Source organism: Mustela nivalis, assembly GCF_964662115.1.
Source record: "Mustela nivalis genome assembly, chromosome: 8".
In the NCBI taxonomy this organism is placed as follows: Eukaryota; Metazoa; Chordata; class Mammalia; order Carnivora; family Mustelidae; genus Mustela; species Mustela nivalis.
Genome location: NC_139027.1, coordinates 65224654 through 65363787, shown reverse-complemented (window position 1 = coordinate 65363787; position 139134 = coordinate 65224654). Strand labels below are relative to the sequence as shown.

Below are 139134 nucleotides of genomic sequence, written 5' to 3'. Positions count from 1 at the left end.
ACTTGATATTATCAAACTTTAAAAATTTTGCCCATCTGATGGGTAAAAAATAGTTTCTCATTTTTTTTTTTAAAGATTTTATTTATTTATTTGAGAGAGAGACAGGGAGAGAGAGCATGAGTGAGGAGAAGAGCAGAGAGAGAAGCAGACTCCCCGTGGAGCTGGGAGCCTGATGCGGGACTCAATCCCGGGACTCCGAGATCATGACCTGAGCCGAAGGCAGTTGTCCAACCAACTGAGCCACCCAGGCATCCCTAGTGTCTCATTTTTAAAAATAATATTTTCTTCATTCCTAGTGATGCTAGGAATCTTTTCATATATTTATGAGATGTTTAAATACATTTTCTATGAAATTTCCCATTAGTTTGCCTTTTTGTCCTTTGTTATTAATTTGTAGGCGTTCTCATTAATCTTTCCTCTGCTTTATATGTCTCAGAACTTCCAACTATTTTGTCACTTGTCTTTTAACACTGTTTAAAAAGTTTCGTATTTATATTTTCGGCCAACTAAAACTTTTACTTTGTGAATTCTGGGGTGTTGTGTCTTGTTTTAGATGTCTTCACTCTCAGGTTAGATGTGTGTCATTTTTAATAGTATGCTTGACTAAATTTCTATCAGAATTTGAAAATAAGGTTTATGAGGAAAATAATGGTTTCTTTCTAACAAGTTATATGATTTTTTTGTCTTAATTTTCCTGCAACAGCTAAATCCGTGGTTCAAGTATGGTAACTATCCTACTACTTAAACTCTTCAGTAGTTACTACAAGCTGTCAGTGCTAAAATGGTAGCTCTACACCTAAAAACTGACGCTGGGTTTAAGCTGGGCAAGTTTGAAAGATTATCACTAGCATCTGAATAAAATTCCAAGGCAGAAAAAAAGGTCAGGAGGAGAGTTCAAATATGAGTGGGACATCTTTAAGAATCTGAATTTGGGAGACAAATTTTACCAGCAATATTGATGTGTTAGTAGGGAAACAGGCCTGGAAATGGGAACAGATGCACCCAATCTGGGGGAATCCATAGCCACAGTTTTCAATCCTGTGAGATTATAACTTCTGTAGGCTCACAGTCCTTTATCAGCAATTCTGAAATCCAGAAACCTCTGCACACCCGACTTAAAAAAAAATTATTATTGAAATCTGACTTAAATGGATGTGAGACTGTGTTGAAAGCTTTTATCCCACTTGGTTTGAAAATGCATACATTTCTCTGAATAAATAATGATGTAGTTGATTTTAAGTTGTTTTGGAGGGTATTGTGTAGTATCTGGTATATGTGCCTCCTTATCTCTTTACTTTCCTAAAATCCAAAAAATTCTGAATTCTAAAACCTATCCAGCCACAAAGATTTCTGTTGAGGGATTATGAACTTGTAATAAATATCTTACCTGAAGGCCCTGGGTGGGATCAGCTTTCTTTTTGTCTCTTTATGGTTTTGGTTTCACTTTCTAACATTATTTTTAATAATAATACATTTATGTATGCATATGTATTTTTACTATATGGTCTCAATTTTTTCATGATAGGGATATAGAAGATAACCTCCAAGAGGACCCACAGTAATACTTGCCCTTATATAATTTTCCCCTGTATTAACTTAGAGCTGCCCTATATATGCATAGAGAATATGGTGATGTGTGACTTCTGAAGCTAGGCCATAAAAGACATTTCAGCTTCTGCCTTGGTTTCTTAGATCCTTGGTTCTGGAGGAAGCCAGCAGCCATGGCATGAAGACATACAAAGAGCTACGAGAAGAGACACAGATGAAGAGGAATCAACTTGTCAATCATGTGGGTGACACATCTTGGAAGTGACTTCTCCAGCCCCAATTGAGCCTGTAGATGACTGAAGCCTTGGTCAACACCTCAACTGGACCCTCATGAGACACTGAGGTCACAGCTGCCCAACCAAGCTTCTCCCACATACACAACCCACAGAAACTGTGAGAATAATAAATGACTGTTGTTGTTTTTTTAACTGCTAAGTTTTTGGGTGATTGGTTATGCAAAAATAGATCACTAAGGCAATGAGTGTTAACCAATGAATAATTAATTAATTCCAAAACATCTACTGTTTTGGAATTTGTTTTCTGCAGGGCCTCACACCAGTGAATAGACTTACTGTGGTATTTGATCCCTGATGACATTTCCTTTATAATTGTATATGGACAAAATCTGGGATTTTATAATTTATTATACATAGTTTAAATTTCCCCCCACTGTTCTTTCCTTTTTCCTCTTTGAGAGAATTGCTGGTACAATCTTATTTTCATGAAACTCCTATTGTGTGACTGATCTGATGGTTAATAAGTAGTTTCGCATCAGTGATCTATTGCTGTGTAACAAATCACTCAAAAACTCAGTGTTTTAAAACAATAACAATTTATAGACGGTCCCCTTATGATGTTTTGACTTAAGGACATTTTTATTTTATGATGGTGTGATATAAATAGGCATTCAGTAGAAAATGTACTTCAATTTTTGAATTTTGAATTTTTTTCCCTGAGCTAGTGATATGATACTCTTGTGATGCTGGGTAGCAGCAGCCAGGCATGGCTCCCCATCAGCAACAGAATCACGAGGGTAAATGACCGATACTTACAACCTTTCTGTTCCCATCCAACCATTCTGTCCTTTACGTTCAGTCTAGCATTAGAAAAATTACATGAGGGGTGGCTGGGTGGCTCAGTCATTAAGCATCTGCCTTTGGCTCAGGTTATCATCCCCGGGTTCTGTGATTGAGCCCTGCATCAGGCTCCCTGCCCAGTGGGAAGCCTGCTTCTCCTTCTCCCTCTCCCCCTACTTGTGTTCTTTCTCTCACTGTCTCTCTCTGTCAAATAAATAAAATATTTTTTAAAAAATTACATGAGATATTTAACACTCTATTATAAAATAGGCTTTGTGTTAAATGAGTTTGTCCAACTGTAGGCTAAGGCAAGTGTTCTGAGAGTGTTTTAGGTAGGCAAGGCTAAGCTAGGATGTTTGGTAGGTTAGGTGTGTTAACTGTATTTTTAATTTATGGTACTTTCAAACTTACAATAGGTTTATTCGGAGTAACTCTATTGTAAGTTGAGGAAGATATGTACTGTTTCTCATGCTTCTGTGGGCTGGCTGGGTAAATTCTCTGTTATTGGTTAGATTTCCGCATGGAGCTTTGTTCATCTGTGGGGTCTGCTGGAGCTGAAGAGTCTAGATGATCCAGTGTCATGTTTGGGACCTCAGCAGTGATAGTTGGAAAACTGAGACCTCTGTCTTCACATGATCTCTCATCAGTATTTGAACCCAAGCTTTTTCCTGTGGTGGCTGAGCCCTTAGAGAACACAGGTGAAAGCTACAAGGATTCTTGAGATCTCAGCTTCAGAACTTTCACAGTATCACTTCTATCACATTCTAAAGGTGAAAGCCAATCACCAGACCAGCTTAGATTCAAAGGAGTGGAGAAAGAGCCCCAGGTCTTTACTGAAAAAAGAGCAACATTGCACTACAAAAGAAACACAGTCTCAGGGAGAAGTGATTCCTTGGGAGACATTTTTATAATGATATACCACATACTTCCTTAGGAGGAACTATGAATATTAATTTACAAGATTCCAGCAGCCTGGGTTCCTGAATATAGAGTCAGAAGATCCAGGATGATCCATTCATCAACCATACATAAATTAAGAATCTACTATGTGTTGGCCCTAGGGAATAAACATATGTAATCCCTTACTTGAAGTATGAAACAGATTTTTTTTTTTTTTGGTCTCTTCAAATTTGGTCCTTTAGAATTAGAAAGATAAATAAATAGATAAAACACAGCAATGGGTATTTCTCAAGTGCCTTCTGTGCTTAGAATTCCGCTATTATCCCTGAGGCACTTTGCTAGGAGATAAATACGGCAGCCTCTGTGAGTTATTGATGCTCTTTGCAGATGTGTCTATGGATCCCATACTCTTGGCCATAACATCTGCCCTTAGGGTGTTTGATAGGGCATCTGAGTCCTATTTGGCTCCACCTGCCTTTCTGTTATACACTCTACCATATGGCAAAAATGGTAGGATTGAACTCTCATGCCTTAAAATAATTGGAGTAGGTGTCAGAAGGAGGTTATGGAATTGTCTGTCTGTATTTGATGTGCAGAACAAAGTACTGAGCATTAGATTACAAGGACCTGAATAAGACATGACAGAATCATAAAGCAGGAAGAAAGAAATGCAAATCATCTAGCCATCCCTCTCATTTGACAGTTAAGAAAATTGAGACTCAGAGACATTAAATGACACACTCATGCTAAAATATCTATTTAGCAATTGACCTGAAAGTATGGTCTAGGAATTCTGACTTTCTATCTGATGTTCTTTTTGCTGGTGTCTTCCACTTTAAGACCTTATATCCAGAGCGCCTGGGTGGCTCAGTGGGTTAAGCCTCTGCCTTTGGCTCAGGTCATGATCTCAGGGTCCTGGATCTCAGGGTCATCGGGCTCTCTGCTCAGCAGGGAGCCTGCTTTCCCCCTTCTCTCTGCCTGCCTCTCTGCTTCATTGTGACCTCTCTCTCTGTCAAATAAATAAATATTTTAAAAAAAGACCTTATATCCATAAGGAAGATTAGTGACAGTATCTAAAATTGATGAAGAATTAACTTAATGTATGTCAAACATGGTGCTAAACTTGGAGTTTCTTAATGAATCCTCACAACAACTGAAAGAGTGGTATTGTTAGTACTTCCATTTATAAAGGAGGAGAGCTTAAGTAACTTTCTCAAATTCTAAGAATCAAAATTTCAGAGACAGTTTCTTATTCAGGCATTCTTACTCTAGACACCATGCTCATAATCCCTGTGCTAGTCCTACTGTATGAATGAGGCTGACAATAATGAAAAATCTAGGTTATATGGGAAATCTTTAGGTCCTGAGTAAGGTACTAGGCTACAGACAGAGGACATGCCGATGTTGGGTGTAGAACACAGAGCCTGGCTCATGGTAGAAGCCTAGGCTGAGTTTGAATGAATGTCCAAATATCCCATGTCCTGGTGAACCGACAAGTCAGTAGATTACACATTATGATTAGAATTTTTCTCTTTCACTGAAGACATTGCTGATGATAGTCCGGTCATAAATTAGTTAGGTATAGCTATTGTATGGGAGGGATAATAAATCTTCTTTTTCATATTCCACTTTATAAATTATTATATTTGTGGTCCATTCACTTATTCACTCAATTATTGTTTCATTCAAGAAATTGAGCATCAGATTTTTGCAAGACATTGTATTAGATACTGAGCCACTTCAGGGTCAGCTTTGGAAACTGGATAGATAATGGCTAAATCATGAAATAAATTTGTTTTTACTCCTGTAAAATCCCAAATGGGTGTTTCTTATAAATAGGTGGATCTTTTCCAAGTAATAGTTAATACATGTAGCTCCTCTCAAGGCAGCTGCAAGCATCCACATCAAGCTCCAGAAGGTGGAAGAATGTGGAGGATGTCACACATGTGAGACTTTTATGGCCTAGACGTGGAAGTGGCACCTATATCTCAACTAACATTCATTGGACTAGAACTCGGATACCTGGTCAAAACCTAAGTGTGAAAGAGCCTAGAAAAAGTACATCACTGTATGTCCAGAGAACAGAGGGAATAGTGGAAAATAGGGAGAAAGACTGCGAAACCTTCGGACTTAACTCCACTTCTCTCTTAATTCATCAGCCCTTCTTTAAACCTATCCATCCTCTTGAATTTCACATAAATATTTATAAATTTAAGTTTTTTATTTTATAAAATTTAAAAATTCTATTGTCAAATTTCTTTTGAAATCACATTCAACTCTTTTATTTTCTAGATGAGAAATATGAGGTCAAGAGAGGTTGCCTACCTTCCCACAGCTTGTAGACAACAGAGCTAAGATTACAGCTTGGGATTTTCTTGATTTTCTAATGTAGTTTTAAAAGATTTTATTCATTTATTTGGGAGACAGAGAATGAGAGAGAAAGAGAGAGAACATGAGAGAGGGGAAGGTCAGAGGGAGAAGAAGACGCCCTGCTGAGCAGGGAGCCAGATGAGGGACTCCATCCTGGGACTCCAGGATCAAGACCTGAGCTGAAGGCAGTCACCCAACCAACTGAGTCACACAGGCACCCCCCCCCCCGCCATTATGTACTTTTAAATAATATCAATATATTTCCAAGTTATTATCTGTTTTATATTTTCACTTCCCACAGAACAGTTTGAATTCGTTTTGTAGAGAGTTCAATATGAAAATTGTTTATTTATTTCACTTATTTTGTATTTCATTTTATTTTTCTTGTTCAAAGAGGTTCTCACTATAGCCTTTAGGTGGCACAAGTTAGCTAATCCAAGGCTGTCGTGCAGCTACAATAATTAGTGAAGGTTCAAGTAAAGTTTATAGAAAACAGGAGCTTTGAAGAAGTTATTGATTGGCTTATGCTATTTATTGTGGATCTCCATAGCATTTGCTAATGCTGTTTGCGTCACTAGGGTGTTCTGAAGACCTATACATTGATGTCTGGAAAGTATTTTATGTACCACTATAGGATGGTACTGCAGCACGATGCTTTGCCTTAGTTAGGGCAATAACAATGATTTTGAAATGAATTTTCCCACTTGCTTTCCTTTTTCTCATTCTTATCCTTGGAGGGATTGTAAACTCCTTTCCCAAGGTGTCAAGGAGAAGTGGTATTTACCCCGTGCTTCTTATGTTGACCAGCACTCTGGCAGTCAGTGTGAGGAATCCTAGGGAAATCTATTCTTTCTTGAGATTAAATTCAGTTCTGAAGACAATATTTAGCTAAGAAAAAAAAATCACAGAAAAAGCAATTTCAAATCAAAACACCGAGTGATTATGTGAATAATTAGTCCCTCTGCTGTGAACATGTACAAACACTCATCCATGTAGGTGAAAATGTATTGAATTGAGAAAGGAATTGATAAAAATTTTCTCTACTGTTCACCTAGAGTGCACTCTTTGGCTTTACCCTCTCTGATCTTCCAAGTTCTATGATTTTGTAAAGAGTATTGGAATCTGAATTGGAGTTTGAATATGCTAACTTCATTTCTCCTGACAATGTCAGTTGCTAGGTTTATCTAATAATACGAAGTAGGCGAAGCTAACTGTTGGTGTTCTTGGAGTCAGCATTGTGGGTCCTTTCTCATTTTGGGTGGTATTCTTACCCTCAGCTCATTCCCGCCACCTAAAGTTTTTGTGTTGTCTTCCCATTATTCCTCACAAAATCCACTCTCTTAATCTTCACAATAAAGCATATGTAAGTGATGCCAACCTCCATTGTTCCTGATATCCACCAACTTTTAAATTTTAATTTATCTCAACCACTTTGTAAAAGTGTACACATGGGCATTATAAAAAATCAAATGATATAGATAAAGACATCCTAATTTCCATTTCCTGAAGTTTCCACTGTAAACACTTTCATGAAAATTCTTCTTTATACATTTATATATGCATACATATGCACAAAAATGGGTGAAATTGAAGTCCTCCAGAGATTAGCCTAGTCTACCAACTATGTAATTTGCTTTGCTACTGGTAAGACATCTTGCATTACAGGCTCAGGAACTTAAAATACATTGTATCCAGGGACGCTTGGGTGGCTCAGTCGGTTAAGCAGCTCAGTCAGTTAAGCAGTTGCCTTTGGGTCGGGTCATGATCCCAGGGTTCTGGGACTGAGCCTTGGATCAGGTTTCTTGCTCGGCAGGGAGCCTACTTCTTCTTTCTCTGTCTGCCATTCTGCCTGCTTGTGCTCTCATTCTCTCTCTCTTTCTGACATATAAATAGATAAATAAATATTTAAAAATGCATTATGTGCAATTATCCTTTGTGAGTTAATGATATATCTATCTTTCAAATATTCCAAAATGTGAAAGATTATTTCTGATGCTCCATTTCTATTTTGGCATATCTTACTATACAATGGAAACCTGCATTTGGCTTTTAGTGCTCCATTAGGAAAACTCACAAGTATGGTTCCTATTGACTTTATGAAGGAAAAGGGTTAGAAAATTTTGGGTATGAGTCAGTGAAAAAATGATTAAAAACATTTTGATTCTAGTCCATTGGTTTAGTCACTATTATTTCTTCTAGAACAAAGTTCGGTATCTTTTTTTTAAAGACTATTTATTTGACAGAGAGAGACCCAGCAAGAGTGGGAATGAGAGTAGGAGATGGGGAGTGGGGGAGTGAGAGAGGGAGAAGCACACTTCCTGATGAGCAGGGAGCCCAATGTGGGGATCATGATCTAAGCCAAAGGCAGGCACTTAACAACTGAGCCTCCCAGACACCCCCAAAGTTTGATATCTTGAGACTATATTATGGCTTCACTATTCCCCTATTAAATTTCAAAACTTTATTTAAATTTTTATATGGAAATATCTTCTATAGAATGCGGAATCCTGTACACTTGATCTCTTGAATACTTTTCTCCCATTCCAAATACCTGCCAATCTTTTATTTTATCTTTTAAGTTTAGATTTTTCTTTCCTCTTGTTCTTATTCTAATCTGGACCAGCATTTTTTCCTTCTTATTTCCATTCTGAAGAATAGGGTTTTTCATCCAAGATAAACTATTAACTAATTAAACAGGTAAGCTTTTTAATAGTGTGCCTAGTACATTTCCTGGTGCTGTGAAGGTTATGGGAAGAGACAGTGTTGTTTAGCTGTTTAGCACTTGGATCTTCAACTCAGGTTGTAGGGGTTTGTACATCTGTTTTACTAGCTGTGAGAATATGGGCACCTTTTCTTCTGTGAAGATAACAGTTAAGAGGAATTCCATCAAAGATTATTTATATAATTAATAGAAATAATCTACCTAAACCATTGCTCCCAGTACCTGGTACATAATAGCCAATAGATGTTATTATTTTTACTTACAATTCTTATCCTTCATTATTATTAAAATGTGTTTAACATGAAGACTATCTCAAGGAAATACATGGTTTAGCTGAATTAATATTCATATATAAAGACACAAAGAACAGGGGCGCCTGGGTGGCTCAGTGGGTTAAAGCCTCTGCCTTCGGCTCAGGTCCTGGGATGGAGCACCGCATCAGGTTCTCTGCTCAGCGGGGAGCCTGCTCCCCCCTCTCTCTCTGCCTGCCTCTCTGCCTACTTGTGATCTTTGTCTGTCAAATAAATAAATAAAATCTTAAAAAAAAAACACAAAGAACAGAACAAATGACAAAATTGAGTGACATAGATTGTGAAATTGTAAGAACTCTAACTAAGGAGGAGTTCATGAAGAATGCAGGGAGTTAGCTGAAACTTAAAGGTAGGTTTAAGTCTGCAAAGAAGATAGACAAAATTCCTTTGTGTAGACAATATATGTTAATGTTAGTTTTTCTTGAATATCAAGACTTGGGATCCTTCCATCTTTTATGGATAAGCTACTTATAGTGGTAGATTCTGGCAAGACCAAGAGCACTGTAGCTTCAAGGCCCCAGGGTTTGATGAATATGTGCTGTGGGGATTAATAGAGCAGATGAATGAGTAACAGAAATGGTAATTAAGCAATATGATAGGACAGACTGTGGCATAACAATGATTAATGGGATGTCTCAGGTGAGCACTGAGGCACAAGGCAGAATTGAGAGCTCTTGGTGTACCAGAGAAGTGTTATTAATCAGCATTACATCATGCTTGAGAGTAGTTTATTGAAATTATAAAATAGGTACTTAAAATAACATTAAAAGCACAATTTTAAACATGCACAATTGATTCTAGTGAAATCCTATGCCAGAAATGTATTCCAACCTTTCAGAGGACTGTACCCCAAGAAAAAGAAAAAAAAAAAAAACACCTATGCTTCTCAAAGCTGAAAGTAGCCCATCGACACGGTGTGGCCCTGCCAACTTTACCTTCTTAAAACCATTCTTTTCATTGGAAACTACAGTAGAGACCAGCAAAAACAGAAACGAAATTTTGGCAGTGGTTCTTCCTCCCTCATGTGCCTTGTAATGTCGCCCAAGCTGTCAGCCAAGGCTGGCTGTTTCTTCCACACCAGATCGCCAGGGAGTGTATAAAGGAAGGGATTCTGGACAATGAACAAGCATCTGTTGAATTTGGGACAATCTATTGCAACTCTACATCAAAGAAAAAAGATGGAATTTGGGGGTTGATGGTCCATGAAAGAGATCAGGTCTTTCACCTTGAGCTGCTGTTGTGGGTTCATCCCAGTAGGAGTACAATTCAGCATCTAGCATTGATAATCAAGTGGTTAGACAAGAGGTCAACATCCAGAGTCAGATTTGGGTTGCTACTTAGGAACTCAGGATCTAGAGAAGAGCCAGAGTTTGGAGAGGCTTTTGGACAGAGAAGGGAAGAAGAAGCAATGTAGTACAAAGTTGATGCACTTGATCAGGATCAAAGAGGTGGCTATAATATTAGGCCATCAGAAGCTAGGAAAGAGGCATGAATATGTTCTCCTTCAGAACAACCAGAGGTAACCAGACCTTGATGTTGCCTTGATTTTGGACTTATGGCTTGCAGAACTGAGAGAATAAATTTCTATAGTTTAAAGCTACCAAGTCTGAGGTACTTTTGTTATAACAGCAACAGAGAACTAACAGCCTATAGAGCTTGCCTCAAGAAGTAATTTTGAGTTAAGGGGTTCAAAAACTTGCTAACCTGCTGAACTCAGTACCCGGTAATAAGTCTCTACATTTCATTCCGGCAGTCTGGGTTTGTGAGGCCAAAGCAGAAAGATTTGATATGGATGAATGGATGGATCACTCTGCCAGTTTTATTGCAGATCATTTTTTTGCTTTCTGAAATGGGTGGAAGGCTTTTATTTCACAACTCATGCCTATCAGCTTGCTTTGATAGCTGTCAAGCAGGATGAGTTTTAATACTTTGATGAATAGTTAAAATACCAACTTAAATGCAAAGTTTCTTTTTCATCTGTTAAAAGAACACAATTCTAGAAACCACAGACAAGGGCTTGGAGCTCTGGTTTCATTAATTTATTCATTAAAGTATATAATAGGCATATTCAAGGGCTCTGTCTTCTTGGGATTCACATTTCATGTGATGAAACTAAACTTCCTTTACTTAGTTTATTCTTCCTTCAAGTTCCCCTCAGTTGATGTATAAAGATTCAGGCTGGTAAAATGGATAAAAAGGAGGACGATGATTTTAAAGAAGGATCCGTTGCTCCATGAAAAGATTAAATCCATGGTTCATTCATTTATTTAGCAAGTATTTATCGAGAAGCCTTTGGGCAGACACCTTTTAACGCACTGAGGGTACAAGAGTGAACAAGGCAAACCTCCCTCACCAAGCTTAATTTCTATTGGGAGAGAAAGACACTGAACAGATAAACCAATGACAGGATGTTTCTATCATTTATGACTTTTTTTCCCCCCAAGGAACCTGGTTCCTCTAAAGGCAACAACTTCCATTTGAATTCCTCCTTTCCACTTTTGAATGCAAATCTGTCCTTCATCCAACAACCAAAGTGGTATTTCTTTTTTTTTTTTTATTAAAGATTTTTATTTATTTGACAGACAGAGATCACAAGTAGGCGGAGAGTCAGGCAGAGAGAGGGAGAGGGAAGCAGGCTCCCTGCTGAGCAGAGAGCCCGATGTGGGGCTCGATCCCAGGACCCTGAGATCACAACCCGAGCCAAAGGCAGAGGCTTTAACCCACTGAGCCACCCAGGCGCCCCCAAAGTGGTATTTCTAAAGCACAAATCAAGTCATTTCCCCCCTGACTTTGCCTGTCAGGGGCATCTCTTGCACTTAGAATGGAATCTAGACTCCTGCAAAGTTTTGCATTATCTGGCCCTGCCAACCTGTAACCTATTTTCATGCCAGTTGCCCCCCTGCTCACTTGTCAGCCACATTGCTTTTCTCTCCTTGAGTACCCACCCACACAGGTAACTTCCTCTATCTGCAATGCTTTTCATTCCTTCCTCTTTCAAAAGGTCTTTCCTGTTATTCCCTATCATAGCATCTATTACAGACTGGGAATATATTTTTATTTGTTTTGTACTTGCTCCCTGCCAGTCTTCCCCTGACTTTGCTTATTTGAAACTCCCTGAGGGTCTGGGATTACAGTTGTGTACCTAGAACCTAGCCCAGCATTTGGGACATAAAAACTATAGGGAAATATTTGTTGGATGAATTAAAAAAAATGAGAAATGTAGTAGTGACTAGGCACCAATCTTTTAAGAAATCAACCCATTGCAAAGAGTTACTTAGATTATTTTTATATTAAATGTGTTGCTTTATACAAGTGTTATCTTCTAGTCCTTTTGTGCCTATGGTTGTAGGTCCAGAAAGGAGAAAGTTTACTGGGGGTTAGGTGATTTGTTGCCTTCAGACACACTTTTATGTTCCTTCACAGTAACAATATATTGGTTAACAAATTGAAGACAGCCATCTAATAAATATAGCTGGCTATTGACTATATGTATCACCAATAAAATAGGAAATAAATGAGATCATTTTTCAATATGTTCCAGTAAGCAAGTCTCCAGTTTATGAGCATTCAATCCACCCATGACCTTTGTACACTAAAGATTACTGGCCCATTTTTAAACCAGGTGGTTTCATCTTCCTTCCCACTATGGAAACTTTAGGTACTCCTAATGCTGCTTGAAGGAAGAAAAGCACACAAAGCCAAGTCCTCTCTCTATATAAGGTCAAAGTTAGAAATCACTATTGCTTCACGTCCAATATACAGTGCTGGTGGCTCAGAAGTGACCAGTGAAGTCTCTGCTTCTCAGAAGAAGACTAGAGTCTGGTGTCTTGGTGTCATAGCTTTACCCATAGGGTACCCATAAGGTACTGTACCCAAGGTCCTGTAGTTCAGGACTCTTCTACATTAAGTAGAATTTTGTGGGCTGATCTGGCAACCTAATAACCCTTCATGACATTGTTTTAAAGGAAGAATGCAACTGGAGTGCCAGATAATAAATCTTCAAGGAAAAATTTAGAACTTAATTTACCCACAAATAAGAATGAACTTCATTTTTTTTATTCTCTGGAGAGAATCTGAAACCAGTTGTTTTGGAGTTACTGGGCCAGTTTAGCTAATTTGGAGTTACTTAGCCAAGAACACTTGATTTTTCTATTTTCTGAATTTTCGATAATGAATTGTCCTTTTTATTAAGAAAAAATATTTTTTTTCGAAAGAGTAAAGACGTACAGGGACTACAATGACATAAATATCATAAATGACATAAGGATCCATCCCAGGGGAGGTGAGGATAGGAAATGTGCACATTGCTGGGAATCACTCACACATGATGCTGGGAATCTGTGGTGGAGTTCTCAGTCTCAGCCTGAAGAGGAATGGACCTGAATTAGCAGATTTGAAACCAGAGTTTACACTCATGTGAACAGCTTCTGTTTGAACTTTTGGTTTCCATTCTTGATCGCAAATCTATCCTTCCTTCAACCAGCAGCCAAAGTGATATTTCTAAAGCATAAACCAGGTCACTTCCTCCTTGGCTCTGGCCTCGGCTTTGATCCTTCCCTTTAGAAGATGAGTCTAACTCTTGAAAGCACATTATATTCTCTGTTAGACTATGTAGAGGGTGGCCAGAGGATGAGCTTGCAGTCAGACTTAGAAATTGTCAAGTTGTCATGTGAAAACCAACCTGGACCCACTTTCTTCTCCTCATTTCTGTTCTGGGGCTGCTAAAGTCCAGATATTGACAGTTTATACTAGGCTTCTCCTCTTTCCATCATTTATTCTAGATATTCAGAGAAGGAGTATAAGTATGTCACATAAATTGTAAAGGATTAAGAACATTTTTAATAGTTTGCATATGTTTGGCACTTTATAATCTACCAGGTGTTTTCTTTTTAGGAATTTAAGAAAAGTAAGTGTGGTAAATACACATAACAAAAAAAAAATTTCATCTAACTAGTTTTAGGTGTAGGGTCTAGTCAATATCAAATAGATTCCAATTCTTGTGCAGCCATCACCACCCTCCATCTCTACAAATTTTCTCATCATGTAGCACTGGAACCCTGCACCCATTAAACAACAATTTACCAAGTATTTTCTTTTCTTGTGTATAATTTCATTTTTCATGCTCTTCTCTCTAGCCCTGAAAGTGAGAGGGAAGGTAATACTAGCTCTGCAGAGCACAGTGGCTAATGGGGAAGGCCCTGGAGTCAGGTTATCTGGCTTAAACTTCACTCATTAAGTATTAACTGTTAATAGTACAGAACCTGTGTTATGAGATTGTTGTGAGGATTACACAGGGTTATTTGTAAAATATTTAGAACATTGTAAACACAGAAATGCTGTCTATAATCACCCACATTTTGCAGATAAAAAAAGATTCAGGGGTGCCTTGCTGGCTTATTCAGTTGAGTGTCCAGCTCTTGGTTTTGGCTCAGGTCATGATCTTAGGGTTGTGAGATCAAGCCCAGTGATGGGTTCTGTACTGGGCATGGAGCCTGGTTAAAATTCTCTCTCCCTAGTTACATTCTCTCTCTCAAATAAGTGAATAAAAAATCATTTAAAAAAGAAGTAAGACCCAGAGAACTCAAGCAATTTACCTAACTAAACTTAATTAATATTAATTAATAAATAGAAAAATTAATAAATTAGCAAGTGGACCCCTAAACTGTGATTGATTTAGTGTTCTTTCCTTTTTCTCGTCAATAATTAATCAAGTCCTAGCTCAAAACCAACACAGGCAGCATGCAATAGTTCAGATTTTAGGCTAGCAAAAGGAAATGATTTAACTTGAGCCTTATTTTATGATTTTTTTTAAAAAGTAGGTTTCACACCCAGCATGGAACACCAACTGAGTGAGCCAGGTACCCTTATGTTTTGACTTTAGAATCAAGGCCTTGCAAACTTCCTTATCAGCCTTGGAATTCCATTGGACGTATTACACATGACCTTAAGGCATGTTTGGGAATCCAGGAGAGCAAAAGCTGGAGATGGGGAAGTTAGAGGAAAGGTGGATGAAGGTCAAATAGGAGTGAGGTAAAGTTAGTCCAGTTCTAAGCTAGGTGCTAGAGGCCCAAGGGGAGCTTCTTTTGAGGGGACTGGCATAGGGAATGCTTTTGAATTGCAGAAAAGCAATGGTGAAAGAATCATGCAAAGCTATGTTAAGAAATCTTTCTCAAAGTAAGGTGAGAAGTAGGATAGATTTCAGACCTAGGCACAGGTGTGTGTGTGTGTGTGCGCGCGTGTGTGTGCTTGCGCACCCAGGATTTAAGGCAGGATTCTCTCCTCACCTTCCTGCCCCACTCAGTACAAGTGCCCTAACAGCAGAACCCTTCCTGTCCCGAGAGAGGCTAGGCAGAAATGGAACCCTTCCTGTCCCGAGAGAGGCTAGACAGAAATGGGCAGAAAAGTGATCTGGTCATCTAATAGTTTAGGAATTGCTGAGTGTGAGAAAGAAGTTCTGTGATTAATAACACGATGAAAGAACCTGAGGCTTGGCTTTAAGTTGTAAGATCCTTACCATTTATTTCCAGATTTCACTAGTGCAAGAATTAAAGTCTCTTAGTTTTAGTGTTTCTGGCAGCAAGGTGGGGGAGTCTTTGTACAGGTGGATGCATCCTTCAGAACTGGCAAGAGGCTAGGACAGGGCAGAAGATAATATGGGTAAGATTTGCAAGATGAGCTACATACTTCCTTACGCTATTTCCCGTTTTTCCCTTAGGGCCCACCACACCCCCCTTTTTTTCTTGTACTTTCAACCTCTTCTCCATGGCACATGTTTTTTGTGTATAAGCATGTTCAAGTTTCTCATATAACTAAAAATAAAAAAAAAATAAACCCAACAAAATAGCCCCTCATCTTCAGCTCCCTGTTTCTTCTGGTTGCTGTTCTTGATTCTTGACTGTCTTCATTATCACATATGCTTCTCACCTCTTTATTACAGGAAACTGTTGCTACAAAAAGCCACACAGTTCTCTGCAATCCTGAATCCCATGGCCACCTTTTCTCCTTTTGATGATAATGACTGGGTCTCTGTTTTTCACTGCTCTATTCTCATTACCCAGTAGCACATACCTGGCACATAGTAGATGCTTGATAAATACTTGTTGAATCAAATCGACCTCTCTGTGGCATCTTATACTTTATCATTCTCTCTGTTCTTCATCAGGCTTCTTTCTTGCTTTCCTTCCCATGTGTACCTCAAAGTCAACATTTTCTGAGCTGAATTCATCTCTCTGTCCCCAATCTACTTCTCCTGTGATTCCTTAGCTCAGTGAGTAGCACCCACCATGCACCCAACTGTTTAAGCCAGAAACCTAGAACTGGGCTCATTCTTTGTTCTTCCTCATCTCTCACCCTTAATAAATCATGAAATCCTACCAATTCCAACTCCTTAATAGCGCTCAGATCCATCTTTTTTTCTCTAACACCATTGCCATCGGCAAAGTCCAGGTCACTATCATCTCCCCCTCCATTATTGTGGTGGCTTCCTCATCTTTTTGGCCTCTGGCCTTTTCAGACTCTTTGTCTCATCTTTATTCTGAATGGATAACTTACAGTCATCCCTCAGTGTCACTTCCTTTAGGAAACTTCTCTAAGTCCTCCCTACCCCTTTGTGTTAAGATATGTTGAGTGTGTCTATTATGTGTATTCCAAGTACTTAATCTTCCTGTTAGAATTTTTTTTTTAATTGCTCAATTATCTAACTAACCTACTAGAGTGTAAATGCTCTGTTTTGCACTGCTGTACTTTTAGTACCTACTGCAGAGCCTAGAGTGCATAGTATGTAGTAGCGCTTAGCACATAATAGATACTCAACAAGTATTTGTCAAATGAATCAGGGAAAAGATCCTCTAAACTGAAGAAGAACCATTTTGTACTTCATCTAAAAATAAACAAGATCAGTAGTTTAGCAAATAAATTTATGGTTGTGTGCAAACCTCCCCCTCTCAGTTCATGTGGTTGATGAACCTCAACTATGTAAGTTAAACCTTATTTTCCAAAGAAAAACATTCAGTGTGAATTGCAATGTCCTTATTTTTGGTGCTTCTGGCAACGAGCAGCTGCAACAAACAAAATTAGCAAGGAAACAAAGGTAACAAAACCTCATTTATCTACTGGAATCTTTTCTGTTTAACTCTGCTGTCTTAGTTCAATAATTAAACTGAAATTTGTTAAGATTCATTGCTTTCCAAGTCCATCACATGCTTAGGCCGATTTGCTTGTCTCTTTCTGCTGGGAAACTATCTGTCTCTAGAGTGGCCCAGAAAACAAATCTTTTCCACGTTAATTACTCAATGATTACAAAAGGTAAAATAAGAGTTATGTAATAGAGGGCTTGTTTTCCTCCTGGACTACTTGCTAGTGAACATGCGTACTTTTTTGGGGGAATGCTTACAATGATGTTATTTTACGAATGGTAGAGTTTCTTCCTGTGGTCCTGTGAATAAGATACTGATTTCCATCTTCCTATCTCCATCAATTAATTAGATTTGTCCAAACCCTTCTGTACCTGTAATTATAATTTTGGACTATTTACTATGTTTACAGGATGCGAGAATTGCCAAAGCAGTAGGAGTTGTATTCTAAGTCCTGAGTACCTCTGGGAGCATGGGATCCAAACCCTCGTGAAGCACGTGGGATGGGTTGTGAGGAAGTAATTGTAACCAAAACCTCATAGGCAGGGTACCTTCCTACTAACCATCACCCTGTAAATATTGAATATTTCAACTCTAAGAGTGAGTTTTTACAAACTGAAAAGTTTTTTTCTCCTTAAATTACAGTCTCTAGAACTGTGGTTGCATTTTAAAAATACTTTTATAATTTTTTAATACTATAGCATGTATAGATATCTAGTTTAAGAGGAATAATTTGATTCTTTTCTCCCCCCCCTTTCTTTTCTTTTTTCTTTTTTAGATTTTATATATTTATTTGACAGAGATCACAAGTAGGCAGAGAGGCAGGCAGAGAGAGAGGGGGAAGCAGGCTCCCCACTGAGCAGAGAGCCTGATGTGGGACTCGATCCCAGGGTCCTGAGATCATGACCTGAGCCGAAAGCAGATGCTAAACCCACTGAGCCCCCTTTTCTTTTCTTTCATAAAAAATTAATAATGTTCTGGGATGCCTGGGTGGCTCTTGGTTCTCCCTCTGCCTGCTGCTCTCCCCCGCTTATGCTCTCTCTCTCTTTGACAAATAAATAAATAAAATCTTTAAAGAAATAGCTAAAAATAAATTAATAATGTCCTTTTTTTCATCAACATAATATGAGCACACAGTTTGAAAAGTCAAATAATATTATTAAAGTCTTAGAGAAAACCCAGTTATTTTCTTAATTCCTCTGGGCTTCATTGTCTCTTGTCTATCAGGGTGCTCCTGCCTTTTTCCAATAACTATTTTCAAAATCTTCAGCCTTTTTATTCAGTATTTATTTCTAATATCAAAATACTTTGCAGATACTGCTATTGTTTGATATACTATTTTTAGGCATTTCTTATTTTGGCTTTAAAAAAAAAGATTTGGAACGCCTGGGTGGCTCAGTTGGTTAAGCAGCTGCCTTCGGCTCAGGTCATGATCCCAGCGTCCTGGGATCCTGGGATCGAGTCCCATATCGGGCTCCTTGCTCCGCAGGGAGCCTGCTTCTCCGTCTGACTCTGCCTTCCACCTGTCTGCCTGTGCTCGCTCTCGCTCGCTCTCTCTGACAAATAAATAAAATCTTTAAAAAAAAAAATTAAAAAAAAATTAAAAAAAAAAAGATTTTATTTATTTACTTATTTGAGAGAGTGAAAGTGGGAGGAGGAGCAGAGGGAGAGGGACAAACAGACTCTGTGCTGAGCATGGAGCCCAATGTGGGGCCTGATCTTATGACCCAGAGATCATGAACTGAGCTGAAATCAAGAGTTGGACACTTAACTGACCAAGCCACCCAGGTACCCAGGTGTTTCCCCCCACCTTTTTTTTTTTTTTTTAAGAGAGAGAGAGAGAGAGCAAGAGAGGGTGGGGTGGAGGAGCAGAGGGAGAAGGACAAGCAGCAAGAGTAATGATAGGGGCAGAGAGAGAATCTCAGTAGACTACCCACAGAGTATGGAGCTTGACCTGGGGCTCGAACCCATGACCTTAAGATCATGACTTCAGTTGAAATCAAGAATAGGATGCTTAACTGACTGAGTCATCCAAGCATGATTTGGCTTTCTTACAGCTCCTATCTGTATTCTATACCTTCCAAAATAATAAAATCACAATTTTTGGCTGACACAATATTCAGTGATTTTTTTATAACTGTTATGTAGTTATATATGTATGTAATTGGTATGTATCTCATATATAGTTTATATTGTGTATAGATAATAGTATAGTCACACTATGTATAGTTTATACTATATATATTGTATTTAGTACAACATATATATATATTTTGTACTAATATGTAGATTATACTATAAACTATATTACATATACTATACATAGTGTATATATGCTATACAAGTTTAGACATACTAAAATATAGCATATATATATGTATATATATTATATATCTGTTCTTTATACTATAATTGCTCATAAAATTTTTAAGTTTTTTTGCAGTTAATGTTTCCTTTATATTTTGATTTGCTTAGTTTTTACATTTTTTAATCTATGGTTTATTCTTTCCTCGTGAAGTGGTTCTCAATATAGCTTTCCACATGACAAAATCTGTAAGATAACCTACACGTTCCATTTGTTTCCTAGGAAAACCCATCCACCCACCTTTCATGTTCCTTTTCCAATCAGGATTGGTTGATTTTTAAACCTATTGTACATCTGGTTACTAGAATTTGTTTTGACACCATCTCAAGAATTCCTTCTCAAGAAATTTTCTCTCTACTGTGCTGAATCATTCTTTTTCTTGGCTTATTCCAGCATTTTAGAGGAACATATTTCTCAGGGGCTTCCAGAGAAAGTGTGCCTAGGAGTTTGCATGAGACTTTGTAAGTCTGGAATTCGTTTTATTTTGGCCTCATGTAGTTTGATGTTGAAAATTATTTTTTTCCAGAATTTGTCTTTTTTAAAAATTAGAACTTTTCTTCAAATATCTGGCAATTCTTGGCAATTATTCTTGGTTTTTATTTATACAGTTTCTGTGGGACGAGCTCCTTCCTTCCTTCTTTTTTTCTCTCCCCCTTTTTTCCCCTTCCTCCCTTCCCTCTATCTTCATTCCCCTTTTCTCTCTCTTTCTCCCTCTTTCTTTCCAATGTTATTTATTACTTTGACAATTAAAATCGGTTTTAAAAAATAAACCAATTTGAAGGAGAGGAAAAAGACCTGGTCACATAAATTTACAGCTATATTTAAAAAATATTTTTAAGTTATATACACACACACGGATGCAAATATACAAATATACACACAAATGTCTATATACACATGTAAATGTATATACATATACATCTATATAGCATTTTTCACATACAGTAAAATGCAAGATCTTTTTTTTTTAGATTATTTATTTATTTATTTTGACAAAGAGATAGCAAGAGAGGGAACACAATCAGGGAGAGTGGGAGAGGGAGAAGCAGGCTTCCCTCCAAGCAGGGAGACTGACAGGGAGAGAAAGAGAGAGAAGGGGAGAGAGAGAAAACACAAGCAAGGGGAGAAGCAGACATCTACTGAGTGAGGAACTTGTTGCGGGACTCAATCCCAAGACTCTGGGATCCATGACCTGAGCCCAAGACACACATTTAACAACTGAGCTACCCAGGTGCCCCAAAAAGCAAGATCTTAAATGGACAATTGATGAGTTATGACAAATGTATACCCTGTACAACTAACACCTCAATTAAGAGATAGAATATTTCCATGAACCCAGAAGTAGCCTTCAGTTTGGGAGCTTTTAAAGACAAAGTTGAAGGGTGCCTGGGTGGCTCAGTTGGTTAAGTGTCTGCCTTTGGCTCGGGTCATGATCCTTGGGTCCTGGGACTGAGCCATATGATGGGCTCCCCGATCAGCAGGGGGTCTGCTGTTCTCCTTATCTCTCTGCCCTTCCCCCCCCCACTTGTGCTCTGTCTCTCTCAAATAAATAAATAAAATCTTAAAAAATAATAAAGACAAAGTTGGAAGATAATTTTAACTAAATATATTTAGCTTTATCACTCTTTTTGAAAACAGCATTGGGGCGCCTGGGTGACTTGGTTGAGTGTCCAGCTCTTGGTTTCAGCTCAGGTCATGATCTCAGAGTTATGAGATTGAGCCCTGTGTCAGGCTCCACACTCAGGGTTGGGGGGTTTGCTTGAGATTCTCTCCTTCCTATGCCCCTCCCCCATTCCCCTCACATGCTTTCTCTCAAATAAATAAATAAATCTTTAAAATAAGAAAAAAAATAAAATAAAAAAAGGATTAACAAAGATATACAGGGGCGCCTGGGTGGCTCAGTTGGGCATCTGCTTTCCACTCAGGTCACGATCCCTACAACCTGGGATCGAGTCCTGCACCAGGCTCCCTGTTCAGTGGGGAGTCTGCTACTGCCTCTGCCTCTGCCTTTTCCCTTACTCATTCTCTCTCTCTCTCAAATAAATAAATAAGATTAAAAAATCAAAGAAATACAGAAATGTTTTTAAAAAATAATAAATTATATAGCTAAATAAACGATTAAATTCTTAATAGAAGAGATATGACATTGTTTTATTTAGACATTATTTTTTCTTTATACCTTAGAGTTAACATAAAAGATTACCAATTCACTAACTGACTTTGTATTGTTTGTATTCTATTAATATTGTATCTACTTATTCTCAAATATCTGTCAACTTTTTTGTATTCATTAATTTTGGGGGGAGGAGGTTGATTTTTTTTTAATATAGGGATTTAACAATTCTATACATTACTCAGTGCTGATCAAGATAAGTGTACTCTTAATTCTTTTCACCTATTTCATCCATTGCCCCAACCACCTCCCCTCTGGTAACCATCTCCATAGTTTTCCATAGTTCTTTATAGTTAAGAATCTCTTTTAGTTTGTCCCTTTTTTTAATGTATTCATTTGTTCTGTTTCTTAAATTCCACATTTGAGTGAGATAATTTGGTATTGGTCTTTCTCTGAATAACTTATTTCCCTTAATGTTATAACCCCCAGCTCCATCCATGTTGCATGTGGCAAGATTTCACTTTTTTATGGCTGAGTAATATTCCACTGTGTGTATGCATGCATGTGCATGTGTGTGTGTGTGCACATTCCTTTTTATCCATTCAGCTATTGGTGGACACTTGGATTGCTTCCATAATTTGGCTATTGTAAATAATGCTGAAATAAACATGGGGGTGCATATATTTTTTCAAATTAGTGTTTTTATATTCTTTGGATAAATAATAGTAGAATAGCTAGATTATATGGCAATTCTATTTTTAAGTTTTTGAAAAACCCCTGTACTGTCTTCCACAGGCTGTACCAGTTTACATTCCGCCCAAACAGTTTATGAGGGTTCCTTTTCTTTTACATCTTTGCCAACACTTGTTTTATTTTTTTGATTTTAGCCATTCTGACAGGTATGAGGTAAGATCTCCTTGTGGTTTCGATTTGTATTTCTCTGATGATGAGTGATGTTGAACATCTTTTCATGTGGCTGCTGGTCATCAATGTTTTCTTTGGAGAAATATTTGTTCATGTCTTCGGCCCATTTCAATTTGGTTATTTGTATTTTGATGTGTTGGGTTGTATAAGTTCTTTACATAGTTTTGGTATTAACCCCTTCATTGATTTTTTTTTCATTATTATTGTTGATGTGGGACTCTGTTGACACTTTGTTTTAGGTCTGCAGTTATTTGAGATTTTTTTCTTTCTCATTTCAGAGAGAAAAGTTAATTTGGGTAGTTACTACATTTCTGGTTAGAATTCCGTTTTTCTTGGAGAGGATGTTCAAGAGACCTGATTTGTTTCTCTTACTCCAAGTGCTTTATCTTACATGATTATGTTAATTGTCCTATGGGGCAGAATTTTTGTACTCATTCTATAGAGTACAACAGAGTAAATGGAACCAAAGTCACATATTTAAGACCAATGCCACTGGGATTTAACTCAGGTCTTTTCAACTCTCTGACCTTTGCTTTTCCCATTGGAAAATTTGGAATTGTCTAAAATGTCAGTAGTGCTAAGATTGAGAAATCACAGCTTAAATGCTTTAGGAAATTTAGGCAGTCAGTTTCTTTAGGTGAATAATATTTCCAGCATACGTCATGCAGATTCTCATCAGAGATTCATTTTGAAGACTTCCTTTTTAATTTTCTCCAGCAACTGTCCAAAATTACACCTGAACAAAAGACAGTAACCCCCTTTTATAGTTGCAGGTATTTACTTTGGCATTTAAAACAAGGTGTTCATTTTTGAGGCAGTTCCGATAGTACATTATTTGTAAATCTTGACTATCATCTTTTTTCCCCCCTGTTTATTCAAGGGACTTCATAAATCAGTGAATAAAGAAAGGTGATCACATTTATAAAGCTAACACAATAGACTTGTACTTAACTTGAATCTTTTTTTTTTCCAAAATGCTTTTGGATGAAAAATATATTCTCAGCAAAGTCTTTTTAAAACTTGACTATTTTAAAGAGATTCTCAGCATGAAGACAACACAACATTTGTTCAAGAACTGATCCAGCATATATGTCAAAAACTCTCAAGTTGAGAAACTCAACTAGATCAACTTTTCATTCCCTCTGGTTGAACTTCAAGTACTAATAAACACTATAGCATGAAAACATGAGGCTATTTTAAGTTAGGGGTTGGTTTGTAGTCTTGGTGAAAGGTTTTATTATGTTATTTTTTTCTTGTACTTAGGGTTTAAACTAAAATTAAAAAAAAAAAAAAAGAAGAAGGAGGAGAGTTGATGCTTTGCTCTGAAGATTTAAAAAGAGAAAAGTCCACTCTGTACTTGCTGATTAATGCATCTTAAACACCAACCAAGCAGATGACTTCCAGACATCCTGAAAAGAACTGGAGTCTCTGTAACCTTCTCATGTTGCCTATGCATATGACCTTTAGAACATGGGAGTGCATTCCATTATTATTTAAATCAAATATTTATTGACTACATATTCCCCATAAGGTGTGGGGAATATGGAGAAAGGTAAGATGCAATCTTTGCATTTAAAGGATGCATACATTAAAATATAGTCACTTTCCAAACTAGAACCTAACAACTGCAGAAAGAACAGGACAGGCAGTTTCTGCTCCTGACATCCTCTTTCATTTTCTCATGTAGTCTGTCCTGCCTCGAGCTGTGGGGTAAATTCTGTTCTCCCAGGAATGTGTTCTGCATGACCCTCTTGCTACTGGTGTGCTAGAAACACACACTAGCTCTTGCATATCCACATGGACACTGGGGTTTTGTGTCTGTGGCTAGGCTTCCTTGACTTGGTGATTGATGCAGACCATCTTTTCTGGATTACTGGCCTCTGTGGTTTGTCTATCTCTACAGCCTGGCTTAATTTTGTTCCTTAGCAGCTTCTGGGAGATGACAGCCTAAATTGGGCCCACAGCACCCCTACCAGTGCTGAGAAGCTGACACTGATAATCCTTTCTCCTACTTTTATTATGCTTTCGCTCCTGCCTGGAAGGAGGTAGGACTTCAACTGAACCTTCTGCAAAATAGAGATTTGAAAAAAATTAATCTGAGTCATGCACACTGTGGAGTAAAGATGGGGAGACTTCATGGAAGTTTTGCTGTAGCCCAGGATCATGAGATGAAGTCCAAATTGGTGGCAATAAAAGAGATTGGTGGTAGAGATGTTACTAAGAAAGAATTATTTATGAGGCCCCTGGGTGGTACAGTTAGTTAAGTGTCAACTCTTGGTTTTGACTCAAGGATTGTGGGATAGAGCCCCCTGCTCCTGGCTCAGCATAGTCTGCTTGGGATTGTCTTCCTCTCCCTCTACCCTGACTCTTGCTCACTCTCTCTCTCTCCATCTCTCTCAAATAAATAAAAAAAATCTTAAAAAAATAAAATTTAAAAGAAAGGAAAGAATGATCTAGACTGGGTGGAAAGAGAAAAAGAGAAGTTTTTGAGTTATTAGAAATGATAGATGTAAAAATAAAAAACTTTGCTCTGAAGGTAAAACTAATCCCCTAGGGAAAATAGGAGAAACTTCTGAGGGATTATACCTTACTAGGGTGAAAAATATCCCAAGATATTTTTCAAGACCAAGATGGTCCTTGGCACAACAGGATGAGTTGGCTACCCTATCCCCAACCAGTGTCAATATCACATAGTGTGGTGTTGAATAATAGCTTTTATCTTTTTTTTTTTTTTTTGGTGTGGGCTCTTTTTACATTCCAAGTCAACTTTATATGGGTCATCTTGGACAGGCATTTCAAACTGCTGTTGGGAAGTTAGTCAAAAAAGTGTGGGATTTTATGACTGGGAGAGATGGCTGCATATGAGTGGCAGGTGCCTTTGTGAGTATAGCCAAACTTCCTGTTTCCGTTTTGCTGAGAAGCAAATTAAAAAAAAGTAAAATCTTTCTTTTTGATGTACTTTCAATTCTCTCCCACCAACTCCTTAACTTTGCCCACCCCTCTCCCCCCCAAAATCAGAATTCAATTTGTATCTTGAAATGTTTTGCTTTTTCCTTTATGGTTTCTTTCCTTATACTGGATAATTTAATAATTACTGACATGGTTCAAAGCAGGAGTCAGAGGGAGAAAGAGATGATTAGGAGAGAAAAAGAATTCTGAGAGTGAACAAATTGATTGCTGACTGCTGAATTTGGCTGTGCAATACCCATGGACAAATAATCTCTCTGCTCTGAGATACAGATGAAGAGCTGATGAAGAGCTCAAAGGACTTTGAGCAACAAGAATAGATGCTGTACATTCATATACTGATCCTTATGCATTTATATGAGAGGGCTGGGACTCAGAGTGCCATCCAGAACTAATTTACTTTTAACAGAGATGTTGTGTCAACAAACTTGTTTGGGTTTCCAGTCACCCGCAGGCTGGAAGCAATAAACCCATAGTTTGCTTCTAGGGGCTGACATATGAACATCAGGGCAAAGTGAACACTGAAAGTTTGATATATGGAATGACATAGAAATAAAAATATAAAAACTTGCCAAAGTAACCAGGAAAGCATAGTGGCCTATTTAATGTAGAGGGAAATAATTCTAGGCATCTGTTATTATTTTATAATTGATAGTTTAAAGATGACCCTAAATCACCAAGAAGAAGTCAAATACACTTAGCATAATTTGTTTGAGACCCAAGTGAACTATTAATATCTTAGAAAGAGTTTGTACCAAACCTTTACATTAACAAAGTCTTCAGTTATCTGAAAAATCGACTTTTGTGGAATACTTTATTCCAGGAACTAACAATAAAGGAAATGTCACTACATGTTTAAAACAAACAAATGGAGAAAACTAAGTGAAATTCAGAACTCTATGCTGGGATACCAGGGACCCTGAATTTGTGAGAAAATTGACTTGCAATCTCCATATTTAGCTGGGACTGCACAATGGATGCCAACTGTAGGACAAAGCCGGATCTTGTAGACATTCTGTTGCCCTGACTGCCGGCAGAGAGCCATCACAAGCTTCAGTGCAGTCCCAAGGGGTGCATATATTAAAGAAAAAACAAGAGCCATGCTCCAAAATGGCTTATTTAAAATGCAAAGGGTAACAAGAGAGCTACATTCGGGGGAAGCCCAGCTCTCAGAAACAGGAAAGTAATACCAAATCTTGGTTAAAGTTGCTTGCTCTTGAACTAATTATCTAGGGATTGAATTCAGCATGAGAAGTCAGAATGTGGGTTAAAAGCGAAGGAAAATGTTATTTTTCCTCTTAGGTACCAGCCTGGCACTTCAGAATGTAGTAGCAGACAGCACATGATGAAATTGCAAAATTGTGAAAAACACCATGGCTAATTGAAAAGGGGTTCCAGAGATATAATTTAGTCCAGATGCATGATAAAAGGCATTTTTATCTTCTTTGGTGGTAACATCTTTGTAATAAGATATGGGCACATTTGTCATTAAAGAAAAAAAAAAGAGAGAGAAATGAATAATACAGAATGCAGTGGAACAACAAATATGTTCTCACCACTTTTGAAATACTATTCCTACTCAGCATTGATCTACTATTGTTTTCTTTCAAATTTCTTTTCTTGTTTTTCTGAGATGGGAGATTTGTGGGAAAAATATACATAAAAGAAGGAAACCAAGAGCTTTTGCTTTTATTTCACTTGCAAACCTTTAAGAAAAGGGTAGAACTTTTTAATGAAGTTGTATTACCCATGGAATACATCCCCCACTGGATATGCACCCTTGACAGAACATGTCTGCATATAGCAACATCTTTTTTTTTAAATTTAGAATCAACTAGCCAACATATGGTACATCATTAGTTTCAGATGTCGAGTTCAGTAATTCATTAGTTGCATATAACACCTAGTGCTCATCTCATCACCTAATATCCCATCCCCCTTTCCTTCCACTTCCCCTCTAGCAACCCTCAGTTTGTTTCCTAGAGTTAAGTCTCTCATGGTTTGTCTCCCTTTCTGATGACTTTCCATTCAGTTTCCCCTCCCTTCTGCTATGATCTTCTGCACTGTTTCTTATATTCCATATGATAATTGTCTTTCTCTGATTAATTTATTAGCTGTGTAAACAAATTTGGAATTTAGGGAATCATTTATGTCACACAGGAGTGAAGGTTTAGAACCCATTTTTTAATGGGCCCTCCCCAAATTTGATGGTATAGACTTTCTGAAATCCATGCTATCCTCTATGTAGTCCCTTTGACTCTTCCATGGTGTATTCTGTTAATTCGGCTGCCACCTCTGCATTCAGAAGTGCTCACAGTCGGAACCGAGTGTGGACTGATGGCCTCAGGAATAGAGTTACACTGCCCACAAACTGCAGGGCACATTTCAGCAGAGGGCACCCAGCCCTTCAGGTCCTGCCCTGCCAAAGCCCAACAATTATGTAAGGTTCCCACGCCAAGATCTCTGCCAAATTTGGGGATTCTGTGAATTTCTCATTAGCTCATTGCAGAATGAAGGGAGAAGCAGGTAGAGACCGTGCCAAATCAGGGTTTAGTAGAGAAATACAATAATTGGTTGTGGCCATCTCTCAGTAGAGAGGATCCACATCAGCATCACTGGTCAGGAATCTATAGGAGAGCCAGGGGTGGGGAGAGCTCTAGTGGGGGTGGTGGTGGTGGTACACATCACCTAGAGTTGGCTTTATCTTCTATGACTGACACTTAAATGGCAGAGCTCATTTGATGCTGTTCCAGGCTCACTGCTGGGTGTTTCTAACTGTGTATTTTAATTAATGTTTTTATTGTACGTGGGCCCAGAGGCTGTTTCAACAGACCAGCATATATTTAGAAGTCTCTGAATAAATAAATGTAAAGCAAGGGAAAACTGACTCTGCTGGAATGATGAAAGTGATTGTTTCTAAAGAGATAGAGGAAGGTTTCAGACTCTACTGCTTGAAATTAACCCCTCTGCAGTATCATGGCATGTCATCTAAACACACCCTTTGGGTATAATGGCGTGGCTTCAGGATCTTACCCAATGTCTGGCTTTAGAAGTCTATACTCTGGGTCTTGAGGCAACTGGGGATACAGTAGAATTTATAGTGTCAATTTTGACTTTAAAAAGTTAGCATAGAAATAGTAGGCATGTTGGGCTGGCAGTGATAGCAAATTTCTGAGGTGACATTTATTTGGACCAATGTAGATCTCTTCCCATTAGTGGAGAAAGGAAGTAGTTGGAATGGGCTAGTTCTTTTGTCTTCCCTTACTGTTTGCTCTTGAATTTTTGTTTTTCCTTTTATAATGGCCTTTTATCTCTTCTCCATACATTTTTTTAAAATAATTTTTTATTTTTTATAAACATATATTTTTATCCCCAGAGGTACAGGTCTGTGAATCACCGGGTTTACACACTTCACAGCACTCACCAAAGCACATACCCTCCCCAATGTCCATAATCCCACCTTCTTCTCCCAAACCCCCTCCCCCCAGCAACCCTCAGTTTGTTTTGTGAGATTAAGAGTCACTTATAGTTTGTCTCCCTCCCAATCCCATCTTGTTTCATTTTAAGTCAGTAGCTCTTTTAGGGAGTGGATTTAATTCACTTTAGCCAATCTTTACTGAGCACCTCTTCACTCAAGGAAGGAGCTAGATTTTGTAGGAGAATGAGATGTTTACAAGTTAAAGAAAATATATTTATGAGATACATCTTGCTTCTGAATATGTGCCAAATTTGGCGTAGATAAAAGCGTCTTCCCTATCTTGTCAGGATCCCTCATTAAATTCTCTAGTTGTGAGTTTTTGGGGACCCAGAGAGCTTATGAAAGTTACCGAAGAGCTATAAGCCTAGGGTATTAGCAGATTGCTTGGCAGTAGTAATCAGGTCTGGTCCAGGGAAGAAGAGTAAGGTTCTGCAGTGTGTCTGGTTATGTGCCATCACTTTTGCTCATCTTTTCTCATCTTCCTTCTCTTTTTTCCGTCTTCAGGGGTCCAAATTTTTCAATATGCTCTTAATTAGGGGTTCTTTTTTATTTTTTTATTCTTAAATTTTTATTTATGTATTTATTTTTTAATAAACATATAATGTATTTTTATCCACAGGGGTACAGGTCTGTGAATTGCCAGGTTTACACACTTCACAGTACTCACCATAGCACATACCTTCTCCAATGTCCATAACCCCACCCCCCTTTCTCAACCCACCCCCCCCAGAAACCCTCAGTTTGTTTTGTGAGATTGAGAGTCACTTATGGTCTGTCTCCTTCCCAATCCCATCTTGTTTCATTTATTTTTCTCCTACCCCCTTAACCTCTCCATGTCGCATCTCCACTTCTTCATATCAGGGAGATCATATGATAGTTGTCTTTCTCCGATTGACTTATTTCGCTAAGCATGATACCCTCTACCATCTCTAAGCATGATGGTACCATGGATACCATCCATGTCGTTGCAAATGGCAAGATTTCATTTCTTTTGATGGCTGCATAGTATTCCATTGTGTATATATACCACTTCTTCTTTATCCATTCATCTGTTGATAGACATCTAGGTTCTTTCCATAGTTTGGCTATTGTAGACATTCCTGCTATAAACATTCGGGTGCACGTGCCCCTTCGGATCACTACGTGTGTATCTTTAGGGTAAATACCCTGTAGTGTGATTGCTGGGTCATACGGTAGTTCTATTTTCAACTTTTTGAGGACCCTCCATGCTGTTTTCCAGAGTGGTTTCACCAGCTTACATTCCCACCAACAGGGTAGGAGAGTTCCCCTTTCTCCATATCCTTGCCAGCATCTGTCATTTCCTGACTTGTTAATTTTAACCATTCTGACTGGTGTGAGGTGGTATCTCATTGTGGTTTTGATTTGTATTTCCCTGATGCCAAGTGATGTGGAGCATTTTTTCATGTGTTTGTTGGCCATCTGGATGTCTTCTTTGCAGAAATGTCTGTTCATGTCTTCTGTCCATTTCTTGATTGGATTATTTGTTCTTTGGGTGTTGGGTTTGCTAAGTTCTTTATAAATTTTGGACACTAGCTCTTTATCTGATATGTCATTTACAAATATCTTCTCCCATTCTGTCAGTTGTCTTTTGATTTTGTTGACTATTTCCTTTGCTGTGCAAAAGATTTTGATCTTGATGAAATCCCAGTAGTTCATCTTTGCCCTTGCTTCCCTTTTCTTTGGCTATGTTCCTAGGAAGAAGTTGCTGCGGCTGAGGTTGAAGCGGTTGCTGCCTGTTTCTCCTCAAGGATTTTGATGGATTCCTTTCTCACATTGAGGTCCTTCATCCATTTTGAGTCTATTTTCGTGTGTGGTGTAAGAAAATGGTCCAATTTCATTTTTCTGCATGTGGCTGTCCAATTTTCCCAGCATCATTTATTGAAGAGGCTGTCTTTTTTCCATTAAACATTCTTTCCTGCTTTGTCAAAGATTAGTTGACCATAGAGTTGAGGGTCTATTTCTGGGCTCTCTATTCTGTTCCATTGATCTATGTGTCTGTTTTTGTGCCAGTACCATGCTGTCTTGATGATGACAGCTTTGTAATAGAGCTTGAAGTCCGGAATTGTGATGTCACTAACTTTGGCTTTCTTTTTCAATATTCCTTTGTCTATTCGAGGTCTTTTCTGGTTCCATATAAATTTTAGGATTATTTGTTCCATTTCTTTGAAAAAAATGGATGGTATTTTGATAGGAATTGCATTAAATGTGTAGATTGCTTTAGGAAGCATAGACATTTTCACAATATTTATTCTTCCAATCCAGGAGCATGAAACATTTTTCCATTTCTTTGTGTCTTCCTCAATTTCTTTCATGAGTACTTTATAGTTTTCTGTGCCTCTTTGGTTAGGTTTATTCCTAGGTATCTTAGGGTTTTGGGTGCAATTGAAAATGGGATTGACTCTTTAATTTCTCTTTCTTGTGTCTTGTTGTTGGTGTAGAGAAATGCAACTGATTTCTGTGCATTGATTTTCTATCCTGACACTTTACTGAATTCCTGTACGAGTTCTAGCAGTTTTGGAGTGGAATCTTTTGGATTTTCCACATATAGTACATATCATCTGCGAAGACTGATAGTTTGACTTCTTCTTTGCTGATTTGGATGCCTCTAATTTCCTTTTGTTGTCTAATTGCTGAGGCTAGGACTTCTAGTACTATGTTGAATAGCAGTGGTGATAATGGATATCTCTGCCGTGTTCCTGACCTTAGCGGAAAAGCTTTCAGTTTTTCTCCATTGAGAATGATATTTGCAGTGGGTTTTTTATAGATGGCTTTGATAATATTGAGGTATGTGCCCTCTATCCCTACACTTCGAAGAGTTTTGATCAGGAAGGGAGGCTGTACTTTGTCAAATGCTTTTTCAGCATCTATTGAGAGTATCATATAGTTCTTGTTCTTTCTTTTATTAATGTGTTGTATCACACTGATTGATTTGAGGATGTTGAAGCAACCTTGCAGCCCTGGGATAAATCCCACTTGGTTGTGGTGAATAATCCTTTTAATGTACTGTTGAATCCTATTGGCTAGTATTTTGGTGAGAATTTTCGCATCTGTGTTCATCATGGATATTGGTTTGTAGTTCTCTTTTTTGATGGGATCCTTGTCTGGTTTGGGGATCAAGGTGATGCTGGCCTCATAAAATGAGTTTGGATGTTTTCCTTCCATTTCTATTTTTTGGAACAGCTTCAGGAGAATAGGAATTAGTTCTTCTTTAAATGTTTGGTAGAATTCCCCTTGGAAGCCATCTGGCCCTGGGCTTTTGTTTGTTTGGACATTTTTGATGACTGTTTCAATCTCCTTACTGGTTATGGGTCTGTTCAGATTTTCTGTTTCTTCCTGGTTCAATTGTGGTAGTTTATATGTCTCTAGGAATGCATCCATTTCTTCCAGATTGTCAAATTTTTTGGCATAGAGTTGCTCATAGTATGTTCTTATAATTGTCTATAATTCTTTGGTGTTAGTTGTGATCTCTCCTCTTTCATTCATGATTTTATTTATTTGGTTCCTTTCTCTTTTCTTTTTGGTAAGTCTGGCCAGGGGTTTATCAATCTTATTAATTCTTTCAAAGAACCAGCTCCTAGTTTCGTTGATTTGTTCTATTGTTTTTTTGGTTTCTATTTCATTGATTTCTGCTCTGATCTTTATGATTTCTCTTCTTCTGCTGGGTTAAGGGTTTCTTTCTTGTTGTTTCTCCAACTCCTTTAGGTGTAGGGTTAGGTTGTGTACTTGAGACCTTTCTTGTTTCTTGATAAAGGCTTGTACTGCTATATATTTTTCTCTCAGGACTGCCTTTGTTGTGTCCCACAGATTTTGAACCATTGTGTTTTCATTATCATTTGTTTTCATGAATTTTTTCAATTCTTCTTTAATTTCCTGGTTGATCCATTCATTCTTTAGAAGGATGCTGTTTAATCTCCATGTATTTGTGTTCTTTCCAAATTTCCTCTTGTGATTGAGTTCTAGCTTCAGAGCATTGTGGTCTGAAAATATGCAGGGAATGATCCCAATCTTTTGATACCGGTTGAGACCTGATTTAGGACCGAGGATGTGATTTATTCTGGAGAATGTTCCATGTGCACTAGAGAAGAATGTGTATTCTGTTGCTTTGGGATGAAATGTTCTGAATATATCTGTGATGTCTATCTGGTCCAGTGTGTCATTTAAGGCCTTTATTCCCTTGTTGATCTTTTGCTTGGATGATCTGTCCATTTCAGTGAGGGGAGTGTTAAAGTCCCCTACTATTATTGTATTATTGTTGATGTGTTTCTTTGATTTTGTTATTAATTGGTTTATATAGTTGGCTGCTCCCATGTTAGGGGCATAGATACTTAAAATTGCTAGATCTTCTTGTTGGACAGATCCTTTGAGTATGATATAGTGTCCTTCCTCATCTCTTATTATAGTCTTTGGCTTAAAATCGATTTGATCTGATAAAAGGATTGCCACCCCTGCTTTCTTCTGATGTCCATTAGCATGGTAAATTGTTTTCCACCCCCTCACTTTAAATCTGGAGGTGTTAAGGTCTAAAATGAATTTCTTGTAGGCAACATATAGATGGGTTTTTTTTTTTTTAATCCATTCTGATACACTGTGTCTTTTGATTGGGGGCATTTAGCCCATTAACATTCAGGGTAACTATTGAGAGATATGAATTTAGTGCCATTGTGTTGCCTGTAAGGTGACTGTTACTGTATATTGTCTCTGTTCCTTTCTGATCTACTACTTTTAGGCTCTCTCTTTGCTTAGAGGACCCCTTTCAATATTTCCTGTAGAGCTGTTTGGTGTTTGCAAATTCAGTTTTTGTTTGTCCTGGAAGGTTTTTATCTCTCCTTGTATTTTCAATGATAACCTAGCTGGATATAGTATTCTTGGCTGCATGTTTTTTCTCATTTAGTGCTCTGAATATATCATGCCAGCTCTTTCGGCCTGCCAGGTCTCTGTGGATAAGTCTGCTGCCAATAAAATGTTTTTACCATTGTAGGTTACAGACTTCTTTTCCTGGGCTGCTTTCAGGATCTTCTCTTTGTCACTAAGACTTGTAAATTTTACTATTAGGTGACGGGGTGTGGACCTATTCTTATTGATTTTGAAGGGGGTTCTCTGCACCTCCTGTATTTTGATGCCTGTTCCCTTTGCCTTATTAGGGAAACTCTCCAATAATTCTCTCCAATATACCTTCTGCTCCCTTCTCTTTTTCTTCTTCTTCTGGAATCCCAATTATTCTAATGTTGTTTCGTTTTATGGTGTCACTTATCTCTCAAATTCTCCCCTTGTGGTCAGTAGCTGTTTGTCTCTCTTTTGCTCAGCTTCTTTATTCTCTGTCATTTGGTCTTCTATATCACTAATTCTTTCTTCTGCCTCATTTATCCTAGCAGTGAGAGCCTCCATTTTTGATTGCACCTCATTAATAGCTTTTTTTGATTTCAACTTGGTTAGATTTAGTTCTTTTATTTCTCCAGAAAGGACTTTTATATCTCCCGAGAGGGTTTCTCTAATATCTTCCATGCCTTTCGTGAGCCCGGCTAGAACCTTGAGAATCATTTCTGAACTCTAGATCTGACATATTACCAATGTCCGTATTGATTAGGTCCCTAGCCTTCAGTACTGCCTCTTGTTCTTTTTTTGTGGTGAATTTTTCTGCCTTGTCATTTTGTCCAGATAAGAGTATATGAAGGAGCAAGTAAAATACTAAAAGGGTGGCAAGGACCCCAGGAAAATACACTTTAACCAAATCAGAAGAGACCCCAAGTCGTGGGGGGGAGGGAGAAAGGGGATAAAAAGAGGTTCAGAAAAAAATAAAAAGAAAGAATTAAAGAAGGAAAACAAATAAAGAAAAAAATTAAATATATATATATATATATTAGATAAACTAGTTAAAAACGTTAAAAAAGAAAAGGGTAAAAGTTAAAAAAAATTTAGCAGCAGAAGAAAAAAAAAAGTGAAAGAAAAAAAATTAAATTAACTGTAAGACTAAAGAACCATGGGGAGAAAGCCATGAGTTCTGTGCTTTTCTTTCTCCTCCTCTGGAATTCTGCTGCTTTCCTTGGTATTGAACCTGTACTCCTTGGTAGGTGAACTTGGTCCTGGCTGGATTTTGTTGATCTTTTTGGGGAGGGACCTGTTGTAGTGATTTTCAACTGTCTTTGCCCCAGGCAGAATTGCATTACCCTTACCATGGGCCACGCTGAGTAATCCGCTTGGTTTGCTTTTGGGAGCTTTTGTTCCCTGAATGCTTTCCGTAGAGTTCCGGAAGACGAGAGTGAAAATGGCAGCCTCCAGTCTCTGGCCTGGAGGACCCGAGGACTCGGGGCCCCACTCCTCAGTACACCCTCAGAGAATAGCACCCAACTGCTGCAGTCTCCCTGGCCTCCAGCCGCACTCTGAGCTCACCCAGCCTGCGACTGGTTCACGGTAACCCCGAGCTGAGAGCTCACTCCTTGGCTCTGTCTCTGTAGCCGGCTTCCCCGTTCTAATACCTGCAAGCTCTGCAACACTCAGACACCCCTGATCCTTCCATGACCCGGCGGGACCTGGGGTCACGCTGACCCCGTGTAGGCTTCACTCCGGTTTAGCCTCTGGAGTGATATCCCTCTCGGGAACAGACTTTTAAAAGTCCTGATTTAGTGCTCTGTTGCTCGTGGCTTGCTGGGAGCTGGCCTCTCCCTCCGTGGTCTATCTTCCTGTTGCTTCGGATTCATTTCTCCGCCAGTCCTACCTTTCAGAAAGTGGTTGATTTTATGTTTCTAGAATTGCTGTTCTTCTCTTCGATCTCCCATTGGATTTGTAGGTGTTTGCAATGTTTAGATAAGCTGTCTAACTGATCTTCTGCTACCTGATGTAGTCTCAGCCTGCTACTTCTCCGCCATCTTGACTCCTCCCTTAATTTGTCTAGAGGTTCTTTTTAAAAAATATTTAATTTATTTTAGAGAGAGAGAGAGACTGTAAGCAGGGGAAGGGATAGAGACAAAGGGAGAGAATTTCAAGCAGACTCCACACTGAGCATGGATCCCAATGCAGGGCTTGATCTCATGACCCCAAGATCATGATCTGAGCCAAAACCAAGAGTTAGATGCTTAACCAGTTGAGCCACTGAAGTGCCCTGAAATTAGTGGTTCTTGACCTGGTTGCAAACAGCACTGAAAAAACACTGATGTCTGGACCTCACACCCATACCAATGAAAAGCACTGCAGGGATTCTATTGTGCAGTTGGGGTTGAGGCTACGGTACCCCTTGCCCACTGTCAGTGATTCTCTTCCATGTACAGTTTGGCAAACTTGCTCTCAGGTTCCATTATCCTTGTTTCTTGATTTTAGGAACTAGGCAAGAACTTCACTAGGTGACTATTTATTCCAGGTTATTGAATTGGCTCAGGTTTCCTTTTCATTCCTCATTTACCTTTTTCTAGATAGAGTTAATTTTCTTCTTTCTTTTACTCCATTCTCCTCCCTGTTTTCTCTTTGATTACTATTTTTTTACAAGTCTTTTTTTTTTCCGTGACCCTGACTATAGGTTTTCTGAGGACTTGAAGAATATATATTTCATATTTTGCTTTGTCAATAGCCATGACATGTTAAGTTGTAACATATACCATAGATTTAATAACAGCCTTAAAAACAAAACAAAACAGCTTTTTTATTAAAAAGAAAAAAGAAGAAGAAAAAAACCCACTACATTAAAAGCACACCTTAATTTTAGGTCATGGCATGCTTTCAGAAACATTAATATCTGAAAATCATAGAATAGAGAATAACATTTTAAAAAAGATTTTATTTGTTTAGTTGACAGAGAGGGATCACAAGTAGGCAGAGAGGCAGGCAGAGAGAGAGGGAGAAAGGCAGAGAGGAGGGAGAAATAAGCCCCCCACTGAGCAGAGAGCCCAATGTGGGGCTTGATCCCAGGACCCCGAGATTAAGATCTGAGCCGATGGCCGAGGCTTAACCCACTGAGCCACCTAGGTGCCCCAAGAATATAATTTTTATTACTATATTGTATGAGAGCAAAAATTTACCTGTTGTTTTTTGAGTCTTTTTGCACTATGAAAAAGTTACTTTTTAAACCAAAATATTACAAATTTTGCCTTAGAAAAAAGGATTTTATTTATTTATTTTAGAGAGATATAGAGAGCACAAGCAAGGGGAGGGGCAGAGGGACAGGGAGAGAGAGAATCCCAAGCAGACTGTGCTGAGCACAGAGTTTTTTTTTTTTTAAAGATTTTATTTATTTATTTATTTATTTGACAGAGAGAAATCACAAGTAGACAGAGAGGCAGGCAGAGAGAGACAGAGGGAAGCAGGCTCCCCGCTGAGCAGAGAGCCCGATGCAGAACTCGATCCCAGCATCCCGAGATCACGACCCAAGCCGAAGGCAGTGGCTCAACCCACTGAGCCACCCAGGTGCCCCTGAGCACAGAGTTTGATGTGGGACTCCATCCCAGGACCCTGAGATCATGGCCTGAACCAAAATCAAGAGTTGGATGCTTAACCAACTGAACCACCCAGGTGCCCCAAATACTGCCTTTTTAATGATCAATTTTACAATGGGATGCTGGGCTAGGGAAGGTTTTCTCAATCTCAGCACTACTGACAGTTTGGCCTAGACTGGTCTTTGTTGTGGGGGCTGCTCTGTGCATTGCTGGGCATTTAGTAACATCTCTGACCTCTACCCACTAGATGCGAATAGTATCCTCGCCTTCCAGTTGTTATAACCAAAATGTCTCCAAACATGGCCAAGTATCCTCTAGGCAGGGGGCATAATTATTCCCTGTTGAGAGCCATTAGGCTAGTGAAAAAGATATTTTGGGAGTGGCAGCTTGTATCAGTTAGTGTTCAGTTGCAGAGCACAGACCCTGCTCTCGCTAGATTAAGGTGAAATGTATTAATGACAGGGTATTCAGTATTCTACAGAACTGTTCTGTGGGCTGAAGAAACAAACTCTATGCTGTTGAGCTTCCAGAAATGAATCCCAAAGCCACACCACCACTGAGCCATCAAAGGAACAGCTGTGCTTGCCTTGATCTGGAGGCTGCCTGTCAAATGGAGAAGCTGTGGTCGGCAAGTCACTTTTCCTAAACTGGGGAGTTAGCACTCCATCTGCAGGATGAGGCCTCATGTCCAGCCTCTCTCTTGTTTAAAAGCCTCCATTCACATTCTGAAAGTGAATCTGATGATGGGGCCTACGTTTTACCTAGAACCCTAGTATCAAGGAAGCCATGGAAAAAGGCAGAAAGCAGTTTTAATTTTCCAGCTTCCCGTAATACACAGGAAGGCATTCCAGGAGGAAGTTGGAGTGGATGTTAAATGAGTTCATCTGTAGGGTTCTTCTTGGAGATCCTTTACTCACACCTCTATGCAACCACCTATTCTACCTCATTGGGTTGTCCCAGGTATCCTCTTCACCCCTTATTTATGTTTTTTTTAGATCAAGTTAATTTTCTTTCTTTTACTCCATTATCCTCTCTATTTTCTCTTTGATTACCATTCTTTTCAAAAATCTTCTTTTTCCCTGACCCTGACTATAGGTTTTCTGAGGACTTGAAGAGTATGTATTTCATACTTGGCTTTGTCAATAGACATGACATGTAAAAAGTCTTCAGTGATGGAATGTGAGCTGGGGTCCTAGGATACTCAACTAACACCACCTGTATCTCTAGCTACACAAGATGCTATGGGAATAGATATTTAGGGGGAAGGGCTTGTATATTTGAAGTCTGGAAGAATAGACCACCAATTAACATAAATAATCATATTGTCTGATTTGAACTAAATGTTGATCAGTAGCCTTAAGCTCAAGAGGATAAGAATCAAGCAATGCTATGCTTTCTGTCTCTGAATTATAATCTTTTCCAATTTCAAAAAAGATAACTCCTCAAGGCTGGGCATAATAAGTGATTGCTTGCCACATTTCATATATCTCTTTTCTAGGTTGTTGCTAAAAATCCTAATTATTAATTAGTTTAAACTATGGAATTTTGACCCAATGTTAAAATTAAGTCAGTATCCTTGGGAGAAGTGAAGATATACAAGTCATTTACTCTTCACTGTAGAGTTGCTACATAAAATGCAGGACAACCAGTTAAATTTGAATTTCAAATAAACAATGGCTAGTGTAAGTATAATTTTACTATAAGTAGGTTCCAAATGTTCCATAGGATACAGTTATACTAAAAATTATTTGTGGTTTTTCTGAAATTAAAATTTAACTGGATGTCCTGTATTTTTATTTGCTAAGTCTTATGTGAATGAGCTGATCAAGTTATTTCTTGAGAGGGATGGGAGATGAAGAAAACATGAGGGTAATGGACTCCTGAGAGGAGTAAAAATGACCAAACTGGGCTACCTAGAAAAAGGAAAGGGGGCAACTAAAAATAATCGGGCACTTAAACTGGTCCTGGTCGTCACTGACCATTCCCATAGATATACAAATAAAGCCCTATGTCAAGATAAATCTCTGTTTCTTCTCTGAAAATGTAGTCACTATCTTAAAGCAATTGGATCCGGTCCCATTGCAGCATTCGTTGCCCCAGTTGGACACGCCAAACTTCGAGGTAAGCGGAAGAGATGAGCAGCTCAGACACTGGATACCTTGGAGCCTTGTAATCTTGCTTGCACAACCCTCCAGATTGCATGGTTCTTGGCTTCAGTGCAGCTGGGCACAATTTCAATGCACATCTATGGAGACCATGTCACAACAACAAAACAAACCAATGTAGCTGCAAGTTACATTAAGGGCTTGAAAAAACAAGTCAACAGACTTGAAGACTGCTCTGGGAGCCCCTCCCAGGGAGTTAGTCTTTGGCAGAAAGGGAGTTACTGTGCCTCCTTTTTTGACTCCCCCCCCCCTCCAGCTAAGATGATTGTATACGATCTGCAGCTTGTCCCTTTTAAAGAGGTTTTTTTTTTTTTTTTTTTTTTTTTTTTGAGATAATGTCTATTTGCTTTATTGTTGATGAGCATTAGATCTACCTCAGGTGCAGAGTGTCCTGTATTGCATGTAAGTTTCTTGTCCTAAGAGATGGTTTCCCTACTACAGATGTTACACCCATGCAGTGATATATCCTTTCCTCACGCTGCTGTGGGTCACAGATACATTAAGCCAGATTTTCCAAATATTCTGATCCTTCAGTCACTGCTTGGTTGAAAACTGGTTAGTCAAGGAGAACTTTATACACCTTGCAGCAGTATCTCATATGACAACTCTGAAGTAATCTGTTGGAGACATCTTGCTCCTTACAGAGAGGACATGAGTACATACAAATTAAGGCTGGTAGCACCCTCCCCATTCCTGACCTGAGAACAAACTGGCTTCTTAATATTAGTGGAGCAGGCCCAGGACTCTAGGTGGATTGGAGTCTTGTCAGTATCAGAAAACTTCTGTGCTCATATATTTTTTATTACTGATTTTTATGAAAGTTTATGTGCCGTTAACATGAGGGTGTGTGGGTGAACACACTGTGAGGAAGTTGGTGAAGAGCAGGAAAAATTAAACATTTCTTAGCTGCTCAATGTAATCTCTTTAAAAACAAATGTAAGGTGTGCTTTATTTAGCATCTTGAATCTTTTTATCTGGTTTGCATATATCCTCAGACTACTATATTTTATCTAAAAATAATTATCCTCAGATATACAGTACATTATAACATCTCTAATTTTTACCTTGTTTGGTAACTGTAAGCTTCCGTTTGTAAGAGAATAATAACAAAAACAGCAAAGCCATTCTAATTTCCTTATTTTTCTTTGGTTGTCTTTTTTTTTTTTTTTTTTTTTTTTTAGCAAGCCTCTTCTGACTCATATCCTGGGCTATCTCAATTTGTGCATGTTTCCAGAATTTGGTTTTTATTGTTTTTTCATTTTCTCTATTTTCTCTAGTTCTTCCTTTTCCTGTTATTCATTCCCCAAGTCCCATTTCCACATACCCCCTCTTTTCTGTACCCCCCCTTCCAATTTCTCTAGCTCTTTCTGTAGAGACACAACTTTCTTTGCTCTTTCATCACAGAAATTTCATGAAGTTCTGCTCCAAATCCCCTCAAACTATGTGGAACAGATTGCCCTGGCTCCCAAGAACACACCAGTGAGAGGCACAGAATGACTCGGAGTTGCGAGCATGAAGGGAATGGGTTATGATCTCTCTTAGGTCCATTCCAACCTTAGGATGCCATGATTCTATGAAGAGATGCTCCTGGGGTTAGTGTATCAGGTACACTCTTCTGGGCATTTAGCTTCTCCAACTTAAATATTATAGTTTGAAGTTAAGTTATGCTAAGCTGAAAAACAAACAGACAAAAAAATTTCCAAGCCATAAAAAAGTTGGCTCTTTTCAGAGAAGCCAAAAAAATCAATATTGTTAGATAGCCTGAAATCCTTTTATTATCTGAGAGGAGATTAACTCACAAGGCACACTGTAGAAGGATGAACTTCTAATGCAGTTAACGGGTCTTTCTCTGTCCACCTTGGCTCTCCCAAACTGTTGGTAATTTTAAATCCTCTCAGGGGCACTAGAGGTCATTGATATAGGTAGCATTACAAGCCCTCCCTTGGGTTGAGATCTTTATTTGGAGTGAGAAAGCTGCTGCCTATATGGAAACCCGCCCAGTATGGGAGCTACTAAAAAGAAATACTGCAAAATTATGTCACAAGTGGTGAGCATAAATTCAAATCTACTCATTTTGTTGAGTCAAAATAATATTTGTTACATAGTGCACCTACTCTATTCCAGGCACACTGTTGTTCAGTGGTGAACCAGGGTGAGTAAAGCCAGACATAAGACTCCTACCTTCATACAGTATAGCATCCAGGGCAGAGGAAAACAGGCAATAATCACATAATCACAGAAATATGTTTAAAATTGTATCAAGAATAAATGCTAAAGAAAAGGGGATACATGGAACTATTGGAACATTAAATAGGTGGGTGTGACATAGTTGTGAGATGGGAAGAGGTCTGAAGGAAGAACAGATGTTGGTTTGAGAGTGAGGTGAGCAGTTCCCTAGGGCCAGGGTCCAAGTTTGAGAACTCTGTGACAGGAGGAACACAGAGAGAGCTAGTGTAGTGGGAATAAAGTGAGGATGGGCAGCAGTGGTGTGTGGTGGTGGGTAACACAAGGTTGGGCAGCAGAGGCCAGATCATTCAGAGACTCAAAGGTCCTGTTATAGATGATTTTTGTCTTTACTTCTAGAAATAGTGGGAAGCCACTGAAATTCGTTGGGGGTAGGATGATGCTTTGTGGGGAGAGGTGTTCAGACTTTCATGTCAAAATATTTATTTAGATGTTACACTAAGCATTGCACAAATTATTAGAGGACCTCAAATATTTATTTTATTTTTTAAAAGATTTTATTTATTTATTTGACAGGTAGAGATCACAAGTAGGCAGAGAGGCAAGCACAGAGACAGAGAGGACAAAGCAGGCTCCCTGCTGAGCAGAGAGCCCTATTTGGGGCTCAATCCCAGGACCCTGAGATCATGACCTGAGCCGAAGGCAGAGGCTTTAACCCACTGAGCCACCCAGGTGCCCCGACCTCAAATATTTAAAACTGAGACATGTTTTCTTTTTTAAAAATTTTTTGTGGTTGGGACACTTAACATGAGATCTATATACTTAACAAATTTTAAGTGTACAATACATTATTGTTGAATATAGACACAATATTGTAGAGCAGATATCTAGAGCTTATTTATTTTACTTAACTGAAATTTTATGTTTGTTGATTAATAACTTATTTCACCCTTTCCCTATCCCCTGGTAACCACCATTTCAATCTTTGATTTCATGAATTTGACTTATTTATATATCTCATACAAGTAGAATTGTATAGTATTTGTCTTTCTGTGTCTGGCTTATTTCACTTAGCATCATGTCTTCAGGGTCCATCTGTATTGTTAAATATTACAGAATTTCTTTTTTTTTCTCAAGACTGAATAGTATTCCATTGTATACCATATTTTTTATTCATTTATTTGTCAATGACATTGGTTGTTTCTACCTCTTAGTTATTGCGAATGGTGCTTTAATAAATATAGGAGTGCTCATACCTCTTTGAGATCTTAATTTTAATTTTTTTAATATAAATTCAGAAGTGGCATTATTGAATCACATGGTAGTTATATTTTTAATTTTTTGAGGAACCTCCATTGTATTTTTCATAGCAGCTGTACCATTTTGCATTTGCATTTGTGTTTAAAGGTTCCAATTTCTTTCTTTTTCATTATTTTAATTAATTTTTTATTAGCATATAATGCTAACAGCCTCCATGCTGTTTTCCAGAGTGGTTGCACCAGCTTGCATTCCCACCAATAGTGTAGGAGGGTTCCTCTTTCTCCACATCCTCGCCAGCATCTGTCATTTCCTGACTTGTTAATTTTAACCATTCTGACTGGTGTGAGGTGGTATCTCATTGTGGTTTTGATTTGTATTTCCCTGATGCCGAGTGATGTGGAGCACTTTTTCATGTGTCTGTTGGCCATCTGGATGTCTTCTTTGCAGAAATGTTTGTTCATGTCTTCTGTCCATTTCTTGATTGGACTATTTGTTCTTTGGGTGTTGAGTTTGATAAGTTCTTTATAGATTTTGGATACTAGCCCTTTATCTGATACATCATTTGCGAATATCTTCTCCCATTCCTTCAGTTGTCTTGGTTTTGTTGACTGTTTCTAAAGGTTCCAATTTCTATGCATCTTCTCCAACACTTGTTTTATTAGCTTGTTTCTTTTTTCATAATAGTGATTCTGACAGGTATAAAGTGACATCTCATTATAGTTTTGATGTGCATTTCCCCAATAATTAATGATAATGAACATTTTTTCCATACACCCATTGACCATTTGTATGTCTTCTTTGACGAAATTTTTATTCAAGTCCTTACCCCATTTTTGAAATAAAATTATTAGTTGTTTTTTTTTTTTTTTGCTATTGAATTATAGGAATTCTCTCTATATATTTTGGAGATTAATCCCTTATCGGATACATTCGTTGCAGATATTTCCTTCCATCCTGTGGGCTGCCTGTTCCTGTGTTGATTATCTCCTTTGCTATGCAAAAGGCTTTTAGTTTGATGTAATTAGTCCCACTTGTTTATTTTTGTTTTTATTGCTTGTGCTTTTGGTGTTATATTTATGAAATAATTGCTAATACCAATATCATGAAGATTTTCCTTTATGTTTTCTTCTGGGAGTATTACAGTTTTAGGTCTTAGGTTTAAGCTGATTTTTCTCTATGATATAAGATAAGGATCCAATTTTATTATTTTACGCATGGATATCCAGTTTTGTCAACAGCGTTTGTTGAAGAAACTATCATTTCACATTGTGTATTCTTGGCACCCTTGTCAAAGATCAACTGGCTGTATGTTTGTGGATTTATGTCTGGGATCTATTCTGTTTTATTGGTCTATATAACTGTCTTTATGCTAGTACCATAGTGCTTTGCCTATGATAGCTTCATAACATATTTTGAAATCAGAAAATGTGATGCTTCCAGCTTTGTTCTTCTTTCAAAGGATTTATTTGACTATTTATGGTCTTTTGTAGTTTCATATGAGTTGTAGAATTATTTTTTATATTTCTGTAAAAAAGGGCTTATGGATTTCGATAGGGGTTGCATTGAATCTGTAGCTCATTTTAGTATTAAGTCTTCTAATCCATGAGCACAAGATGTTTTTCCATTTGTTTGTGTCTTGTTTGATGTCTTTCCTTGATGTTTTGTAGTTTTCAGTATATAAATCTTTACCTTCTTTATTTAAATTACTTTGGTATATCTTTATCTGTAAAAATGTGGTCAATACAGCCCAGAGTGAAAATGATAAGATAAAGAAGTGGATAAAATTATTTTGGACCTGTTTTTGCATTTTTAAGTAAATCTTATCAGCATTTAATATGAGGTCCTGTTCATGATAGGCATGCTTAGTTTTCATTCTTTTCAAATCAGATTTTTACTTTATCTTATTTTAAGGTGAGTAAAAAACTAACTGTTGGGGTCAATATGCTACTTGGAAAGGAATAGCTGGGAAAAGGTTGACTTTTCACATTTAGTCCATAAGTAACCCTTTTATTTCTGCCTATAAATAATATGAATACTTGTTTGGGATGGCTACTGATTATTTAGTTCATATTACACTCACTTAATAAATTCTATTGAATTATAATTACTTGATTACGTTATTTTATAATTTGGTAGTGAGTTTAATTTGTAATTTATGACAGTGATTTATAATTTGACAGTTTAGAAAATTTTGAACAGCTTAAAATACAAGAAGCTGTTGCCTATCATGATCATTCAAAAAAAATTCAGATTTATTTCAAAAAGTGTTTACCTGAGGTTATAGTTAATTTCCCAAATGGGTAGTAATTATTGGAAATTTTCATTTATTCTTAAAGGAAAGTAATATATAATTTATAATCTTCAAGGGTTGTTCCCAAACCAAGTATAATTTCCCCTGATAAGTTATGAGAGCTAACTAGAAAAAGTGATGAGATGACTAAAAAATACAGATGCTAAATGTTTCATCAAAAAGAGCAATCTTACAGAGAAAAAATTAAAATTCTTGAGAAATATTAAAATAAGTGCATAGCTATAATTCTTAAACTGGATGTAGTCTTACATTAATTTATCATAAAATTATCTGGCAAAATTAAATGTGGAGAGGCCGCATGAGAATTATGAGCATTGAATTATTCTGTTTTAGTTCAACTGTTCCAAGACATACTATAAAAAGAAGAAAAACTTAGAGGCATGGGGTGGCTCAGACAGTTAAATATCTGTCTTTAGCTGAGGTCCTGATATCAGGGTCCTGGCATCAAGCCCCATGTAGGGCTCTCTTCTCAGCAGGGAGTCACCTTCTCCTCCTGCCCCTCCCTTCTGCTCATGTTTTTTGCTCTCTACCAAATAAATAAATAGAAATCTTAAAAAAAAAAAAAGAAAAATCTAAAATTTTGTGTATAGAATGAAACTCTTATTTTTAAGTTCTGGGAAAGCATTTATAAATCAGTCTCATGCATGTTTATGGTTGTGTATATTAAGCTTAGTCAATATGGAGTAATGGTCAAGAGGGCAGGCTCTGGAACCTGACAGTTTAGGCTTAGAAATTCTTTCTTTCTCATTTATTAGCTATAGGACATGTGAACAAGTGGGAAAATTACTTAACCTCTTCCAGTCCTGGGTTCTTCACTTCTAAAATGGGGATCATAATAGTCCTACCTCATAACTGTTCTCAGATTAGATGTGTTAATACATCTAAAAATTTCTACCTGTTGTTATTGTTGTTATTGTTAATATTATTATTAATTCAATGGATCTAAAAATCCTACCTGTTGTTGTTGCTCTTATTACTACTATTATTATTATTAGCTACAGGAGAGAATTTTCTGGCCTATTACAAATAGACTTCTCAGTTTAATATATAGTTGGTGTTTGGAGAATATTCTTTCCTATCTATATCATTTTCTATGTCTAATTGACCTTCATGAGGGAGTTCTAGACAGCTCTGTGAGTGTGTGTGTGTGTGTGTGTGTGTGTGTGATCGGTTGCTAAGATTAAAAAATATAGCATACTATTTTATTGGGATAGGAATCTATCCTATTAAAGCAGTAGGAACACACAAAGAATAAAAATTATGAGAAGGTATTTATAACTATGTGACTTTGATAAAGAACTTTCTCCTGTATCTTGGCTTGTTTAAATTTTTTTTCAGTCATGTGAAATTGTGGCATTGGACTAACTCCCTAATTTCCTTCCTAAGCTTTAGATCTGTAATACACGACCCCTTGTCTGAAATGCTCTCTTTATACATCACTTTAATGATGTCTTGCATCCTTGGACACTTATAAGATGGTCCAGTGTAGAGTGGATCATCTCTTTTTAACCCACTCAGGTTTGTGAATGGAAACCACAGTCTAAGGGGTAAAAGCATCCAGAAGTGAAGTATGCAGTATAGTATGAGTATTAAATGACAAAATGATGATATAAAGAGGGAATCACCCAAACACCTTCAGTACTTAATGTTCATCAGCATTTACTAGCTTCTTACTGAAGTTTCTTTTCTTTTTTTCCTTTCTTCCTTCCTCCCACCCTCCTGCCCCCTCTTTCTCTCTTTCTCCCTACTTCTTTCTTTCTCCTTCCTTCCTTCCCTCTCTCTCCCTTCCTCCTTCTTCCTTCCTTCATTTCTTTCTTTCCTTTCTTTTTTTTTTTTTTTTTAAGATTTTGTTTATTTATTTGACACCAAGAGATCACAAGCAGGCAGAGAGGCAGGCAGAGAGAGAGGGAGAAGCAGGCTCCCTGCTGAGCAGAGAGCCCGATGTGGGCTCGATCCCAGGACCTTGAGATCATGACCTGAGCCAAAGGCAGAAGCTTAATCCACTGAGCCACCCAGGTGCTCGCTCTTTCTTTCTTTCTTTCTTTCTTTCTTTCTTTCTTTCTTTCTTTCTCTGCCTGCCTTTCTTCTAAGGAGGAGGAAGTTTATTGAATCCACCACAAGGGAGTGGAGGGCAGGACAGCAAAGGAGAGGCTATCTGTCAGAGCTGAAGTTTCTTTAGGTAACATTCCAGATAGAAGCTGCTGGAAATTTTTACCTTTAACTTTCATCTTTACTACTCTGTCTTCTCTCCATTTATAAAACTCTGTGGCTTAAAGGACTATTTGTTACAATTGTTGAGTGTCACCACAATCAAGGACCCACCATTTTCAAGCTACTCTTCTGGGTGTTGAGTCAATATTTGTTAATGTTCTAAATGCCAAGGCCTCTTGAGAACCTAAGAGGAATGTTGCTTAGGCAGGGAGAGGGGAAGGGCAGATTGACTCCTGGCCCTGTAGCTGTACAGCGAATTCTGGAGGTCTGGACTGAACGTCTCCAAAAATGTACCGCTTATTATCATGTTAACTGTACTGTGTTGGTGCCTGCCTCTCCCTCAAGCTGCTTTGAAATATTCTTTCATGTCAACACTGTAGAGGAGAGGGAGAATTCTTCTCTTTGAATTTGAAGAGAATTAAGGAAATCATGGAAGTGTAGGTCTATGAGGGCATGATGAGGCAAGCCATCAAGCTCACAGTGAGGGCTCAGCAAGTTGTTTCATGTTTTCCATTCATAGCTGCCTCTTCTCCGTCAGCAATTTTGAAGCAACCATAAAACAAAATAGGCTCGTTAAATATGAAGGGGTAAGTGAAGTTGGCAGTTGTACCTATTCAAATGGGCCTTCCTTTTTAGATGTTTACACTTCAGAAAAATGAACAGTCAGATGATGGATGAATGCCTGCTTATCAGTGGCTGCTCATGGCCTCTCTGTGGGGTGAGGGTCAGTTAGGGTCTGGATGTGGACATTTTGCTCCAGATCTAGCTCTAAAATGGTCCAAGAGGTTAATGTCACAGTGGAAAAGTAGGATGGCCTTGTCACCATCATTTCATTCACTAAGTTTGAATATAAGGTTGAAGACTGTTTCATGTTCTTTTCTAAACAATCAAGGGTATTTCTTCATGACTCTTCCTGCATGGACATGGGCTTAATTGTACTATCTCCCTGACAGGGACAAGCAATAGTTCTGATCTGTGGTCTAGCTCAACCCATCCATACAATCTCTGCAATGAAATTTTCTCTTCAGGGTGCCTGGGTGGCTCAGTGGGTTGGGGCCCTGCTGGCTGCTCAGGTCATGATCTCAGGGTCCTGGGATTGAGTTCCATGTCGGACTCTCTGCTCGGCAGAGAGCCTGCTTCCTCCTCTTCTCTCTCTCTCTGCCTGCCTCTCTGCCTGCTTGTGATATCTCTTTGTCAAATAAATAAATAAAATCTTTGGGGGAAAAAAAAAGAAATTTTCTCTTCAAATTTGGCTCTTTTCCTGAATGTACAACATCCACATTTTAATGAGCTGAGGAGGAAGTCAAGATACATAAGAGATAGTTTTAACTCTCAAAATCTTAGTCAGTAAGTGAGGTAACATGTGATGATACTCAGTAAATATCAATTTGAGCTGATCCTTGAAAGATAGAAAACATTTCTATGCTCTTTGGTCATTTGAATAGTTTGAACAAAGGCACAGAGATGTTTCCAATCAGTGGACACTGTTTTTGGTTTTTATTTTGTTTGGCATGAGTAGTATTTGATGCCTTTTTGACAACTTGCTTCATCTAGTTTTCTTGGCTTCTGTGTTACCACATTTTACTAGGTTTTCTCTTGTTATTCTAACAGCTTTTTTCAATCTGACCCCCAGGTTTCTATAACCATATAAAATCCTCCTGATGCCTGGTCTGTGTCTCTAGGCAGGTTCTTCTCTTAAAGGTTGGACCTATATATCTGCTGTGCACACCTGCATATTCAACTCTTACTTAAATACCTTATGTCCAGCATGACCAAAGCTGAACTCACCATCTTTTCCCCACTTCTGCATCCCTCAGTGTTTCCCGTCTCAGCGGTTAATGTACATCCAGTTACTTAAGTCAGAAACACAATCTTTGATTCCTCCCTCCCTATCACTCTCCATATGATTAAACATCATGCTCTTTTTATTGTTGCTTATTAATATTTCCTGAATATGCCCAGGTCTCTTCATCTCCACTGCCACTTCCTGAGTCAGCTGACCATCATCTTTTGCTTGAATGACTGCAGTAGCATCTACCTTTGATTTTTCCTCCAGCTAATTCTTTCTCTATAGTGTTACCCGATAAACCTTTTTAAAGCACAAACATGACCATGGTGGTATTTTTTTCCCTTAGAGTCCTTTAATATCTTCTATTTTCCCTAAAGACAATGTCCAGTTTCCTAAATAAGGCTACTTACCTTTCTTGTCCTGGCCTTGCTGACCTCTCTTGCTTCTTGCCACCACCACTCAAGCTCCCCGAGCTTCAGCCATTTTGAAGTGCACTTGCAGTTCTCTGACTCACCGGGTGAGTTTTCTTTCTCTAGGACCTTGAGTGTGCTGTTTCCTATCTAGCACATGCTTCTCCTTTGCTGTTTCTGTTGTCTCAGTTGGGAAATCACTGTTTATACTGATTCTAATGGATTGCTTACTTGTCTATACCTCTTTAGGTCAGTCAGTACCTCTTATAGAGTCTGAAACATTTTAGATATTCAGTAGATTTTTTTTTAATGAATAAGTGGTGATATATGAAGAATGGCAGATCACTCAGTTTGACTGTAATGTAGGATATAAGAAGGGCAACAGTGAAAGATATGAAAGAATGATGGTTGGTTGTCTTAGGTTGGTTCCTTGAACACAAATTCTGAAATAAAGATTTCAGTGCAAGAAGTTTATTGGGAGGGGCTCCTGGATGGCTCTGTGGGTTAAAGCCTCTGCCTTCGGCTCAGATCATGTTCCCAGGGTCTTGGGATCGAGCCCCGCATCTGGCTCTTTGCTCAGCAGGGAGCCTGATTCCTCCTCTCTCTCTGCCTGCCTCTCTGCCTACTTGTGATCTCTCTCTGTCAAATAAATAAATAAAATCTTAAAAAAAAAGTTTATTGGGAAATGCTTGTAGGGTTAACCCTTGTGAGGGAGTCAGGGAAGCAGGACAGGACAGAGGGACAAGTTGAGTCAAAATAAAGTTGCAGCAGGGTGATCAGCTAATCCCACATGCCACATAGAAGTTGGTGTAACTGTATAAAATTGTCCTGAATTGAGACAAGGGGGCTGGGCCTTTGTATTCCCATAGTAATCACTTATTAAATGTGGTCTGATTCTGGGGGGAAAACAAACCTTGGGCCAAACAGTTCCTTTTGGTCAATGGCAATTTCCGGGGAAGAATTAAACTCTGACTTGTCAGAAGCCAGCACTGCTAGCATCTGGTGGATGCTGGCAGAATGCTTTGGTACTGAGAGGAGATCTGGGTGGCATACTACAGCATCCTTGACACTATGCCTAGTTCATGCCAAACTGAGGAATTTATACTTTATTTGGTAGGCCTTGAGATACCATTGGAGGTATTTTCTCAGAATAGTAATGTGATTCAGACCTACATATAGGAAGATTAATCTTGCTGAGGTGATTAGATTAGACTGAAGATGGAGAAGCTGGAGACAGAGAAGACAAAATCTTTTGAAATAGCCCAGGTGAGGAAATAAAGGCTTGAGCAAGGGTGTTGGCATTGGAAATGGGAAAGGCAAGTGGTTGGTAATAGGAGATAAGGCAGTGCTAGAATTTGCAGGCCCTGGTGACTGGTTTAATATGGGAAGTATGGAAGTGTAAGGAGACTCAAAAGTGAATCTAAGGTTTTGAGCCTAGATGAAATATAAGAATAATGGTGCCAGTAATAGAAGTTTAAGAAGAATATAGGCATGGTGGTAGATTTCTTGAATTTGCAAGATGGTATTTTCAAATAGAAGTGGCCTACAGGTAACTGGAAAAACACGTTGAAATAAAAAGTTATATAATGATATGAGGATGGTCATGAAGCAGTTTAAGTATTAAATGGATAAATAAACAGTTAATGCTAAGGGAGATCAGAGAAGAGAGAAGTCCCTGTGGCCAAGAAGTCATCATGGAGGAGCTGGGTTTTTGAGTTGATAGATGGGGGTATGGGGTTAGGAGAGAGGGAGAAGGAATGACAATATTCAAGGTGGGGGCAATGGTTTGATTAGAGGCAGAGAGGTAGGAATATATTTCACATGTTCATGATATTGTAAGAAGACCACTTTGACTAGAGGAAAGGATTCATTGAAGGAAATACTGATTTAAAAATCATACAGTTGATTGTGGAAGGACTTGAATTACAGGCTGAATGACAGGGAGGTTAGAGGAATCCAATTTTTTTTTTTTTTAAGATGTATTTATTTGAGAGAGAGAGAGAGAGAGAGTTGGGGGAGAAGAAGAGGGAGAGCATCTTCAAGCAGACTCCCCAGTATGCATGGAGCCAATGTGAGGCTGGATCCCACAACCCATGGGATCATGAACTGAACTGAAACCAAGAGTTGGATGCTCAACGATCAGAGCCATCCAGACACTCCAGGAATTCAGATTTCTTTTCAAACTTTGTCTCTGTTTCTAAAATTTGGTTCTATCTACTGCTGAATGTAGGTGTTCATAACCCACAGAACTAGAACTTTCAACTTGAGAGATACCCTCTGTGATTTTTTTACACCCAAGTGGTTCTGATGTAGAAGACTACTGGTCATCGGCATTCTTTTTTGGGAGATTATATGAGGACACATTAAAGGAAAGTCCAGCCTGAATGTATTTCTGTGGCTTTTATATTCACAGTCTTTGCTTAGCTTTAATGAAGTGCAAAGAAATCTGTGGCCTAATTGGTCAGCTGGTATACTGGCTCACCCTGAAAAGTAAATATTGTGTATCTGCAAGTGGAAAGTCAGTATGTGTAATCTAGCTGCCTAGTCACGCCTGCTCCAAACACTGTTGAAAACTTTGACCAAGGGCTATAAAACTGTCAAGAGCTGGGGCCCACATTTGCTTCCACATCAAATAGCTTGTAACTGAAGCTATTGGGAAGACAATAGGGCATACATTTGACTTGCTGAGATCCCTTGTTTATTACAGAAGCATCTGGCAGAGTTAAATAGCTTTGTATTACATCATTTTTCATTTTTTGTTTTTTGTTTATTCTCTAGTTGAATTTAATATCGAAACTTGCCCCACCCTCTTCTAAGTACTCAGAATAAAAAGGATATCTTGATATCAGTGCTATAACTGCAAAATGGAATCTTCAGATTGGCACTTGGACCATTAAAAAAATAAAATAAAACAGAAATTTACTTGGTGCCTTTGAACATATATTTAAAAATTTCACCTTCTTCCAAGGTGATCAAGGGCTGCTATGAGACTTCCCCATTGCCATTTTGTGACATTCACAGAAAACTTATTTCCCATTTTTTTTTTTCATAATTTCATCAGAATGTTTGAAACATCTCTTGGGAAGGGGATGAAAATTACTGCTGAAGGCACTAATTCATTCTTTCTTTCTTTCTTTCTTTCTTTCTTTCTTTCTTTCTTTCTTTCTTTCTTTCTTTCTTTTTCTATTTTCTTCCTTTCCTTATTTCTCTCTTTCTTTCCTCCTTTCTTTCTCTCTTTATTTCGAACAGGAAGTTAATGGTGTTTGTTGAAGCCACATGGTTACTTTCAGAATAGCCTGCTAGATTTAGAACAAGTGATGGAGAATATGCCATTGATGTGCGAGCAGTTACTTCTGTTAAGGTAAAGTAACCCAGGCATGTCTGTAGCTTTTTGTACAGCTAATAGCATGAACTTTCACTCAACAGAAGAAAACATGTCAAATCTTGAACAATTAAAAAACAAGGCACTTGTGTACTTTATTAAGTTGCAACTGGTATTCAATAGCTCTGCATTAATCTCTAAGAAACAAAGGAGGATTTACTCTTTTAATCCATTGCTCAACCTTGCACAACTGATTTTATACTTCAGGCCACAGAAATGTTTACTGCACCATAAAGATTTTTTAATTCTTATATATTTAATTGTGTCCTTTAGAGACTTGGTCTAAAGTGGGGTACAGTTCAGTGATCCAAAAAGAATCATATAAGAGTTATGTATGTTGTGCTTTCAATTCTAATTAGAAATCTTACTTGTTTAATGCTTTGCTTACTCCATTTAGATCCTTAGTGTATCCAGACTAATTTTCACAGCTACCTTAGACATCCCTTTTAGTAACTTTTCACTTCTTCCCTATTTACCTTGGCTAGAGATGTGGAAGAGTCATCTCCAGACCCATGGTGTGATTTTGAGGGTACTAAGAATTCCTTGTTTCCCAAAATAACTCTCATAGGTTTGTTTGTTTGTTTGTTATACTGAAGTATAATTGACATACAGAGTTATATTGGTTTCAGGTGTACAGCAAAATGATTTGATGTACAAATGATGTACAATTTGATGTACAAATGATGTATGTTGCAAAATGATCACAAGAAGTCTAGTTAACATCTGTCACCATACACAGTTACAGATTTTTTTTTTCCTCTTGTGGAGAACTTTTAAGATCTATTCTCTTAATAACTTTCAAATATGTAATAATTTTTATTAGTAATATTCCTTTAAAAGGCACTAAAGATCTTGATGCAATTTGCTTGTTCATGGTATCTACTAGTCTCATCCCTAGTAGACAGGGTTTTGGCTTATTAACAGGTTTTTTTTTAAAAAGAAGCACAGAAAATATAAGTGGCCATACAGAATTAGCCACTGATCAGTAATGAGGTGGTAAGGACTGCAGGCTTTGGAGGCAAACTGATCTGGGTTATAGACCTTGCTCTACCACTTTCTATTTGTGTGGCATCTGTTTCTTATTTCTCTGAGGCTCAATTGCTTCCTCTTTCAAATGGGATGAAAATGTCCATATCACAAAATGAGGTGATATTTGTAAAGCACATCAAATGTCTAGCACAGCTTTAGACCACAGAGTATGGCGTATAATAGTACTTAGTAAATGTTAGCTCTCCTTATCACTATTTAGATAACCTAGGCATTTAAAAAAATGATTTTCTTGGAAAAGGCTAACATAGATTTGCTGACACTAAGGTATACCTTGAAGATATTTAAAAGATATGCCTTAGATTTTTAACTGAGGTACTAGCCTAAATCCCATTTTAGGAGATTAATGTGAACTGACCAATACCTAAATCCTTGCTCCCCAACCTCACTTAAAATATTTGAATCCAAACTGCTCTGGCAGCTTCTGCCTCTTGCATCTACTTATCTGATGTCTGGTACCGCTTACCTCTGTTGTTGTGGTAGCCAAAGTTTGGACTTTCCCCCTGGTACTCCAGTTCCAGAAAGTTTGGCTTTGTTGTGCCACCTCATCCATCCAGGCTTGACTCTCTGTCCTGAAATCTGTTTTTTTTGGCTTTGTTCTACCAGATCAACATTAATGGACCCATCTCATGGGCTCCATATAGGACACTAAAATGTTGAAGTTCTCAGTTAATGGGACTGGTGGACTCTATACCAAAATACTACTGAACAGGCACTCCTATGGAAGATTCTGGTAACCCACTCCCAGATTTAGTTTAATGCCTGGATGTAATTATCTATCATATTCCCAAGTCCCCTATGGCTTCCTTGAGTTTGCTTTGAATTTTTAAAAAAGAACTTTTTTTTTTTTAAAAGATCTTACTTATTTATTTGTCAGAGAGAGAGAGGGAGGGAGCTCCATAGAGAGATAGAGAGCACAAGCTGGGGGGACAGGCAGAGAGAGAAGCAGGCTCCCAGCTGAGCAAAGAGCTCCTTATAGGACTCGATCCCAAAACTCTGGGATCATGACTTGAAGGGAAAGCAGAGGCTTAACTGACTGAGCCACCCAGGCATCAGGATTTTAGAAGTAAAAAAGAACTTCTTAATCTGACATGAAACTCATTGTAAAAAAGGTAATAAATTGCAGATATAGGAAAGCAGAGGGAAGAGAATACAATGTTGTTTCAATCCTATCCCAGAAATAAGCATAGTTAACATTTGTTATACTTTTTTCTTCCCGTACATATATTTATGTGATTGAGACAGTATCTCCTATTTTCTACTTAACACTGTATCATAAACACCCCCTGCTCCATATAAATCTTTTTTTAAAAAAGATTTTATTTATTAATTTGACACAGAGAGAGAGATCTTAAGTAGGCAGAGAGGCAGGCAGAGAGAGAGCGGGAAGCAGGATCCCTGCTGAGCAGAGAGCCTGACTTGGGGTTCCATCCCATGACCCTGAGATCATGACCTGAGCCGAAGGCAGAGGCTTTAACCCACTGAGCCACCCAGGTGCCCCGACACTTACATATTTATTGAATGAATAAAAAAGTATTTAAAAGGTGACTTGCCCTCTTTAAAAATAAATAAATGGAAATGTGGAAATAAGGATTCTACTTATCCCTGAACATAAGAAGTACACTACAGAAAAGAGATAGAGAATTTTGAGGGGGAAATAAGGATGGGGGAGGTTAAGGGAGAGTTTCCTAACCCGTATCTCCCTTCCCACCTAGGTTAATGATATGCATGCAAAAGGCCTAAAGAGCGAGGTGGAGAGAAAGCAAGAAGGCAAGCTTCACCACATTAAACGAAAAGCAAACAATATGCCTATCAGCATCGTAAGATATACCACTCTGCTAGGAAAACCCAAGACAAAAGAATTATTAGACACAACAGTTCAAAGCACATTGCATCGGTCAAAATGTCCATCATCTTGTATAGAAATGTACCATTCTAAGAGAGAAAAGGAAAACTTTAGCAAAGTCACTCAGGAACAAGAACTTACTTTGTCTTCTTCATCCGGTCAACTCCTCTATCTGAAAGCCATTTAGCTCCATGCTAAGGATTGTGTGAAAGGACAATAGGGAGGTCTTTTTCATTGCTAAGGACAGGTACACTTTGAAGATGACACTCAAAAGAGGTTAAAATGAATCAACAAACAATTGTTGGACTTATGCAAGGGCATGTGAAGCTCATGTTAAAGCCACACACACAAAAATCTTGATCTCAGAGAATTCAATTTTAACCTAGGGGAAGTGTGGGACGGAAGGAACCAACATGCAATATTGATTTCATTCCAAAGAAAATTTAAGGGGGTAGAGATCTACCTCAAGAAGATTAAGTTAGTGGATGTTCTGGGGATGGTCTTTGCGATTCCAAACAACTACCTATGCTGTGTATTAGAAGGACAATAACTTGAATTTAAATAAAAATTTGAAGAGGAAAAAAAAGAAAGGTAAGTGTAATTTGGGACAAAGCGAGAAAATGTGACGCAAAAAATGATGTAAAATATGGAGGTGGTGCTAATTCCATGCAGACTATTACATTTGTAAGAATTGTATTTTCTGGATGCACTTTAGGAAATATGTGAACATTTAGGGAGATGACAGATAAATGGCTGGGTGTGTGTGTGTGTGAACATATTTAAATGGCAATTATTACTTCTGTGTAATTTCTTAGATATCCTTAAAAGGAAAGCTTAGAAACCATCTGAGAAGAGCTGATCTAGAGAGAAGTAGCATCGCAAATTTGAATCAGCCTGCCCAGGTTTATGGCCTGGCTCTGCCTTATACAGGTCATGAGACTTTGCACAAGTAACCTAACCTCACAATCCTGTTTCCACTTGTGCAGAAGAAGATAACAGGGATGCCTGGGTGGCTCAGTCTAAGTGTCTGACTCTTGGTTTCTGCTCAGGTCATGATCTCATGGTTGTGGTTCGATACCTGTGCTGCGCATTGAGCCTGTTCGGAGTTTTCTCTCTCTTTCTCTCCCTCTGCATCTTCCCCTGCTCATGCTGTCTCTCTCTTTTTCAAAAAAGGGAGGGGAAGAATAATAACAGGTCACAGGAATACTTGGAGCATTAGAGACACTATATCCAGGAGACATAAAAATATATGCCTACACAAAAACTTGTACACAAATGTTTATAGCAGCATTATTCATAATAACCAAAAAGTGGAAACAACCCAAAAGTCCATCAGCTAAAGAATGGGTAAACAGAATGGAGTGTCGCCAGAGGATGGAATATTATGTGGCCATAAAAAGGAATGGAAAACTGCCACATGCTACAACAGGCATGAATCTTGAAAAATTATGTAATTCTATTCATATTAAATGCCCAGAATAGGGAAATTAATAGATATAGAAAGTAGATTAGTGATCATTTAGAGCTGGGGGATAGGGGTAGAGTAGAGGGTAGGAAGATGATAGCTAAAGGATACAAGGTTTCTATATGAGCAGGTGAAAATGTAAAATTGACTGTGATGGTGCACATATCTGTGAATATACTAAAAGCTAGTGAATTGTATACTTTTAACAGATGACTTGTATGATATATAAATAATATCAATAAAACTGTTAAAAAGTTTTTTAAAAAGAAACAAAAATAGAGAAGGGATACAGAAAAAAATAAACGAAGCTCCAAGTAAAGCTAAAAGTAAATCTGAGAGAAAATTATTCTCAGTGGGTGCCTGGGTGGTTCAGTTGGTTAAGAATCTGACTCTTGACGTCAGCTCAGGACATGATCTCAGGGTCATGAGATTGAGCCCTGCTCCACGCTAAGCATGGAGCCTGCTTAAGAGTCTCTCTTCCTTGGTGATTCACAGACCTGTACCCCTGGGGATAAAAATATATGTTTATAAAAAATAAAAAATTAAAAAAAAAAAAAGAGTCTCTCTTCCTTTCTCTCTGTGGCCCTCCTCTCTGTACACCCCCATTAGCATGCTCTACACCCCCTCAAAAAGGATGAAAAGAAAATTATTCTCTTTTCCAGTGGAACACTCCCATTCCTAGAATAAAGAATATACTCATTTGCTAGCTTCACCATTGAGGTAGAAACTGCTAGCTAGTGACCAAACCCATTTTCTTATCTTCTGGACACAGCCAGACTCTATTTCCCAGCTTTTCAAAGGAAAATGAGCATGGTAATGGAAGCCACTTCCAGGCCTGTCTCATAAAACGTTTTCACATTCCATCCATCATTGATCCATCTTTTGATGTAGATGAGCACAGTGACCTTGGAAGACATTTGAAGATGACAGAGCCCCAAAATGAAAGGAGTTTAAATTTCTGAATCTCTGCTTGTAAACAATTGCCTGCCTATCACGTTATGGGAGCCAGAAACCTAGCTCTCTCATTGTCTATGTCCAAGCCATTATTGAGTTCATTGCCTCCTATGTGTATTGAATTTGTTACTTTCTCTTCATGCTCTCCACCAAACACTTTGTCCAAGTGAACACCTCTTTTCTCGGGTTCCTAGCATAACTTTCTAAACGGCATCAGTTCTGGTCCTCTTCCAGTTTATCAAAACTTGTTTTTCTTCTACTACCTACACTGGTTCTGGATGCTAAGATGTTAGGACACATAGTATTGTGATAAGACCATTGGATTGGCCTTGAGCCTTTGTGCATACTATCAACACAGAGGGTAGTAGGAATATTTCTGAAATCAGACAGGAATGAAATTAACTATATATAGAAGTGACTGTGAAACTCAAACAAATGCACCCTCCTAACTTAATTTTTCCAGGTTAGATTCCCAAAAATCCTTGTGACCACTCCAGTGCCATCCACCGTGAAAAGAAATATGATGTGATAAAGGAGGAGGGGCAGGCAGGAAGCAGGCAGAGGCTAAGCAGAAAGAGCAGTCCTAATCAATTCAACTAAAATATATTACTCTTGCAAATTTTACAAAAATATGACCATGTGAACACATTGCTAGGTCCATTCAGGACCTTGGAAGAGACGAGTGTATGGGAAGGGTCTTAAAGATTTATCTTCATTAGCTTCTCTGAAAGTTCACCTTTGAAGGGCAACCATTTTTTTTTAAAGATTTTATTTATTTATTTATTTGACAAAGAGAGAGAAAGAGAGCACAAGCAGGGGAACAGCATTCAGAGGGAGAGGGAGAAGCAGGCTCTCTGCTGAGCAGGGAGCCCGATGAGGGGCTCGATCCCAGGACTCTGGGATCATGACCTGAGCTCAGGGCAGATGTTTAACGCAAAGCCCTGAAGGGCAACCACTTTTTTTTTTTTTTAAGATTTTATTTATTTATTTGACAGATAGAGATCACAAGTAGGCACAGAGGCAGGCAGAGAGAGAGGAGGAAGCAGGCTCCCCACTGAGCAGAGAGCCTAATGCAGGGCTCCATCCCAGGACCCTGGGAACAAGACCCGAGCTGAAGGCAGAGGCTTTAACCCACTGAGCCACCCAGATGCCCCGAAGGGCAACCAGTTTTATACAATAGTCTGTAATTGGACTTGTGATGTGCTTTGTTATCTCACAGGCTCATGGTATTAACTATATGATTCCACTTTACATAACTTCTTATATGTCTTTGTGTCTATTTCAGAACCCTGTGTCTTGGATGTGGTTGGTCCCTCACTTGTGAGGTAGGTGATTCTTGGAGTGGAAAACTAGAGTAGAAGAAGAGAAAAGAAGAGTAAGAAAGAAAACAAAAAAAAGATGGAGAATCAACAAAAAAAAAGTCAGGAAAGAGGTTCATGTGATTTGAAGCCATCCAGTCAGTTATGCATGCTTCAGGTGTCAGACTTATCACGCATTGAGCTGACCTCAGTCAGCAGATTTTCATGCCTCCTCCAATTCCTTTCAGTCACTTGAGTTTACTGGGGCTGCATTTGAAATTTCTAGCTCCCTGACAGTATCCTTCTGCAGGCAGTTATAAGTGGGTGTGGTGTTAGTGCCCCTGGGGCAACCCCCACAACAGAGTTGGAAGTTAGTAGATAAATGGCCCAGCCTCGGCAGCTAGGCAGCTTCTGGTGGGATTCTTTTGAGGTAAGTTTCACAAGATTTCTCAGAGGCTCCCTAGAGGAAATGTGTACCAGTTATCTATAGTAGTGATTTACTCATTAACTCATTTATTGGCATCTCTCTTCTCCCTGACTCATTTTCCCCACTTCCTTGCCTGTTCTTTCTGAGTTAACCTCTCAAACTATCCACACTCAATTCTTATGTCAGATTTTGCTTTGGGGGCAATACAAACCAAGACACCTGATTTATTTTAAGTCACAGGCAAGTAATTTACCACTCAAAGAGAGAAATGTAATCTAAATATTAAAATACAAAAACATGGAATACAGTTTTTAAAGGAAATAAACAATTTGGAGATACCAAGAAAATGCAACAAAATTATTTATTTGTGTTATACGCATCTGTTTAAAAATAATGCTGAGATTCTGCAGAAACTAATTTAGTTTCTATGGGAAGATAAAAAAGAACTGAATTCTTGCATTCAGGTCTTTAAAATTCTCCTGCATTTGTATTCTGACTCTGGCTTATTAAAGGGGTCTGTGCTCCATTAACATACACATGCGCTTACAATATAAACAGCTTAACTAGACATCTGTGTTGACTACATACAAGAGGCAGTTAACTTTTAGCCTTGATTCTGTTCAACAATCTTGATATTTTAGTCTGCTGGCCAGATGAAACAAGATTGGTTTTTTTGGTACCAGATGTGTCACAGTTTGGGTTTGTATTTTGCAGGTGCTCCCCCCAGCTGGGAGGATGGAAATGTGCCATCTTTCTGAGAAGATGATTCGGGATAGAAATATAAGTCTGTTAAAAATAATTCGACATATTAATGGAAGGTTTTGTCCCTTGTGGGCTTCTTATGCATACCATATGAGCAGACCAGCAGCTGTTCTATATTTTAAAAGAAGAGTTAGAAAGTTAGAAGCATACACCGCTGTTCAAAACATAAGCAACATCTTGGAGTCATGGAAACAGGATTCAACAATAAACTTGTATTTGTGAAGCTTCCCAAAAATAATAATCCCACTGGGCTGTGTTCAGGTGGTCTTAAGATGCTGAACAATCTTCCTATTTCCATCATTTGGCTTCACTAAAACATCTCCCTTGTAGAGGCAAAGTGGTAAAAAAGACTTTATTTATTCGATATGGGGATTGGTTTCCAACTGATTTCTGCCCTTCAATATTTATATTTTTAAACTACAGTTTAAAAAAAAATTTTTTTAATAAACATATAATGTATTATTAGCCCCAGGGGTACAGGTCTGTGAATCGCCAGGTTTACACACTTCACAGCACTCACCATAGCACATTCCCCTCCCCAATGTCTATAACCCCAGCTCCCTCTCCCTACCTACCCCCGCCAGTTTGTTTTGTAAGGTTAAGAGTCTCTTATGGTTTGTCTTTCTCCGGATCCCATCTTGTTTCATTAAATTACAATTTTAAAAGCCCTACTTGTTTTTACCATTTTTATTTAAACACAGTGTGAACGAACTAAAAACCCCACAGAGGACTGAGTTGTTAATAAAATGAGGCATCTTATCTTACTCTGGGTGATGATATTCATTTTTTGTTCCTTCAGAAATCACCTAATGTTAGAAGGCATTCATCAAAACCCATGCCCACTTCTCAGGTGAGGTAACTGAAGGCCACAGAGATGAAGTGCCTTGATCAAGGTCACTGAACCAGATAATGGGAAATTCACAAACAGAATGCCTACCTATTTGTCAATAAAGTGCTCACTTTAAACCGTGAAAAAAATATCCCCTAATGAATATTAACCAGTGTCAAGGAATGGCAATAATCTACACAAAAACCTCTAACTTTATACTAATCCTATGGAAGGAAGGACTCTGCAAGTGTTTTGGCCCAGCTTCTGAACCGGGAGAGTGTTAGCCTCACTCCCTCTTCACCACTGTTGCTCTCAAAGCTCCCCCAGGCAGAGAGCTACATCTGGATCTTTAGTAATAGACTTTTTCTTTTGGGAATTGCTGTCCTCTCCAATATAGTAAGGTCTACATGATTGGTCCTTGACTTTGAATTTCTTGAGTTTAGGAGTATTTCGTGTAACACGATGACTTCTGCCTCTATGGAGTTTTTAAAGAGAACAAATCAGCTAAAGTTTAAGAAAATAAATGAGAATCAGGTTGGCATCTGTGTTATTTCAACACAATTGCATGTAACAGCAGTGGTGACAACTGGTCACAGCAATCAGCAAAGCTGGTCCACGATTTGGGGTGGACGCTTTGCAGGAAAGAAAGCGATTGCTTGCTGGTGTTGAAATTTGGAGTATGGCCCATGAAGGAACTTAATCTAAATCAGAAGACCTGCATTCTAGGCACAGCACTGTTGCCTAACAAACTGTGACCTTGAGCAAGTCTTAAAAATAAAATGACCTGACTAGGTGGCATCTGAATTTAGAATCCTATTATGGTTATTGTTATTAAAAAGAAGTGCACCCATGTAATAAGAGGTTTTATGTTTAGAGGGAGTGGAGATAGCAAGTTGTTAAAGAAATCAGTTAAGAGGGAAATTTTGCAGCTGAAGGGATCTTATTTTGGGGGAGGGGGCAGTCTTAATAACCAAGAGGCCTTTCCTAATCACTGTCCGAATGGAACTGTCCAGTTATAGAGCACGGAAGTCTCTGAGCCCAGGAATGGTTAACAGAATGGTGAAGTGATGGAAATGATCCAGTTATGTCTTTATTACTGAAACTTACTAAGAATATACATATTTCCAGGGAAGCATGTTTGGAAGTGTGGGAACCCATGGCTGGACTTTTTTCACTGGTGAAACAAGGCAAAATGACTTTTCATTTAACATGAGTATTTCTATTTCAGTATCAGTGAAAAGGAGCAAAAACATGCATAATTTAACAGACCAAATAGCAAAAAAAAATATTTTGAATTGTGATTTAAATATTTATAGCTAGGGTGCCTGGGTGGCTCAATTAAGCAACTGCCTTCGGCTCAGGTCATGATCCTGGAGTCCTGGAATGGAGTCCCACATTGGGCTCCTAGCTCCATGGGGAGTCTGCTTCTCCCTCTGACCTTTTCCCCTCTCAGGCTCTCTCTCACTTTCTCTCTCTCAAATAAATAAATAAAATCTTTTTTTAAAAAAAGTAAAAAAAAAAAATTATAGCTAAATTGGTCCTTGGCCCCAATTAATGAACCCACAGTGTGAAGATCTATTTTGGGGAAGGCACTATGAATCTTCTCTTCTACCAATGTCCAGTGCTCCCAATAGTCACTGGACACAAGGAGTGCTCAGATGCTTTAAAAAATTTGGCAAATTGAGGTAACTTATCTGTCAATGCAGCCCAGGGGTAGGGATTAGTTACAGTTGTTAAAACTGGAAAAGCTCCTTCTTTCAATATCTCAGTTTAATGGATAAAGAAAGCTAAGTATTACAAGTGGTTAATGTTAGAGCTGATTCTTTTATAATACATCACACTCTTAAACGTTGGAAAGGATTACTATAGAAGTTGCTCAATAAATGTTTGCCTCTGAATAATCATGATTCTGGGATGTATTTGTCTTGTAATTCCCATCTATGAGAGCTGGTTTAAATCAGTGTTTCTCATTGAGAAGGGGAGGAGGGAGTCATGTGTAGTTCGAAAACAAAGCAGGTCTTTGTCTTACTGGTTTGGTTTGTTTTTAGTGAAGATGTTTACTTTATTTTGAATTTCAAATGACATTAAAAAGAGAACAGGAGATTTTTCTGTTTACTGAGGATTGGTGTACCTGTAAGGGAAATTATGTGTTAGCTTTCCAAATCTCTTTCCAGGATTTTGCTTCTGAGAATGAAAAATATATATTTTTTTCACTAGCTAGTTTTTTTTCTATTCTTTTTTTTTAGTTAAAAATGAAACTAAAAATGGGTGATTTAGGTTGTGAAATTAGTGGATGAGTCATCTAAGAATCAGTTTCCTTTTTGTAGCTAAGACAAAAAGGAATTACAGGTGGGAAGAACATATCAGCTTATGTTCCTCAGCTGATGAATGTGAAACAGGGAAACTGAAGGACTCCATAAAAATCTGCTTTTTGCTTCTTTTCCTGGTTTTATTCATGCTAGGACCTGTATCCCCACTTTACACATGCCTTAGAATGCAAATAGTGTATGTCCTCCTTGTAAAGAATAAGGAGTTAATGATTCCTTTAGAATAGAGAACATGTAAAGAAGGACCAAAGCCATCATAAGCATGTTCTTTTTTTTTTTAATAGTTTTTTTGTTTTGTTTTGTTTTTAAGATTTTATTTATTTATCAGAGAGAGAGGGAGAGAGAGCGAGCATAGGCAGACAGAATGGCAGGCAGAGGCAGAGGGAGAAGCAGGCTCCCTGCTGAGCAAGGAGCCCGATATGGGACTCGATCCAGGACGCTGGGATCATGACCTGAGCCAAAGGCAGCTGCTTAACCAACTGAGCCACCCAGGCGTCCTATCATAAGCATGTTCTAAACCACCATTGGAGCTAGACATCTTGACGCCATGACCCCTGCTTCCAAGGAATAACACCTAAGTCCTTGTCTTTGTTCTAACTGGTTTCTGGATGCCTAAGAGGACACATACACCAAACCAAAATCCTCAACAAAAACCTCCAACCCCAAGCAAAGACCAGACTCCCACCTTTCCTTTCTGAGTCTCCCAGACACTCCATCTGTATCCGCTCTCTCTATGTTTTCAGTAAACTCTGCTCTCACTCCCTGCTGGCTCACTGCAAGGACCCTCTTGGCTTGTCCTATGGGACCCCATTCTGGCTCCTTGGACCTGGTCTGCCAGCATCAAAATGGTAAAATGTGGTATGTCTACACTATGGAATATTATTTAGTCATAGAAAGGAATGAAGTACTGATACATGCTACAATATGGCTGAAACTTACAAATATCATGCTAAGTGAAAAAGCCACAAAAGGGTATCTCTTGTGTGACTCTATTTATATGAAGTGTCCAGAAAGACAAATTCAAAGACAGAAACTAGATTAATGGTAACTCCTGCCACTTTGTGGGTTGGGGAATGAGATGTTACTGCTAATGAATATGGGGTGTATAATGGGTATGGGACTAGATAGTGTTGATATTTGCATAACATCGTAATATACTAAAAGTCACTTAATTGTACACCTTTAAATGAATTGTATTGTGTACTTTACAATTAATAAGGGAATCACATCAGTGACATTTCATTGTATCAACCCTTCTGATCTGTCTATGATTTGTGAATAGGGCTAGGCTTTGGGATGAAAGTGCAGCCATTTTGCCTATAGTTAATGCTTTCTTTTAGTTTCTGTCCTTTTTATGATTTATTTATTTTAGAGAGGGAGGAAGGGCAGAGGGAGACAGTCTTAAACAGACTCCACCCTGAGCAGGGAGCCCAACATGGAATCAGTCTCACAACATGGGACTGAGATCATGACCTGAGCTGAAACCAAGAGTTGGATGCTTAACCGACTGCCCCAGGCAGGTGCCCCTGCAGTTAATGATTTCTGTATCTATCTATCTATCTATTAATTATTTTAATATTATTAAAAAAATGCAGTTTAAAAATTCCTATATATTATAACATGTTTTATATCTTAATTACATAACACAGAAATAATTTATTTACTTATATATTTACATAACATATAATATCAAATACATTATTCCATAATATATAGGATATAATTATATAATAGTAATATGTAATTCTACAATATTATATGAATGCTTAGAAGTGGGGGTGGAGGGCCAGGGCTTATATATAAATATTTCAGAGAAATTTCTGTTTCTTCTTCTGTAATTCTTTGTAGAGTTATAGATAAGAAACTGTCTTCTTACTTAAAAGTGAAAGTTATTAGAGGTCTTAGACTTTCTTTTTAAACTCTCTCCACTCCCATCACTGATTTGAGAACTGTGTCCATCTGTAGAAAAATCAATAGACTGATTAAAAACAGAGAAGTTTAGATCAAGCCTTAGTTTATCTGGACTGCAAGTACTCATGTGGACGGAGTGACGGGAATGCCCTCACCAGCCCTGCTGTGTTGAGGCTGCTGTTCATTCTGCTTCTTTGTATGGCTCTTGGCCAGACCTGTTCTCTCATCTCTGTTTCTGTGCCCCTTTAACAAAAGCCCATCCCCTGTTCACATAAGAAGTTTGTGTTTTGTTTCTTGATTTCTTGGTGAACTGACTTTTTGACAACTACTGCACATTTAGTCAACACTTTGAGAAACACCTGTTTCAAGGCTGAGCTTGCCTGGGTGTCAGAGGTTACTCATATGTGTTTTGAAACTGGATATAAGAGAAAATTGGCTGCACCCTTCTTGTGGTATGATTTTAGCAGTCTTTCCTCCTCCCTTATCTCCTAGATTATCTATTAGAAAAAAACCAAATGGACGTTCTTGTTCTAGCAGCTATAATTAATTTTTTTCCCCAGACAAAATGATATTGATTACTGGTTACACTTAAAAAAACCTCCAAAGATAGAGTGATCCTCTAAAAGAATATTTATTTTTATTTAAAAATATGATACATCAAAGTGAAGCAGTTACACTTTAAACAAATAATACATAAAACCTTTCCTTTGAATTCAGAGGGAGGGCGGTTTGCTTTAGTTCACGGTCACTCTGGATGCTAAGAATAAGAACCATTCTCATTTTCTTCCTCTGTGAGCCTCACATATAAAGATGAGAATTTTAGTTATAAGTGAATCTCTAGAGTTTTAATTTTATTCAGAAGCTACAGTTTCCTCAGTACAATACCTATTAATACCTATTCTTCATTTTGCTCTACATCTTGTGGAATACCTGAATTCAGGGATGTACTTACATTTACTGAGTGTTATACATTGAGCTTTTTGTCCTCCCCGAGAATGTTGAAATCCTAACTTCCAAGGTGATAGCATTACAAGTTGAGGCCTTTGAGAGGTAATTAGGTCATAAGGGTGGAGCCCTCATCAATGAGATTAGTACTCTTACAAAACGGACTTGAAGAGAACCCTCTCACTCTCTTTCTAGCATGTGAATATACAAGTCTGCAACCTGGAGGACAGCTCTCATCAGAACATGACCATGCTGGAACTTTGATCTTAGACTTCCAGCCTCTAGGGTGGAAGAAAAAAATTTCTGTCATTTATGAGTCACCCTGTCTATAGTATTTTATTACAGCAGCTTGAACTGACAAATACATTGAATTTGCTTCTTCAGGTCAACTCCAATATAGTTTTAAAATGATTTGTTTTCTTATCCCTCTGTGATGTCTCAGTATAATAATTGTTCTATGGATAACTTATTCACTTTGGGAATTTTGCTTACTGTTTTGTTCACATTCACAATAAAAAATTTCTGACCAAATTTAAAATATTCAACAGAAACGAGCAAATATACAATAATTGTTTATTACTAAGTAAGTAATAAACAACTGTGTTTAGACTGATAATGAAAATAAAAACAATACAAATATGGTAGATCCTCATTTTCTAAAGAAATATATCTTTATTGACTTTTTCCATTTTCTTAAAAAGCAGTTAAAAAATTCATTCTCGAACTTGCATGCTGTTCAGTGTTACGATGGTTGCCTCCTTATGAGACTGTCAGTGGAGCTGTGCTAAGTTTCCTTACGCACCACAGAAGATAATCATTGCTTTGATCCACTTTGACAGAAAAGAATCCAAGTTTCATTGGCTAGGGTATGCTTAGCTCTCTTGAAGAAGACCAGTTTAGTGGATTAATGTCTAATTTATATACAGTAATAAAGACAAACTTTGAATCTTTACAGATTAAATGCCCACTTTATACCATGGTGTAATTGTTTGAATTACTGGTGAGTGTACAGCATATAGATGTAGATGTACTAGATACGTCTATAAATAAAATAGTGCTTTATGGTAACAATATTCTTTGGCTGATTTAAATGCCTATAGTGGACTCTTTGAAAAGACTAAAATGAAAATGGCCCCACTATTATTGTCAATCTTAACACTGAGCTTGTGCGGAAGGTTCCTATACTGTTCACGGTTAGCATCTCCAGGTCCACGATATATTCTCTTGGTCCTGATAGCGACTTCACCAGCACAAGCATTGCACTTACAGGACTTGTTTGCTAAAATAAAAGAAAAAAGAGGGAGGGAGAGAATAATTTTTCTTGAACTGAAGTTTCTATTATTTAAGAGTATACCAAGTCCTATAAGAATTAGGGAAAGAATTTTGAGGGTAGGATAAAAGTCACTACTTAATTCCTTCTTGGTTTTGACCTTTCTTGGTTCTTCCCCCCTTGTCCACACATAATCATTAGTTCCATGGTCCTGGGACCTGCTTTCTTGATAGTTCTGTGTTTTCTGTTCATCCCTCTCTGTTAATGTTTCTCTTCACTTTTATTGAGTAGTACCAGCCTTTATAAAGAGTGAAAATCTGATAATTTTTTTGAACAAGTAAAGAATGTTATTACCTTTCACTTCTTAGCATTATGCATTTGTTTACATTCTAGTAGCCAAAGAAATGTAAATATGTAAATAGTTTATTTCAATAGAACATAGCAAATGCTAAGATACATGAGGTTATGGAGGATATACATGAAGAAGACACACCAAGGTAAAAAATACAGGGAAAAAGAGGAGGAACCTTGAAGCATTGAGGGGAGACTTTTTAATGTCTGAGGAGAGTCACCAAATATAACTGGAAGTTTTATAAAGAAGTATGTTCAGAAGAAACTCATTCATTTTGATGAAGAATGTAATGGGTACTGGAGGAGCAGGCAGGCAGGCAAGCAGATGTGTGAATCTGAATGCCAGAGGAAAGCAGGGGTACAGACCGTGGGTTAGGATTTAACAGTTAATGTCTAATGGGTGGACATTTAAACCAGGGGAGAAAATGTATATGTGCTAAGACTGGAACTAGGAGAAGCCACTATTTAAGGAGTGGGCAGAGAAGAAGCCATTGAGGGAAGCTGAGAAGAAACAGATGATGATGTGGGAAACAGATGAATGGCCAGCAGTATCCAAAAGAATAGTAAGGCTGAAGGAGACTGGAACTCAAAAATGCCCTCTGGAGGTGGCAGTATGGATGTCATTGGTGGCTTTTTTCAGAGCAACTTCAGTAGGGTAATGGGAACAGAAGATTGAAGGGTGACTAGGAAGTAAGAATTCAAAGACTGTGTTTATAGGCTGTGTTTTAGGAAACCTGGGTGGGAAGGGAGAGGAGAGAGAGGGCAACATGTAGGGGGAGGCAAGTTGAATACGTAGGAGGTAGATGGGAGTTTGATGGAACAAAGTTCTAGAGGAGATGGAAGCAAGAATATAGGTGGTGAATTAGCCTTGATTGACAGAAGTAAAACCTCATCTTTGGAAAACTCAAGGGAGAAGGTAAGAAGGAGGACACATGAACCTAAATTTGTAGGGGATGAGTGGAAAGTTCAGGTAATTCATGTCTCTTGGCCTCAGCTGTTTCAGGAGAGTAGGAGGTGAGGCCACCTACTTAAAAGAAGGGTCCAAGCTGAAAGGATGTCCAGACTGAACTCACTTTCCTCTCTATACTGGTTCCTTCTTCCCTATCTTAATAAATGGCTCCATAATCATTTACTGTTGCTCACAACAGAAACTTATGTTGCTTTGGTGCTATCTTGGTGCCTCCTCTTCCTCCACCTCAGCATAGCCAATGATTCACCAAGTCATGTAGTTCTTCCTGTATCTTCATAAATCTCTCCACTGTTTTTGGACTCACTGCTACTGCTGTAGTACCCCATTCTCTTGAACTACTAACTGGTCTCTTCATTTCTATTCTTGTCCCACTCCAATCCAGGCTCTGCAGTGTAGCCAGACATCATTTTTTAACATGATAATATGACAGCCATTCCTCTACCTGAAACCTTAATATGATCTTTAAGGTATTCTGTGATCTGCACCCTGCTCATCTCTCCAGGATCCTCTCAAGTGACTCCACAGGCAGTACTCAGGAGTTTCAGACCAACTGGACTGCTTTTTACTCCTTCCATTTGCTAGTCTTCAACTGCCGGTCTTCAGTTTAAGTCTACTTTTTCAGAGGTTCTGGACCGCTTCTATCTTCTTAGCAGTTGACTGGGTAGGCACTCATGAATACTTGCAACAATTGTAATATTCAGCATACTTGAGAGCACTTGCTCGGTGTCTTGGCCATGAGCTCCACTGGGACAGGGATTGGCTTGGTTTTATTCACTGTTTTATCTCTAGGACCCAGCATGGTGCTTGACCCTTGAAGGTAATAGTAATACCTTGAAGGCACTAGTTGAATTAATTCATTCATTTAAAAATATTTTTTGAACAACTGCTCTGTGCCAGGTATATTCCTTGGGATGAGTATAGAAGAGTGAATAGGCAGTCTTCTCTCATTATACCCACACTGTAGACCATACAAGAAAATAGGCTCAATAAGGCATAGATCCTGGGTGGTATGGATGGGGAGAATGGTATTCTACCTTCAGTTTTATGTACTACTTCTTTACACTATATCCTCTTTTCTAAGGAGAAAGGTTTTCTCAGTATTCTCCTAAAAGGAATATAAATAAAATCCTATATTCTATAGATCCTTCAAAGATCATGTCCAGTATCATGACCATCAAGAAACATTCTTTAACTGTTCAGCCAACATTAATTCTTTGATATCTTGGACCATGGAATTAAACAAACACAAAATTACCCCCTTCCCCCCCCCCCATAGATGTAAACTTTTGCCACATGTAATATTTAAAGCTCTTTAAAGTAAGGAAATATATATTACATGCACCTGGCATGGGACTGAGCATATAGTAGGAGCTTAATTAAGGTCTGATTATTGATTTTAATGCATCAAATACCCTCTACACAAGTGGATTTTCAGTAGAAAAATTTTGTAGGATTTAACCCAACTACTTCTTCAATTATGTGATAAGAAATAATCTTAAAATGACTTTTTATTTCAAATAACTTAATATTTAACTCTGGGATTAGCAAAATTGCCAAAGTTTTATATCATTCATGGAAAAAAAAGATTTTATGTGAGAAAAACACTGTGAGAATTTATACTTGAAAATATCTAGTCGATTAATGCACTGATAGGAATCATAAAACTTTTAAAAGTGCTATGTTTATTGCAAGGAAAATAAAATGCTGGAACTTTGCTTAACTGTTGATTATGCTAGTAATTTTATTTTCTTAAATAATAACTAAAAGTTCAAAGTGGAAAACTTTTTAAAAAAGATTTTGAGATGAACCTCTTTTATTGCTATGTGTTACAAATAATGTTATTTGTTTGGGCTAGAATTATTAAACTGGCATTATCTGAACTGCATCAAATTCATTTAGAGTATACTTCTTACAAATATCTAGTATACCTCAAATTTAAAGCATGAAATGTTAAAGAAGTTTATTCTTAGCTATTAGAAAAAAAGAACAGTAATAAATTTTGGGTTGGATTTTTCTCTTCAGAAGTTGGTCATGAGAAATTAATCATTTCTAATTTACTGGCAAAGAAGCAGAATCACATAATTCTGGAGTTGGAAGGGAACTTAATATATCAAAGAATGGGATAAACATGTAAACATTAAAAATCTGTAAACTTTACCACAAGGATGAATTTCCCAATTTATTTTTCATGTTCTTAAAATGAAATATTGACTTTAAAATTTGATTAAAAATGAAGAGTGCCCAAAGGAGTTTTGAGAAAATTATAACTTGATGAATAACATCCTTAGCGTGAAACAGTTACCGGAACCCTGCAAACTGCTTGGTGGGGTGCCATCATTTGCACATGAAGTGGTGAGCCCTATTTAAAATATGTCAGGATTTTCACCTAAAATGACCTTGCTGAGATGTTGCCTGGGGCCTGGAAGGCTGAGGCACTGGAGTCAGGGAGATCTGCTTGGAAGCCCTTAGAGGGATGAGGGGGCACAAGAGCCAGTTTAAAGGAAGAGAGGCAAGGGCAAGGGGAAGCAAAGATAACCATGAAGAAAGAAATGGCAGAATTGAGAGAAAGATTTCATATAGGCAATGAAAGAAACGGAAAACTCAAAGGTGACCTCACATTGTCTCCCTGGGAGTTTGCAAGAAGGCTGCAACTATTGGCATATTTGGCGCCGGGGGTTGGGGTCATTGCTCAGAGGCTTCTAGGATTCGGTTTTGTTGTGAATGTAAATCATCTTGCAGATGTAACAACAAGGAATTTATGGTTTTTGAAAAGCTCTCCAGGCATTATTTTTTTCTATGTACAATGAAAGAACTATCACTGATTTGCGGTATCTATTTGGAGTGTGTATGTATGTGTGTAGGCTTGTGTTCTACTGGTCACACACAACTCCATTAGAGCCTTCAACTTGATATCTGAGTGACTTTAGAGAAGCTACTAAATATGTGTCTCACTGTTCTGCAAAAATGGAGAAGAAGTATCAGTATCTATCTGACAGTGTTACCAGGAGGATCCAGTGAGATAATGCACACAGGAAGATCTTACACAAACTCCTTAAATGTTAGCTTTCCTTCCAAGTGAATACTGCCAAACCACAGCAAACTTGCACCTGTCCCAACAGCTACGGCTGCCCTCAGGGTACTACTCACTCTTAGGTAGAACTCTCCATTTTCATTTCCAGATTTAATCCGAAAAGTATTGATGGTGTTGGCATAAATGGTCGTGGCCTGTATCTGGAAGATGTCTGATGGCACAGACCTATCCGATCGGATGCTCATGTACTTGTAGACTATAGACTGGGGAAGTTCTCGGCACACCGCACTTGAGACTGGGCAAACACATCGGCTGCGGAGAAAAACAAAAGTATTTCCCAGTTTAGTGTGGTAAGATCAGAAGCTTCTCACTTTCAAAAGCTCTGATTTTTCTTACTTCTCTGATGTTAGAACGTAGGGATCTTGACAAGGATTTCGCGGGTAACAACGGAAGCCACCATGGTAATTCCAACACATTTCATCTTCCCGACATTCATTTGTGGTCTCACACTCGTTTATGTCTGTAAACACATAAGATTAAAGAATTTACTGATGTGAGAAAATTGTATAATACTTCGCAGCTTCACTTCTTGTGCTGTGCTTCCCTTGGGCCGTGTAATCTAGTCCCAGAGCATCAAGTCTCCACCCGCATGCCTTGCTTACCAAAACCACACCTCTAGGCTCTACCTTTCTGGGAAGCTCCTGAGTCCGTCAAATGCCCTCTCCTTTGGTTTTGCTTGCTGCTTTGCCCGTGAGAAGGCCCTCCCCACCCTAATGATAAAAATCTCATCTAACCAGCACACTTCAAGGCCAAATTGAGAAGCCTCTTCCTTCCTCAGCCTTCTAACCCTCCAGGCAGAATTTATTCTAATCATTCAGTGCACTTATCCATCTCTTATTTAAGTCCATTTTATCTTAAAATTAACAATTGCCATATCTATATTCTTAACTAAATTATAATCTCCCAAGGGCAAGAATTGTTGTCTTTCACTTTTATATAAGGTCTGTCAATGGCTAATGTCTGGCTTTTGAATTCAACAGTTGAACAACAGGTGCTTGATAAAAAGATCATAAAATGATACATATACACAAATCTGCTTGGAATGACTCAGCTACATCTGTCCTCAATTAAATGCAACTAACTCAGGTCCTACTCAGTCTCACGTCTAAAAGCACATTAAACTTAGCCCAGATCCCCCATACAACCTGAATCTGTCTGGATCTGTTGCACCTTGGGTGGCATAGCTATTTAGAGACAGTGTGGAAGAAGGTGAATTAAAGAAGGGGCTGTGGTGAGAGGCAAGCCAGGAAAAGGCAGTGCGAGTAAGCCAGAAAGGGAGAGAGTCCCAGAAAAAGAGGGCTGTGAGAAGGCCAGGCTGGATACAGACTGGTTTGGGACTTGGGAATTAGGAGCCTCCAGATGACATCTGAGAGAACACTTCCACTATTATATTTACTATAAATATTATAGCCATTATATTTACTATTACAACAGCAACAATGAAAACTATATTAATATTCACATTCCTGGCTATGTCTACCTCCCTTTACATTTGAATAATGATTTAAATTTTATCCATTATAAGGCTTTTCTGAATCTTTCTGCTTCAGTTAACCAGACACTTTCGTTCATTTATTTACTCATTTCATAAGTGATTTACCCAATCCCTGCTGCAAGCCAGGAAAGGGCTAGCTGCTGGGGTTAAATCTGTTTTTCCTATCAGAATTCTCATACCCCATGTTCTTTTTGGAGGGGCCTTTATTGCTCCCTTCTTTACATTACTGAAATCTGCATGTTTGTCTTAACCTTCTCATTAGCTTATAAACCCCTTTAGGGCAGGACTATGGTATCCATCTTTACATCCCCTTACCACCGAGCACTAATGCACTCAGGGGCACCTGGCTTTTAAGAAATATGAAATGAACTAAGTTGCTCTTCACACAAATCATGTAGACATAGGTGAGAGAGATATTATCTCTACTTGACATGGAGGAAAAACAAATAAGGGTTAAGTAAGTGGCTCAAGTTCAAACAGGTAGTAACAGGCATCTTTCCACTGTAAGGTAGTACATCTTCTAAATGAAAATAATTCCATGCCTTTTCTTCAGAGGAAAAAAAAAATTCTTTTAGTTTCCAAACTGGCCAAAGCTATCTGGAACCTAAGAGGAGACTGGAAAATTTCCAAGAGTTTCCAAGGGTCAGTTATACAAAGTGTCTTCTTTTGGACTGGCTATGGCTAAAGAAAGAATTTAGATCCCTTAGAAGAAAGCATAATTGACTTGTCCTTTCAATATTCTTGACTTCTCTGAAAAAATAAAGATGCTGTTAGCTACAAGTTAAACTAAGACTGGTTTGTGACATAGAGACCAGGAATGGCAAAGGCAAAATAATTTCATTCATTACTTCCATTAATTTAGAGCCTAGCATAATTAATACCTTAATCCTTCTGGAATGTTTTTCAGGAATTATCAATAGTATTAAAATATTTTATAAATGTGCATCTGTGTGCATGTATATTCTCTGTCTCTGTTTCTCTGTCTCCTTCTCTGTGCACCCCTTCCACCCAAACACACAGAGTTTTCATTTTTGCAAGGTTGTGGAAATGAGCACAGTTATTTCATCCTCAAACTAAGCCTTTTGGTTTTACTTTAGTCTATGAATGAGTTTGGGAAGAGATAATTTTAGTGGAGAAAACCAATTGCTTTGTACCTTAAAAGAATGTTAAGTCTCTCTCATAAAAATGTTTTGGCTTAACTAAACATTCTGGAGCTGCATAGCTTCAAGATATGACACTCATGAATCCCTTATTTGCAATTCCAGTGCATTTTACTCCTTTAATTGTAACGGATATGTTTCCATACACATAGAGTAGGCAGGTAAGATTCTACTGTATGTTAATTTACTTCTGTCTTTTGCAGAGTACCAAATCCACTAATGATCAGAAACACAGAGACATTTATTTGAAGGACTCCAGGGAAATGGGTTAAGATATCCCATTGGCTAATATTTTCCTCCATGTAATATTCATTTTAAAGGTTTCAGTCTCAAAAATAAAATCACTGGAATGCAATGTTTTTCTATTAGAGACTCTAATTAGCATTAGAGTCTCTAGGACCCTGGAAAGGGGTATAAAGGTGTTCATTGTGCAATGAACGGCATTCTGATTATGCTCATACTTAGTGGTTGGAGTCTAGTTGAATGATCATATGCATACTATAAAATCCCAGGTCCTGGGTGTTTCTCTGAGTTAATATTCTCCTGTAAAACTATAGACTGAGAATCCCTAGTGTCTCCTTTCCTTGATTTTTTTCCTTTCTTAAAGGATTTTACTACCATTGTTATGTCTTTTCTCAGTTCTGATTAAAGGGGACTTTCTAGGGCAGATTTGCTGCTAATCATTTCTGTTGCTAAGTAAGTTTTATGAAAACACCTTGGATTATAAGGCTTTATAGTTTACAAATAATTTTTATGTATGTTATCTCATTTCATGCTCACAACTCCCTTTTCCAAATGAGAAAGCTGAGGCTTAGAGATGTTTGATAATTTGTTCAAGATTATACAGCTAGAAGGTGGTACAGCTAGGACTCAAAAAAAAATTTTCTGTCTTCAAATTCAGTCATTTTCCCCACTCTTTCACTACTTTATGTAAATGTAAGTGTCTATTCTAGCTTTTCTAGGATTAACTATACTTTTGATTTTATCTGAGCAGAATTTTCCCTGTTAAAAAAATTTGAAACTACATTGTAGCATTGAGGTTTGTAGGTATGAAGACCACCTGAATGTTTATTTTAAAACTGGACCCTAGGATATTAGCTATTTTTGGATCAATAGTTTTTTGGTGAAGAATTTATGCACATTTAAATACACATGAGGCTGATTTTCTCAGCACCTAAATTACTACCCAGTTTATAATCTTGGTGTTTTAGAGGGTATGAGACTGGTTTGAGGCTTGTCTAACCCACATATTAATTTTATTCTCTAGACTCAAACTCATGGTGAAATATTTTAATAATTTAATCTTTTTGGTCAGGTGATTAGAAGATGTATATGATAGAGATTATGTAGGCTATATAGAAGAGGTATCAATATTTTATTAAAATTTTTTGTACCTTAAGAAAGAAAAACAATTACTTTAAGTTTTAAGAAGTCAGTGTTGAGGTGTCTGGTGGCTCAGTTGGTTAAGCGACCGCCTTTGGCTTGGGTCATGATCCTGGAGTCCTGGGATTGAGTCCTGCATAGGGCTCCCTGCTCCGCAGGAAGTCTGCTTCTTCCTCTGACCGTCCCCCTTCTCATGCTTGCGCATGCATAGTCTCTCTCAAGTAAATACATAAATAAATCTTTTAAAAAGTCAGTGTTAACTGAATAATTCCCTTTTTATGAGATGTGCATATTGTAATATGAACAAAAGAAAAAGAGCTCAGATTTTATTCAAGAGAGAAAAAGTGAGAGTCTATGGTAGAGAATCTTAAAAGTTTCTCCCTGCTTTTACTGGTTAAAAATGAACACTTAACAGATATGAAAACAATAAACTCACCCTGACAGGTTCTACTTCTCACCACTTGGTATCCCTGGGGGCACATACATGAGAATTTCCCAGGTTCATTGACACACTGATACTGACACAGGTAGCTTGAGGTTCTGCATTCATCAATGTCTATTGAATCAGACAAGAGCAGGGACAGAGTTGAAAAACTTACAGGTCACTACTTTGGTAATAACTTTAAAGATAAAGTAAGACGGTAAAAATACTGCAAACTCAAAAACAAATATAATACTTTGTAAGATGCTTGAGGGAAAATTCTATAATATCAGCTCATTTCCTCTAGAACTTCACCACACAAAGAGTTTTTTTTACCATCAGTTTTAGTCAATCACTGATGAATGTTTGGCAAATCTTGGACCTAACCATACCAACTGAGCAGACTGAATGAATTGGGAATTAAGGGGAAGAATGCTTTGCATTTCTCAATTGGTGATGTCCTTGTAGTTTGCTCAGATGTGCAGAGGCAGCTGTCCAGAGCCAGTCCCTTTTGGTTTTGAGTATAGTGGCATGATATGAGGCCTCCCTGGGTGGGGTATGACCTTCGTGGCCCCAAGTAAAGCTGGGAGGAAGTCAGAGACCTCAAGTGTCAATGGCATCCCCCTCAGGATGTCTTATGCCTTCTGAATTGCACAGTGGAACATGCATGGGCAATGGACTCTGAAGGTCATCCTTCCAATTAAATGGCCCTCTTTTTACTCATGTGAAAAGTGAAACCGAGGCAACTTAAGAAATATGTCCAAGTCACACAGTGGCAGGAGGAAGACTAGAGGACAGGCCTCTTGGTTCATATTCTAACGTTTTTGACATGTGATTACCTCTCTTCAAATGTAAATGTGCATACCAGCCACCTGGGATTCTTGTTAAATGCAGCATCTGACTCAGTAGGTCTGGTCTGGGGCCTGACATCTGTATTTCTCCCAAGTAGAGACAAGGAGGTGTCAGTGCCGCTGGCCATCAGATCACTTTGAGAAACAAGACACTGGAACACCCCCTCTAATTATTAGACAGCCTACATCTAATACTTCAGTTATTTTGTTCCTTCTTCTTTCTCTTTATAACATGCTAAAAAGGCAATTTTATAATTGAACTTAATTATCTGGATTTTAAAATAGAATTTCCATGGTGAAAAATTTGTTTTCATAAACAGGTACAAAATTGGATAAAGCAACAGCAATTATACAGATTGAACTGTTATTACAAATTATTTGGAAAATATTTTACCTTCACAGTTAAGCCTGTCACTGCTCAGCTCATATCCTTGATTGCACTGACAGATGAATGAGCCGAGAATGTTGTAGCATTGCTGAGCACATTGATTGCTAGCATCACATTCATTTATATCTGAAAGGAAACATTATATACATTTATATATCTATGTCTTAAAACATATCCTTGCTTTTTTGTACTTATGTCATTAATGATAAGTGAATGATTCCTGGGTTGGATTCTTTGCCCTGCGGAAGATCACTGGAGAATATCCACTCAGGTTTCATATTTGTTGGAATAACTTCAAACGTCTGTCATGTACTTCTTTTAGAAATACCAGAATATTTATTTCTGGGAATGACAGTTAGTTTTGTGTTTGATGAATCTTTCCAAAAGAATTTAATGATTCTAATAAATATACATTCCAGTATCTATTTTCTTTTTATTATTGTTCAGATGCAAAGTGCCAAGTCTATAAATAATTGATAGAAGACATTCATATTGATACAGTCTCTCAGCATGCTGTGGTGAAGATTTATCTGTGCTATTTATTACTTTTTAAATGGGTTCTGTTAAATTCCATTACAATTATAACATAAGCCGTTGAGACCCATACAGAGTTTTGCAATGCTCTAAGGCACTGAAAATATTGTGAAAAGGCATTTTTCCTGCACTAGATTCTTTCCATGTCATGCCAATCCTAAAACTGTGTGCTATGACACTGCATTCTGAAAGGGGAGAAGCAGCATGTAAAAATCAGATGCACTTTCAGTGAAAATTTATGTACTTGGACTTACAATAACCCATTGGCACCTTCAGCATTTATATCACACACTGTTGACTAATTAGTGTGTGTATATCAATTGATCTGTAGTTTTTTATATCTTTGATACACCCACAGAGGATAACTAACACCAAGGTTAACAAAGTTTTCCATTCACATCTTGATGTGTTTTAAGAAACAGATTGGTTATTGTCTTTTCAGCTTAACGTAGGGAAGATAATGCCAGTTCACTCAAGAGCACAGAAAACTGGAAATATTGCAACATGCCCTGATGTTTGTTCTGAAGACAGAAATCAGTCACTATGGCAGTTTCCCCAAATCTTACCTACGCAGGTATAGTTGTTTGCGGCCAACTGAAATCCAGGACTGCACTGGCAATAAAATGATCCTGGTGTGTTCACGCATCTTTGGTGGCAATATGGAGGGATGGTGCATTCATCTATGTCTAGGTTATCAGGCACACAAAGAGAACCACATTATTGACTATCCACAGCTGTTAGTTCTTTAGTTCTCACTGGAACATTATCTAGAAAACCTAGCTGGAGAAAAATCTCATTTTCAAGGTAATTCTTTCCCTCTCTTTCTAAATTAGGATTTGCTTTTGAAAAATATACTTTGGTTTGCATTCTGCAGTTGAGTGAGATGTTAAAAACAAAGACTTCATAAAACTGGTTGAGTGGGTTGAGATTTAAAGACAGAAAAACAATGAAGACTATTTCACACATGTTTGTATATATATATATATATATATATATATATATACATATATATATATATATATGAATATGTATGTCAGTTTGGGGATCTAAAAGATTATCTGTAATTACCGAAGGGAAAAAGGACTATGGAAGAATCAACGGATGTAGCATAAAACTAAGAGAAAGGAGGCGTGGCCTGCCGCTCAGCTGGTGACGTTGGCCAAGTAATATAAACATTTGGCTTCTTGTTTTTTTTTTCTTTTGTAAAATGTGGATAGTAATGCTTGCTATGTGTATCTTACGACATTTCTGTGAGAACCAAATGAAAGAACACTGTGGAAGGAGGAGGATGCTGAACAAATTACCTCTTGAGAGTGCCCTCTGACACTCTGGTGAAATGTTCCAGGCTGTGTTCTTCTCAGATAAATATTTCCAGCTATAAAATGGTCAGTTGAGAATGTGTGGAGTAGGATCAACATCTTAGAAGCATAATAAAATTTCATTAACTCTACACTTTGTGACAACTCTAACATGGCGTGTGTAACTTGAAATAACAATCATGCATCTACAAAGTAAGACAGCAGGGACACTACCTTATGGTAAAAAACGAAAACAAAACAATTCTTGATGCTGAGTCCCTCTAACTGAAACTATGCTCAAGTGGCCTCAGGGTAACCTGGGATGACTTTTTGTTCTGGCACTTACTAGCATGGCCTTAACCTCTCAGAGCTTCCATTTCCTCTTCTGTAAGTGGTAACCCAACAGTGTGGTAGACTTTTGGGGAGGATAACATGAAATTATATAGACAAACTTCCTCATAAAAAACAGGTAAAAATAAATGACAGCTATTATTAATAGACTGCCAAATATATTTGATTTCACTTCAATATTGAAATAAAAGGTAATGACATTGGCATGGTTTTCCACCTCATTTATTGAGGTGTCTGCTCAGATGTCATCTCAGGGAGGCCACCTCTGTCCATCCATATGAAATGGCTTCTTCAGTCGCATCTGTCCTTTTTTACTGCTTTGTAACCATTTTTTCTTTCTCTGTAGCCACTGACACTCCTTCCCATTGTGTTATGTGTTTATTTGCTTCTTATCTGTCTCCCTCACTATAATGCTTGGCAAATAATACCTGTCTCCTCTTTAGGTGAAGGTAGAAAATTTTTTGTCTGTTCACTGCTGTGTGCTTAATACCTGGAACAGGGTCTGGCATAGTAGGTGCTCAATAAACATCAGCTGAGTCAGTGTAGACTTTATACTAATTAAGACCAATTTTAGCATAGTTCTTCCTACTACCCAGTACTATAGCCAGTTGCCAGTATTGACAGCTAATTTGTATAAATGGTCCCTTTTAATAGTTCTGTGAAGAGTGTGATTCTGTAAAATGTAGGCCCAGCACTTAGAACAGTATCTGGTACACAGTCAGCGCTCAGTAAATACTTGATGAATAAATGATGCCTGTCTTCTCAACCAGTGAACATCCAGTGAATCATTGTTATTTTCAAGCACTGTGTTTGGCACTCTAGTTTTATAATGATGATAAATACATACAGTACATATTATTGCATGGAATGATAAGATCAACGGTAGAAAGCTATACAAGGGACAGAAAGCACCTTTCTGCTCAAGGTGTGATCTGCTGACTACTGTTGGTCCTTGTACTATTTGGACCAGTCTGCAACAAATAACTACAGAAAATGAGGATATGTGTTTAGGAATAGCCATTTGTGTTACCACAACATTTTTACTATAGTGTATAATAGTATTGACCTGCAACAGACTGGAAATTTAAAAAAAAAAAAAGAAAGAAAGAAAGAAAGAAAGACTCATTTAGATTTGAGAAGTAGTGAGGTAGAAGAGGGAGTAACTAATCACGGCTGGGTAAATCATGGAAGACTACCCAGAGGAAGTGACCCTGAGCTGGGATTTGGAAACTGAATAGGAGTTTGCCAGGGCTGCATGTTCCTGGTGCTGAATGATTTTATGTAGAGGCACTAAAGTGTGAAACTGTGTGATGTATGTGGGGAACTATAACTAGTGGACAAGCCTGCAGTGTAATATTCTGGGGGGAGAAAGGTGTTGATACAACAGAGCTGGGCAAGAATCTGATGGAAGAAGACCTTAGATGTTCTGTTGATGATGTGGATTTGGTTCCGTGGGTGAGGGGAACAGCAGGGATGCCACATAATTAGATCTGAATTTAAGAACATTTCCTCCTGCTCTATCATATAGGGCTATGGTCATACATTTTACTCCCTTTAATTGCTCCCATAGTAGGTTGAGTTAGTTCTTTTTCTGTACTTTTTACACCCTCAATTGTTTATTTTCCTGACTAATCCATCAGGCAAAACTTTGGTGCCTGTGGTGTTTTCTACACAGTCTTCTCCTAAATCACAGCTTCAGTCACACAAGGCCTGGGCCTTCCTCAGAGGCTGAGCATTCGCTCCAGTACCTGGACAAAGCCCCTGGTGAGCAGAACTGGGACAGGGCCCATGACGGGCTCAGTGTTGACATTCCTGACATCGACAGTGAACATTCTCAGGCGAAAATTAATGCTAGCTTCCTGTCCCCACACTCTTATCCTCTGTTCCAAAGAGGAAGTAAAGCCTCCTCACTGATGTATGTTAAAAGGTGGTATGTAAATTGCTATTAATATCATATAGATAGAATTGACACAGGGAGTCAGTAAGAAAGTTTTACTCCTATTGCAGGATGAACCTCTTGACTGAACTTAGAACACATTTACTTTTTACTGTTCACTTCTCATTTGCCAGTCAATCTCCTCACACTGTGTTCTTCCAGTCATTAAAAAATGCACAGAGCAGGGCACCTGGGTGGCTCAGTGGGTTAAAGCCTCTGCTTTCGGCTCGGCTCATGATCCCAGGATCCTAGGATCAAGGCCCGCATCGGGCTCTCTGCTCAGCGGGAAGCCTGCTTCCCCCTCTCTCTCTGCCTGCCTCTCTGCCTACTTGTGATTTCTGTCTGTCAGATAAATAAAATCTTAAAAAAAAAAAACATGCACAGAGCATCTACTTGGCAGGCACTTTTCAGGTTCTGGGGAAACAGCAGTGACATAAACCAGACCTGACCCCCGCCCTCAGGTAGCTCAAGTAGAGCTCTCAAGTGGAGGCACGTGATGGACTTGGCTTTGCCTTCCCAGGACTGCACCCATGTGCAGCATAATGAATATTTTGTATGTGTCTGTCAATTCGTCACACAATGATAGCACACAGCTCTTCTACCCAGCTCTAAGCACTCCCACGCATGAGCTCCTGAGTATGTAAGTCATTTGTCCAAAGCCTCAACACGAGTCAGGAGTAGAGCTTGGATTTGAACCTCATCATGTGCCCTATAAGCTATGCTGTTTTATGAACCAGTGAATGAAGGTCACATAATTAATGTTGTGGTACTACAGCCTCCAAACAGCTAATTTAAAATTATTTTCTTGGTTGCTTTTGTGGTCCCATTCATACTCCAAATTTTTGTTTTTGCTTAGTCTAACATGTAGGCAACACTTTGATATCCAAAATATGCTCACCCTTTAAAGCTAGCTCTTTCTTGTTAATGTGGAAAATGGACCAGGAGTCAATGAAAGAATAATAAGTTGTTAGCTATCCCTCTCCAAATAAATAGGAATGCTTTGTTCTGAACGACTGAGGTTTAAACAAGTAAGAAGTCTAGAACAGGATCTGGGTTACTGCTCTGCTGTACTTACCTACACACTGCTCTCCTCGCTTCTGGTACCCCGGGAGGCACTGACAGGTGAAGGAGCCTCGTAAATTGATGCACACTTGGTCAGTTCTGCAGTTGTGAGTCCCTGCAGTGCACTCGTCTATATCTGGTAAAGATAGCCAGCACAGACCTTGAGTTGGTTGTGCAGATGTTACTATTCCTCCATTTAAAAAAACCCAAAGGAGTATAGTTGACACATAAGTGACATTAGTCTCAGGTGTACAAACATAGTGGTTCGACAACTCCATACAATACCTCATACTCACCGTAAGTCTAGCTGCCATCTGTCACCATACAATGATACTATTGCAGTACCATTAACTTACCTTCCCTCTGTTGAATTGTCATCATACTTTTTCTTAAAGAAAGTTTTTACTTTATTCTTAAAACAATACTCTGTAATTTTATTATATTAGACATGTTTAAAATAATAAATGATTTCAAGTGTTCAGAAAAAAATTTCATAGGAGCCATGCTAACATTAGCCAGGCCTGCTTTGGCTCACTTCATTTTCAGAAATGAAACTTTTGAGACATAGCTAAAGACAGTGAATTTTTATCTCTTTACGCATCCACCTACCACTGTCCTGGTAGGTGTGAATCCTTCCCTGAGATGTTTTTATACTTTTATTATAAATCCATCCTTTAGAATATACAGTGTATCCATTAGAATATACAATGTTGTTTTATGTGTTCTAGTGTAAATTGTATAATACTTGCTTTTTCTACCCAGTATACTGCATTTGAGATCATTTATGTTATCTCTAAAGATCTGTCCAGATATAAATCAGACTTTAATACTGCGCATTTTCTGTTGCTTTTTTTTTTTTTTTTAACTTTAATTGCAGGGTTGCCTGGGTGACTCAGTTGGTTGAGTCTTGATTTTGGCTCATGTCATGATCTCAGTGTTGTGGGATGAGCCCTGAGTCAGGTTCCACGCTCATTGTATAGTCTCCTTGAGATTCATCCCTCTCCCTCTGCCCCTTCCCCCCATACACTGCCCCCAAACAAAGAAACAAACGAACAAATAAATCTTAAAAAAAACAAAAAACAAAAATCAAAAAAACCCCAACAAAACCCTTTTGGAGTGCCTGAGTGTCTCAGTCCGTTAAACATCTATCTGCCTTTAGCTCAGGTCATGATCCTCAGCTGGGAGCCTGCTCTCCCTCAGTCCCTCTACCCCCCTGCTCATGCTCTCTTTCTCTCTCTCAAATAAATAAAAACAAATAAACACACACACACACAAACAAACAAACAAAAAACCCCTTTCATTGCAAATTTCAAGATGCAAAGGATTCAACTTGATCATATTGTTCTAGGAGAGATAGACTGGTGTAGTTTAAAATACAATATTTTCTCCATGCACTTCATTTCAGTTTAAAAAAAAGATATTTCCCTAAACCAGTTCTATAATCTACTAAATGTGCCCTAAGGAGTAGGTAGATTATAGTTTTAGAAAAGTAAAATATGCTCAGTCATAATATAATAAATCTGTTATAATGAATTTCTTTGGGTTCAAAATGTGATGTGAATTAGTGCGCGTGCATTCATATTATAGTAATTTATAAGTGAAATTTAATTTTGCCTTCTCAACATTACCTTCGCATTCAATTAACTCTCTCCCATTATGAAGTTAAATAGGTGAGTTAAGAAGATGAAAGGCTTATGTGATTTTGGCATTCTTCAACAACTGAAGAGTCTAAGCTTTGTTAAAAAACATCGTCCAATGAAAGAAGATGGAATTGGGAGGGAGACAAACCATAAGTGACTCTTAATCTCACAAAACAAACTGAGGGTTGCTGGGGGGAGGGAGGTTGGGAGAAGGGGGTGTGGGATTATGGACATTGGGGAGGGTATGTGCTTTGGTGAGTGCTGTGAAGTGTGTAAACCTGGTGATTCACAGACCTGTACCCCTGGGGATAAAAATATATGTTTATAAAAAATAAAAAATTAAAACAAACAAAAAAAAAACAAAAAAAAATCATCAAACTTGGAATTCCTAGATGACAAATTTTGCATGAAAACGAAGAGCCTTAGATCATCACTGTGGCAAACCCAGGGTGGTGCTTTGGAACAGGCAGTGGGCTAACATTCAATACAACAGATGAGCCATCAGTAATTAGAATGTCTTCCTTAATTCCTGCCTTCCCTTAAAGAAACTCAGAGAGTGGTTCCTGCCGTGTTGCCTTTTAAGTCTATTTCCAAGGAGAGCTGTTGCACCAGTGTAAAAATGTAGGAGGTTCCTGTCCTGTCGTAAGAGAGTTGTCCTCAGATATCGGTTTTGAATGATAACAGAGATTCTTTCCAAAAGAAAGAGGGAGGGGAGATGAAAAATACTCAAGGGATGTATGGCCGTTTATTGGATAATACCCTATAAAAGCATCTACTTACTTCACATGATTCTTTGAACGTGGTTTTAAAGTTGTGGTGAACTTTTTGTGTTATTTTTTTTTTTTCATTTTTGCTTTGACATCCATCATCATCATCATCATCACTATTTTCAAATCAGTGATTCTAACTCTGTCCTTTTAAGGTACTGTGCAGAAGTGCCACGATCTTGCTTTGAAATTATCTGCTCTTTTTTGTGCGTCTTATTATATTCTCATATGCACTTGATGAAAACATTTCTACTGGGGTTTCTTTCAGAGCTTTATGACTCGCTAATGCAGAAATGATAGCAGAATTCCTATTGTTTTATGTCAAGAGCATCTGCCAGCATTTGCAGTGATAACAGCCCTGAGAGATACCGAAATGTGAGATTCAGATGTGGCGAGTTTCCTCAGTCCATGCTGGCAGGAGATCAAGGACTGGGGCTGGCTGCTGCATTTTCTAAGGGAGGGCTCACCAGTGACTGGCTTTTCTTTCGGAGACCTCTCTGCAAACCGCCCCCACCCCATTGCATTCCTGATGTCCTACAATTTCCTTCCTACTTTCTTGTTCAGTTCTAAGGCTCTTTGATAAATAGGCTAATATTTCCAGTGGACTTAATATATCATTAAATGGTTTATTTATTTATTTATTTATTTTTAAGTTTTTTTTTTTTTTTTTTTTTTTTAATTTGACAGATAGAGATCGCGAGTAGATAGAGAGGCAGCCAGAGAGAGTGAGTAGGGAAAGCAGGCTCCCGGCTGAGGGGAGAGCCAGAAGCAGGCTCTATCCCAGGACCCTGGAATCATGACCTGAGCTGAAGGCAGAGGCTTTAACCCACTGAGCCACCCAGGTGCCCCCATATAGGTTTTAAACATAAAACTGTGTTACCTGGACCTACCCCTTCCTAAGAACCAGGTCCGTTGAACTTCTGAGAAAGATTATTGAATAAAAATATTAGGCGAGTTAAAATAATTCAATAATAAAGAAATACCACTGCCTCCACTACCTTTTCCTTTCTCTAGCAAAACAAACAAACAAACCTGCTCTAGGACTCACCACACCTAACATTGACTGGTGATATTTTTAACACACTTTGTATATACTTGGACTCACTTTAATTTTTTAACTCTTTTGGATGAGAAACTTCCTGAAATTCAATAAAACACAATTGCATGAAATCCCCTCCAAGAAATTATTCCAAAGGAGTTGAGTGCAGGCTTTGTCATATATGTTGAGCTGGATCTGCTAGGAAATGAATGGCCTACATTTTCATTTACAACTTCTCCAACTCAAACTGAGACAATTTATCTTCTCCTTTGCTATGAGCAGTTTATCTAATGCTGAAGGACACATCAACAGGATTTCTTTGAACTATCTTCGATTATACTACCAATTCATACCATTATTTAAATAACACAATTTTATTATTTTAAAAGTTGTACTTTGAGACGCTGTTATTACTTACTCACAGAGCATATGTCATATGAGGCAGTCATGTAAGAATTGTTACACATGTTAAGCTCTCTTACACTTTTTTTTTTTTTTAAAGATTTTATGTCTTAAATAATCTCTACACTCAACACGCTGTGCTCAAACCCACAACCCTGAGATCAAAAGTAGCTTGTCCCACTGGCTGAGCCAGCCAGATGCCTCACACTTTTTTTTCCTTCTTGAGTGCCTTTCTGTTAGTCTTAAACATCAGGAGGTTGACGTGATAAGTCACCAAAACCTACGTCTATGTCAGAGACTTGAAGAATATCCATCCACTTGTGCTGGTGTATCAGAAGACCCAGTTTCCCCAGGTTTTTCATTCTATGAAAGGCCTCTGTGTTGGGAGTATCTTAAATGGCAAAAGCACTGCTTTATTCATAAGGGAAAGGACTCAGGTCAGCCATGATTTTCATGGTAATCTAGGAGAAAGTACTCCAGGAGAGGTGTTTGTTTTTTTTGTTTGTTTGTTTTTGTTTTTGTTTTGTATTTAAACAATCTACAATTTATCATCAAGAGCGAAGCTTACCATGTTCTTAAGCAATTAGTTAACACATTCCCTAGGCCCTGCTTCAAGCTCTTTGAGGATGGTGTCTATGTCTTACTTTTTTCTGTACTCCTGATGCCTAGCCGAGTGCATGAACCATTGTGGGTTTTTAGTAACTGTTCAACAAATGGATGAATAAATAAATGAATGAATCATAATCATTTGCTGGAAATGCCTGGACTTTGAGAGAAGTAGGATCAGTGTTTTATCTTATGGAACTAACCATTTCCAAGGAAGGGCGATGGGAAAGATGTGAGAAACAGCAAAACCAGCAAGATGTCTGCACACGGAAACTGTAGGAAAACAATGATGTTGAGAAGTGCAGAAATGAGGAGGCATAAGGCAGCACTGGAGGCAAGTGGCTGTGGAAGGTTTGCTGCGCCTGGGGAGTTTTGAGCTGCATTTTGAAGAAGGTGGGGAGGATATTTCTAGGCAGGAGGCAGGCTGCAGTAGAAAACATCTGATGAAAAAACGTGGTCTGCAAGAGAGTTGCGAGTCAGCATGGCTGGAGGGCCTGTGTGTGAGGAGCCCGCTGCCCAGCCTGCTTGAAGGTGCTTCATAAAGTAGGAGCTCAAGTCCAAAGCAAAAATTCAGGACCTTAAAGGTGGGATTGGAATTTGAATTGGACACCACAGGGAGCAGCTCTGAACTATGTAGACACAGCTTAATGTAAACATACCCAAAGAACAAAATAATAGAGTGTGCTTCCTAAAATATCACAACACGTAAATCAACTCACATTTCATCATTCTAATGCATTAAGAATAGCTAAGGGCAGTATTTGGTGATTCCCTCATTTTTCAAAAATGTGCCCACACTCTCCCTCCTAGTGATTTATACTGTTGTGGGTCCCTTTCTTGCTGACTTTGGCACCATCCTTTCTTCAAATAATGCAGTCTGATCTTTGCATGGCTCTCACTCCTAACCTCTTTATCATGCTGACCCCCAGTCTATGGAAATGCTTATTTGGTTTCCTCTCAGAAGTTAATGGAGGCAACTGTGTCCACATCTCTGTGGTGTCCATTAAGTCCCTGCTTAGGCCCTCATTCTCTATGTTTTTGGCTCCTTCCCGTCATTCTGACTCATATTTCCCAAACCCCTGACTCATGCTGCTTTCTCTCTCTTATGCAACATTTTAATCTCTGCAATGTTCTTTTCATAATTTGATAACTTACCACGACATGGACATTCAGTATGTTTTCATGGGCGAATGTTTTCTGTACCTTAAATGCTCTAGGTGACCATGTAGACTTTGCTGCTTTAGGTTTAAAGAATAATTCAGAACTACTTTTCAAATAATACACCACTGACAAGGGATGAGAACATACTGAAATAGGAGGAAGGGACTAAAGTGATTTTGCATCTGTCACTGTCCAGGTGATCTTGGAACATGGCATCAAGTCTTTTTCTCTGTTCCCCCATCTGTAAAATAGGCTATCCATTCTTACTGATGCACAGATTTTTTTTTTTTTAAATTCAGAGTCTTGAAAATATATCTTTTTGTTTCCAGATTGTACACTTTTATAGTAAAGCAGCCACACCTTTCCTAGTTCTGTGAGGAGCACTGTGCATGCTTTGTGAGTATTACTTGATGGCTCTGTCCTTTGAGCTCCTGTGGTTAAAGCAAAGGCAGTGGTTAAATTCAAGTTGCTGTTTCTTCATCTGTATGGATTTATAATCTTATATCTTCGGCAACCATATTAACTTAACCTCATAAATGGGGTAAAGGTAGAAAAAAGGGGTCAGGGATTCATGTTTGCTGTGTGAAGGAGCTACTTTATTCCTAGCCCCTTCCCTTCTGTTCCCTTCCCTCTCCCCATCTTTCCTTCTCACTTTCTCTCTCTCTCTTTCTTTCTTACTATCTTTTCTCTCCTCTCTCCTTCCTTCCTTCCTCCCTCCCCCATCTCTCTTTTTTTCTTTCACATTCTTAACAATTTAGATAGATACCTATCTGCTCAAAATGATTGATCCTCATCCTTTCTAGTGACAGAACAATAAATTAGTTCCCAGCACTTTTTTTACTTTATAAAACTTTTTAAATGAAAGGAACTCATTGGGTAAGGCTCTTCTTGTTATTTTGGGTCTTTGTTTTATTTTTCGGTATAATCTTGCAAAGTAGGAGCTATCTCAATAAGTGCTGAGAGCATTGCTGTTTTACTACTTCCTCATCCATTCATGGCTCTTAGTAATCATAATCGGAGTATTTAAGACAGTAAATTATATTGCTTAAGCTTTGACTAGGAAGGAGATGTGGATATTTTATATAACTTCATATACAAATCTATTAAAATTCTAAAATTAACTGGGATAAAAATAGATATTAGCAATAAACATCTATTATTTGATTAGAAAATCTGATCTGTGATCCTCTGATTTAATCCTGATGACAGCTTTGTGAAATAAGTGGTCGCATCATGCACAATTTATGGAAGAGGCAGGAGGACATCACTGAAACGAAGATTCATGAGGTGACCTACCCACAATCACACAGAGTAGCAATTCAAATGACAGATTTCCATTTTGCCCCTAAGTTTAGGTCTCCGTAAAGATTTATTTCCTAAGAGCTCTGAATAGCAGACCTTTAATTGTAGTTTTATGTATGTATATATATTTAATTTTTCTTAGAAGAAAAGAGAGGGTCCTTCATCTGTAGTGCCTTGATTCCTCCCTTGTGTCTTTCTTCCACATTAGAATAACATTCACAGCTCTCCAAGTCTTCTGTTTCCCTCCCCAGTCCTTAGCCAATTATCAACAATTTTTGTCAAAGACTTTCTATTTCCCTTGCTGCTTCTTTCATAGTACTGGAATCAGATTTATCTGGGCTAAATGCCCAGTTCTAGTTAGCTTTTCACCCTTCTGAAATTAACAGCTAGAATTCACCCAAGCTAAGCAGTTCTAGTGGAGAAAATAAATACTGATATTAAGTAACAAAAGAGAACTGTCTTCATCTATGGCCAGCAGTAGATTTATAGTTCTAGATTCTTATCTGTTCTGGCAAAAAGGACTGTTAATAATTTGGTGTGCTTTAAATGATAAACAAAAATATCACCAAAATCAACAAACATCAGCCTCCCTGATAGTTCATTTCTTTGTTTTATAGAGTGGTGAATCCAGTGCCCTGGAAGTCCCTGTCCCTGCACTGCGTTCTCTCAGAACCTTGAAACATGCTGCTCTCATATGGAAAAATCATGCGACATGTACTTGGAGTTTCTTTTCCAGCAATGATGATTGATTTGCACTGCAGATCGACCTTTTCTCACCCAGTCTCCTTTGTGGCTAGTGGTGTTCATTTGCAAGACGATGGGATGAGGTTACACATACAGTTCATGAACAAGGGGGAGAAAACCAAGTGGCACACAAGGTCAGTTCAACTTGTGACTCATCTTTACTACACACAGACCAAAGGCACCAATTGCTCATAGGCTAAAACAGAACCAGTAAGGAAACAAAGGCCTTAATTATTCTTCAGCTCTTTTTGCACACTGGCAAAGTGAAGCTTAATGCTTTCAGAATCTTCAGGAAAAACATTTTCTACTGATAAATGATTGCTAATCGTTAAGAGTGTTCTCTGGCATCTTTGTGAATGTGTCATTCCCAGCTAAACTTCATTTTTTACTTCTTTTTTTTTTTTTAATTTTATTTATTTGAGAGAGAGAGAGAGAGCAAGAGAGAGATGGAAAGGATGAGTGGGGGTGGGGCAGAGGGAGAAGCAGACTCCCTGCAGCAGAGCAGGACCCTGGGATCATGACCCAAGCTGAAGGCAGTCGCTTGACCAACTGAGCCACACAGGTACCCCCTTTTTTTACTTCTTAAACTTAATTATCCATTACAAATATGTTTGGGGAAAGGCGACCTTGGTATTTGGAGTGATATTATAACCAGTCATCAACCACAACCTTGTGGAGGTAGGACTGTATTTTGAAACAAGTAGCGTCATTAATCTTTGCTTAAAGATTGAATTAAAGATGGTCTGTGTGAAAGTTGAAGCCGAGTCTACACGAGCTGGGGACCAGCTTCCAACCTGATGGCCTTCACAGGAATTATGATCCCATCTTATTACGGGAGACCTCTGAACTGACAGTTAGTTTCTGGTGCCTTACACCTCTTTGCCTTATTCCTCCCAACCACCTTCCATCCCCAGCTCCAGATCAAACCCCTGGAGAGTGATGAACTGAATGGACACTACATTCAGTGGAGTCCACCAGGCCCTGCCTAAGCACTGGGACTTGATTTCTGGCCCCCTCCCTGAGCCTTGCAGCCAGATTAGTCAGTCTCCTAGCCCAAAGCACACACATTCTTGGCTTACTCCTTCAGGCCAATCATCGCTTGAGGTCGCACAAGCCCCTGGCTATGGCAATGCCAATTATAACAAGCATAGCTTGGTGACCTCCTAATTGTATGAAACCAATTACATTATACTTGTTGTTCATTCAACAATAAACAGCTTTTGTGCCCACTAAATTGGGGCCCACTACTAAATTTGCTGAGTGTAATTTGGCAATACTTCTCCAAATCATTAACTGCTTAAGGCTTTTTTAAATAAAGCATATCTTTGTGCTTCTTGCCTTCAGAGCATGTTACCTCCTTGTGTATATTTTCCTACCCATTTCATTACATCTTACTTATGATGTTTCTGCACAATGTTTCCCCATATGCTTCAGGGCCCTTATGTTTTCTGAATTCCAAATGAAGCTGAGGTAGGATGAAGGAGGGGTGGAACTCACCAAACTTGCACTAAATTCCTTTCTCTCTCTTTTTTTCTTTCTCTTTTTGATTCAAAATTCCAGCACAATGAAAAGCAATGAAAGGATAAATATGTGAGTAAATCTAAATGAATACGGACTGTATAAAACAAGAATAGGAAGGTCTTTTGGGATTTATAAAATATTTATAATTAAAATACATGAGAATAGTAAGTTGGCAGGGAGAAAATAGAGTTTAAGTACTTGGCGGTCCTTGCATCATTAGGGAAGAGGTAAAACTACTAATTTATTTTAGACTTTGAAAAATCAAGGGTGCATGTTAAGTAGCCCCTAGGGGGAAAAAAAACCCTAAGGGAATAGTAAAAGCCGAAAAATACAAATCTAATATGGGGGAGAAAGGAATAATATAAACTGGTCCATTATTTTAGAGAGAAGGCAAGAGAGGAAAGAAAAGGAAACTAAAATATGCAGAACAAATAGAAGACAAATAGTAAAATGGCAGTTTAAACCTAATCATAGCAATAGTTGCATTAATGTAAACAGATTAAATACTCTTGCTAAAACCCAAAATTCTCAGATTGATTACAAAAACAAAACCCAAATATACTGTTTCAGGAGAAATGATGTAAGGATGGAAAGAAAAGATAGGTTAAAGAAAAAAGATTACTATGCCAACACTAATCAAAAGAAAGTTGGCTTTGTAATATCAGTATCAGACAAAGTTGACCTTAAGGGAAAAAAAAGGATTACTAGAGAATAAAAAATACTATGTAACAATGAAAGTTTTGGTTTACCAAGAAAATAGAGAAATTCAGAATTTAACTACAGTTAATCACACAGCCTCCATACAGACAAAGCACAGACAGGCAAAACTAAAGGGAAAATGAATACATGCAATTACACTAAGAAATTTTAACATACCTCTCTTGGTAACCAAATGAAAAAACGTATTTTCAGAAATGAATAGAAAATATGAATAACATGATTAAAAACTCCAAACTAATTGACATAATATAGAACACTGTATAGAATATATAACATATTCGAGGACTGAGAGAATGTTAAAAGAAAATGATTATATGCTAGCCTTAAGGAAAGTCTATAAATACATTTCAAAAATTATAATATACAGATTTTTGTTCCCTCACTACACTGCATATATGATGGAAATGACAATGACTATGACAAAACTAGAAAAATCCCCTTCTTTCAGAAAAGAGGACCTACACTTCCAAACAACCAATGGTACAAGGAAGATAAAACTGAAATTTGAGACGTTAAACTGAATGAAATGAAAATATCCTGTATGAAACCTTGTGGGGAAAAAATGCCAGCCCTTAAGAAGGAGTAGAGCCCCTCCTACCCTCTTTACATCTCCTCTTTGTCCCCACTCTATTCAATTTACAATGAAGATTTTCAATTTTCTGAGATTTGTATCTGAGATAGTCAAAAGTGAACTTGAGGGATTTGAAGGGCCAATTAGATAAGAAAGAAAAAGTCTTGAACTTGTCTTTTCTTTTTTTTTTTTTTAAAGATTGTATTTATTTATTTATTTTACAGAGAGAAATCACAAGTAGATGGAGAGGCAGGCAGAGAGAGAGAGAGAGAGAGAGGGAAGCAGGCTCCCTGCTGAGCAGAGAGCCCGATGCAGGGCTCGATCCCAGGACCCTGAGATCATGACCTGAGCCGAAGGCAGCGGCTTAACCCACTGAGCCACCCAGGCGCCCCTGAACTTGTCTTTTCAAAGGCAGAACTAGAATAAATGGGTAGACATTTAAGGAATGCAGATTTTAGATTGGGGTTAAGAGAAGAATATGGTCATTGGACTCTTTAATATATTAGGAAGTAGCGAGGTGCCTATGACCAGAAATACACAAATGGTGTGCTGTGGATCTCAGTAGCAGGTGGCGATTTGACCAGTCATCTGTGTTGAAAAATGATGCTAAGGTGCTGCATGCGAATATGGCTGAATGTTAATTTCTGAAACTGGATGATGCATGTTCAATGTTCATTGTATTGTACATTGAATTCTGAGTTTGAAAATGTTATTTAAGGGAGCCTGGGTAGCTCAGTTGGTAAGCATCTGCCTTTGGCTCAGGTCATGATCTGAGGGTCTTGGATCATCTGACGGTTATGGGCTCAGCGTCTTGGGATCAAATCCCACATCGGGTTCCCTGCTCTGCAGGGAGCCTGCTTCTCCTTCTGCCTCTCTCTCTTTATCTCTCATGAATAAATAAAGTCTTAAGAAAAGAGAAAGAAAATATTAATTAAAAAGTTGAAAAACAGGGCACCTGGGTAGTGCCTAGTTGGTTAAACTTCAGACTCTTGGTTTTGGCTCAAGTCATGATCTCAGGATTCTGAGATCAAGCTCCGCGTCTCGCTCTGTTTGGAGCCTGCTTGTCCCTCTCGCTCTGCCCCTCCCACAGTTCTCCCTCTGTCGAATAAATAAATAAAGCTTTTAAAAAACAATTGAAAAACAGGGGTGCCTGGAAGGTTCAGTCAGTTAAGCGCCTGCCTTTGGCTCAGGTCATGATCTTAGTGTCCTGGGATCAAGCCCTACATCATCAGGCTCCCTGCTCAGTGGAAAGTCTGTGTCTTCCTCTCACTCTCCCTCTGTGTTCTCTTTCTCTCAAATAAATAAATTAAGTCTTAAAAAATTGAAAAACAGTTGCTGTCTCCACCCAAATAGAGAAGGTTGTAAGGATTCAACAAAATGAATGAATATCTCTACATTCTCTCATTTGACACCTGATGCACATACATATATCTTTGTACTGTTGTGATGTTTACTTTTATACCTTCATAATTTATCCTCTAACATCTGAAAACCTTGCTTTATGATAAAGTATAGCAAGGAAAGATCTTACCTTAAGTGGTTATTTATTTTATCCCTCTTCCTTGAGCAACGTGGCAGTTAAAAACTAGACTTCTTATTCCTTGTTCTGTATGAATGATTTTTTTCAGGAAGGAAGACTCTGCAGCTTTCATCATATTAAGGCATAAGGTTATTCAGTGACTAAAATGTTAAATTTGAACAACTATCAGCTTGTGTCCAAATCTTTCATATACCATTTTTTAAAAAAAGATTTTATTTATTTATTTGACAGATAGAGATCACAAGTAGGCAGAGAAGCAGGCAGAGGGAGAGGAGGAAGCAGACTCCCTGCTGAGCAGAAAGCCCAATGTGGGGCTCGATCCCAGGACCCTGGGATCATGACCTGAGCTGAAGGCAGAGGCTTTAACCCACTGAGCCACCCAGGCACTCCCTTTCATATACCATTAAACCAAGAGAGATTTAACTTTTGGTTTTGTCTCAAATGGAAACTATGGTTGCCATTTTCCCCAAGTTATTCATTAATTTGCATGCATATTTGAATTTAGTTTGCTGATAAATTGTGTTTGACATATGTAGGCTATGGGATATCCCCCATCCGTCTATATTAAAACACTTTGTGTTGTGAGGTAATACCATTCAAATAAGTCCTCTGAGTTCAAGGAGTACCTAAAGGCAATAGGGAACTAAAGAAAATACTGTTCAATGAAACTATTGACCCTGTGAGTGTTTCAATCCTAAAGATTTCTCAAGCTAACATATAAAATAGTCTTTCATTTTTAAATGAATTGGGGGGCATTTTACCTTATATTTCCATCAGAGGCAAAATTATGTTTGGACTCGACATTCTCTGTGCTCGCTTCAGCAGCACATGTACTAGAATTGGAATGATACAGAGAAGATTAATATGGCCCCTGCATAAGGATGGCTCTCAAATTCGTAGACTGTATATTCTCTGAGATCTCTTTCAGTTTTCAAAATCTGAAATTAAAGCTCATTTTACTGAATTCCTGAATGCTGTTGTAAAAATTGCTCATTTTCCAGCTCTTACCTCTTCTTCCCTCTCTACCTTAAAATACTGGATCCTGGGAAACCTGAAAAACATCCTCATGCCTTTTGGGGACCATGATCATATGTCTCTATTTCTTCTTCCCTTCTTTTTCTTTTTAAAAAGATTTTATTTATTTATTTGATGGAGAGAGACACAGTGGGAGAGGAAACCCAAGGAGGAGGAGTGGGAGAGGGAGAAGCAGGCCCCCTGCCAAGCAGGACCCTGGGATCATGACTGGAGCCCAAGGCAGATGCTTAATGACTGAGCCACACAGGCACTACTTCTTTTTCATTTTTCAGCAGTGGTTTCTGATCTGTAGAATCAAAAGAGGGTCTAAAAATGGACCAATCTTTCAGGATTAAATGGCTCTGTTAGTAGAGTGGGATGAATAGAAAGTTCTCTTCAGTGTTTAAATGCACTACTATGTACCTGCAAAGTTACACACTTTCAGGAATTTAGAGTTGCTTAAAGCCTGTTGGCAGCATAAACTGGAAAAAAAATCTCATGGGGAAACATGCCCTGTACACATGTTTCTATGTCTGTAGAATACAAAGGAAGATGGACCTTTGCCAATTATACAGTTGATACATTAAAGGTAAATGCCAAACTAAGTCTTTAAGGAGATTTCTTAGCATGCATAAACATAGAAGAAAAAAAAGACTATGTTCTTAGATCTGATATATATATGTGTGTGTGTGTGTGTGTGTGTGTGTGTGTGTGTGTGTATACAGTGTTACTGTGTGTTACAGTGTTACAGTGTTACTGTATAGAGCATATCCATAGAGTCTATCATATTCCAAGTTTTCGGTTTAGAAGAAAATGGAAAAATTGAGCAATTCATATTGTTAATTTTAAAATTAGCCTGGAATTATTTTTCCCTAGAAATGTAATAATTTGTTTATGGAGACCTTTAAATTAAAATCTTTGGCTTCAGGCATGTGTGTGGTTAAGGGGGATGACTGTGAGGTGGCCAGAGAGGTGTAGGGATCTCTTTCAGAACTGCAACAATCATACTATTTTCTCACTGCACACAATTTTAAAATTCTAAATTTTTTTACTTGAGATCATTTCTTTAGTTTCTTGTGCTACCTTTTTTCTAACCTTATTACACCAAGAATTTATTATACCAAGAATCGATGGGAGGACTTGTCGATCTTTTTAGAAAGTCTGAGAACCACAAAATAACTTTTTTTTTTCTTCTGCAACTCACTGACAGAATGCTATGAACTGTAATTGAGACAGAAGAGTGGGAAGATCACGGGATTTAGCATCACTGATCTCAGTTCAAACCCAAGCAACACCACATTTTAGGTGTCTGTTCAGGCCAAGTTCTTTAATCTTTCCAAGTTGCATTGACAAAGTCTGTAAAGAAAAGATAATATCGATTTCATAATATTATTGTGACTACTAACTGAAATAAGACACCTCTCAAATGGTACCTGCTTGACACTAAGTGCTCGAGAAATTGTACTTAACACATTGTGAAATGGCTATAAGTCGGTATACATCAGGTTGGTATTACTGTTGTCTGCAGAGCGAAGGAAGCAAGAAACTGCAGAAAGTCAGGTCTTTCAGTATAATTTGCTATTCATTTGTATATAATTACCATCTCATCTTCGCTTCCTTGCCCCATGTCATATTTTGAATGTGGTCTGTTATGACTGAAATCCAAACGGGAAGAACATCACAGCTTTGACGGACTTCCCTTCCTTAGGTGTATTCCAGATGAACAGATAGGAGAATAGGCCAAATCAGCCTTTCTTTTTAAAAGCTATTTCATATTAGGGAAGTTGCAAACATTCAAACAAAAGAGATATGACAAGGCAAAAAGAAAAACATAGTATCTTTTGTATTTCATAATATTTTGCCATATGAAAGGACAGTTAATAACTATAGGACCCTCTTCATAGCAATGGAGTATTAACGTTTATAAAGACTACTTGGCGGGGCGCCTGGGTGGCTCAGTGGGTTAAAGACTACTTGGCAAACATAGCTCAATTAGAACCTATAGGTACTCTGAGAAAGAACTTTTGTGTGAACAAGTTCCAACAATGAAAAAGTTATGAAGATACAAATTTCAGCAGCAATTTTTATTATATTGGCTATGTCAAGGACATTATGGTCATCATCTTTCAAGGCAGTGATGAAGTTAGAAATCAGAACTAAAGGACAGATGGGGAGTATTTTAGAATGTAGTGGAAATAACTACATTTAGAGTTAGGACAAGTATTTCCGCTTGTTTATTCATAAGGACAAGACTCTAAGATAAAAACATCGGTGTCTGACTTTTTGAATGAGCGGGGGTCTCCACAAAACAGAGTGGAAGATAAAGATGGCAAAGGCACCCTGCTGAGCTCCCAAAGGGTACAGAGGAAGATCACCGAACTGGGCCATAGCACTCACAAACCACTGTGGACATAGCAGGGCCAAAGACCTATCCAAGGCGGTTGACTTTCTAGAGAAAGTAAATTTGTCACTACTGCTCTTTCTTAACAAGGAAATAGCTGTCCCAAAGTCTGCTGGACAAGCTGCTTTCTGTAGTGATCTTACACTGACCCAAGGAACTTGGGAAAAGAAGCGCAAAGAAGGTGGGCCCGAGCTGAACATTGAAAAGGAATCTTTGTGCTTCTTTTCCTAGCTTCCTTTGGTCAATGTAAGATCGCTACAGAAAGCAGCTTGTCCAGCTGACTTTGGGACAGCTATTTCCTTGTTAAGAAAGAGCAGTAGCGACAAATTTGCTCTCTCTAGAAAGTCAACTGCCTCGGATAGGTCTTGAATAGCTGCTCCCAACCACCTCCTTAACTAGAGCCATGTTAAGAGTGAAGGTGTGTCCTTCGCACTTTATCTGGTTCAGGGTCCTAAACACATTTTGCTCCAACTACGAATTTCTGGCATTCTTCGTTAGGAAACCAGCTGCTGAATAACCCTGGGTACACATCAGTGGCCTATATAAATTTTATGGCCCCAATTTGTTGAAGGTACCAACTGAGCTCTCCATTGGGTCTGATGCATAAATTCTAGCACCGTTAAATTACAACATGGCAAAGCATAATAAATAACACTCAATGCTTCCATAGTATTTATTCAATTGTTATTATATTTTTTACAAGACTAAGGAATGCCATGCCAAATACGGTGAGTGTGTAGAACTTCTTGTAGCTTCTACAAATTCTGTGTTGAATTTTACTCTCAAATTAGTCTTCCAATAAGTTTTAGTACGAGCTTTAAGATGGAACAAACCTCAAGTAGTAAAAATCCTTTAAGAATTACAGTTATATTCTGGGGGGATAAAATCATAATGACCTAGAACAATGCACTAAATGCTGAGTGAATTTTAATGCTGATGTTTTACACTTTTCTTTGAGCTATGATATTTTCCCCACTGCATTTTGTTTGGTTAAAAATGTGATCTGTGCTATTTTTAGAATAAAATTCATACTTAATTTGCCTCTGTAGCACTAAGTAGAGAATAAAACCTGTCCTAATCACCTACAATGAAATTATCTAACTGGACTAACAAAGTTAGGATTCAGAAATGTTTTGAAAGTAAATGATGTGTTTCCCTCCTCTGTGACCAAAGAGAGTGGACTTCATTTAGATTTGCAGAAGTTTCATGTTTGTATAGGATATCTTTCACTTGGTGCAGATGAAAACTCATTATGTCATTTTCCAGTATCTTCAGGATGAAATCCAAACTTTCTAAATGTGATATGCAAGGCCCTTCATGATTTGATCCTTGCTTACCACCATGTACTACACATTGAATCATACAGAACACTCCCTTCTTCTGTCTTTTCTTTAGGACTTTCATAAGGGCTATTCTCTCTGCATGGAATATTCTTTTTCATTCTGTCCTTCCCTTCCCCCATTTGTTAAAGGCTAATTCCCACAACCTCCTTAGAATGAAGCCTGGTGTCACCTTCTCTGGGAAGTCTTCAAAATGAAACTCAAAATGTCACATTGTACTTGCAGTCCCCTCCCTCTTAGACTGTGAGCTTTTCAGGGTGGGCATTACAAGCATTTTTATTTTTGTATTCTCAGCACCTACTGTGCTTTGCACACACTAGTTACTCAGGCTTCTTGAGTAGTCTTACAGCTATAAAGATATTTAGTGGTCTTGTGCCATCTCCCAAACTGTAATTAAAAAAGCAAGTGTTAAAATTTCTTTTCCCCGTCTTATCCCCAAATCCAGCATAAAACTATAAAGTAAATCTAGGCAACTAATACATCATCCCCAGAAGACCCCACTTTTAAGGAGAAGTATAGGCATTACTACTGCTTATGGAGTGTTTTAGAATTGAAACCTAAATAGATCAATGAACAGAACAGGTGTTTTACCTTTGCAAAATTCTAGCTGTTGGATAAGTCTTAAACACACACACACACACACACACACACACACTATCATGACTTAGTGAAGTGAGATCTAAATCCAGTTAAAATTCTTTTGGATTATTTCATAAGGTAAACTATATATTTTTATGTTTTTAAGTTCTTGCTTTATCAGCTTAGCTGTCCAGCTGTACTCCCAAATAGCCCTTCTAAAGCCCTCCTCCCCTTTTTGTACTCCATTTAAATTCTCATTTTTTAAAATTCTCATTTTTAATTAAGTAGCTGTTAACTAGGAAATGCATTTCCCCTAGTCATGTTGGGAGAACCTTTTGCTCTCCTCTCTTTGTAACCAGATTATTCCTTGGTTCATGCTTATATGCAAAATGGATGGTAGGGGACTTACTGGGGCAAGTGGGCCTTTGTAATTACCTCTTGCCATAATTTCCTGTAATTGTAAACCTTGTTATAATCAGGGCATGACTCTGCCTAGGCTACGTTCATTGCATTTCACAGCATCACAGCCTTAACCATATTAGAAATAAAAGCAATCCCTGTTAAAGGTCTATGTTCAGACATAGTTTATGGTTAGAGACTTACTCTATATTCCTTCTGCCATATATTATGACTAATGACCATTCTACAGTTTAATGGATGTGAACACAAGGCAGAAAGGCTGATTGTTCGTAAGATCACTTAAGGGCTTGTTTAGCTCCTAATTGGTTATTTCATGGGACATAGGAGCTGAAATTACACCTAAATATTATTAATTGACTATTTTATGTTTACCTTTATAATATCTATGAATAAATACATTGCTAAACAATATTATAAACTGTTCATCCTACTTGGAGTGGAACTTGTTTAGAATTGTCTTTGACTCAGAATCTGACTCATCACCTATGTGCAAAATAGGTGTCTGTTAGAAATGACTTTAAACAAATTTTTATGATCCGGAAAATAGTCCTTATGGATCAAACTCTTTTTAAGCTTATTAGAATTGTTATTTTATGTACAGTACTTGAAAGTTAATGTCACTCTTTTCTGAGGAACTTACTCACTTTACAAGAAATTGGATCTGCCCCCCTGTCCCATCCCAGCCCTATTAAGATGATTTAACACATTTACCCATATGTGCACACTTATGTTTCCTCTCTAATCCTACAACTTTTTGGAGGTAGCATTTTTAGTATATCACTCTTTGCTCAAAATCTTTTCCCAAGTTATGACATTACTAAATCTAAATGGCTTAACCAAGAATTCAGGATTCATACAAACTATGCCCCTGTTTCCCTAAGCATTATTCTGCATATAGGGCATCTACCCAGCAAAGCCTGCCTTTTCTCTTCTCAGGATTATTTATATACAGCTCATCCTTCATGATCCAGATTACATCCACTGTCTCTGAAAAACCCATTATGGCCCTTGATTGTAGCAAGCAATCCCTCCTCTGGACTCCCACCACTGCTTTTACCATTGATTCCATGGGGACTGAGGCTCTCAACCAAAGTTCTTTTTTTAAGATTTTATTTATTTATTAGACAGATAGAGAGCACAAGTAGGCAGAATGGCAGGCAGAGGGAGTGGGAGAAGGAGGCTCTCCACTGAGCAGGGAGCCCAGTGTAGGACTCCATCCCAGGACCCGGAGATCGACCTGAGCTGAAGGCAACTGCTTAACCAGCTGAGCCACCCAGGAGCCCCTCAACTAAAGTTTTGTTGACCTGAATTGTCAAGCTGATTATTTGTATCATTTAATTTTTTAAAAATCCAACCTTACCTTATGCCTGGAAAGTCCTTGCAAGAAAGGGGATATGTCTAGGCATCTAGTACAGTTTGGATACACAGTAAGTGAATACACGGATGCATGAGTTGATGAATAAATGACTAAAAATTTAACAAACAAATGCATGAATGGTGCAGATGTCAGAGTATACATGAGAAAATATATCCTAAATTTACATGAACAACTTGGGGTCTGGAGAGGGAAAGGTGAAGCTCTTTAAAGCCAAGTCTCCTGATATTTAAATGATCTTTTAAAGTAGTGGATCCAGCAAGAATGGCCAGAAATAGGCTTTTTTTAGTTCCATATTCCCTCAGTTGAGCCCTGCATGTTCGGGGATTTAAGATCAGCATGAACTTGTGGCGACAACTGGCCACACAATGTCCCCCTTTCCTTCTACCCAAGGAGGGATTGTGACCTCATTCTCTGAGAAGTGGATTTCCTCCAAAGCATTCAAGAACTATCTCCCTGAAATACTAAATGAAATGCAAAATGGGTGCAGGATAGAACCAGTTTTGCTCAGAGAGCATGCATAAGTTCTGGGGGGGAAGTCATTGCTGAGTTTTATAATTTTTTTCTTTAAAGCCTTTGAAAAAAAGAGATCAACTCTGGTTTCAGTTTAATTTAAAAAAAAAAAAGAAAAGAAAAAAAAAACCCTACATGGCCACTTGTTCAAATTTGTTCCAGATGGATTTAGTCATAGAATGATTGATTATCCACTCAGTGTGAGCTATGTGGTTAAGCTCAGAAACCTACAACAAACTGGTTTGGAGCTGTGTTTCATGGTAAATGGCAGAAAGGATAATCCTTAAGCTGTCATTTTAGAGTTAATGATGAGGAAAGAGGAATTTAGTGGGGCTACTTATGTCAAGAGAATGTATTAGCAAATAGATGGTTGAATATGAAGAAATCTTATGAGTATATTACTTTTTTTGTTATTTTTTTTTTTTCTTCTCTGGACTTCATGGTAAGGGGAAACAGGGGAACCAGTTCTGACTGGCAGCCCCCTTGAAGGCTTCCCCAGCTCTTACTGCCTGTGTCAGGGACCAGACCCAGCTCCCCAGGATGCTCCAGGCCTGAGACCAGATGCTGGCCTCTACCTGGAAGCTGAGGCATTCATTTATCCTAGCCTACTCAGTAGGCCCACAGAAACTTTTATTATTGGTATCAGAGACACGTGGGCAAATCTGGAAACGAATGCTGGGGAGAGTACACCAAAGAGATACCATACTGCATTCCACACAGAGCTGTAACATGCACTTTATTTTTTTTTTCTTTTTGTAACATGCACTTTAAAAGGCAATTTAACAACATTTCATTTTAAGGAAAAAAAAAAAAAACCAAAACTTCCTTTGGATTTTAATTACTCCTTTTAATAGCTGCCTTAGCCTTTTATCTATTCTTTCCATCTGGTTAATTTACAATTTAGCTACTAGAATATTCTTTTAGAAGAGACTGGATGTGGCTGGTGGTTTTCTCTACCTGCCGCCATTTGATTTTACACGTTCTCCTATATGTTCAATTTTTTTGGTTTCCATCTTCACTGATTTTTCTGTTTTTGCTCATACATCTTTTCTCTTATCTTCTTTCCCTCAGAGGGATCTTCTACTCATTATTGTCTCCTTGTTGAAAAACAAGTCACTATTCCTGCCTCTTAATCAAGATACCTACTCCTTAGAATCCTTCGAAAATCCATGTTGGATTTTATGGCTTCTGAATTTCTAAGTCTTATGTAACCTATTTATGGTAACTTAAGTTATGCTCAGCACATGACTCCTAATAGACATTTGAGGCAAAAGAAAAGATGTAAACAAGTGTAAGCATAAAAATGACAGTTCAAGGCACGGGTTTTTGACTAGGCTGAAGAAAGAAAAATGTGACCAAAACAGAATAGAGGTTTCTATGGGAGAGATGGAAAACATTTCCCATGACTCCCCAACAAACACACAAATATCACAGGTGTCTAGGACAAAGTTAACATGAAGCAAGAAGAATTTTTATTAAATTTATTCTATGTAACAGAACTATAGGTATATGCTAATCTGCAAGAATAAAGGTAGTTGTTCTGTTTGCTTGTAAAGTTTTTGTTTCATGGATATTGTTTACTTATACAGTAGATTAAAGGGGTTTTTAATTATGGAGTTTCAGAATCAAAGGACATAGTCATAATTAGTTAGGAGTGGTTTTGGAGAAGACTGGTAGTGTTTTAGAAGTTCCAACTCCATGAAGGAGAGAAGGGTGCATTCATTCAGAAGGAGCTGTCAGAAGAGTGAGGTTGTTACACGGTACTCTGCCTATTTCAACCACACCCATCAGGCTATGTATCTGAATGAGTCATCTAGTCTCCTGCACTGCTGGGGAGGTGGGTGCATTTTGCTTTTTAACTCCTATTCTGCTTTTCAAAACTGTTCAAAGTTCTAGATTTAACTCTAAATGTTTGGGCTGGAATCAATGGAGGAGGAACTTTTTTTTTTAATTTTTTATTTTTTATAAACATATATTTTTATCCCCAGGGGTACAGGTCTGTGAATCACCAGGTTTACACACTTCACAGCACTCACCAAAGCACATACCCTCCCCAATGTCCATAATCCCACCCCCTTCTCCCAAACCCCCTCCCCCCAGCAATCCTCAGTTTGTTTTGTGAGATTAAGAGTCACTTATGGTTTGTCTCCCTCCCAATCCCATCTTGTTTCATTTATTCTTCTCCTACCCACTTAAGCCCCCATGTTGCATCACCACTTTGGAGGGGGAACTTTCATTACAGATTGTGGTAGGCAGCTTCCAACATGGCTCCCAAGGATGCCAGACTTCTGGCATTCATTCCGTTGAATGTGGACTGGATCTTGTGACTTGTTTCTAATGAACGGAATATGGCAAAAGAGTTGGGTTGTCACTTTCATGATTATGTCACAAAAGACTGTGACTTCAGTCTTAGTAGCATTCTCTCTCTCTTGCCCCCTCAATTGCTTACTCTGATGAAGAAGACTGCCGTGCTATAAGATGGCCTCTGGAGAGTTAGTTATATGTGGCAAGGAGTTGAAGGAGGAAGGACTCATGACCAACAGAGGCAGGAAGTAAATCCTGCCAACAACCACTAGTGAGGGAGCTAGGAAGTGGATCTTTCCCAGTGAAGCCTAGAGGTGATGTCAGCCTTGTGAAAGACCCAAAGCCAGGGGATCCAGCTAAGCCACATCTCAATTCCTGACCCAGAAAAAATGTGAGATAATAAGGGTTTGTTGTATCAAGCCGCTGAGTTTTAGGGTAATTTGTTCTGTGGCCACAAATAACTAGAGTGTAGACTTCCTTATGGTTTCTATGTGATGGATAATAATGCATACACTCAGGAAAGACTGGTTACTTTGGTTGTAAACCTAGTTTGAGTCTGAGGTTGCAAATATCCCCAAATGTGAAATGAACAGACTTGTAGAACTTAAACAGATTGCTCTTTGCTGAAAGGTACTTAGGAAGGCAGGAAACCTTAACTGAAGGCAGGAAATCTTAATTCAGAATCAAGAAAATAATACAGAGCCTTTAAAGTTTAGTGTTAGCACCTTTATATATTAAAGCAGTTTATATTAATACATGCAAAAAAAGTATATTTACTGTGCACCAAAATAAAAATAACTCCTTTCTCTGCTGGGATTGAAATGGAGTCCTGGGCTATGACATGAACCACAATAATTACCCCTGTCAGTGCCTGCGGAAAAGACTGCCGTGATCAAGCTTTAAAGCTTCAGTGATTTGGTCCAGACTTAAACAACCAGTACTAGGTGTGCACTGTTTTGTCAATAAAGCTTCACGTCTTTAGAACTCTCTGGGTTTTTTTTGTTTGTTTGTTTCCGAGTAATTAATGCTATTATAATCACAGAATGCACCTGCATTCTTCCCACGGCAGATTTTAACTTGTTCTGGTATGTTTTCCTGGTAAAAATACCATCTAAAAGGCAAAGAAGGACTCCTATCCATACGAGCAGTTTTAAAGGCCAGGCCCGTAGCAATCAAGAGTCGCAAAGCTACCATACTTCGAAAGCTTATAACCTAGACAAAGTATACTCTCTTTACCTCTCTCTTAATTTTTCTCTCATTCCTTTAAAATTGTTTTGAGTAAGAGCTGGGAAGGACAACTTCTTAATTTTAACAGCTGAGAAAACTGAGGCCCAGAGAGGCTAACCGGCTTAATACAGTCAGAGTCACTTAGGGGAAGACCCAGATGGGAACCTTTGTCTCTTGCTGAGTTTCCTGGGGTTTCTGCCACACTTTGCTGCCAAAGATTACTTTCCGGGATCCTCCTGAGCATTCAAGCATAAAAACATTCCACTACAGGAGAAAATTCTGTTCATTAGTAAGCAAGGGAAGTATCTATGTATTACAGCTGTAGCTATAACAATGGAATTTACATGGGAGAAAATGAGTACTGACCAGAGGAGAAAAAGATCTTTTTGAAAAAACAAAAAAACAAACAAAACTCACCACATGCAAATTATCCAAATTATACCACATTTTGCTAAAGGCAGAGAATAGAGGATGAAGAATCACTAGACTTACCAGCTTCCTAGTGGGAAGCACAAACTTTCAACTACTGGAAGACAGATTCTGTATATATATCCACAAAATCTGGGGGCTTTATAGAAATGTGAAATCTCAGGTCTCATCCCACACCTACTGAATCCAAATCTTCATTTTAATGGGCTCCCCAGGTAATTCGTGTTGCATTGAAGTTTGAGAAGCACTGGTCTATCACACATAGCATACAGAAGACTCTCAAAAACATATTACACAATTGAATCCCAAATGTAAAGCCTCCACTAGCCAATTTTGTAAAAACAGTTAAACTGATTTATTCGAGTCACCCTTCCTTTTTCTCTTCTTCATAAGGTTCTTTTTTGAGGAAAATATGCATTTACACGTATGAACATAAGTGGAAAGTTGGTAATTGTAATACTGTTGGATGAGATACTTCAGTAGAACATATTTTCGATTAGTGTAGTCTACACTTGCTCATTGCCCTTAAAGTGCCTATCTTGCTCTCCTTTTTTCTCCCTTCCAGTTCCATTCTACATCTCTTTTTTCCTGTCCCTCATTCTTCTTACAGTTGCTCCTGACTCCCAGGGTAAGAGGAGATTCCTGGAAGAGAAGGTTATGGCTCAGCTGTTTGCCTTCTCTTGCTTTTTTTCTCCACAAATGTGTGAATACGGTCTTGGTCTCTACCCTAACAGGTATTCACTGAATTTTTTTTTTCTTTTTCCCTAGGTGATTGATTTTCATCCTGAGTGGTATGTGGTGATTGCAGGTAGTGCTGGGGGGAGAGTGTCACTGTTACTTGAGTCTCTCAGCAGAAGAGCTAGGGAGGTCCCATAACAGGCTTCACCATTTCACCCTAATAATATTTGGTATATATATTTACAATCAGTTAATGAGCAAGCCGCACTTAAGTCATGAATTTTCAGCAACTGCTGTTACTTAGTTGTGATCTTTGTGGATAAGAGGTTCACTCAACTGTCACAGCAAAGAGAAATTATTTCTTCTCCTTTACGGGAAAGTGGTGTTTTCTTTCTGCTGAGTAGTGGAATTGACATACCAGTGATGTGTCATTTTTAAGAAAAATTTGCAAATGTAGCTCTCCAAATCAAGTACAAAGACGTGGTCTGAACTTGAATCTGCCCTGATTCTTCTTTCCTAACTTGAGAACTACACTGAGTAATTAGCAGGTAGTTTTACCCACTTCTCAGGACCTTTATTTGATTTGTTTAAGCTCTTGAGAAAATTCAAAACACTATTTGAATTTTGATCAGATAATTCATGCAATCTTCCTTGTTGAGGTCTTCCTTATTTTCTCCTGTCACTATAAACTGTTCCCTTAGTATGAGACAAAAAACTGTATTTCACCAAGAAAAACCATGTATTTTACCAAGAAAAACCATGTTATGACTCTGTAACACTTTTGGTAATGTGTAATTCTGCCTACTCCTGACTTGGGTAGTATAACCAGATTTCCAACAATTCTTTAAAACTTTCTATTAGAACCCTAATACTGTTTGTCACTGGGTTTTTACACTGGCAACCAAATAGCCCAAGATCTTCTAATAGAGAAGTATTCTGATGGTCTGTTTGGGATTTTAACCATCTGTGACAGCTTGGTTTATTGAAAACTATGGCTCTGGCATGCTTACACAATCCATTTTCCCGCTTAAATTGAAAAATCAATGAAAAGATTTTTTTTTTAATTTTCTTAGAGTTGAACTCTAATTTACAATGGTTTTGTTATTTAACTTTTTTTTTTAAAGATTTTATTTATTTATTTGACAGAGAGAGATCACAAGTAGGCAGAGAGAGAGAGAGGAGGAAGCAGGCTCCTGCTGAGCAGAGAGCCCGATGCGGGACTCCATCCCAGGACCCTGAGATCATGACCTGAGCCACCCAGGCGCCCCCCCCCCCCTTTTTTTTTTTTGAATGAGCTGTTCACCAAATAATCTTTCCTGGTATTTCAGAACTATCATTAGCTGCTTAAATTGCACCATGATTAAGTTTCCTTCTTTCATTTAGCTTCTTTTTTTTTAATCATTAGCTTATTTATTTATTTATTTTTCAATCACTGAAGAAGGAAGGTCATGCAACTGAAGTTCAGAACAAAGCCCTGCAACTTTACTAGCTTGTGTGGGAGGACTCCCCCCGCCACCCCCGCTCTGGCTTCTTCCCTGGATTAGGGTTCTTCTGATATGCCAGGTCATGAACTATTTTTACAAAAAAGACCCACAGCTTTTACTGGGAAGTTTAATTAATCATGAATGACTGGAATTTTCTGCCTTGCTTGTTGAGTGGACTTTTATTCTGGGCTACCTTCTGACTATATAATTTACGGAAGTCTGAAGAATGAAAGAGCATAGGGATTCAGTGTCACACCCAAATAAACTATTTTTAAATCTGTTCTATGAGGTTCTACCTAGAAAGTTTATTTTGTTAAAAATTCTCTTGCTCATTGTAGAATACAGAGGTAGGTCAGGATGGAGTCCAGATAAATCTCCAAGAAGGATTAGTGAAGAAATGACCAGGGTGCTGTAGAAGTGTAAGACAACAGGGCCTTAGAGGTCACCCCTAATACTTTTAGTTTTATTCTGTTGACCCTGTCTCTACTCCATCTAACAAAATTGCTTGTTGATTAAATAATGCAGTAGTTGTCCAAGGTGTCCTGTTCCCCTGTGGTAGGTAAACACATGAATTTAGAAAGCAGTTTCCAATTTCGATTTTACAGAAATAATGAGAATCATTTTAGAAACTTTATCAGCTTTGATTGGTTTGATTTGGATACATGTTAATTTCCTACCAAAAATGACTTGCCTCACACATGTCTGTGCACGTGCCTGTATATGGGTATGAACCTGAGTAGGTGTATGTGTGAGTACATGTGTAGGGGTGGGAGTAAATCCAAGCTAGATGAGAACGAGGGCCTTGAGCCTGCAGAGGCAGATTTCTGAGGTGTCTTTTAATAACTTCTTTTAGAATGTCCTTTCCTCTTTCAGATGAGGTGTCTTCTGATACCACAAACTGCTCAGGAAAAAACACGGGTAAGGAGAGAAAACCATCTTATATAACATTCTCTCTTCAGGCTTCAAATTATGAAATGCGGTGATTAGAAAAAAATTCATCAGTGGGTTTAGTTAAAGTTAAACAATGCCAGGTATGTCAACTGCTCCTGTATTTTGGGAGAATAATTAGAGTTGAACTAATTCTCTAAGAAGCCTCTTCAACAACAGTTTGAACGATTCAACAGCAAACTCTGAAATACAGATATACTGCTCTTCATAATTAAATCTGAGTAAAAATCTGGTAATTTTTGGTAGAAAAATTATTTTTTACTACTATTTGGTTAAAAAAAAAAACCCTGAGATATCTAAGGTTTTTTTGTTGTTGTTTGTTTTGTTTTGTTTTTTACCAAATAGTAAAAATGTCAACCACAATTTAATGGCATACTCATCTGTGACTATAGGTATGACAGGAGAACTTTGCTGCAAAATATTTCACAAGTAAAATCTAACTAATCACCATAGAACAAAAAAAAAAAAATCTTCCTTAATTCAGATTGTGATAGACCTGGTTTCCAGGGACACTGAATAGAATTCTGTGAGTTGTTTCCCATTTTGGATCATGTTCTACACCTCTACTCAAGGGAGTAGGGTAGATTCCTTACAACACGCATAGCTGTTTAGGGAGCAAAATTTGTTTCATTACATTTGCTGGAACTTTTTGGGATTTAACAATATGCACAGTGGTAGTTCCAAATTCCCATGATGATTCTTATTTTACCTGGACATACCTAAAAGCTATACATGCAGTTTTTGCAGATGACTCTGATTCCATTTCCTACTTGACACTCTTACTTCATCTACAGTTCAAGTATAAGCTAGTTATTAGCTCCCAAGGGGCCCTCAGTAAGCTGGGTTCTTTCTTCCTGGGCCCCTGAGATCCATGGAGTTTCTTCTTACCTCCCAAGCAATTCAGGTCTTCCTACCTTGGGAACAGAAATGCACTTCTTTAAGTCACCTACACCCAACTAAGTGATTATCCTAGACTCTACCCTTCAGCATTTGAACAAAGCTGTCTTGAAAAGGATAATTTCTGGCTAGTAGTTGAGGAAAATGACCAATATGGATTGCTCTCAACCTTTCTTATTTTAGAGCTTTAGCCAGTGCCTTGAGCTTGTTCACAACATCAGAGAATTTATGTATTTTCTAACATTCCCCTCAAACAACCATATTTTCATTATTCATCATTAGATTTCTGAGGAATTATATATTTGATACAAAGAGGCATTCACAATTTAAATGACTTTTCAGAAAGTAAAAAAGAATCTAGTATTTCCAATTAGTAGTTTTGCTCTAGGGATAATAGAAACCTGTTTATTCACCAACGTTTATTAAAACAATCTAGGATATAAAGAATAGACTTTATAGCTCCTTTCAAGCTGCTTAAGCTTAAAATGGGAACAAGGTATCTAAGACCCCAATTATTAATGAGAAATTTGATAACATATATAGTTGGGAAATATATCTTATATGCATTTGGTACTTAATAGCTCATTTACAAGGATGGTTTTAGAACTCAGAGTAAACTATAAGCCTGAGCTCTCTGATGCTTAAAAACCATTCATTTATTCAATTAGACACACACACGTGCACAAAAACAAAACAAAACAAAAAAAACCCCACATTTGCTTAGTGTCTATTCAATAATAAATAAAATAGGACACAGTTCAGGAAGATATTTAGACAAAGTTGGAGGAACATACTAGTATTTTGCTAGGGAGTTACTGAAGATGGCACTGGTCATAGATGTTTGCTGTGCAGCTCAGCATCAAGTGTACTTTCTGTTTAAGTTTTCCTCCACCTACCGCTTTGCCTTTCCTCATTGGCCTTCCTATCAGCAGCTCACTGTCTCTGGGGACTGTCCAGAGAAACCATTCCAGGGTAGAAGAAACAATGCTGATTCTCACCTATTCTGCTTGGCTACACTGATTGTTACTTCCTCTACTATTTAGATTTTAATTTCCTTATGAAGCCTCTCAACTTCCTCTCATCATTCTCTTTTAAACAGTCCATTCTAGGGGTGCCTGGGTGGCTCAGTGGTTAAATGCCTGCCTTCAGCTCAGGTCATGATCCTAGGGTCCTAGGATTGAGCCCTGCATCAGGCTCTCTCCTCAGCAGTGCCCCCTGCTAGTGCTTGAGCTCTGTCAAGTAAATGAATAGAATTTCTTTTTTAAAAAATGGACCTTTCCAGGGAGGAACCGAACTTTTATTCTTTTTTTTAAATTAAATTGATTTATTTATTTTCAGAAAAACAGTATTCATTATTTTTTCACCACACCCAGTGCTCCATGCAATCTGTGCCCTCTATAATACCTACCACCTGGTACCCCAACCTCCCCCACCCCCGCCCCCCCGCCACTTTAAACCCCTCAGATTGTTTTTCTTGACCACATTTCTGGGGACATCTTTTTTTCTGTCCAAATATAGATTTCAGAAAATTGGAAGGATACCTGTATTACAAACTGGTGACACTTTTAGCAGTTCGCTATGTACTTCTTGTGAAGTCCTGTGTGTTACTTTGCTGGACTATATTGTTGGTTTCTTTTATTGCTTTTTGTTCACTGAAGGGTTGATGATGCCAAATTCTCTAAGAACAATGAGCACTTCTTCCTTCTATCTTGATTTTATCAAAGTGCCCACAATAGATAGTAGTTCTCAAACTGGATTGTGTTCGTTGAGCATTAGCTGAATGGGTTTGTGTTCTATTTGATCAGTTACACTCATGGTATTGGTTACCCTTCACTAGGACAGATGCACAATTATTTGAAAAGTAGTTCAAGGTTTAAAAATTGATTTTGCTCAAATCTTAAGTTTTTCAGTCTATTTAATACACATTTACATAACATTGGTTCACTGTCTCTCCCTCCTTTGAATCTGTAAGCATATGAAATTGACAGCAATAAGCTATCCATGCTGCTGCTGATATCTTACCACTCAGCCTTCCTTTCATGTCATTTCTTCACTTCATCTTTATTAAATGTTTACAAATCAGTTAGGTTCAAACTACAAGCCTGAAATTGTGGCTAAATGCTTGCAATGACAGCTGCAGTTTTCTGCCAATATTTGAATGCAGTTTTCTTGATCAGTTTTGTGTTTGAGTGTGCAATTTGCAGATACCTCCTGGAAAAAGAAGCATGCTAATGGACTTCAGATGTGGTGTGAATTACTTATTTGTACATTCGTGCAAAATCAAACACATTTGGGACAAGTTTTGTTTATTCTTTGGTTTCAAAGAACAGAATTGTGCCAGTAATTCAGCAAGTGTAAAGGCAATCCCTACAAAAGGGGCAACTTGTTGATTTCAAAGAATACAGTTTGAAACTTTCTGCTGGAGAAAGAAATAATGAGCCAGCAACCAGTGCACATTCCTGAAGTTACCCAGGCTTGCAATCCTACTCTCATCTGCTTCCTTTTGCTGCTACAGGGAGAGAGAAATTCATTCCACAGATTAAGTGTTAACTAGTTGTTTTCTGTTTTTTTTTCTTTTTAAAAGATTTTATTTGACAGAGAGAGGGATCACAAGTAGGCAGAGAGGTAGGCAGAGAGAGAGGGGGAAGCAGGCTCCCTGATGTGGGGCTCTATCCCAGGATGCTGAGATCATGACTTGAGTTGAAGGCAGAGGCTTAACCCACTGAGCCACCTAGGCACCCCAGTGTTGACTAATTTTAACAAGGATCTCATCTTTGATGAGAAGTAAATCTTTGATCAAGTTTAAATAGAACAGAAGACACCATGGGAACACTCTTAAGTAGAGTGAGATATCAGCTGGGCATCCAGTAGTGGAAGGATCTCCTATCACTTTGATAAATGAAAGATGCTTTAAGGCCAAACTCAGAGTCAACCTCCTCATTTGTGACTCTGCATGAACTAAACCTCAAGACAGCATTAACTCATCTTGCCAGTTTGTGCTGTGAGCATAAGGGGGATGCCTATAGAAGGTGTAAGTATCTCTTAGCACCAACCATTACCACAGCCAGAGCAGAACTTAGAGTTTCATTGATAGTTCAAGACTGTTATGGTATTTCACATTTACAGGTTTTATAGAGAAATACACAGTCTCTTGTTTTCTTCTTTAGATGCTTCCTTTCACTCTAGACTACACATATCATACCGTACTAACTAGAACTCATCATCACTCATGTTTAGGAATCAGAGTCCTGGTGATGACAATAAGAAAGGTGAGAGAAGTAAATCAAATATTCTCTCCTAGAAACAGAATATATATTTTTGATGGTTTCTTTTTCTACTTCACATTTTCCCATGTGTGAGGGGAACGTGATAACCACTACACTATGGAAACTACACTTTCCCATGTAAAGTATTATGACTTTACCTCTGATTTTTGTAGCTGAATTCAATTTTCTGAAGTTAAGATTAAGTTGGGGCATTGGTTCTCAAACTTGAGCACACATCAAAATCACAGGATTGTTAAAACACAGATTGTTGAGCATCGTCCCCCAGAGTCTCTGATTCATAGGTCTGATGGGGTCCAGGAATTAGCATTTCTAATAAATTACTGGATAATGCTAATGCTTCCAGTCTAGGGACCACATGCTATGGAAGGTAGTTATATAGCACAGTCTTTTGTGTGCAGAAGTGTGATCATACTGACCTCTTTCATTCTTTCCCATCAAATAGTTGCCATTTAATTTTTATGAAGCAATTTTAAGGACACTTCTTGAGTCCTTATACATATACCTATACACATTGTTCACAATTGTATATTAGAAATCTTTCTTTTTTTAAGATTTATTTATTTATTTGAGGGAGAGTGAGATAGTACATGTGCATGAGGAAGGGGGAGGAGCTGAGGGAGAGGGAGAGAAGAGAATGTCAAGCAGATTCCCCACTGAGTCTGGAGCCTGTAGTGGGGCTTGATCTCATGACCCTGACATCATGCCTGAACTGAAACCAAGAGTCCAACTTAACCAACTGAGCCACCTAGGCGCCTGTATTAGAAATGTCTTAAATTAACTAGGCATTCAGTGACTATAGTAATTTGGAAAAGTAAATTATGAAACTGTGCTAGATTTTTCAGGAGAAAATCAGTCACTTCTATTGCACTGCATCAGCTTATTTAGAAAGTTATTAAGTTATCCCTACAAACTTGACTCCCATTTATTTACATGGCTTTAGAGAATTTTTAGATACTCAAAGGCAATTAACAACTAAAAGCAATGAAAAGCAGTAAGCAGGCTAAATACCCATTTTCCTTTCTGCTTGAAGTATTTGTTTCTGATAATATCATAATTTACTCAATTATAGTCTTCCTTTTGCAAAATACCTATTTTCTAAGATCAGAGTTCTTCACTGGGTTGTATAATTATACGTAACAAAAATTGGGCTTCCTCACAAAACTAACCAAAACAAAGAGAAACCCTAATGACATTCGTTGAGGATCCAAAAAAGAAAAAAAAAACCCAAAAGATAAGTGTTTGAAAGCTCTTTTGTTATGACAATGCCAGGTATGTTAAGCCACTTGATTACACTATAATTTATAAGTCCTCTTTTGTATATGAGATCATATAAGTTTCAAATGAAAGAAGTCAAAGAAAGACGTCCCTAGCATCTGAGAATCTGTACATGTTAGTTCAAGTTTCTCTTTTTAAAAGTACATGTATAGATAATAACTTCTTTCCTTTTCAAAATAGTATTTTAGTTATCCTTATGTTTATAAAGAAATGTGCAAAAGATAATAGGTGATCCCCAACAATGCAGAGCTTTTTAAACCCTGAGCATAATTTTTTTTTGTTGTTCCTTTAAGCTTTACAAAAAGGCAATTTTTTCTCTTTGGCTTTTTAGTTGCTCTTGAATCACAGACAACAGTGATAAAAATGAAATCATTTAAAATACAGCTAAATTTTTTTTTCAGTTTGACAAAATTTTATAGTTGAAGCATGATATTTAATTTGGCTGTGTGGTACATTTTTTTCCCCCAGAAGAAATGTGGAAAGATGAGCTACCTATTGTATGACATGTATCTCAGTATGTAGGTGCTAATGTCTAGGTATTTGGCACATGCAAAGTCTAGAACAATGGGGAAACCTGCTTATTGACAAACCAGCAAATGGGATCTGGACAACGGCAAGGGAAGTCCCCATCCAGGTACTTAAAAATCAGGGAAGTTTGGTTTTTAAAAATTCAAAACAAATTAAAAAAAAAACCATTTCACTGGACAAGCAGTGCCATCACCTGGAAAAAAAAAAAAAATGGCTTTAACGTTGAGAAGTTCTCACTCTTGGCTGTGAGGTGCAAGAGATTCAGTTATTGGGGTGCACTAGGGTGATCAACCACCCCATTTGTTGAGGACAGAGGCATTTCCCAGAATGCAGGGGTTTCAGTTTTCGAACCAGGACAGTCTTGGTTCAACAGAGACAGTTGGAAACCCTGGGTTGTGTTTTCACATCTGTCAGTTATACTTTATATAATACAAGCCAGGTACTGTACTTGGCTTGAGTCCATAATCAGCTTCATTAGGCATTTGTATCAAGTTATTTTTTGATGTTGCAGTTTCTTTGGCAAGTTAGTAATGATACCTGGGAATCCTGACCGATTTTAGTAATGGCTTAACTATCAGCTATACAAAATACCTTATGTTTAATTTTTTGAAAGTTGAATTAAGTAAACAAATTCCTTTAAACTGAGCAATCAATACTTTCTCCTACTTGCCAGTTCCCAAATGATATTTTTCTATGAGAATGAGGCTTTTAGAAAGTTATATATGCTTTTAAAAATCCTTTCTTAACATGAACTAGTGATTTTGAAATCCATTGCCTTTAAGGAAGATACACAGAGAGTAGACAATAAAGTTGTAGAAAGATTAAGTGACCCATCAATGGGTTATAATCTATTCCCCATTCATTCATCTCCCTTTTGGAGCAGATGAGTATCTGTTGACTTTTATGTAGGTGATAGCTCATGGAGAAACAGTTTCTAAAAATTTATTTATATATGACTCCAGTTTATGTGACAATACAATGATATTCATGTAGTTTTTGTGATGTAGTTTGTGATGATATCCATGACAGTTTTTATAGCTGTCAAGGATGGTGCCTGTCATTTGAAATTCTCAGTGCAAATTTCTCCCTCAGTATCACCCAGGGTTGGCAAAAATTGTCTGAAAAAAATTCCTCAGTGTGAACTGATATTTGGAGGTAATATTGCTTTTTAAACCTCCTGCTTTTGCACAACACTGAAAAATTCTGGACAAATACATGAAAAAGGAGTTAAAAAAAATCATGTTTTCATTAATTGTTAAAACACAGAGGGCTGGTTAAAAACATATTTATAAAATAGGGGCACCTGGGTGGCTCAGTCATTTAAGCATCTGACTCTTGATTTCAGCTCGGGTTGTGATCTCAGGGTTGTGAGATCAAGCCCTGAGTGGGGCTCCATGCTCAGGGGGAGCCTGCTTGATTCTCTCTCTGCCCTCCCCTCTGCCCACTTTATTTATGTCTTTCTCCAAAAATAAAGAAATAAAATTTTTAACAATATATTTGTGAAATAGAATACACTTAAAATATCTACAGGTAGTTAAATTATTAGGCGTCATCTGTAACTGGTACTAGTGTGTTCAAAGGTACAATTGACTTTAACACCAAAGCACAGTACAGATTTCAGCCATTACATAAAAAAATCCCCTCAGCTTTAGGTTATGTAATGATAAACTGTACCTGTTGAAAAATATATGTGGAAAAAAGAAATAATTTTAATACAAATGTGACTCATCTGCAGGCATTCATTTATTCCGATCCAGCAACCATGGTAAATGTGTTTGGATTACTGGGCATAGTATGAAACATTTAAAAGGGAGTGGAGAACTTTATTAAAACAGAAGGCTCTTCAAACTCTACAATGATGTCAGAAATATAGGTCCTTGGAGCACATTATTGTTTTAAGCGGAGGTCCCCGCACTTTCACATTGGTTATAAAACATTATTTTGTGCTGCTGGCCTGGAATGAGAATGTCATACATCTGCAGGCAATTAGAAGAAGCTGGACTGCATGTTTGATTAGCTCAATAATAAACGGGCACAAGTGTGACTCCACTTATGTTAGTCAGATTCCCTAGACAGATTATCCTGTTGTTATCATATGAAATAACCCCCTTTTATCAACAATTAAGTAAATCCACATTTATGGGCACTTTGCAAAATTGTGAGGTGGGAAGAAATCCAACTTAAGCCTTAAGTCATCCAAAAAACTTTTAACCCTGCTTTCAATGATACAGACCCCAATCCCAAGTCTTAAAGAAATTGGTTGAATTATATAGAACAGTTGGGTTAGAGATACCCTGTGTGCAAACAATCAGTAAGTATGTTTTTAGCATCTATCATAAGCCAGGCATTTAATAGTTTTAGCTTATAACTAAAGAAAAAAATTCTCACAGAATTAAGAATTACAAATGTTTTAATCTGTGAAAAGTAATTTTGTAAGGTCTAAGTCTTTTTAAAAAAATTAAATAGATTTCATTTTTATTATTCACATTTTATTATGCAGTTTCTACTATAACCAAGTGAATCTTGTTAAGTCTTGAATATACTCTATCCTAGAACTTCTTCATTCAGTTCTAGGCATTGTTCTTAAATTCAACCATATTTGCCAATGATAGGTATAAGCCACTTTGGGAAATGACCCATTCATTTTTCTGTTTATTTTTTTCTCCTAAGTACCATTAAAATATATAACTGGAGCATGAAAAATAATTCAGTATAGAAAAGCCCATACTTAAAAAAAACTTCAGTATCACTTTCCAGTTTCAGGAAAAACATCACCAAACCTTCCAATTCAACTAGATATTTAAATAACACAATTAAAAGTTGCTGTCTTAAATAAACTCAAGATACTTTTTATCAATATTCACTCAAACACATATACATAAAGTAACCTCATGAGGCTATCTCCTTGACATAATCCTTAAATTAAATATCGGAATATCAAGCAGATGCTGAAGCATTCATCATCATTATTGGAATTCTGACTCATGGCAGTAACACAAAACAGATGCTAATATGATGCACCCTCTGAAAAGTGACACCATCACGGCATGGGTTAGCTCTTGATGTGGGGTACTTAAAAATTTGAACACAAAATATAAAAGTCAGGGTATGATAGGGGTCCTTCATTTATAAGCCATTTCAAATCTATCTCATACAGTATATAAAACTCCACACCAGCGCATAAAGGGCAGCATCTCAGGGAAACAGAAGATGCTTCTTTTCCTCACTCGGAACAGGTAGAAGGTTAAAAACTCCTGGACCCTTTCTGTTGGCCAGTATGTACCAGGCACCTGTGGTATAAAATGGGGTCTACTCTGTCAGCCCCAGGGCTGTGCAAAAGGAGTCTGGGGCTCCTATGGCCCTTGTCAGTAACGAGCTCCACACCAGGCAGATCTGAAAGGGTTGGCTAAGTAGGAAAAGGGAAACAAAATCTCATAGCACAGTCCAGTTAACTAATATCCTACACATCTTCAAAGCCCAAGATTCTTATCATTTTGTTAGCATGAGTCTACAGCTGTTTCTAGAATACACAGTGATGTGTACTCTTTGAGAAAATAAACAGAAAAACCCAAGCAGATGGTGCCATGGTGCAAGTGATATAAGAGAAATGGGCTCAGATGAGAACTGAAAAAGATAGAAATGTGGAGTGGGGAAGACTCCTCAAAGGTAACGAGAAACAGAAGTCCCATTTCTTTATTCCTCAGTGAGAAAAATAAATTAGTGGCAAGTTCAATGAAAAGAAAACTTGAGAACCCAAAAGAGGACATTTATGGAGTAGCTTGACGCACAATTTCAAAGTCCAAATGAATAACCTGACTGTTCCTTCTGACAGCTGTTGACTCTGGCTCCGCCTGCCTGAGTTTGAAGGCTAGTTCTACTCTCACCACCCGTGTGACCCCTGATTCCCAAACTTGGCTGCAGGCTTGGAACCACGTGCGAAGCTTTAAAAAATAGGGAGGCCCAGAACCCATCCCCAGAGACTGTTATTTAATGGGGCTGGGGTGTGGCTTGGATATGGAGGTTTTAAAAGCTCCCAAGTGACTATAGATGGTTGTTATGGTTGAGAACCACTGATGACCCCCCTCTCCGAGGCACGGCTTCCTCATTTGTAAAATGAAATCGATACAGGCAGCAACCACCTTTTAGGATTTTTGCGATGATTAAATGATAATTCAGGCAAAGCACTCGGCACCATGGCGTGTGGGAAGTTCTCAGTAAACTGGCGCTGTTAATCCTCACCACGAGGTGCACTTGGACAAGAACGTTCTCATTAGCATAATAAGTCATGCTTACCTTGGCACACGTTATGCTCACTCTGCTCGTAGCCTGTTGCACACTGGATCCGGTGAGAAGGGTTGGAGGGGATGCGCTGAGGGTCAGCTGGGTTTCGCCGGATGACAAAGTTATTTCGGCCAGTCTGCACTTCGGGGCCTGCAACTGCAGCAGCGCTGGCCACGAAGCCGCCCCCGGGCATCACTCCACTGGCTGCCATGCCCGTGGCTGTCACGCCCCCAGCGCCTGTCCCTGACGAGGCGGCTGCATTGGCTGCTGCACCCACGCCTTCCGCAGCGGGTGTTTCTTGCTGAGGTTGCTCATTATTGACAATAATCTGGGCTGTTTTAGGAAGGCAGAGGTATCCTCCGTAGTGGTTGACACATTTCATTCCACCTTTGCAAGCGTCTGGGACAATGTCACATTCATCAATATCTGTGGTCAGCAATAAAATAAATCAGGAATCTTCTCAGAGGGAACACAGAACATGTAAATATACGCTCACGCCTTTTTGGTAGAGTACAAAGAGGACAGGAAGAGTGACATGAGATGGAGACAGAAAGCTATGTTCAGACGGGAAGTCTTTGAAGTTGGCTCACCTTTGCACTGCTGTCTTACAGGATCCCACTCATATCCATCTGTGCATTGCTGTGAAGAAAACATCAAAGATGGGGCCAGGAGACAGTTAATGGGTGTATCCACTTCCTAAGAAGTCACTCTAAAAGCTTCATTCCTATGACAACAATCCTTGCTCTAGAGTCCCAGCTAGATCATGAGGTGGATAGTTTAACATTCCCTAGATTTTCTCCCTCCCTTCCTTCCTTCTCTCCCTTCTTCTTTCCTTCCTTCCCACCTTCCTTCCTTCTTTCTTTCCCTCTCTCTCTCTCTCTCTCTTTTTCTTTTGACAAATCTGTGCATTGCATCGCTTCCAGGCTCCCTTCTCAATCACCAGCTGCCTCAACTCTTGTGTTATATTGGGTACAGTTGCCCATCACCATCTCAGAATTCTTTTCTCTGTTTCAATACTGATCTTCCCTAATCTCCTTGAATGCCTGTTTTTTTTTTGTTTTGCTTTACTTGCCCTTCTTCCACATTAAAAACTTTGCCAAAAAGAAAAAAAATCAACCAAGTTCCTTTATTTAGCCCTTGACTCTTCCCCTCCTCTCTCAGTTCTCTTAGAGCATTCCAGCACCTGCCTTTCCTTACCTGTTCAGCTGAGTCTCAAGCCTCCCACTCACACCTTGGCCCACCTCCTAGCTTCAATTCCTACGAGTCCTCTCTAGTTCACTCACTAAACAAACCATCTACTGAGTACCTTCTCCTACGGGGCACCGTTCTAGTCCCTGGGCATGCAAAGATCATGAAGACCTTGTCCTTGTCCTCAAGTGGCTCACAGACAGAAGAGCAGGCAGACAGGTAGACAAGTTGGAGCAAGATGTCAGGTGCTGCGACCCATACATATATGTGGAAAGAGTGATGAACTCTGTCCAGGGCTGTGTGTGGGGCATGACAGAGTGGAAGAGAAGACTTTATGGGGAAGTCACAAATGAATTGGGTCTTACAGGATCTTTCCAGGGAAATGTGGGAATTCTAGGAGGAGGGGCCATGAGAAAAAAGATGCAACACTGTTAAAGACAGAAAGAGCTGCAAGTAGTCTGAGTAGAGGCATGCAGTTAGAGGGACAAGAAGGAACCAATTCCTACCTTGAATGTCAGCGAATCTCAAGCTTTATGATCAAGCTTAAGTCACCCAGGGTGCTTATTAAAATGCAGACCCAAAGGATCAGATTCTGCAGGTCTGGGTAGGAGACTTGGAATTTGAATTCCTAACAAGCATCCCAGGTGATTTTGACACAGGTTGCCTATAGGCTACTTCTTGAGAAACACTACTATAAGTGATAAGAGGCCTCTGAATAATTTTATTTACTTATTTTCCCTGAAGCATTTTTAAGCTCAGGAAAATATTTGAACAGATGCAGATTTGAGGAAGATGCTTCAGGAAAGACAGAGCAAAAGTAGAGCGAACAAACCAATACTTGAATTCTTTTAATAGAGCTGAGAGTTGCTTATGCACACAACAGATGCTCGGCAAGTAAATAGCTGAATGGAGACAGCTCAGTTTAAATGTTTTAGTGGGATCTGAAACTTCACAGGGTGAAAACTATACTCACTTTATCTCTGAAGCTAATTCTTTCTAGTTTCTCCAACCTGCCCAGAGCGCCACCACCCTTCTTAGGACCTTGGATTATAACTGTAACACGCACACTGACTTTTCCATTTATTTTCCTTTAAACTCTGCTGACTTCGTGTCCATGTCTGTATCTACCATGTTGGTGTGTAAGCCTTCTTGCCTCGTGAATAGGCAAGGCTGTCTGGCTGTCCTCCATATCTCTGTGTGCTGCACACAGCCTCCAAAACAATCTTCCTTGCTCTCTTAATTGTATTACTCCTATATTTAAGACCTCATACTGACTTGCAGATCTCTCACCTCCCACTTCTGCCATCTCTGGGCTCCCCTCAGCACCCAGCACCAGCCCACCTAAACTTGTCATCTCCTCAACTTGTCTTGGGTTGTTTTTACCCCTAGACTTTGATCATGTCACTTTCTCTGATTCCGATGCCTCTTCAGCCATTCTAGATTAATCTGACGTCATTTACTTCTTTCAAGATTCCGCACAGAAGTTGACCTCTTCCAATATGCCAGTGCTCACACTAATTACTTCCTTGCTTTTTCTATCTCTTTAGCATTTATATAATTGATACAATTATAATACGTGTACTTGCTTAGGAACTTTGTAGTTCAACAGTATTTTCCCAGCGTAAATTCCATGAAGTAAAGGTCTAGATTTTCTTAGTAAACAAGTTCTTTTGCTGGTGTAAGAACTGCTTATGTGCATGGTAGTTACTTGGCAAGTAAATGGTTGAATGAACCCTAACTTTAAAATGGAAAGGGGATATGATGCTGTCTTGTGAATATGAGCTCAATTTTCCAAAAAGTACCTTTCAAGTCAGGCACAATGACAGGACACTGAATAATCTATTTGCTAACTAGAGAGGGCATGCAGATTGTGATAGGTATTTAGTTCCAGTATATTTAATATGGATCTGCTATTAAACAAGCCTAGACTGACTAGACCACTTGCTGGCTGTGTAGCCTTCAGCAAGTTAGATACTCTCTCTGATCTTCAGTTCTGCTATTGGTGAAAGGAAGATGATACCACTTCTCTCAACCTTTGTTATGGAAATGAAAGGAGATAGTATCCCCACAACAGGGTACTCACAGAGCAGTTATATTTTATTCTTTAACCATAAATTATTAGGCATACACAGTTCAAGAGTCAATAGACCTAATTTTAGAACAAAAAGGATGTCATATCTGGAAAATGCTATAATAATAATGAACCCTAGTTAGTGGTCTAAAACTCTAGTGTTTAATCCACAGGGACCTTTCTCTGCTAAAGATAATTGTGATTTAATTGATGAACCAAAGAGAAGGGGGTATAAGATAAGCAACTGTAAAAGCAATAAAATATTTTATTGGATGAATATAAAAGTGGATAGTTAATTTAACTTTAGCTCCTTAAGAAAGTAGTAAGTTTAGCCTGAATAACAAAACATTCTCATTTGAAGATAAACAGCACATGTATTCATTTCTCATGCTTTATTTATCTTCAGCAGAGGAAGCAACTACATTTATCATTAAGTTAACAAAATATTTATGTGAAATCCTACTTGATTTATAGTTGATCTGAACAACAACAAAGAACATTTTCCAGATGAATACTAACATTTCGGGGATAATAGGATACCAAAAAGTGAGATAATGTTTATTATCAGTAATTGACATTAGCTCACTTTTAGGAGTTCTTTTTTCAAAAATTTTTCACATTCTTTTGAGTAGGATTACTTCATTTTAAATTGGGAGCAAGTAGAAAAATATGTTTTTCATATTGTGATCCAGGACAAATGTCACTTGCCTCATGACACTGGTTAAAGACTAGAAGACACAAAACAAAAACAAACAAACAAAAAAAGAAAAGAGAAAACAGAGGTGTAAACAAACTCACTGGAAGTGAGGTTAAGTACTGCCCTCTGTTCTCACTACATCCATTCCTGATAGTCAGATGGTATTTTCGATATTTTATTAAACATTGGTAATATCTATGCAATCAACTAATTAATCAAATATTACTTGGAAATAATCAGATGTAATTAATTAGAAAATGCAAATTTGCAAAACCAAATTTCACACAATGCATTTTAAGACCACTTTAGCCAATACGCATCCTGGTAGCACATAAATTCTACCTGAAGGGCATTTATATGAATTATCAGTTATACTATAAATGGATATATATAGTCTTTATAAATTCAATAAGGGCCATTTACATGAGAACATAAGTCATATATACAAATGAGGTATGTGCTTTTGTGATGTTTGTTTTTATTTGACTTGTCTTACTCTGCAAGTTTTGGTTTTATCTACATGTATATAGGAATCCAGGCTTTCCAATTCCTTACCCTCATTAATTTATTGGATGTGTTAGAAACATGTAGCTTACTTTGGTTTTTGTTTTAAAAGGGTCTCCTTTTTCAGTCTTGCCAGAAATCATTACATTTTGGTCCCTATCTCAATTGGTGATCTAAATGAAATTTTGGAGGGACCACGGGTGATTTAAACAAATCTTAAATGTGAACCACACTAAAGCGTTGTTTAATTTATTACCCTCCACAGCCTGCAGACCACATACACTGGCAGGGGTGGATAAAGTCACCCTTGTGTCACCGAATCCCGCTGAACCGCACTTATCTCAAATTCCATCACCCCTTACCGTGTACGTGATGGTTTCTTCAGTGTCCTGTGACTTGACCAGCGCCAGAGTCAGCATAGTTAGGAAAAGGGCTTTCAACATCGTGAATCTCAAAGAAAGCACAGGACAAACTGATGCTTAGTATCTGCTGCAGGGGAAATAACAAAACTTTAGCTGTGCAGTAATAAGCAAGGAAGGGCAGGAGGGAGAGGCTGAGGTTCCATCATACCCGATTTCCAATCTCCTGTCTCATTCCCCTCCCCCACCTCAACCTTCCCTGGGCCAAAGGAGGCACCAAAGACTGTAAAACGGCTGCAGAGTTACATTTCACTTTACTCCATCCAGCTGCGCTGAACATATACAAAGGATATTCAGCAAGGAGTTTCTACTGTTCCTTCACAACAGGCTCCAGAAAGGGTGTGGAAGGGAAGAATAGAGGGTAATTAATTTCAAAGGAGATGGTGCATTTATTGTGTGTGTGTGTGTGAGAGAGAGAGAGAGAGAGAGACAGACAGACAGACACACGGGGGGGGGGAGAGAAAGAGAGAGAGAGAGAGGAGGTGGGGCAGCAAATCTCATATTCCTTGAATATTCAGGTTTTGCCTATATGCTCACCTCCAACTAGTGAAGTTCCTTGCACAGCTTAGCAGAAATACCTGTGAACTAATACAAATTACCTTGACCTCAAACTTTTTTTAAAGCAAAACACCAAAACAAAACTCAAGAGCTATCTCCTCCCCTAGTAGAATACCTGCCCTTCAGAGTTCCTTCTATCCCCCGAACAAACCCTCAAAGTGGCATTTCCGTGCCATTCTCTTCGCGCAGTTTCGTGTGAAAGCCCCAGGTCGTGCGGAGGGGCTGCCCCAAGCGTCCGATTCTCGGTGCCTTATCAGTCCCTTGGTACCCGGCACGCTACCGTCAGGATCGGGCTGCCTAGAGCCAGAACCCGGGGACCACACCGCAGCCGCGTACAGTTTCCAGGCGGCCGACCTGGCGCCCCGGGGGAGGTGAGGTTCCCTCTCCTAAGTTAACAGGCTGCAGCCCCGGGAGCTACTCTGCGCTCCCGCTTTTCACCAGCTCCTGTGGAATCCAGGTGCGGCTTAAATCTCGTATATTAGCCCCCTGAAACTTTCAAAACTTCGTTTATGGGCACAGCCCAGTCGGCTGATTGCGGGCGCGCACACACTTGCCCATCCAAACAGATGTCACCCCAGTACTCGCACATGCTGACAGATCGCATTCCGAGACCGCACACCTCCACCTCCCTCTCTGCCTGAGAGATCTTGCACAGTCCGGGGGCAGTTCTCGGGTACCCGGAACCCTTGAGGTTACCCTACTTACTTCCCTGCGCGCGGCCCGGCGGGCACTGAGGGCGCCAGGGGCTCCTACCTGCGCGGCCGCGCTGCTCTCCGAGCCTGGGCAGCAAGGGGAGAGCGGCAGGGGAGGGCAGCCCGGTGGGTCTGAACTGGCGAGTTCTGGCAGCGGCCGTGGCGGCAGGAGGAGGAGGAGGAGTAAGGGAGGGAAAGGGGGAGGGCGAAGGGGGGCGGAGGAGAGAGCCGAGGGAGGCGCAAGGGCTGAGCCGGGCGCCGCAGGCTGGGCGGGAGAGCGCTCTGAGCAGCCGGGTCTGCGCCCCCTCCTCCGAGTGCCCTCTCCGCCTTGGGGCCTGCCCTCCTCTGCCAGCCGTTCACCCCAGTTCCCAGACACGCCTGAACCCCAGGCCGAAGATGGCATGCTTGGCATGTGAGGTCTTGGGTTTGAATCAGCCTTGGTGATGCTCCAGCCTTCCCGACAATATCTCATGCCCCGTAGAGGAAAAACATCTCTCCCAGAGAGCTGCTCAGGGTCCTGAGAAACTGGTTAAACATTTTTTTTTTTTTTTTCCGATAAGTGAATCCTAGGACAGTTAATTAACCCCATTCATTGGACTGGTTGTTGTTGCCCTTTCTTTCAGATTATTTGTTTATTTATTTATTTGTTTGTTTGTTAGTTTGTTTTCTTTTTGCGTGGGGGAGGGTCTGCTTTCTCAAATGTAGAAAAAAGAGAATCCGTTCATTCAACAAGTATTGATGACCTACTATGTGACAGGGTTGGCAATGGGCCACGTGTAGCTCATGATAACAAAATTGTGAGGTCAGGTTTGGTTTTGGTTTCACAAACCTCCCCTGTGTATGGGCCCTTTTCTTTACCTAAGCTTCTCTTCTCTCCACTGGTTCACTTGCAAGAGTTGGTCATTCAAAGTTGGACATTTCATCTTCACCTTTCATACTAATGGTGGAATTTAGGGAATCCGGAGAGCAAAAAAAAAAAAAAAAATTTTTTTTTTTTTTTCTGGCTTCTTCAAATCATACCACACAGATTGCTGTTATCTCTGAAGGCTCCAACTCTATGGTCAGATTAATAGTTTGCTTCCAAGGCAGTCATGTCTTCTAAGAAGCAAACAGCCAAATACAACTTCATGAATGAGACGATGTGCCAACTGAAGGTACTAAGGACTTTGACCCCCAGCAGGAGACAGAGGGTGGAGAGAGAGGGTCAGCTTCTTCCCCTTTTCTGCTGGCCACTGCAGAGAAGATGGTAGACAGTGTAAGAGGCAGAGGCTGTTGGGTGGAGGCCTCTCTCCTTATCTCTGGGGTATGCAGTGGGTTGTCTAGACCTTGCCAGATTGGTTGCAAGCCACACAATATTGAGCAAGATCAAAGGAGCTTAATGACCCTGAACCTTACATAAGTATGTGGGATTTTGCTAATGGTATTGAAGATTTTTACTACCAAAATTCAAGTAAGTTTGTTTTCCCAGTCATTAATGGCCTCCAAACTTAAAAAAAAAAAAAAAAAAAAAAAAAGAGGAACTTTACCTTTGTATAGTAAGAAGATCTGTCCACACATTTTCTTCTGTTCTTTTTTTTTTTTTTTTTTCCTATCCTTGGCCCTCTCCCCAGAAAAAGTGGATTGAAACTCCCAAATTTCTATCTCCAGCCTGGAGCTCTTCTTACCTGAATATCCAGCTGCTGACATTGTTATCTTCCTCTGTACACCTGATGGGCATTTCAAACTTAGCAGGTCTGCTGAGTCTCACCCTCTCTCCCAGCCTACTCTATCTAGCTGCTTCACCATCTTGATTAATAGGAATTTCATCTTTCAATTTGTTCAGCTCCAAGATCATGAGTCACCCTTGATTTCTTTTTTTCCCCCACACGCCTTACATTCAATCCTTCAGAAAATTCTCTTGGCTCCACCTTCAAAATATATCCAGAATCAGACCATTCTTCCTCACTTCTTTTGTTAACACCCTGATCTGAGCAACCAGTGTGTTCCACCTGGATTATGATGATAGCCTCCTGCAGTTTTTTTCTCAGCAGAAATTCATAAAGATGGATCCTAGAGTAGGTACTCTTTCATGTCTTGCTTCCCTCACTTAGCATGCATCCATGTTGTCGGGTGCATTGGAAGTTCATTCCTTTTTATTGCTGAGTAGTATTCCAATATGTGGATAGACCCTGACTTGTTTATCTCTTTACTTGCTGATAAATATTTGGACTGTTTATGAATAAAGCTGTCATGTATGTTCATGGAGAAATTTTTGTTTGAATATATGTTTTTCTTTTAGGTAAATACTTAGGAGAGGAGCTGCTGGGTTATATGGGAAGAATATGTTTAACTTTGAAATGAAATGCCAAACTGTTTCCCAAAGTGACTGTACCATTTTACATTCCTACCAGCAACATGCGAGATCTCATTTGCTCCACATCCTTGCCAAAACCCGATATTGTCAGTCATTTATAGTGTTGGCTGTTATAGTGTGTTATTTAAGCGGCATCTTATTGGTGATCTCATTTCTAATGATATTGAGCATTTTTTATTTATTTTTTATTTATTTCCTAATGTCCATCAATATATATTCTTTTGTGAAGATCTCATTAAAATCGTTTTTTTTTAAGCAGAGGGAGAGTAGGGAGCAGGGGGAAAGGGAGAGAGAGAGAATCTCAAGCAGGTTCCATGCTCAATGTGGAGCCTGACATGCGGCTCAATCTCACGACCCTGAGATCATGACCTGAGCCAAAATCAAGAATCAGATACTTACCTGAATCAGCCACTCAGGTACCCCATCCTTCCTATTTCTAATGATAGGGTATCTCTTTACTAGTTGAAAAATAGTGAAATTGGCAATGGCTTTCTTGGGCTACTGATTCAGGGGTGAAATATCGTCCCACTCCAAATTAATCAGAACTAAAAGGAAGTACTTCTTTTCCGTAGTTAGGGGAAGGCCTTCCAAGTGCACAGTGGAGAGGAACAATGGAGCCCTTTGCCTCAGCTGCCACTGGCAGCCTTGTTACCACCTGGAGGTAAGCCAGCCTGATCATGAAGGTGGTACATGCTGTGGGTGGCCAACATGTGGACAGAACCTACATCCTGGATAGACTGTTCATAAGGTGGACTGGTCCTAGGGCCCATGATACTTTTAGGGGTTCTCCACAATATCTTATTTTCTTATAAAGTCAGAGGAAAAAAATAAATGTCATCTAGCTTGATTAAATGTCTTAATAACATTGCAGTCACGAAATACAATTTTTTTTCTTTATTTTCCTTTTTCTTACTTATTTGCTTGCTTGTTTGTTTGTTTTAGTGGAGGAAGGGGTTCATGCAGGCAAAAGTACCCAGGGACCATGAAAGTTATAATGTGACCCTGATTGTTGCACTTCCAAATCAGGCAAATGTGGACTCTGTTCTACCTCTGCACTCCAGTTTTGTGAGGTAATATATTTTCTTATGATTCAAGCCAGTCTGAGTCAGGTGTTCAGTTACTTGCGGCAGAAAATGTACTCACCGCTAGCATGAGGAAGTCTATTCTGGAAGCTCTGGCCCTTGTGATGTGCTATGTTTGCATCCCGCACTCCAGAGTGGCAGGCTCTGAGTGTTTCTTGGGAGAAGCTGTTCAGAGAGATTCCCAGCCTTTCTGTCCTTGGGCAAGCTGAGTGTTCCAGCCACTTCTGCTTGGATCAGCTTCTGAGCTCCTCCCCATCGCCCCCTAGCATTGGGATGTGTGTGTGTGTGTGAGAGAGAGAGATTTTTAAAGATTTAAGACTTGAACTCTCCCTTTAATTCAAGAAGCCAACTCTGCCTTCTCTTCCATTTGAAAAGTAACCAGTGACTAACTTTTATAAGGGGGCCCTCTGCTTCCTAGTTTACAAACTAGTACACTGTATATATTACAAAAAAATTTTTTTATTATATTTTCTTTAATATTTCCCTTTTTTAAAAAATCCCCTGAAAATAATTAGAAGTCTCAAGGACCCACAGGCTCTTTAATTAATTGAGTAATAGAGTCTACAAATCCTGTGGTTAAAACTTGATTAAGAATGTTCACTGATGTGTGGACAATTGGAGAGTGAAATATGTAAAAAACAAAACAAAAAACCCAAAATGAATTAAACAAAAAGGCAGTGAATATGAAACAATTCCATAGGGATTAATGGCAAGGTGATCAATTCACCCCAGTTTGCCCAGGACCTTTCGTTTTTGCACTAGCAGTTCTGTGTCTTGGGAAAGTGCCCAGTTCTAGACAAATTTAAATGTTTGTGTAGTGGAAAGAAAACAGGACAAGTAGCCAGGAGTTCTTGCCTGGACTTTGCTATGCTCTAGCTGGGTAACCATGGCAGTCACTCAACTTCTTTGAATCAGTTCTGCACAAATGTTGACCAGGGTAACAGCATTTATCACTGTTGTTATTATATTATACTTAGCTATATTTATCACCTTGTTTTTGTTTGTTCCTCATTTATTACCTCTTCTTCTGGTAATTATATCCTGATTTTCCTTTGGAAACCAACCCTTACAGTGATAGGCCATGACCATCCCTGCCTACAGAATGCCACTAAGTATACATTAAGGGAAAACCCATAGACCCTAAAAATAAGGGGAAGTGGCCCAATGCTGGTACAAGAATGTCAAGAGCAGACTTGGTTCTCAGGCCTAGTGATGTGGCAGAATTATTGTCTTCTTAAGTTGTTTCCATGTGCTGATAAGAATGAGGATACAGAGAACACAGGGCCCATAATTCCACGCTCCCTGTCTGGAAGGAGCCCATTGGACATGGGCTGTCAAGGCTTCTAGGCTTTAGGCCTGCCTCTCTGAGCTACAAGGCAGGCAGAGAGCTGGGGCATACCCCCTGAGCCCTTATTTCATTTTATCCTTTGCCGGCTGATTCTTTCTATCCCTGAAAACACACACCATGGTTTGCTCCAGAGCTCTTCCAATCCCTATGATTTGCATGGAGATTATTTTTCCTGTGACTCTGTGGGTACATGTGACCCAGGCTCTGCCAGTCCTAACATCAAATCTTTTATATCCACTGGGATTCGGTCAGAAAAGCAGACCCACCCTAAAACAACCCCCATTGAAGGGTCAGTGTGGCACAAGATCAGGATTTTAGAGTCTGGGTTCAAATCCTGACTGCCACTCACTGGTTGTGTGAACCTGGGAAAGTTACCTAACCTGTCTGGGCCTCAGCTTCCTCTTATGGAAAATGGGGATGATGATGATTCCTATCTTGTAGAATTTTTATGAGTATTAAGTAAGAGAATGCACATGAAGTCCTTGGTATAGTTCCTTCCACATAGTTGTTGCCGCTATCGTTATTATTAATACCAGAGATCTATCACTCATGGGTTTGTGCTGTGAACTGAGTCAACCAGATTCACTGTACAATAAGATAAAAGAAGTTACTAAGGTTAACAATTGTCTTCCTATTTTTGTTTGTAACTATTTGTAGTTTATGGGATATTTAGAAGAAGCAGGGTCTGATAGTTTTACAAAACTGCAGTTTTATGACTGAGTCAGGGAAATGTGTGGCTCCATACTGTGCATCAGTACTGTCCTGAGGTGACAGTATTTTTGGAATAAGTGGCTGTGAGATACCGGATATTCTGAATTTTGAACGGCTTATAAAATTATACTTCCTTACTGCTAATAAGCAGTAATAGCTTACACTTACATATTACTTATGCTGTGTCAGAAACTATAGTAAGCAGTTCGTATGTGTCAAGTCAGCAGCACTATTATTATGCCTGTTTTGCTAAAAAGGAAATTAAGGCACAGAACAGTTCAGGAACTTGCCCTGGTCATACAGCTAGTTAGCAGCAGAACAGGGGTTCAAAAGCAGGAGGTGTTGTGCCCAAGCCCCTGCTCTACATGCTGCTTTGTGTCTCTTCCTCCCCACCATCAACTGAACTTTGGGTTGCAGGGACAGAGCAGAGGCATGGGTTGTGTCTTCAATGTAACGCAAGCGCACAGATCCAAGCTGGGTTGAGCAGACTGCAGTTGGAGAGTGCAATAAATTTGCTCTGCTGAATTGCTAGAGCTCAAGGGAATCAGATTTTGAGGATTTGAAGATCTGTTTGGGGGTGGAGGGAACCACAATTTCGGAAGAGATTCACAGACTTTGGTGAACCTGCATCGCACTTTAAGTCTCTGTATGCCTTAGAATGTGTCCCTGAATCGAAGATGTCCTATCAAGTGTGGCTCAGTTCTAAGAGTGACTGACTAGAGCACAGGCTAACAGTACCCAGCAAGAACCCACAGTGAGTATGCCTGACATTCTAGAGACCAAGACATGAATCGTAGAATTAGCCTACAATTTCTGGTCGTGTAGCCAAACCAGACAATATTTGGGTCCAGTTGATTTGTAAAAGTATATTCCCTTATGAAGCTGTTGAAGGAGAAGCCAACACTGGAGCCAGAATTGGCTGTATAAGCCTTTGCCTTTCATAGAAAGAGTTCATTTGTTAAGTACTAGTATTCTTAGTGACATGACAAAAATTGATCTCTGCCTAATGATGTCCTTGTAACATATTCTTTCAAGAGTAATGTTGATTAAATTATTTATTTTCTTGGGATGATTTCATATTGATGTTTAAAAATTCAGTATTTTTGAATAGCTAGATTTACTGTTATTATTTGTGAAAATATTCTCATGGTGAATACACATATGGATTTCTGATATGCTTGCCATTTTGAAGCAAATGGAAAAGATAGCTTCTAATACTCTTTTTAGTGCTAAGATTCTTTGATTCTATCTTGTCTTTTGGAGTCTGGACCAGGCCAAGAGAAATTTAAATGGGCTTTCAGCAGATACATAGTCTTTCCTAATACACCCACTCGACATACACACATATACAAACTGTTATAAACTTGTCACAGAAGATAATGTGTATTTATTAAATTGATTGCTATAATACCCCAAACATTAAGCCATGTAACTTGTGGCTTGTGCTTTAGAAGAGAACTCATTGAAATACCTGGAAGTGGGATTGCAGCTCTAGTCTCAGAGAATATTGGCAAATTTACATCTATGTGACATTAATTTGCCTCAAGTATGTCATCGGTGAGTTCTTTATTTTAGTGAGTGCAGATGTATTCTCCTTCAGAATGTATTTGGTGAAATGCTCTTCCTGAATGCCAAACTGACATGAGAAAACTTTCAGTCATCTGGAGCTTGTAAATTGTTCTGAAATTTTTGGAATTTTATTGAAGGCTTGATTTCATCATAGAGCAGAGAATACCTTGGATGAATAAAAAGCAAATCAATCAGAAATGATTGGAACCAGTAATTAAAATTTCCTTGGAGAGATAAAATGTATGATGTAAATCCACCGCCTTGCAAAAAAGATTGCTTTCTAACAAGTTATCAGATCTTACAGAGCAACTTCAGATGCCGACACAGATGTGAAACTTTATTTTGTTTTCGGCTATGAGCTCTTCCCTCTCCTTTCAAACTTGAGTTTTCCGGAAACTTCATTTGGCTAATCAGGGCTGATGGGGTTCCAAGATGATTGCATTATGGAGAATGAAATTAGAAAAAATACCTCCTGAAAGTTAGTAATTTGATTTCAATATGTAACTTAAAAAAATGGATCATTACTCTCCCACTTTTCTCAGTTTGGAATCTTTACATAGTATTTTGTTGACTTTTAGAATTTCTATGTTCTACTTTCCAACTTCATTTTACCTTATGTGAATTATTTTTCCCTCACTCTGGATTTTTATTAAAATAGAAAGTCCTCTTTATCTGTCCTTTTGTAAATACTTAATCTTGTATCGATACTGAACACAGATAGCAAAATGGGTTTTGACATCTTGAAAATACTTAAATTAACTTTTTAGGAAGCAATGGCTCAAACAAAACTGAAATGTTTTCATTGAAATCTAGAATTTAAAGAAATGTGTAATAATATTAGTAATACATATTTATGATTTTTTTCCTATTAATATGTCATATCCTTTACAAATGGAACTGTTGAGACCAAAGCCTAAAATGGAATAGACAGTATTGTTTTCTCTCTGCTCTTTGAGGAATTTTAAGGCATAAATTATTCTGATTAAATATCTTTAACTTCTTTCTCAGTGTAGAATGTGGAAAGGCCAAAAAAAAACCAAACCCTTTCTACTTGGAATTTATAGTATGCTGCTAATGCAAAAAAATATAAGGAATAACATATCTTACTGTTATTGTTGATTAAATAGGGCAAATGTGGAAACTCTATTCAAGGTAAGAGGTTGAAAGTTTACATATCCGCAAGGGAGATATCACAGGGATATTGTTTAGATATAAACGTTGGTTGTTGTTGTTTTTTTTTAAACTCTGTTCAAGCACATGCTTCAACTGTAGTTGATTTTTAAAAGGACCAAGAGTTATAAAACACTTAAGTTTGTTCAACTCGGTTGGAAGAATGGCAGGATGAGAAAGTCCAATCTGATTTAAGATTGATGTATTCATTTTATGGTGAAAAGGAAATAGAAGGAAAATGGGGTCTTTGCAACCATCTGTGCCAACTCCCTCATGAAACTTGGAGCTTAGATAACTTGTCCAAGCTAACCCTAGTTAGTGGCAGAGCCAAGGACTAGAACCAGGTGTCTTGACTCCTTGTCTTGGGAGTGTTCCACCTCCCTGCCTTATCTCTCTATCTTCAGCCTCCTTTGTCTGTTTGACATAATCTTCGTTGTCATCATCCATCTGTACAACACAAATTGAACATTTGACAGAGGTATGTTTCTAGGCATGGGGAACTATTGGGTGGAGCTGACGCATTCATGTACAGAATGAAATGAGGGTTATCTCTCTTTTTCACCAGGCTGTGATCTTGAAGGCAGGGATTGTGTTTGTTCACCTCTTGCAGCCCACATTCCACATATATGCTCCATGAAACTTTATGCAGAATGCACTCAGCCTCAGGAAATTTCTCCACCTGTCCCTATGCAATGAATCCTCTTGTCTGTTTTGATTTCTGTCCCATTGTCTCCTACTAGGAGCCTCCTCTCTAGTACCCACTTTGGACTGACAATTCTCTTGGTCAGCCTGACTTTGATTTTGGTCTCTCTCTTGGAGATTACCTTTTATGTTATTTATGCTTAACACTATGCTCCTTAGGCAAGTGACCCAAATATCTCTCCCTGTTGCAAATTCCCAGGACACTGCCCCAGCCCACCCTAGTGCCCAGGCCTCACTTGTCTGGGAGCTGACATTGACAGTCTTATCTTTGAATTGCTGAGAAAATGAGGATAGCCTGGCACTTGGTAGATCCTCAGTAGAGATTTGTCGAATGAACAGTAAAGACACTTCATAGCGTCATCTTTGTCTCTATCTTCTTCATCTTTTTATTGAACATTTAGTTTGGAGAGATGATGTTAAGCACCCTGTGTGATATAAAATGGTTCATTGTTCATTTGATCCTACTCAGATACATAAATAAAACATACTCTTAGTCTTGAACCTCCAGATAGTTGGCTTTAGATACTTGGAAAATTCTATAAATAACTGGTAATTTTTCTCCCTTTCTGTGTATTGTAAAGTCTTAGTTTGGATATAACTTTGTGCTATATTAAGGGATTATTTTCTCTTCTCTAATCAGTGATGATTGTGCTATAAACATCTGCTAGGTTTCTATCACTTAGTCTTCTTTCAAACACTTTCAGAAATTCTGGGTTGGAGCTAACTAATACCTAGCAGTTTAAAAATAATGTTTGGGGGTACCTGGGTGGCTCATTTGGTTAAGCGCCGACTCTTGATTTTGGTTCAAATCATGATCTCAGGGTCATGACATTGATCCCCACATCAGGCTCTGCACTGGCTTTGGAGCCTGCTTGAGATTGTCTTTCCATCTCCCTTTGCCTCTCCCCAGCCCCCTTTACCTCTCTCCCAGCCCCTGAGAATGCCCCAAACTCTCTCTCTGAAAACAAGGAGGAAAAAAATAAATAAAAATGTGTGAATCAGTTATATTTAGAAAAAACAAATGTATTTTTCTTCCACAGAAGTATATTAAAGGAGATAGCAGAGAGTTTAAAAAATGACAATCTTGATTAGAATCTTCTTTTTCAGTGACTTCTAACATTTCAACATGAATTTATTATGTTTCTAAACATTCTGTAGTTTCCTTCTTCCTAGTGACTTTCAAATAATAGTATTTTTGTGTTTTGAAAGTAATATATGCACAATGTGGACATTTTACAAAATATAGGATAATATAAAGATGTAAATTAAAGTTATTCATAATGAAATTACTTAAATGTTATCTAAAGAGAACCAGTTAACATTTTGTTGTATTTCTTTCCAGATTTGTGTATATGTGTGTGTGTGTGTGTGTGTGTGTGTGTGTGTGAATACATATATATACACATTATATATGTGTGTAAATACACATATATATATACATACACACACATATATACATACACATATAAAAGTATATATGTATATAAACTTATTCAGTCTTCTCTGATTTCTCTCTCCTCCCATATATATTCTAAATACATATGCAAATATAGATAATGGTGTTATTTTGGAGCATATACATTATACTCCTTTACCAAATGTTGTATATTGTTTTTTCTTTATAACATTTTGCTTTATTTTGTTTGGTTTGTTTTTTATTTATTTATTTGACAGAGAGAGAGAGAGAGCACAAGTTGGAGAGTGGCAGGCAGAGAGAGAGGGCAAAGCAGACTCTTGGCTGAGCAGGGAGCCAGACGTGAGGCTCAATCCCAGGACCCTAGGATCACGGACTGAGCCGAAGGCAGATGTTTAACCAACTGAACCACCCAGGTGCCCCTCAACATTTTGTTTTAAGCGTTTCTTCATATTTTTAATGTTTTGCAAAGCTTATCTTTTATTTTCTCTGTGAGCAATCTCTAGACTTAGGTTCTGGTCACTACTGAATTGGATTACCATAATTTCCTGGATAATAATCATGCTCCACTTTCATGGGTTGAAAATCTGGCTTTCATGGGAAAATCATCCCTTCATTTTATGACACTCACAGATTGGCTTAAATACTTGTCTACAACATAACAGCACCATATATATTTCCCTTTTCATTACACTGATCTATAGTTTATGATTGCTGTGGGCATATCCATCTGTGTATGTATTTCCCTTATGAGACCAAAAGCTTCTTGGTGGGGTCAGGTCATTTTAATTTTGATATTCTCAGCACTCAGCAGTGTGGCTTTAGTTGGTGCTCCATATAAGTTTATTAAAGAAAAATGAAGAAAAGGAGGCCCAGAAACATTACATGGTCCCAGTGAGCAGGATTATTCTAGATTCTAGGCCTCTTTCCTAGAGGACAGGGTTGATCTTAGTTTCTTTGTTACTGAAGTTACTGCTGACCACAGCAGGCCTACATTGAGAATAATAATTTACTTTCTGGCTTTGGTAGCTGTTTTTTTTTTTACTACAGGATTTTCAGTCCCAAAGTCTTTCCTCCTGGGTAGGTCAGATCTGGAGGTGGAGGTCCCACAAGGGCTCATGAATGTGTCCTTCTCACTTCTGCTGATAGCTGCCGAGTCTGCAAAATGGTGCAACTCTCCTGGGAATGCAGTCTAAGGCCTTCTTTTGGGCACTGAAGCTCCCATGGTTGGGTTGGAGGCCTCAAAGTTTCCAAAGTGAGCTGTTTTCTGGAGCCTCCAATGCTCTGACACTGCCCTGGACCCCTGCAGAGGTAAGGAAGATGTCTCTTACTTTCTCCTGAGCTACATTTTATCACATGGGCACCAAAGTGGCATTGCATTGGACATCAGTATTTACCCAGTCAACAGCAGGTAACAGTATCTTGAGTCTATTCTCTCATCGGCCCCTTTCTTGGGAATCGGTGTGTGAGGCCTTGGCCAATGAGACAAGTCTAGATGACAATATAATACTCAAGACACGCTGCTACCCTCTTTTCTTCCTCTCAGCAACTGTGTCTTTGGTATTGAATCAAACTGAGGAGGCTCCTCAGACTCCTAGTGCAAACCATCTTCCAGCAGGCCTGTGTTACCAGTTCACCAGACAAACTCATATGTCTGGATTTCAATGGAGAACATGGTAGATGTATCTCTATATCAAATTAAACTTTGGTCTGCAAGGGTCTGCAAGGGTCTGCAAGGGTCTGCAAGGGTGGTCCGTAGCTCAATAAAAGATAATGAAGATGAAAAAGAGTTTGAACTTCCAGCACAGACCGAAGAACTTTTGAACACTTGCTAATTCTAGATTTCCTTTTTGATTTTCCTTGAAAAGTTTTGCTATTCTTGCTACATGCTGGCTTTTACTGGTATGCCTAATTATTATTACCTTTCTTCTCTTCTCCATAGCATCTGCTGTGTTCTTTCTTCCCAAACATCTTTTAGCCCTTCATTTATTTTTCTCCTAGCTGCTGAGGAAAGCTAGATTTCTTAAACCAACATCATTGCATTGACATGAAAGAGATAACAACTGAGACACAGAAAGTAAGGGTACCCTTGTCCCTTTCATCCTTACTCCTTTTTCTATAAATAGATTTGAAACTGGAGTTGGGCAAGGTAGGAATTAGTTTAAATAAAATAAAACATATCAGAGTCTAAATTTTAGCCTGAGGATCCTTTTTCAGGCTCTTCTTTTTTCC

At 38.5% G+C, this 139134-nt stretch overlaps 1 protein-coding gene and 1 long non-coding RNA gene across 8 annotated transcripts; one reads left to right on the top strand and one right to left on the bottom strand.

Annotated features, from left to right (window-relative positions):
* Positions 1-47179: 47179 nt before the first annotated feature.
* Positions 47180-72701, top strand: LOC309870962. Its single transcript, XR_014314892.1, has 5 exons — positions 47180-47283; positions 52927-53038; positions 59657-59696; positions 60811-60876; positions 69929-72701. It is a non-coding gene; the product is annotated as an uncharacterized lncRNA (long non-coding RNA).
* EFEMP1 (EGF containing fibulin extracellular matrix protein 1) lies at positions 65651-126951 on the bottom strand. 7 transcript variants are annotated; one of them, XM_082743613.1, is made up of 12 exons: positions 126567-126626; positions 125841-125888; positions 125247-125334; positions 121015-121063; positions 120437-120850; positions 83445-83567; positions 79351-79470; positions 78257-78376; positions 77027-77146; positions 72889-73012; positions 72609-72804; positions 66541-68149 (listed from the first exon to the last, which is right to left on the bottom strand). In XM_082743613.1, exons 3-12 carry the CDS (start codon positions 125325-125327, stop codon positions 67988-67990), a joined length of 1509 nt encoding a protein of 502 aa, XP_082599739.1. In that variant the 5' UTR covers positions 125328-125334; positions 125841-125888; positions 126567-126626; the 3' UTR covers positions 66541-67987. The 7 variants fall into 7 exon arrangements, with proteins under 7 accessions (XP_082599741.1, XP_082599742.1, XP_082599739.1 ...); XM_082743615.1 differs by lacking the exons at positions 66541-68149; positions 125841-125888 and adding an exon at positions 65651-65973 and having other exon boundaries at positions 126615-126951; XM_082743616.1 differs by lacking the exons at positions 66541-68149; positions 125841-125888 and adding an exon at positions 65651-65973 and having other exon boundaries at positions 126567-126734.
* Positions 126952-139134: the final 12183 nt, after the last annotated feature.

Excerpts from the sequence above, each read along its gene's own strand:
- EFEMP1 (XM_082743617.1), bottom strand. The coding sequence starts at position 125,327 with ATGTTGAAAGCCCTTTTCCTAACTATGCTGACTCTGGCGCTGGTCAAG. Across the intron at positions 83,568-120,436 it reads TGAGCATAACGTGTGCCAAG|ATATAGACGAGTGCACTGCA; the intron begins GTAAGCATGACT and ends TATCTTTACCAG. Across the intron at positions 68,150-72,608 it reads ATGGAGAGTTCTACCTAAGA|CAAACAAGTCCTGTAAGTGC; the intron begins GTGAGTAGTACC and ends CTTTTATTTTAG.